Source organism: Peromyscus leucopus, chromosome 4 (genome assembly GCF_004664715.2).
Source record: "Peromyscus leucopus breed LL Stock chromosome 4, UCI_PerLeu_2.1, whole genome shotgun sequence".
In the NCBI taxonomy this organism is placed as follows: Eukaryota; Metazoa; Chordata; class Mammalia; order Rodentia; family Cricetidae; genus Peromyscus; species Peromyscus leucopus.
In genome coordinates, this window is record NC_051066.1 from 16988238 (window position 1) to 17132416 (window position 144179).

The 144179-nt window shown below is 37.9% G+C and overlaps 1 protein-coding gene across 1 annotated transcript; it reads right to left on the minus strand.

Annotated features, from left to right (window-relative positions):
* Positions 1-4606: 4606 nt before the first annotated feature.
* On the minus strand, positions 4607-114764 carry Nxph2 (neurexophilin 2). The gene is made up of 2 exons (XM_028868662.2): positions 114391-114764; positions 4607-7181 (listed from the first exon to the last, which is right to left on the minus strand). Exons 1-2 carry the CDS (start codon positions 114439-114441, stop codon positions 6447-6449), a joined length of 786 nt encoding a protein of 261 aa, XP_028724495.1. The 5' UTR covers positions 114442-114764; the 3' UTR covers positions 4607-6446.
* Between the last annotated feature and the right edge of the window lie 29415 nt (positions 114765-144179).

The following is a 144179-nucleotide window of genomic DNA, read 5'->3' on the forward strand; positions in this document are numbered from 1 at the left end:
TCTTATGGATTGTGATACCACAAGATAAAGTAGGAAGAATAAATGGGATTTGACTTCATTGGTTTAACCTCTAGAAGAATCATGAGGCTAAGAAGAGAGGCTGTGGGAGGGGATCAATAGCTGACAAATGAGCAGAGTCTCAGTCAGTTGGAAGGTGCATTTATTTCCACATGACGTAGGAGAATAAATCACCTGCTGAATTCAACAGTCAGGACTGTCCTTGGCAAAACAACACTCCACCTTTCTCTACTTAAAATCTCTGGGAACTATAGTAAAAAGGGTACTCTAAAAATAATATAATTTGGGAAACTGGAGGTGCATCTATCCAAACTGATGCTTGCCTCAATTAATTATTAAATATAGCATCAAATTATTTGAGAGAATGTGAGTTATCACCTCACCCACAGTCTGTTTACAAACATGTGATCCTTGTTGCCATCAAAACAGTAAAAAAGCTTATTTACAGTCTGCTAATGAGGCATGATCTCTACGTTATTGCTTATTGAGATATTTTTCCCTCCCAGATTGCATTTCTCTTACCATTTTCTTTTTGTAACTTAAAGTTATCCTTTAGTATAGGCATTTTCTTCCTTCTCTACATATACTATAAACCTGTTTGATCCATTTTGGGGCTTCACATTTGCCCTTATCCTACTTTCCATCTGTTCTCTATCATTTTTGTTTTAGTGACAAGTAGCTTAAGGTAACAGACACTGTGTTTTACTCCTAAAATAAGAAGGCTTTATGGATTTGTTATGGCCCAGATCCCAACTGCCTTGGCATATTGGATCCCAGGATATCCTTACAAGAAGGGCAGAAATACAGGACAGAGCCAAACTCAAATTCCATAATTACATATTGTTGTATGACATTTTTCTATAAATTGCAACATTCTACACAAATTGAAACCCCTGCTCCAAGGAGGAAGGAGACTATAGTGAGTTGCAGGAGATTAAAAAAAAGGTCACATATCCAGGAGATCAGAAAATTGGAAGATTCTTGGGGGACTCTATCAAGCAGTGTAGAAAGTTGCTAGGAGTGGGAACTCTGAACAGTCAGTCTTCAGAGAGAGATATTCAGAGTGTGAAGCTGCCTGCAAGGTGCAAAGAGAGATGCAGGGGTGCAGCTGTCAGGAGTCTTCACCCATGTTGGGTGAGCTTTCTGGCAATGCAGCTGCATTTGAGTTATCCCTGTAGCTGATAAGTAACCCCACACCCATACTCCTGTTAGTAACCCCAATAAAAACTCATGGATTCACCAAATTGAACATGGGTGCAAATTATTACTTTGGTCTATTTTGGGGTCCTTTTCTGTGGTGAATAGATGTGTGTGTCATGTCTCCCCAGAAATGGTCTGTCACACTAAACACTGAAAGCTTAATTTTTAATAAAAGATTTTGTCAAAGTTGCTCAGATCCGAGTGACCAAAGCATATAACACGATCAGACCTAAAGTAAAAGAAGTGAGGGATGTCTTCTTAGCACAAGAAAAAAGAGTCTTTTGCTAGGATTCAACTAACACATAATTTACAGAAAAAAAATTAAAGTAAACCGTTTGTTCCAATGACACAAGGAGTTGCCTGGACAGATACAAAGGCAAGGACTACAGCTGGCCTTCGAGACTCATAATGAGAGGCCCTTGTACTTTAAGACTTACCTTTCCCATGCACGCTCCCGTTAGATGTTTGATTCCCTTTGTTTCCCCTTTATCAGGAAAACTTCATTTCCCCCCTTACCTTCATGAGAGAAAGCAACAAGGGTGACATATGCCAAGTATCAGGATCCAAGAAGAACTGTCTGTCAATCTTAATTCAATGCTATCAGATAAGACTGAGACTGCTTGAGTATGGATGAGGTTTTCCTTTGCAGAGCTGTAGACAGAACCCAACAGGGTTGGGTGCACTGAGCAAGGTAACTCCTATGATTCAGCAATGTGGTACGGTGATTATGTTGAAGTAAACTAAACAAGAAAAGGTAAGATCATCACTCTACCTAGATTTCATTTAGCCATAGACTGTCATTTAGTGATCACTCTTTTATTAAACATCTAAGTAAAATTATTACTACAATAATAATCTTCATTTCCTACAAAAAGAAAACTGGGCTTTATACTACAAAGTCTTCTAGCTCCTCCTTTGAAAACATGACTTTCTTCTTGCAAAATGCTGTACCCAAGTTTTCAATTTCTCTCTAACATAAAAAGAAAGAAAATATCATAAGTAGATATTATTCCAACGACAGCCAAGATATCAACACAGCTGTCTCCTTACATACACGGTTTCAAATGTAGCCATAAAGATATTTTCACTATTGATGTTTAAGTAATTTTGAAGCAAGAGACAGAATAAAAACAATAAAGTTTATTTATACTAGCCTTTATATATCTAAATTTTCTATAAGTAATGACAGCAAGTAAATGAAGTATTATATTTTAAAATTATTGTTATCTATTATTGTTCACAATCTATGTTATTTGCTTATTTGTTAATGTTATGAAGCAGAAATTATAACTCTGTGTTGAAGATGAGACAAGTTGAATAGTTGGCTAAAGTTCCCATTGTTATTAAGTGGCAGTTTCAAGGCATAAATCCAGGATGGATTAATTCCAAAATCTGCACTTGTTTGTTAAGTATCTAGCTTTTTCATTTCAGTGTTTTCCCATGCTAATATTCACTGAGCATTGGGCTCAGCTCGAGCAATGAGTGCACATAGGAAATGGTATAGGGTAGCCTTATTTGGGAAGAGTGGGCCCCGAACAATCACTACTCTGCACTGGAAATTGAAGAAAATTAAAGCAGCAAATGCTGATCAAGTATCTATTTGTGATATTTAATTTTATCTTCATCTTGACAGAGTGTTAGAATAGCTGGTAAAACTTTTATGGATACTTCTGCAAGGTTCTTTCAGGAAGAGATTAATGTGAAAGTGAGTAGACTAAAGATACATACACTCCGGCCACTATCCAATCCATTTGTTTCTGGACAGAGCATGAGATTCTACCCACAGAGGAAGGGAACTTGCTTTCTGGTTCTCCTTTTAGCTGGGACATTCATCTTCTTATGTCTTTGGCCATTAAAATATCTAGTTCCTTTGTCTGTAGGCTGTGGCTGTGGGCTGAATTATACCACCTGCTCTTCTAATTCTCCAGCTTTTTGGACTTCCTCGCTTCCACAATAGTGTGAGCCAATTCCTATAATAAATCTCATATACTATACATATCTTATTGGCTTTGTTTCTCTGGAGAAACCTGACTGCTACAGTACTACAGATCAGATAGTCAGCCAGGTGTTGTAGAAGACACTCAGACTTAGCTCATTCTTTCAAATGGCAGATTACATATGCTTTAAAGGGAAGCTGAACTAAATGAAGGCAAGGAAAGATTGAAATGAAGCAGGATGGGATGTGTTCCCAGAGCTCCAGACCTCAACACAGAGGAGAAGATGAGGAGGGATATGAAACGATTTATGAATACCTCCTCGAAATTTTGAAGAAAAAATCTATAGTAAGAGACAATTTTCCTGTGATTTATATTTTCTAATTGGTCATTTTACTCATTGATGGTTTGATTAACCAATTTTGGGTTAATTATCATTTTACTGCCAATAAATGCATGATATTATCCTCTACTTTAGAGGTTAGACGATCAATTTGTTTTTTAAATGAGGTAAAACCAGAGTTTTAGGCAACGAAGTTATTCCACATAATTTAACAATTCCTGCAAAGTACAGTTTCAGATATTGTAAGCATCTAAAATGTTTTTTTTTTTTAATGAAATGTTCTACTGATACTACTGATACTAATTCTTAGCCAGGCATATCATTGGATAAAATAGCTCCATTTTGACTTTTTTATATTTTCAGTTTTTAAAAGTGTTAAATTTGTAAGGAAATGATAATTCTAAAGATTTTAGAGAAAGTATTTTGCATGCCATCTTATGCTTATTTTAGTGTTTGGGGCTACGGCTTCAATAAATTTGTTGTAATTATTAGTTATCTGTCTAATTAGGAATCCGGAATGAAGCATTTTCACAAGCTGTCCACTTCATTTGCTCTCCTGGAGATGTGATATAACTGTCTTTCAACAGACAGATGACAGCAAACAGTGCCCTCTTTGAAGTATTCATCTTAGGCTAATATTGAGCTAGGCACTTCATATTTGATGATTAGCTTGGCCTCTAGTTTAATACTACATTTTAAATGGATTCATTTCTTAATTTGTGAATTTTATTATTGCATGTGAAATTTGCCTATATTAATGTTCTTTTCCTTAACTCAGGACTAAAAAGCAACAATGGTTTTTATAGGAATGTGTGCATGTGCATGTTTAAATAGGGTCTGACTTATAATATGCCAAGTGCTATCAGTGATGATTATGTAGTTTGAAGGGAAGTTATGACTTAGAAATAGATGTGGCATATGTTCTACACTACTTTAAAAATATGCCTGTGGGAAACTTGAAAAAAAAATCACAAATCCTGCTTGAATCAAAGACTTGCATAAATTGACTTTCAATTTATTTCTTTGCATGGAAATGTTTATACCTCTCAGCATTTGGACATTAGGCAGCTTAAAATCTAACTTTTTAATAACACAATGAGAAGAGCAGCTGCACCTACAGCATTTTTTGATGTCAGACTATGTTCTATCTGCTTTATATGAGTTACTATTTATTCTATAATCTTCATAGCCAGCCTATCATATTTAAAACGTATACAAGAAAAATCTTAATATTTAATTGGCATTACATACACACTGGAAAAATAAAACATTTAGAGAAAAAAACAAGTAAAAACCTCTTTAAAAAACAAACACCTAGAGTCATGTGCAGAACTAGCAAATTATTTTATTTACATAAAAGTGCACACATACTTCATTTGTACACAGAAAATCCTAAGTATATATGTACCCACATATTTTACAATAAATAGTATTTTACTTATGTTTCTAGATGAACATAAAAAGATGCCTCAAAATATTATTCACCAACCACAATATTACAAAAGCACCCAATGAACTCAAAGGAGGAACTTCAAGCATGGACTACCACATACTAAGCCTAGCACAACTTGTACAAAAGACGAAATAAGACACTGCAGATATCACCAGGAAAAGAACAGAATAGAGATGTGAAATGGAGAACAGAGCTGTTGGCTTTCTGAACAGTGTCATAAGAGCATATTTGTTGATTAGGACTTACCTTCCATGAGTCCTCTTTGAGTATTTTACTTGATTGATATTGTACAAATGAGAAGTGAGAAAGAAGTTAACATCTACTGAAGGGAGAGTAACCACACATCTCAAGCCCCAGAAGCCTTCTTCCTTTTGCCTACTCTCATACAATGTCATGTTACATCATAAAGATGGCTACTCAACTCTTCTAGAAGGTGAGGATACTGAGAGTAAGGTAATTTCCAAAGAAAGCTCGGTGACATGGGCATTGTAGGCATCAGCTTTTAACATTTAGAAATACTCAAATGTAACTCATTGTTTCCACACAGAATTCTTATTCTCATTCTGATTACCTAAACGCACGCACACACACACACACACACACACACACACACACACACACACACACACACACAACTCTAATTTGAGGGGCTACAAATAATGAGCCCATGACTGGAATTTTCTGCCCAGAAATACTTTCTTTTTAATTTTGGAAATGTTCCATAAATGTATATAAAATTGGACTGTCAAATGAAGGGAATGAAGTCCTAAACCTTAATGTGAATAAAATTTTAAAAAATAATCTTCCAGCACGGAAGTGTTTGAAAACATCTTCATCTTCATTATTGTTGAGCTGATTTAGACCCACATTTGCTTATCTAGTACCCGAATGGTTTGTTACAATGCCACTCAAATGAAAATCATGAAGATAAAGTGCTTCAACTACATTCTACTCAGAACTGCTCAGATGGTAACCTGTTTGGTTCTCCCGTGATGCTGTAGCCATAAAAACTGGCACCAATATGAAGAGACAGTAGTTTTAAAAAGGGTTCAACACTAGAAACACAGTCCATCTCTCAAATAGCACCTTTTCAGTTACTTTACTGAACGTACTCTTTTTAAGGAAACCATCGGAAACATTTTAATGGCAGACTCATTTGAAGAGCAATGCTTATCACATGCATAATTTGGTTCCTTCCTTCACACATAGCTACTACTGATGCTTCTTACAGAGAAGCAACATTTCCATAATGTTACCAACTCCCATGAAAATGATGGTATCATGATCAGCTTGACTTTTTAGATAAAGGTACTTATCACCAAAACAAATGCACTCCACATTTGAGTGTATATATTTATATTTAATTTGGAAACTGGACAAGGAATTGTAGTCCACTGCCTGAAATAAAAGAGATCTTTTGCCGTGGTGAGCTGGGCCTGTTTCTTGGGCATTTTAAGTAAATTGATATGAGTATTTCATTTCTATTACTGAGAAAGATTCATCCAGAAGATAAGTATGGCGTCTCACTATGGTAATTGTAGTCAGGACAAACCTTTTGCACAAGTTTATAATCAACACTGTAAAAGGCAATGTAAATGCAGATGACCTTAAACGGTTTAGAACATAACCAAGACACATGGCTCTGAGTCTGCTCCTGGTAGCAGATCTTGGATGGGTCGAAATTGCACAGAGCGGTCTTCTTTGCCCGATCTGTTTTTTCATACTCAATACGGCAGTTGAAAGATTTGGATTCCTTGGTCTCCAAGGTAGACTGAGGGGATACTTCAAATTCCACTATTTTAGAGGGCGGTACCAAGCTCACGGAAACATTGCCCAGGCCTGTTGAATTGTGTCGGAAATAAACACTGAACGTTCCATTTCCATGGTCAACAATTTTTCCTGTGATGAGCAGGTTAAGTTTGACAGTTTTAATGTTAGAATGGAAGTCACCCCACCCAAACATTTTCTTAAATTTTCCTGTTTTCACTATTGGCCGTCTTTTAGTTCTTGCTAGTGGCTCCTGAATCTCCGTGATGTTAGCCAGCCAATCCCAAAAATTTTCCATGCTGTCTGAATATGCAGGCTTTGGACCTGGAGGCTGTTTAACAAATAGACGCAGAGGACTGGTAATCCGTGAGTGTACCACATTTCCAACCAATGCTCCTGGAACATCTCTGTCTTCCCAGTCTACACCCTCTGTGGTGTGTATCACTTCTTCACTGTCACAAAAGAGCTGTGAGAAAAAAAGAAAGAAAAATATACTTTGGGACAGGTTTTGAAAATAAGCATAGGTTGATAAGGCAAAGAGAAATGAGATAATTTAGATTCCAATGATCCATTTACACACAGATATGTTCAACAGAATAATGACAAGAGCATTTAATTCAAGCAGTGTAAAATGGTGAGAACAAATGCTGAAATGGTGAGGTTAAAACGAAATATTACAGCTTTGTTGTTGCTGTGGTTCTCTACATCCTCAGCATTTAATTTGCAGATTGGCTCAAGTAGTATTTTTGGCCCTCATGTGATAAACCATTAAATTTGTGAATATTTGTTCTTTTAGATAGATGAATATATAAATACCAAAAAATTCTACCAAGGAGTTACAAAGCCAATTAAGTATAAAATATTAATAAATCTTTTAAATATATTTGGAAAGGTTATGGCATTACTTTATTCAAAGACTTAATACATATAATTTCATAGGTTTCATTAAAATTCCATCTAAAAATCTGTAACAAAAATAATGATTGATATTTCATTTTCTGAGGCAATTTTAGATGGAAAACATAATTATATATTTAGTTGCCTTACATTAAGAGAAAATAATGTGAAAAGGTATACATTGATTAAGATTCTCTATAGCTTGATATATTTATTATAATAAAACCACACTCCAATGACAGAATTACTAAGGAAGACCTATATATCTGTTTTGAAAGTTCCAAAGTATTTTAGTTCAAACCATAGCCACTGAGACAGCAACTTTATCTATATTTTATTGTTCTTTTTATTGTTTTAGGAGTAGAAGTCCTCATGACTTTCCCAATTCCTTTAGTTATCAATGTGGGTTATGAAGGGCAAGATTACGACATATATGAAACTATTACTTGGAATGAATATTTATGACTGAGTTACAGAGTATGAGAAACAGAGTTCCTGGTGGAAATATAGATAGCCTCTTATCTTCATGGTACAAAACCACTATTGTAATGATTCCAGAGAAAACTGTCAGCATGATGAAGAGGAGGAGCAAAGTGAGGCTGGAATCATGCACTGCTTCTCCAACCCATTCAAACTTCCAAAGCACTTGGCAAAATTCATTTCAGATTATTTTCAATAAAATTTCAGAAGATAATAGATACAGCACAGACTAAAAATATCACACAACCCAGTCTGAGAATGTGATGTTTCTCATTGGTCACAAAACTTTGGAAGTTTAAGTTCTATCAGAACCTAGTTAGACATGTCTACCTACATAGTCCCAGAATCACTGTGAGGTATGGATCCAAAGACTCAAAAACAGTGGAGTTTCATCCTTTTTTTTTTTTCTTCAAAATTTTTACTTGTCACTAAAACTACTATGGTTATATTAAAGATGATTTGATATAACACACATTCTTGCTTTTGTGAGAACTCATCCATTCCACATTTTAGGTGTTTACACATACATACACTGAGTTGTTCACTTCTAGACCCAACATGGCAGGGGTGAAATTATTCCAAAGGAAGATACTTGTGCCACTCCATTTGACTAAGAAACTGTTTTTTTAAAAAATCCCAGATGAATTGGAATTTCCCTAGGAATCTCATGTAAGGAAGAGAAAAGACATTTTATTTATCAACCAATCAGAGCAACACATATTCACAGCATACAGAAAGACATCCACAGCACTTCCCCTTTTCTTTTTTCAAAATGAAGCTTTTAACTTTAACATAGTAAAATTATATATAATAGAGCAGTTATCAAGAAAGAATCACAATTACAATATCCAATTCACTTATATTTGACAAATTCAAAGAAAATATTTTATTTATTTTTTATTTGTGAGTCCAAGGTTTCATATCTAACTTATCTCTTATCATAACCAGGGAAAATCATAACTATCTAATCTTCAGTTATATCAGTGACCTCAGAAGGATACAATATTACCTAAGTAAACAGGAAGAGCATTGTAAGCAACTTCCAAAATCTAGACTGACAGAGACAGCTGTCTGCCTGAACAGTCATCCAAAGTTTGGTGTACCAATGTGAGGCTCTCAAATTTCCATGAGACCTAAAAGGTTTTAAAAAGGGCTTCTAAAACACATAATAACAGAGCCAAAAACAGCTTTCTACTTCATCTCTCATGCAGGTCAAGATATAGAGATGCCATGGCATGCGGACTTGAGCTACAGTATGGCAGATTCACAGCATATGGGCTTGAGTGCAGCATGGCAGATTCTTGCCACTGTACACTGCTGTGGATATCACTCTATGTAAATAAAACACTGATGGCCAATGACCAGGCAGGAGGTAGGTGGGACAAGGAGAGAGGAGAATTCTGGGAAGCGGAAGGCTGGGAGAGAGACTGCAGCCACCGCCAGGACAAGCAGCATGTAGAGACTCTGGTAAGCCACCAGCCACGTGGCAAGGTATAGATTTATAGAAATGGGTTAATTTAAGATAAAAGAGCAGTTAGCAAGAAGCCTGCCACGGCCATACAGTTTATAAGTGATATAAGCGTCTGAGTGATTATTTTATAAGTGGATTGTGGGACTGCGGGGCTTGGGGAACCTGGAGAGAAGCCCTCCAGCAACAGTACACAGTGGCATCTGCAAGCCACTCAGCGTGGTGTGTGGTGGATATAGCTTTTGCTAGTACATACAACAAATAAAATAAAGGAAAGAAAGAAAAGATTTTTGGGCCACATGCTGCTGGATGGAAGCATAGACCCACTGCTTCACAGAGTCAGCAATAAGCATGGTTCCCCCAGAGCTGGCGGTAAATGTAGTTCTTCCATGTTGGAAAGCTGAGGTGGGTGGAGCCAGCAGCCAAAGCTGCCACTCCAGTACTTGCCACTGCAGTTTAAAGCAATAGATTCACAATAAAACAGATTCAGATGGAATACATCTCTAACTGGTTTACAATGTATATAAAAATATACATAGGCTTGGAAGATAGAAGAAAAGGAATATAGACAGTTATATAAAAAAATAGAGAGTTTTAAAAAATAAAGTCTTTAAAGAGAAAGTAAAAGTAATATAAAAAATAAGCCACGGTAAAGATGAAAATCACACACAGAGTCTGGATTATATTGTCTTTGGGATTTTTAACTCCAGAGAGACATTTGATTGTAAAAACTGTTGAGTTAAATCAATATATATTTTAAAGGTATCTCAATTTCAAAATTTATGTCTAAGGATATGTTGCTTTGGAAGAGAGACTGCTTTTGTTTCCATAGGAAGCAATAGGCTATGGATTTGTTCCAGATTAAGATGGATCAGATTTGATCCTGAACTTTAACAGATGGTACCTATCAATAAAGATTATAGCCGGTTTTCCCAGGACTTGAACATTATTTCAAACTTTCTCAGGATCTCCTTAAAACTACCATCACCCCTATCAGCAGGAAGTAGCCTAGAGAATTTCACCCACATTCCCCCCCAAAAAAATGGATTATGGATGTTTGTCTTTATTTAGGTTGTTGGTTACAAATTGCTATTGGTCATAGTCAATCTCTTTCTAAAAGAAAAGGGGGGATATGATATAGATATACAGGATATAGATATGATAGGGTAAAGAGTAAAAACTTGTTTAAAATGTTTACATTGCTATGATTTTACTTTATTGATACAAATTTAAAGTTAATTTTATTATATTTTATGTACATTTCTCTTGTTTAAGGTATTATGTTTGTTCAACTCACTTAAAATTATAATATATGATTAAAAATACAGATTAATAATTAGTCATCCATGTTAATCAAACTTATAGTCATGTTAAGTTTTTTAGGTATACATAGATATATTTCAATTCGGTAGGTAATCTTCAAACACTTCAAAGACCTATAGAATATGGCATTTAAAATGTTTTAAAAACTTGGACAATGAGACATGTCTGCTCCTGGCAGCAGCGATTTACTTCAAAGAGGAAGATGGATGTTGAAGATACTCCCTACGGAGTTTAAGTTCTACTTGGCTAGACAGCCATTTGGGCAAGAAACTGTTCTTGCCTGGACTTCTGATAAAATGTTATATAAACTGGACATGCAGGACTCATAAGAAGGTGACCACTAAATTTGCCAAAACAAGGCAAAATGGTTCTTCAGTTTCCTGCTTCACAGAGGAGACTGACAGACATTTTACAGGACACAGAGAAAAGTGACTGAGAGACTAGTCCTATGGGCTGAAGATGGATTCCCCAACGTTACAGAGGAACTTTGGATGACTTTCCAGGCAGACAATTCTCTCTGTTGTTTCCAGAATTTTGGAAGTTGCTTACAATATATTTCCTGTTTACTTACATATTATTATATCCTTCTGGGGTCTTTGATGTAGTTGAAGACTAGATAGTTATAATTTCTCTTGGTTATGAGAAAAGATAAGTTAGATATGAAACCTTAGACTCATAAATATAGGATAAATAGAATATTTTCTTTGAATTTGCCAAATACAAATAGACTAGCTATTGTAACTATAATATGTTAAAGTTGAAATCTTCCTGTTTTATTAGACAGAAAAGGGGAGGTGCTATGGAATATCATTCTATATGCTGTGAATGTGTGTTGCTCTGATTGGCCAGTAGCCAGGCAGGAAGTATAGGCAGGATAAGCAGACAAGGAGAATTCTGGGAAGAGGAAGGCTGAGTCAGGGGTCACTGGCTAGACACAGAGGAAGCAAGATGACAAGGCAGAACTGAGAAAGGGTACCAAGCTACATGGCTAAACATAGATAAGAATCATGGGTTAATTTAAGTGTAAGAACTAGTCAGTAATAAGCCTGATGCAATGGCCCTACAGTTTGTAATTAATATAAGCCTCTGTGTGTTTATTTGGGTCTGAGTGGCTGCTGACCTGGCAGCACACAGGAAAACTTCAAGCTACAGTGTATACCTTTCTTGCTTTTTATTTAAACTTAAACTGTACTGTCACGGTATCCCAAAGAGACTTGGAAGGAGCTGTAGATTTGTTGATTTTTTTTCTTCTTACCAGTGTGACCACATTGAATATATGTTGTTTTTTCTGTTTTGTTTTTTTCCCACTAATATTTGTCTCTTTAGTTGGTGTGTTCAGGATAGGTGGCTTAGCATGCCTTGTTAGGACTGCCAGGACTACATTTTTGCACATGGTGAGCAAGTGCTTTAGCACTGAACTACTGAACTATTTCTTTAGGTCTTGGTTCTGATTTATTTTGCTATAGGATTTTTTACAGCTTTATCCAAGTTGGCCTCAGATTCATGAGGCTCCTGCCTCTCTCTGTCCTTTCAAGTGTTATAACTACAGGCATATGCCACCCTATCTGGTTTCACTACTTCTATCCCTGAGGTATTACAGATGACATATTCCCAAGGGAAAGATTTAGGATTTGGGGATCAAACTATATCTGATACTGTAACTATAGCTTTCTAATTTTGAACTCTTGGCTATATTGTACACAAATCAATGGTAATAGCCATGGAGTTTAGTTTTCCAGCTCCAGTGCTGGAGAACTGAAAAATCTGTGTCAAATGACACATCTTGACCCCCAGTGAGACCAAGATCACACAAGTAGATTAAAGACACCCACTTTCTCTCCTGAATAATTGGGAATGTTGTTGTCTGTTTTTACCTGTGTATTTACTTTGTGAGATTTGCCTTGTTAAGGAAATAAGTCAGAAACACCTGCTGTTTGCTGAAAATCTCCTGTACATGAACTGCTCCTTTGCTTACTGAATAGACTTGACTTGGTACAACTTCAAAACTTCTTTTCTCACACCTGTTTGCCTTCCTCTCTTCCAGAGGACATATTCCTTCAGATTCCTCTTTTAAGACGCCTTTGGTATTTATGTTCTTATTTTTTAAAATAATAGGGATAAAGAGATAGCCCAGTGGTTAAAAGCACTTGCTGCTATTGCAGAGGACCTAAACTCAGCTGCCAGAACCTATGTAATGTGTCTCATAGATGTCATGAACTGCAGCTCCAGGGACTCTAATGCCCTCTTCTGTCCACCTGCACACACATGCATATTCACACACATATACATGAATATAAATAAAATAAAATTTTAAAAGGTTTTATTATTTCATTTTTTCTTTTACTTTTGAGATTGTAATATAATTGTAACATTTCTCCCTCCCCTTTCTTACCTCCAAACCATCGCATATACCCCTCCTTGCTCTCAAGTTCATGACCCATTTTTTTCATTAATTGTTGTTACATGTATACACACAAACACATGAGTACACACAGATACACAACCATAAATCCATAAATTGAACCTTCTCAGTATGTATAGTGTTACTCACTTGTATGTTTTCTGGGCTGACCATATGGTATGGGTCTGGATAACTAATACCAACTGGGGAGGACTATTTCTTTCACTTCCATCATTTCTTACTTTCTCGTAGTTCCTTGAGTGGGAATGAGGCCTTCTGGGCTTTTCTCCACCCACTTTACTATGTCTACTATTGTTGTCCTTGTTCAGGTCATGTCCAACTCAGTTTAGGCAGTCATGTTGATGAGATTTTATGGGTATCAACTCTGACATTACTAGGATACACAATATCATAGCAAACTTGCTGATCCACTGGCTTTTCCATTATTTCTACCCCACAGCTATTACTGAGCCTTTGATGTAGGAGTTGTTTTTCAGAGGTATCCATTGGGCCTGGACTCCACACTTCTGTACTTTGATTGGTCATGGTTTTCTGTAGTGGTCTCCTTCTTTTGCAAAAAGATAAGGGGCGAGGACTACACTTATTTGTGGGTGTAAGAACACATATTTAGAATACAGGTAGGGATTATGCTGTTTTGCTAATGTGGTGGTTATACATTATCCTTCAAGATTCATGACTTCACTAGCCCTGAGTAGTTGGTACATTTCCAGACCAGGCATGATTTTGTCTTGTTGAGTGGGTCTTGTGGCCAATTAGAAAGCTGTTGGTTACTGCCAAGATCTGTGTGTCACTACTGCAGCCTGAGGGTTATCGTGCTATGCTGGTTTTTGTTATATTCCATGGGCATCAAAGCTGGGTAAGATTGTTGGTTGCCTCTTTCTTTTGGAAGTTTGCATGGCACCTTCTGGTACCAAAAGAGCTAGAGGGAGGAGGCATTTGCGTTAGTTCCAGCTCAGGGACATTTGGGACCTCCTCTGTCTGAAGTGCACTGTGTTTTCAGCCTAGGGGCTTACCTTCTATCTTTGGAGGAGCAGCCAAGGGCTCTAGCAATAGCCTGTAATATTTTGGAAAATTTTTCAACAATCTTGACTAATACTTCAGAAGAGGGTTTCTCATTTCTGATGTAGAGGTTTTTGTTAGATGGCTTCACCTCTTGGGGGGATAGCTGTCAGTCCAATTGGAAAATTTCATTTAAACTATATTAAATATCCACCATATTAAACTATTTCATTTCATTTATTTATTTATTCATTTAGTGTGTGTGTGTGTGTGTGCGTGCGTGTGTGCGTGCGTGTGTGTGTGTGTGTGTGTGTGTGTGTGTGTGTGTATTTGGAGGTCAGCAGGCAACTTGCAGGAGTTGGTTCTTTCTTTCTACCATGTAGTTATTAGGGGACTGAATTCAAGGATTAAATCAGGTTTTGTGGCAAGCATCTTTACCCACTGACCAATCTCACCAGACCCTAAATTTTTATAACCTTCTGCCAACTTATACTTTATTAACAGAACTAAGATACATTTTATTCAAAAGTACTATCGGCCACAAGTATGGGAACAACAGTCTCTGCTACCAGAAGTTGTTTGTCTTTTTTCCCCTTAAGTGTTTATTGCATGTTGCAGGTTCTCCTGAACTTTTCCTGTTTAGAATGTGTCTGTTGAATCGGTGCATTGTTCAACCTCCCTGTCAGTTCTGGTTTTGCTTTTTGAAAACCTATAAATATTGACCCCAATTCAGTGGAAAGTGTTTTCCAATCTTATCTAATTGTAATGAATTTTAGAACATGTCATAGACCCTAGCACCTTATGAGACTATTCCTTACTGCTGGGACTGCTGATGTGATGGTTCTGAGGTTACTCACTGTCTTAACGTTCAGTTGCTGTGAAGAGACACCATGACCATGACAACTCTTATAAAGGAAAATGTTTAATTGCAACTGGTTTACAATTCAGAAGTTAGTCCATTATTGTTGTGACAAGAAGCATGACAGCGTACAGGCAGAAATGGTACTGGAGAAGGAGCCTAGAATTCCACATCTGGATTGACAGGAAGTAGGGAGAGAAAGAAAGAGAGAGGGGCACTGGGCTTGGCTTGGAATTCTGAAACCCCTGGTCACACACTTCCTCCAACAAGGCAACACCAATGCCAACAAAGAAACACCTCCTAGTGGTGGCACTCCCTAGTGACCAAGTATTGAAATATATGGGGGCCATTCCTATTCAAACCATCATACTCACTAATAAAAGCAAATGGCCATTCACTGATTTTTGGTAAGATATATTTTCCAAAAGAAATTTATAAAGATGTAACAGAAATTCATCCAAACATATATGACTCCCTTAAGAAATACAACTTAGGGAACAAAAACAAATTTAAGTCTATCAAAGAAATAAATTAGATGAGATTTTATATAAAGGTTCTTTAACTCTTCAGAAAAGATTTTCCATATGAGATTAAAACACAATTCTATTCCTAAAATAATCATTCTAACAAAGTCTTCTTACAAAACATACTAAAAGGGCCCTTGATTTTATGGTTGATTTACATAAAATAATATTTAGCCTATAGTACAAACTATAACATTCCCTCCCCGTATTGAAAATCCTGACTAGACATTTCTTATATAGGAAGTATTTATTTTATATATACCTGTACCATTTGTGTATAAAATATCTACTTGTCTATCAACTGTTTATCTATTTCCACAGATGACCATCTCTAATTTGCTCTGGCAATATCATTAGCCAAGTTGACAAAAACTGTGCAATTCAGTTGAGCAGTCTGCACCATGCTGATTTCTGGAGCTAAGTACAAATCTCAATAAGGAGTTCAGTAATGATTTTCTAGTGTAATTAAAAATAGAAATACATTTCTCATCATCTTAAATGCTGATGAAACTGCATTCCATTCCAGACTTCCTCCTCCTCTGGTATAACTTGTGCATCTTCCTTTTATTCTAAGTCATCACTATGTGGTGGTGTCATCACTGAGAAAGAACATTTTTATAGGGGATTATAGCAGATCTGTTAGATGGTTGCATGATCTAAGCCTCTAAAGTTCATGCTTACTCTCAGAAGACCTTACGAGTGGAGACAGACTAGATAAACAAGCTACAACTCTGCCCTTGTTGTACACACATAGCCTTGTCCATAGAGAAGCAACATGATATGGTAGGAAAAGAAACCATTTAGTGATTATGGATATTATTTCTCCTTCCATAAGTCTATGACCTGAACCCCAAATTTTCTCATTTATATCTAAAGTGTTTTTTAGGACAAAGAAAAGAATGATTAGAGACTAATTCATAGCACAAGGCCCTTCAATAACCAATGTTTCTTCCACATCCAAATGCAGAACCTCATGACTCCTTCTGAACACTGTTTCTAAAGAATTATACAAATTCATAAGCCTCCAAAGAACTGACTAATGAGTAATTGAAGACTGTGTTCTGTGCCATATGATAAATTAACAACTCAGTAGAAATCTGCCTTCTCAACCAAAGAGATCAATCATTTCCTCATACATAGTCTCACTAGCAGTGAATTCACACCTAGATCAGAAATGCTGATAAACTCTCTTCACTGACAAAATGTGTTTATGGATTTTAAAAATCGTTTTTATAAAATTCAGTATGAAAATGTTCATATAAACTAAAACATCACACACCAAAATTAACTGCCCTTACGGTCTATACAGCTCAATGAACTTCTGTACAATTAAAATAGCTGTCTTGAATTGAAGCTGTGGAGCTTCATATTAAATTTTACACTGTCAGTATTATAAGCATTCATCCACCATCAAATGAAAAAAAAATCATGACACAATTAGAACTTGAAGAACAATTGGCTTCATAGCTTCTCCTCTTTGATTCTAGTCCAATGAGTTCTGCAAGAAGACTTGCATCAGAGTAGGAACCTTCAGTACTGAACAGTATCTGTGATAAAATATTCTAGAAGAAGACAGTAGGTTTTTCTTAACTTGGCAAAATTTCCTATCAAAGTAAAGTTGTTATTTGCTAGCTGCAACATGTGGCTGTGTCCCTTTACTTACTTCTGTACTTCCTGGGGCTCTCATGCCAGTATCAGTATCATCCCTGGTTTTTGTTCTATCATCTTAGGACAATAATGCAAAAACACTTCCCTGTAAGCACCAAGTGGAGTTTTATAAAGGGGAAGAAAGAACAAGTGTTGATCTTTATCTGTTTTAAAAGTCTGTGTTTTCAACACATTCACCAAAGCTTAAATAATTTATGTTTTGTTGGATGAATCAATTTCAGTAATCACACACATTAGTTAGATACAATGATATCATATTATCCTTCTCTGCTTCTTACAGAGGAATCCAAAGAAGATTAATAAGAGCTCAAACTGTCATCAATTAATTGAAGCAGTTGGAGAGAAGCAGGTAGAGTAATAAGACCATTTCATTTCAGTTCCTTTTGTCATGGTGTTGGAAAGGGTAGCTGACAGGCTCAAGTCATTCATCTTAACAAGCTGAAGTTGAATTTCACTGATAATTAAATGCATTTTTCTTATGGGCAGGAAAACTGCAATGAATTTTATAGCAGCAGATGTGAGAACTGTCACAAATTATAGAAATCATTTATTAACCAAAAGGCATATTTCTCTGAAACATTCTTTAAAAAATTTCAACTCTATCTGCTATATAATTTAATAAGCATTTTATTTTCAAATAATTTTAGTTAACTCAAAAATTGAACAATATGATGCGTTTCAATGTGCTCTGCTCAATGCCCTCCATTGTTAACTTCTAACAATAAAATGCACTTTTCCTAAGCAGTGATACACTTCATTTTCAGGCCTAGATTTTCCTTATATTTCTTTTACCATTCACTGTGTATTCCAGGATCTCACTCTGTCATTGTGAATTTCTATCCATGTTGTCTCACATAGGACAGTTGCTCAGATTTTTGTGGCTTGCCATTGTTGATTATTTTTAGGAATATTGGAGAGATAATTTTTAGAATTCTCCCCAACTTGGTGCGTCTGCTTTTTTTTATGGTTAGGCTGAACTGATGAGCTTGCAGGAAGAACTTGAACATTAGTACTACTTTCATTTGTTTAATTAAAGAGTCTGTGCTAACAAAATTACTTAACTGCTGTTAATGTTGATATCCTGTTTAAGTAGAGAAAATCCTTAAGAAAAATGTTTTCATTTAGAATTATCATAAAGCTTGGATCTCTAAAACAAACCATTAGAGCCTTTAAACCCAATGATTCAAACATGCATTTTCTGACTTAACAGGAAAACATTAGCTGTTAACATGTTCTGTTTAATAAAATAAGAAGTCTAGAAAAATTTACAAATAACCCCAAACATATTGTTTTGACAGAATTAAGTTCATTGCTTCATTTACTTTTGTTCATCCCTGAGATCACCAAGAATGCTTACAGCACTCCCATGCTAGCTTTTAAGTCACTGGATGATAGAGCCTGTATATTGTAAGAAGGAATATGTTGACATAAACATTTGTAGCTGAATATACACATCAAGATAATTATGCTGAGTCAAGAATGAATAGAGGAGCCTGACAGAAATGAGCTCGGTCAGATGATAAGATCAAAGCACAGAAGAACAGGACAGAAACAGGAAATCATGTCACTGTTCTAACACCTTCTACAAAACTTGTTCTCCCTTTGTGCCTTTTGCTTAGCAGAAAAAAAGGTAACAACTCAAAAAATCATAGCTCTTTAAAGAAATGAAGGGGCTTATGCAATGGACAGTGAATTCTGATGAGACAAATCTATCTGTAGGTACTCTGGCTAAGTAGGTGGAGGGTGCAGTTCAGAGGCATGAGGAAAACTCAAATCCCCTTCATATAAGTTTCATATAAGCACCTGTTACTTTGTAACCATATTCAACATACTTTCCATATATATTATTCCAGGTACCTGTAATTGTACTCTTGGCCCTGGAAGTTTAACACTGAAAAGGACCAACAGTACTTGGGTTCTAGGAAAAGCTACATTGATTTTCTGACCTTTCACAAGCATGAAAGGGTGCTATGCTGAACTCCTCAGTTGCAATTCAGTGCTGAGGAGATGACCACTGTAGGCCTTACAAGTGTAGCTTTTACAAGACTGGGGACAGAACATTGAAAGAAACAGCCATCCCAACCAAAGGAACAGGGGCAGTAAGGTAGAAAGGACTGAGCAGAGATGTACAATTAATATCAATTTTTATTCAGATAAAGAAAGTCAAGATGTTCCAGTTGATAGCTGAAAGTGAATGAAGTAGTGACTAGACAAACAAATCTGTTTGTGTATTTTATATTCCTCTGCCACTAAATAGAAATTCTGTCTTGATTGGCTTCTAGTTACTAATGAGAATATGATAACATTATAGATAGTTAAATTTTCTTGTGAGAAGCTAATATTGTGACGTTTCACACTACCATATACATGGCCTGAAGCTCAGTGTGTCTTTCCACTGCAGTTCTAGAAGAAATGACCTTATCAGGGTTCGTCTTTCCCCTTCACACAGCCAAAGAGCTAGGAAGAGTTTGTAATATATTTTCCCAGGTTCAGAAACAGACAGACTTTGGCCACAATTAGCATAATCATCTTTCAAAGTTCCATATAGGTTTGATAGTTTAGAGTTACTTGCTAATGTAACTTGTTCCAGATAAATAATAATATTCCAAGTTTACCATTGTGTTTATAAGAGTCTTAGAAGTCTGCTAATAGTTAACAAAACTTAGTAATATCCTTGATTGTCATTGGACAAACTAGTGTCCATATCTAAGAAGAAACAGAATAATCTAACTGTCCCTACAGTTAGACTATTAAAGAGGCAATTATACTACAAGTTTCTCTTTTAAAATTTTTATTTAATTTGCCATTATTGGGAGGAAGAGAATGCCACGATGCTCATGGTGAGGTCTGGGCAATTTTGTGGGGTTGGTTCTCTTCTTCCACCTTCATATGATACCAGGAATCAAACTCAAGTTGACAGGCTCATGAAGTATGTTCCCTAACCCACCAACCATTGTGCTTGCCCCAAGGTTTCGGGTTTCTGTATTTGCATTGAACAATTATATTTACAGTTTATACTAGCTTACTTGAAAATACGTGCAGCAACACACACAGCACACAATACATTGCATAGATTATCTGCCATTAAAAGGGAAGTCTTATGGCTTATAATTATATACAGCACACCAATAATTTGTATTCCTTATCCATAAAAGAAGAAAATCTTGACTCTCAAGAAAAAACAGTAATGAACTATATGTTTCCATGTATGTAACAAACTAGGTATGCTGACTTTTTTTTTAAAGAAGAGCTCTAGCATATGCTACAACAGATAAATTAACAAGATCTGAACAAATGATTTTTAGAGGACACTCCAGAAGCACTTATTCATTTTCTTTCAATGTGACAACCACTGCTAAGTACAAGGTGGGGAGGATAGCTGGTTTGCTTGATGGATTTGTTTACTTTTATAAAACTATAATGATTGAATCTATATAGCTGGCAACTAATTATTTCATTTGGGTGTGCTTGTTTAAGCCAAGAACTGTAAACTGGCCACTGTTATGTAACGTGAAGGTAGCTCACAGATCATTTTAAAGCTGAAAAATAGAACCAATAATGAAATGGGTTCTGCAGCCTTGTTTGTGTTGTTTGTATATAGCTGATAATTGGATTGCTTTAATAATCCTGTTCCATTCCCTGCAGTTAAAACAAAATGACAACAACTTGCTTAGCAGAAACACACACACATACACATACACACACACACACACACACAGAGAGAGAGAGAGAGAGAGAGAGAGAGAGAGAGAGAGAGAGAGAGCTGATCAGCTTTTAAAATACATCTTGAAAAGCACTTTCTCTGAGGAGAGAATTTTCCTGAATATTGTCCATACAGTTATGTGCCTATTGGATACATGTAGTGTTTTATTGATGACAAGCACTACAGCTTGCTTGAGAGCCATAATTCTGGTGCTCCATTACAAAGCAATCACAGCAGATTAAGGAAGAAAAAGTGAAATGAAGAATAACACAATCAAACACCTGTCAATATGTTAATTGCATATATTAATATTTCATGGCATTGTTTCAAAATTCATTTTGCATTTGAAAACAAATGGTTGCTTGGGAAAAGAGCTAAAAGTAGCCATCTTTTCTGCTGAGAGTCACAAGTTTGTTTTATCTTTAGAAAACTTTTAATATTCTTCACAATTTTCTAAATTGATGCAGGAACTAACAGGAAATACAGATATGAAGACAGAAATCTCATCAGTAAGAGCCAAAAAGTTCAATTGCAATGTCTGGCAGTAGTTTTATTGCTAAGGTTAAATATGGCAACTCTTATTTTATCTATATGACAGTATTCACTGGCAGAAATATCACCCTCATAAAAAATCTATACAAATAACTGTGTACACAGTGGGTCACTTTGGATTGGGTGTCCACCAGAGACTGTCACAACTGTGGAGATGACATTTAAGCTCACATGTGGAAGACTATGTGAGTCTCATTGGTGTGGCAGGAGTATTATAAGCAGAGGGAAAATGTGTGGGAAGGAGGACTGATGGCCAGACGAAGCTCAGTGAATTCTAATGGCTGGATAAGAACAGTGCAAGGGCAGAGGCAATATAGAAACGGCATCCAGGGATGGAGCCAAGTGGACATTAGGCTGAGTGTGTTACTTGTTGGCTGTATTTAATAAATGTGTGTTGAGTTTTTATGAGACAAAACTTTATCATGGTCTCACCAGCTAACACGCAAGACACCCTTTTCCTGGAAATGCATTGGCCACAGTAGCCAGATTATTAGGTAGGTGATTTTTACTCTCCTTCCTTTTCTTCAATTCCAATCCCCGAGTCTTATCCCCAGTATGGTACAGACTGCCTACCGCATCCTCTCCTTCCCTTCTGTACCCACTCTGAGGAAACTATGCATATCTTCTCCTATAGCCTTCCTTCCTTGCACCGTCCTTCAGTTTCAGCCTCCAATACCCTAAGCACTCTTTGTTTGGAAACCTGCTGTCAGGTAGGTGATCTTTCTCTCTCTTTCCAGTCCTCCAATTCCAATTTTCCAGTCTCATCCCCATCTTTGTAGCAGACCACTTGAAGCAGCCTGTTTCCCTCTCTTCCTCCATTCCTTACGGACTACACAGATCATCATGGTATGGTGGTATTTTATTTGTACTGAAATGTGATTTTCATTGTATGTTAATAAATAAGGTTGCCTGGGGGTCAGAGCTGTTAGAGCCATAGCAAGAGCATGGTGGTGGTGGCACACGCCTTTAATCCCAGCACTTGGTAGAAGAGCTAGGCAGATCTCTGTGTGTTCAGGGATACAGCCAGCATTGGAGACATATGCCTTTAAGACCTGGAGGGTGGTACTTACAGGCAGTGATGAGGCAGTCACGTGTTTGGGTTTCCAACCAATGAGAAGGCAGAACAGAAAGACTATTTAAAGACAGACACACAGGAAGTAGCTCTCTTTTGGGGAGGTAGGAGCACCGCAAGAGGTAAGATTTTAGCTCTGAGCTCTGACCTCTCGGCTTTCTCTTTTACATTGGTTCTGTGTTTCTTTTTTTAATAAGACGGTTGGTTAAATCTACATCATGGCAGACCCAGATTTCTTTCCTCCAGTGGACCCTCTCAGCATCTCCCTGTCTTCTAGCCCATCCTCATTCCTGCATGTCAGCTCCAATACCTTGAAACAAGTTCTTCCCTGAAACCTAGTGGCCACAACTGATAGAGACTGACAGTTCCCAACCAGGCAACCCACAGCCACAACCAAAGATACAGAGAGAGCAACAGAAACAAAGTAAACCAGAAACCCACTCAACAAAGACAAGACCATATTTCAATACCTAAAATTACAATCATCTCAAACCCAGATGCCTAGACATCAGGCACAATCAATTACAGCCAGGACAATATGTCTCTACTAGAGCCCAGTAACTCTACTACAGTAGACCCCGACAAGACAATATAGATGAAACACAAGATAAGGACTTCAAAATAGCTATTGTGAATGTGCTCATGAACCCTAAAGAAGATACGAATAAATCCATTAATGCAATCTATGAAATAACAAGTAAACAGTGCAATGAAATGAAGAAAACTATTCAAGACATAGAAATAGAAATGGAATCACTCAAAAATAATAACACTAACTGAGATAGAACTGGAAATGAAAAAATCAGGAACTAGCAGAGTACAAGAGATAGAAGACTCTCAGGCATTGAAGACAAGATAGAAAAAATGGACACCCTGGTCAAAGAAAATGCTAAATCTAAAAACATCAAGGCACAAAACATGCAGGAAATCTGGGATACTATGAAAAAAAAAAAACAAATCTAAGAATAATAGAAATAGAGGAAGGAGAAGAAACCCAGGTCAAAGGCACAGAAAATATGTTTACCAAAGGCACAGATCTATGAGTACAGCAGAATGTTGTTAGGATTCATTTTATTGCTATATCCCTTTTGCAGAACAGTAGGGTTTGGTTTTCTCCTAGATCCTTGATCTGTGTCTTGCTCAGCAATCATCTCAGAAGCTTCCTCCAGCAGTAGAAGGGAATAAATACAGAGACCTACAGCTGAACAATGTGCAGAGTTCAGAGATCTTGGAACACTAGTCATAAATTGGGTATCTCCATTGATTCCCTGATTCTATCAGGGAACCGTGCAGAAGAGAAGATGGAAAGAGTATGAGGTAACTAGAGGGGATGGAGGACGCCAAGGAAACAAGGCCTTCTCAACACAGCAGGATGGATGCACAGATGAATTCATAGAAACTGTGGCAACATGAACAGGGCTTGCATAGGTTTGGGCCTGATTGGGGAGGAAATCTCAGTGCTGAGAGTGGAAATGGACACAAGCTGCCATCCCTAACCCCGAAGCTATCTCCAACTGATAACTGTCTGCAAAGGAAAAAATTAGTTTTCTCTGACAGAGTCTCACTGGGTATATAAACGACTCTTAAAAAGGCAGGACCCATGCACAGCACTAGATGCTTAACACAAAATGAACTCAACGGCATTTTTTGATGTTTTTTGACCCTTAATGCTTTATTGGAGATATTTTTTTCTTTCTTTAACCTTATAGGTTTTATGCACGCACATGTGTGCCCCCTGCCACATACATTAGTTTCTGGTTTTCTGTGTGCGTCAATACATTACAAGTTCTAAAAGACCAGGATAGTCAACCTAGACTAGTATATCCAGAAAAACTTCAATTACAGTTGAAAGAGAAAGAAAAACTTTCCAAGATATAAAAAAAAGCGAAAAAAAAAGTATATACAAACTAAACTTTAGAAAAGACAAAATATAATATTTTAGACTGGAGAGAGAAATATGCACAGCAAAGAGGTCCTAAATAGAAATGCAAGGCCATAATAACTACACACAAAATACCATTAAGAACACAAGATAGTGAGTGCAACCAACACACACCCTTCAATAGTAACTTTAAATATCAATAGTCTCAATTTTTCTAAGCAAAAGCCACAAGCTAGCTGAACCAATCACAAAACAAAGTCTGTGTATCTGTTATCTATATGAAATACAGATTTAAACCGAGCTTAGGGGTGCACGCCTTTAATCACAGCAGTCAGGAGGCAGAGGCTGAGGATAGCCTCGTCTACCTAGTGAGTTCCAGGAGAGCCAGAGCTACATAGTGAGACTCTGTCTGGATAAAAACCAATGAATAAATAAGTAAGTAATAAAGTAAATAAATAAATAAATAAATAAATGGAAAGATGTCACTACCTTAGAATAAAAGGACTGACAACAGTCCTCAAACCTAATGGGACTGCGAAGCAAACAGTCATTGCTATCATAATACTTGACAAAATAGACTTCAAACTAAAACTAAACAGAATAGATAAAGGATACTTCATTCTAATCAAGGGAACAACTAATCAAGAACACATTACTATTCTAATTAAATCTGCAGCAAACTCTGACACACCCAATTTTATAATACATGTATTACTGGACTTAAATACATAGATTAACATCCAGCCATTAATGTTAGGTTATTTCAATACTCCACTTTTTCGAGTAAACAGGTGATCTGTACAAAAATAGATAAATGTCAGAATTAAGTGGTATCATACATCAAAAGGACCTAACTGGTATCTACAGAATATTCTACACAAACACCAAAGAATATATATTCTGCTCAGCAGCACATGGCAGATTCTCTACAATAGACCACATCATGGGACACAAGACACATATTTAAAAGTTCAGAAAGTCTAAAACAACTCTCTGTAAATAAAACTTAAAATTGACAATAAATGCATCTCTATCCTACACATAAACAGATTAAACACCTCATTACTAAATGACGAATGGGTCAAAGAAGAAAAAAAAAGAATTCCAAAATCTCCTGCAACTAAATGGAAAAGTAAACAAGCCAATTAATAATTTAGCAGGTATAAATAGTTTTCTACTTTGCTGGCAATGTATGTTTTTTTTTTTTTTTTTTTTTTTTTTACATTTCTGAAAAAAAAAACACCTCTTTTTGCAGAAGTTTTCTGGAAGGTAGTTTACATTATGTCTTTAAAAATCTTCATTCTAGGTCATGAAATAATTAATTGCACTTCTAAAGTGTTATTTTTAGAAAAATTTCTACCCCACCACCTGTAACTGATACATGCATAGTGTGATTCACACTATGTTAACAGACTCTAAAACTGCTGTCTATCAGAGACTCTTCTAGAATCTGGTGAAATTGAAAGATTAACTTTACGGCTAGAGTGTAAACAATTATGCATTTTACAAACTTAGATATATGCTGCTTAGCACAATACCAGACTATGACTCTTAACCAATGTTTCTTATAATGAAGTGGAAATGAAAAAGTATTGAAAATACATATAAGAATACTTGCATGTGAATAAACACACAGTATAAAAATAAAAGAAAACACAAGGTACTCTAAGTTAATCAAGGAATATATATAAATTTCAACCACTTAAATACAAAGGACTGCAACACATGCAGACTCTTTTTGCAGTTGTCAAAGACAGTATAGGTCCATGGACTGCTGAGAAATCTCTTTTCTTTTTTGTTTTGGTTTTTGGGGACAGGGTTTCTCTGTGTAGCCTTGGCTGACCTTGAACTTGATCTGTAGACCAAGCTGGCCTTGAACTCAGAGAGATCTGCCTGCATCTGCTGCCCGAGTCCTGGGATTAAATTAATGCACCACATCTCACAGTTCTGCTGAGAAGTCTCAATGAGCAATGGTGCTTACCTCTAAGCCTGATAACCCAAGTTCTATCCCAGGTACCCGTATGGTGAAAGGACAGAACTTAATGTCCCGACTTGACCACTTGCAAGCTGTTCTTGAACCTTCAGACAGCAATGTGATACCTGAGTATACATGTGTGCACATTCACACACACACACACACACACAGCCTTACAAATAGAATGGATCAGGGAGAAGCTAGAATACTAGGACTTGAAGACAAAGTAGAGGAATTGGGCTAGTTAAGCAAAGGATGTAAAAAAAATATTTTATTTTATGTGTGTGAATGTTTTGTGTGAATATATGTAAATGCACCACATGCATGCCTGGTGCCTTTAAAAAACATTTAAACTTGGTTCATACTTTCATAATCAAGCATGCCTGTGCTATCTCCACAATCTAAACCCCTGGTCCATTCACATAAGCTCCTGCACTGGCCTTTCCTGGTTAGCATTGCAGATCTAAGCCTGACTGCACCATTTCCATTCTTCCAGACTTTAAACTTACACAGTAGCCTTGCCTGGTAAATTCATTCAGAGCCTAGCCCACCTCTGCTATGCCCACACTTACAGACTCAGCTCATCTTCACACTTCTAGATGCAGCCCCTGCATCAGCTCAGACCAGGTCATAGCATAAAAACACAACAATATGAAAGGCCAAGAAAGTGGGTCCCCCTTCAAACCCACTAGTCCTATAAAAAGGCTCTCCAATAAGAATTACCTATATGAACCTCAGGACACAGGATTTTAATAATTTTCAATAATTGGATCAAATAATGCATTGAGTTTACAAATACAGTTTGATTCATTTGAAGATGATAACAATAAACACTGTCGGATGGATGGCCCAGAAAACACAAACATGTGACTAAATGAAATGACAGAGACAATATGGGATGTGAAGTCTGGTTTCAGTAAGGAGATCGAAATAGTGAGGACTTAAGCAGAAATGAAGAGGAAATAAACTCAACTCAATGGGAAAACTCAGGGCTTTAAAAATGGAATGGAGAAGCTAGAATGCTAGGATTTGAAGATAAAACAGAGGAATTGGGCTGGTTAGCAAAGAATATAAAAAATAGGTTTTTTTATTTTATTTTATGTTATGAATGTTTGGCTTGCATGCATGTAAATACCTGGTGCTTCTGGAGGTCAGAATAAAGAATCAGATCCCCTGGTCCTAGACATAGGGATTGTTGAGAGCCATCATGTAAATGTTGAAAACCAAACCCTTGTCCTCTGAAAGAACAACAAATGCTCTTAGCCACTGAACCACACACACACACACACACACACACACACACACACACACACACACACACACTAAAGGAACATGAAGAAATGATGGGACATCATGAAAAACAAGAATTTTAAATTATAGGCATAGTATGAACCATAACAATGACCAGTATAGCATAATAACCCTAACGGCATAGCAGTGGCACACATACCTTGGCAGTAACCAATAGTTCTCTGATTGGACTTAAGACCAGCTCAACAAGAATAAAATCATGCCTGGTACTATAAACCTAGCCAACTTCTAATAAAGTCATGTGTTGATGACTGGGCTGATCCAGGGCTTTCCTTGAGGCCTGGCTGCTGTGGGATGGTCTGTATGTCAAATTGCTCTGATTGGTCAATAAATAAAACACTGATTGGCCAGTGGCTAGGCAGGAAGTAGGTGGGACAAGGAGAGAGGAGAATTCTGGGAAGTGGAAGGCTGAAGCAGAGACACTGCCAGCTGCCGCCATGACCAGCAGCATGTGAAGACGCCGGTAAGCCACCAGCCACGTGGCAAGGTATAGATTTATGGAAATGGATTAATTTAAGCTACAAAAACAGTTAACAAAAAGCCTGCCACAGCCATACAGTTTGTATGCAATATAAGTCTCTGTGTTTACTTGGTTGGGTCTGAGCGGCTGTGGGCCTGGAGGGTGACAAAGATTTGTCATGACTGTGGGCAAGGCAGGAAAACTCTAGCTACACCTGGCGTATGGAAAAGGAACATAGTTCCTTCTCAAAATCAGAAATATGCTTGGCAGAAACAATAATAGCCTGGTGCTAGGGCCTTGGGAACTTTTTCCTGAGATTCAGATGTAGGGAGAATTAACACATCTCTTTCTCTAAAAACAGGAATATGCTTGACAGAGTTGGTAATGGCCTCAGACCAGGGCCTTGAGGGAGCTGTGGCTTAGATCCTGAGACTCCAACATTTCCCACTGTACAGGCTATGATTATCCCAAGGCTGCAGTGTAATTGGTTTGTAATGTTCTTGAGCTATCCTGTGTCCCCTCATGCAATATTGTTGGATTAGTGTTCTGCTAAATTCATCCTATAGTATGATATTTTCTGTTTACTTTGTAGACGTCTCCCATTTTGTTCTATTTCCTCTTTGGAAATAGTATATAAAATTCTGTACTTCTTAATAAGCTTGCCTGGCATAAGACATGGCTTATGCACAACCTCCTGATCCCAGATTTTATCTTCTCTATCTTCTATCTTCTTTTTCTCATTCCATGGCACCCCCAACTCAGGACTCTATCACTGAAGAACAACCTGTTGGTCCAGGTCAGTCATGGAGACACACATACAAGTAACATTATATAGACTGAACAGATTACATTTAGAATGTATATATTATACTTTGTCAGTATATATATGCATATATATATACTGTATATATATGCATGTATATGTATATGCATGTAATAACCAGTAGTGAAAAAAGTGGCCACTGATTTGAAAAAGAGCAAGGAGATATACATGGGGGCAATTTGCAGGGAGGAAAGAAAAGGGCAAAATGATGCAATTATAATCTCAAAAACTAAAGAAAACAGTGTCAAAAATAAAAATAAATAAATGAAAGACATAGGAGAAGGAAGGACTCCCAGGTCAATGACATAAACAAGAATAGAAGAGGATCATAGAAAACTTCCATGAATTAAGGAAAGACACACCAAACAGACACAAGAACACAGAGTATGAAATAGGTGGTACCAGAACAGAAAGTCCCCACAGCGTATTATAGATAAAATTAAATATACAGAAAGAAGTGATGGTACTGAAAACTGCAAGAGAAAAATATACACGTCACAAGAGGAGTCCATCAGACTAACAGAAGATTTCTCAATGGAAACTAAACACCAGGAGAGCCCAAAGCAATGCATTTCAAAACCAAAAAGATCACAGATGCCTACCTAGACTACTGTACCTAGCACAATTACATGTTATAGTTGAAGGCAAAATAGAAACTTTCCATGATACAAACACACTAGGAGAATTCAAATCTATGAAACCAGCCCCACTTAGAATACCACAAACAAAAGCTTGGATTGAAGAAAGGATTAGAAATAGGAAAGCGAGTATATAAAGAAAACAAATGAACTTGTAATTACTGAAACACAAAACAGGGCTAAGAACACAGCAAAATAATGAGCAAAACGAGATGAATCAACACATCTTTCAATAACAATGTGAAATATCAATGGCCTTAATTCACCAATCAAAAGGGACAAGTTAGTTGAATGGATTAAGGAACAGAAACCATCTGTCTCCTGCTACAAGAAACTCATTTTACCTTCCAGGATAGATACCACTTTTAAGTGAAAGGATGATAAAAGGTAATCGAAGAAATAGGACCAGGAGGCAAACAGGTATCACTATCTGAAAAAAATAGACTTTAAACTAAAACAAATAAGAGATAAAGAAAGACAATGTATTCTAATCAAGGGAACAATTAACCAAGGAAACATCACAATACTGAACATACAGAGCACCCAATTTCATAAAATGTACACTATAGCAATTACGGACATGGAGTAATAGCAACACAATCATAGTAGATGACTTCGACAGCCGACTTCTTTGTAAACTGATAATCTGCACAAAACAAACAAATAAAAGATCAGAACAAAATGACAACAAATATCAAATATACATAACATTTATCTACAAGTATTTCATACAAATGAATATATATTTTACTTGGCAATACATGAAAGCATCTTTTTAAAAAAAAAAAAGATTTATTATTTATTATGTATACAATGTTCTGCCTGTATGTGCGTCTGCACGCCAGTAGAGGGCACCAGATCTCATTCTAGATGGTTGTGAGCCACCATGTGGTTGCTGAGAATTGAACTTAGGACCTCTGGAAGAGCAGCTAGTGCTCTTAACCTCTGAGCCATCTCTCCAGCCTGAAAGCATCTTTAAAACAGACCACATTATCAAATAAAACAAATCTTAAGCCATTCTGAAAAACTGAAATAACAAGCTTAAATCCAACAGCAAACAAATCTCTAATAATCACACAAATTTTTAGAGACAAAACAACATATCACTAAATAATTAATAGATCAAAGAAGAAATCAAGGAATAAATTTAAAAATTATTTCCATTAAATGAAAATGAAAACACACTCACAGAAAAAATAAAACTTCAGGGACACATTAAAAGCAGTACTATGAGGTGAAAATACTATGCACATTAAAATATCAGAAAGAGAAAATATTAAAAAGAAAATTATACGGCCGGGTGGTGGTGGCACACGCCCTTAGTCCCAGCACTCGGGAGGCAGAGCCAGGTGGATCTCTGTGAGTTCAAGGCCAGCCTGGGCTACAAAGCGAGTCCCAGGAAAGGCGCAAAGCTACACAGAAAAACCCTGTCTCGAAAAACCAAAATAAATAAATAAATAAATAAATAAAATTATACTCTACAACTTGGAAAACTTCACAGAAATTGATAAATGTCTAGATTCATGCAAACCCTGAGGCTAATCTAAAAAGATATAAACAATTAAACAGGCCAAAAAAAACAAGAGGACTGAAACAGGAATAAAAAGCATTTGAACTAAAGCAAGCCTAGCTCAAGGTGGATTCACAGCAGAAGTTTATCAGGTTTCCAACAAAATTTATACAAAATAGTCTAATTTTTTAAGACAAAATAAAAAGAAGCACAGAAGTAACCCTTTCAAGTCACAATCAAGTTGGTTTTATTCTGAAGATACACATATAGTTCAACATATATAAGTCAATAGTTGTAAATGAATCATATAAGTTAGCTTAAAGACAAAAGGCATATGATAATCTATAGATGCAGAAAAAATTCTGACAAAATCTAACATGTGTTCACTATAAAAGTATGAGAAAGTGCAGGGCTGGAGAGAATATATCTCAACATAAGACTATTAGGCCAAACCCTCAGCTACATAATCCTAAATGGAGAAAAACTCAAAGTATCACATTAAAATCATGATTGAGATAAAGATTCTCACTACCCCTATTCTTCTTCAATACAGTGCTCGAAGCACTAACTATAGCAAAAAAACAAAAACAAAAAAAAAAAAACCAGAAAATTAAAGGAATAATAAGAGAAAACAAAGAAGTCTTATCTATATTTGCAGATGACATATTACACATAAGATATTGCCAAAATTCCAAAATTCCACCAGAAATCTCCTAGAAATCAACACTGTGAACACTATTTCCAGCAAAGAGGCAGTTTACAAAATCAACAGCCTTTCTATACACCAACAATAAACATGCTGACAAAGATGTCATATAATGGCCCCCATAGGCTCAAGTATTTCGAATGCCTAGAGAGTGGCATAAGAAGGTGTGATCTTGTAGGAGTAGGTGTGGCCTTTTGGGGGTAGGTATGGCCTTGGTGGAATGAACTGCACCACTGGGGATGGGCTTTGAGGATTTGAAAGCTCAAACCAGGCCCAGAAGTTTTCTCTCTTTCAGATCATGCAGATCTGGAAGTAGAACTCCCAGCTACCTCTCCAGCACCATGTCTGCCTGTGTGCCACCATACTTCTTGCCCTGACAGTGATGAAGTAAACCTCTGAAATTGTAAACAAGCCCAAATTAAATGTTTTCCTTTATAAAAGTTGCCATGGTCATGGTGTCTCTTCACAGCAATAGAACACTGACTAAGACACCCATATTCACCATAGCTTATAAAATAACCTAGAGAGATTGGGGAGAACACTAGAAGGTGGAAAGACCTTCCATGTCCATGGATTGGTAGAATTAACATTGGGAAAATGATAATTTTATCAAAAGCCATTTATGGATTTAATGCAATCCCAATAAAAATTTCCATGACACTTCACAGAAATGAAAATCCTAAAATTCATATGGAACCACAAAGGTCTAGGATAGTCAATGCCACCCTGAACGAAAGTACAATGTTGGAAAGATTACCATTCCATATTTCAATCTGTGTTACAGAGCTATAGTACTTAAAACAGCATGGCGTTGACAAAAAAGCAGATGCATAGACCTAATAGTACAAAATAGAAGACTCAAACATGAGTGCATATAACCACAGCCATCCGATATGTAACAAAGATGCTAAAAACATACACTGGAAGAAAAGCAGCATCTTTAAGAAATTGGATGGGAAAACTGGATGCCATGAAGAAGAATGAAATTAGATTTATAAACAAGTACAAAACTAAATTCCACAAGTATCAAATACCATAATGTAGAACCTGAAACTGCTAGACAAAAGCAAAGGCAGAAGTATAGATACAGGAAAAGATTTTCTGAACAGGACCTCATTTTTCAAGAATTACGGACAGCAATTGACAACAGGAACTTCATAAAACTAAAGTGCTTTCACACAGCTAAGAAAACAATTAATCAAGTGAAAAGGAAGAGAGAGAGAGTCAGAGTTAAAGCAAATCTCTTTCAGCTATGCATCTGCTAAGAATATTAATATCCAGAATATACAAAGAATCAAGAAAACTAATGACCCTGTTAAAAAATGAGCTATAAATCTGAACAGGGAGTTCTCAAAAGACAAAGAAAAATGGGCAAGAAATAACTTTAAAAATATTCAACAACCTAAATGTCCTTCAACTGAAGAATGGATAATGAAATGTGGTACATATACACAGTGGAATAGTACCTTAACTGCATTCTAAATATTTGTCCTTTCACTCAAAAACAAGTGTAGCTCTTACCCTGAACATATATGCTTCTCCTTTTGTGGCAGAGACAACCACAGAAAAAGGAAATCATTAATTATGTAGGTAAATGGATGAAACTAGAAATATTATACTGAATAAGGTATCCAAAATTCAGAAAGACAAACACCGTAAGTTTGCACTTACTTGTAGATCTTGGCTTCAAATCTTTAGATGTGAGCACATAACTTGTAGTAACTGCAGCAAACAGGACAGTAAAATAGACCATGGGAAAGGGGTAGAGGTATAAAATAGAACAGAGGAACTATAAAGGAAGACATAGTAGTAATGGGGGTAATTTAACTAGGAAAAGAGGAAGGAGAAAATTACAGATGGAGAGGGAAAGTAAAGGTGTAAGCATCACTAAGAAATTTTGAAAAAGTTGTGAGGAAATATTAGTTTATATTTACTTAAAAACACATACATATATGTATACATACATATATAATACATAAATGTGTGCGTGTGTGCATGTGTGTGTGTGTGTGTGTGTGTGTGTGTGTGTGTGTGTGTGTGTGTATGTGTGTGTAGTTATCTCACTTGGGGTGATAACCCTCCAAGAGTCATAGACTCTCTAACAAAAAACATAGTACCTGACATGAGAAATCCCTTTCTAGGTGTTGATCTTGGAAATCCAAGCAACTCCCCCAAACAATATAAGCAATCACTGCTGCCCTTGGTTGCCCTCTAGAACCTGAAGGTAAGACTCAATTACTGAAGACATTGCATGCTTCAGTAACAGGATATGGAGGAATCAATGTGGAATTGACCTGGAGGCATCCTCCTTGAGGACCAGCTCTCATACTATCTGAAAATGCTATATAAGCTGCGAAAGAAGAAAAGCAATCAATTGTCCTACACAGATAAAAAGCCTATAAACCACAGCAATGATCAGCATGGCAAGACATCCTCAAACATGCAATAGTGGCAATTCTATCCCAGAGGTGATCAAATTCTGTCTACTTGGACTTAAGGATGACCCAGCAGGAGGGAATTCCTACCTGGTTCTGTAAACCTAGCCAATTACTCATGAATGGCAAGGGAATGGACATTATGAGAACCTACTACTCTCATTTTCTGAGCCAGTATAAATTATAACTCTATTCTAAATACTTATCCTCATACTCACAAATTAGTGTAGCTCTTATTCCTTATCAAAGAAGATTTTTTGCAGCATACAGAGATCATCACTGAACTCCATAACCAGCTAAAATGAAGTGAAAAACTGACTATGGGGTGCCCAACCCCAACTGATACATCTACAACACAATCCCTGCACCTAAGGCTTAGGGAATGTCATGGAAGAGAGGGTGGACAAATCGTAAGAACCAGAGGAGCAGGATGTCTGCTAGATGATAGCATCTTTTATATATGACAAGGAAGCTGCACCCTAGACATCTCAACAACACTGTTTCCTGAACAAGATCTGCATAATGAGAACATCAGCTGACATGCTACTGAGGATGGGCGAACCTTACAATGCCTTGTACCCCGATGCAGAGCTACAGACAGCTAATGGTTATGAGAGATGGAGAATTGGTTTTCTCCAAGGACAAGCCTCCTGATAGGTTATCCAGTCTTGGGTGTCAGTTCTAAACACATCCATATGAGCAACATGAATTGGATTCAATAGGCTGTGGTGATATTGTGTTTTCCAATATATTGTACACCCTAATAAACTTGTCTGGGGTCATAGAAGAGAACAACCACTAGATATGGAGGCCAGAAAATGGTGGCACACACACCTTTAATCTTAGCATTTCAAAGGCAGAGATCCATGCGGATCTCTGTGAGTTAAAAGTCACACTGGAAATTGCCAGGAGTGGTGACACACACCTTTAATCTTAGGAAGTAATGGCAGGAAGCAGAAAGGTATATAAGGCGTGAGGACCAGGAACTAGGGCCTCTTTAAGCTTTTAGGCTTTTGAGCAGCAGTACAGCTGAGATCCATTTGGATGAGGACTGTCAGAGGCTTTCAGTCCAAGGATTTGTGGAAACAGGATCGGCTGAGAAGTTGGCAAGGTGAGGCTGGATGTGGCCTGTTCTGTCTCTCTGATCATTCGACATTCACCCCAATACCTGGATCTGGGTTTTTTTTTTTTTTTTGGTTTTTTGAGACAGGGTTTCTCTGTGTAGCTTTGCGTCTTTCCTGGAACTCACTTGGTAGCCCAGGCTGGCCTCGAACTCACAAAGATCTGCCTGCCTCTGCCTCCCGAGTGCTGGGATTAAAGGCGTGCGCCACCACCGCCCGGCCCGGGTTTGTTTTATTAATAAGACCCTCTAACAATTCATACTACAATAGGCTGTATTTATATATGCATACATGTATGTGTGACTGTGTATGTGTGTGCTTGCAACAAAAATGACAATGGACTTGAGAGTGAGTAAGGGGGATATTGGGGGAGCTGGAAGTGGGGGAGGAAGGAGAGGAAATGATGTAGAGTCAGCACTCACATATGAAATTCTCTAAAAAGTAAAAGAGTCTCAAGACACGGGTCTTATTCTTTTGTGGACAAATATAATAAAAGTTATGTGCTGACATAAAATTGAGGTCTTTAGGACCCCAGGAGAAAAAGAATAAAGAAACCTCACCCCTTCATCATCTGGTCACCTAGGATACCAGATGGATCTGTGAAAGTAATGAACCAGTACTACCTGGGTTGCCAGTTGGTATCTTGTGAATAATTAATTCATTAAGAAAAGCCTTCCTTAATAGCACAGAGAAGGATAGGGCTTTAGTTTTCTTCATTACCTAGCAGCTCATCTGAATCATCCTAACACCTGGGACCTGGGGGGCTGAGTTAGCCTAGGAGCAGCAGCAAGAGCCAGGAGGATCACAGAAGCTAACCTGTAGCAGGTGAGAGTGAGGATAGTACTTACTGAGCAAGCCTCTAAGACAGCGAGACAAAGGGTCATTTTCTTCAAGGATTAGACTAAGTGAACAACTTTCCTACTTGGTGCTGTGGAAACATGTTCATGACCATTTTCCTGTAACTCCAAACACTCATTTTTTTTTTTTAAATTGGAGGTCCACATATTCTACGTAGAAATTGAAGCTTTCTGCTAATCTTCCCCACTGCATACTCTATATATTTCTTCAATTGCACATTCAGGATGCCCTTCTTCTGTGCTAGTCTCTATGAACCCTTCATCATCTGGTCACCTAGGATACCAGATGGATCCTAGGATACCACTGAATTCCTCGTCTCTCTCCCAATCAGACTTGTAAAAGTAGATGATAATGACTTCATTTTGCATATAGAAAACTTCACAGAGAATTTTAGCAGCTAATCAGTTTTTCATGCAAGTGATCTTGGTAAGTAAGGAGATCTAAGTTCCCTTTATTAAATCTTGCAGACATATATGTGTATAAATTGGTGACATGACCACTCAATGGTATGGTTGGGGCAAAGTTTTTATTGTAGATATGAGGGAGGAAACAGCCAGATGCATCTGGGAAAGTCCAGAGCAGAGAGAAAAAAGGAGTAGATTGAACACAGCCAGCAGACTGGATCTGGCCAGAAGAGAAGCAGGAGCAAGTAGAGAGAGGAGACAGAGAAAGAGGAGAAGAAAGAGAGATGAAGAAAAGAGAGAGGATGGGCAAAAGACCAGTAGAAAACATAGCGTTGTGAGGAGGATGAGAAGCTGGGAATGGGGAGGGAAACTCCAGAGCTGGGGGAAGTTTCAGGTGTGTGTTGTGTGGGGAGTTTAGAAAATCTGAGAAGAGATAAGATGCCATCGGGGACTCTGAAATGTGTAACAGTGATATTGAGGAAGCCTAGAGACCCATATATGTTTTGGTATGCTAATAGGCACCACAGACAGCCCTTTGTCCCTTCTGTCAGTGATAGGTTCCCCTTTGGTAGAGGAGAAGAGAATGAGCTTCACAAGTTCCTGAGCAATTGTGGCTTTTGTCTAACTGTCAGAATTTGGGGAAATAATTTCTGTTGAACCTGACAATATATACTAGTCCATTTTAATGCTTCATTCAAATCATTTTTTAACATTATCTATGCCTCTTCCTTTAATGAATGGTACAGGTTGCACCACAACACAGCCCTAAGTGAAATACATATTTAGTTCTATAAACATTTCAGAAGTGAGCCTTAATCAATAACAATCTTCTCACTAATACCCAGTTTCTGAAATTTCTATTTTGCTATAACAGTTTATGATACTGTTAGTAAATACTTCTGGGTACCAGTCTGTATAAATATAATACCACACTACTAATTTCTAAATGAGAAAAATAGTGAACTTATTAGGCTTAAACATTTTGTACTGATATTAATTTTAGGTTCTTGCACTGAGTGTTTACAACTATTTGTGATTAAAACTATTTAGGCATTTCTGTTCACACTTAAATATGGGTTTCTCACCCATTTGTGAAGCTTATACAAATTGGAATATTCAACTATCATACCAACACCTGCTGGCCATCCATCTGTTGGACTTCTTACTTAATGTCCTCCCTCCTGTTTGTTTCAGGAATGCCTGGGAGATTTCACTTTACATTTGCTAAGGCTGGCTCATTAAAATACTAATTTGAAACAGTAATTATCTGTTGGTTCATTTCAGTGGTCGAAACACAGTGGTGCTGATATCTTCTAGCTGCAGGAGAAATTCACATCTGTTCTTATCCCCTGGAGTCTCAAGTAAGAATTACTGTAGTGAGGACTGAAAGAGAGGTACAGAGCTGTAAACAAACAAAGAAACAAAACAAAAAACAAAGGCAGGAAAGATTTGTAAATACATGAAATAGACTCAATTGCAAACCTATTCATAATAATACCTTTGGGGATGGGAGAGCAAAAGCAGTTAAATAGAGAGAATAAATACCAAGTGATGTAATGTCAAGCAGGGAAGCTTTGCACCATGATGAATCTAATTCTAATTTACTAATCATTGTGGGTAGAAAGTGACATGTGGGCTGGAGAGATGGCTCAGTGGTTAAAAGCGCTGACTCTTCTTCCGGAGGACCTGGGTTCAATTCCAAGTTCCCACATGGCAACTCACAACTCTCTGTAACTCCAGTTGCAGGGGATCTGACACCCTCACACAGACATACATGCAGGCAAAACATCAATGCCCATAAAATAAAAAAATAAATAATTTAAGAAAAAGAAAAAAGAAAGTGGCCTGGGTGTGTGATTCCTTGTTTTATAGTCAAGATCAATAATTAGTCTGGAGTGCCATTAACCAGCTGAGGGAATGCCTGTTGGTAGTGAAAATTCAGGATATTCCCAAAGCTCAAATATAGATATATGAAAAGGAAAAAAAAAAAATGGGCAAATAAGAAAAACAGAAAAGACATTTGAATGGTAAAATGAATGAAAAAGAGGGTTAGGAAAGAAGATAGCAGGGGAAAGGAAATGCAGCCCTGGGGCAGTAACTACAGGTGTGGGCACTTCCCACGTACAAAGCACTGTAGAAGGGGATGCTCCAAAGGACATTTGGTGAACGATTACTGTGTGCTCTGTTGTCATGAGTCTTGGATCTGGAGAGTACCATTTGTACGCATAGGTAAGGAAGCAGGTTTGTAGTGGTCACTCTCTGGATTGGGGAGTCCATTGTACAGTGTTTAATTTTGTCAGAAGTGGCACACAAAGGCACAGAGCTAGCTTCTGTAGGGGGCAGTCCTGCTAGCCACGCATTCCAGGAAGAGAGGTAAAAGCACATGACTATTACTCTGGTTTAAGGCAAAACATAGAGGAATAATTGGAGAAATCTCTGCAACATGGGCCATTTTACTATTTTCTAGAAACATTTTTCTTACTCTTACATATATTTTATATGTAGGTCTTTGCTTACATAAAATTTCAACACTGGCCCACAGTTTCATGGTTCAAATTCCATCAGGGACAACCACTGAAAATTCAAAATGTTCTAGTTTCTTTGTGTTCTCCATATCCACCCATTCCCACAAACTGACTAAAATTGACATGAAAAAAATAATGCAAGCTATTATCTTTTAGTACCCGTGCAGCAAGAAGGGCAGCTGATTTCCTTGACAGAATATTCATTGCATAAAATAGAATATAAATGCCCTCATCTACATATAAGGAGTAAATTAGCAGATACTGAGAGCAATAACAAAAAGTGAAAGATCTTGAACAATGGCCAAAGCAAAGGAAAAGAATTTAGTTTAGCACAAGAGAAGAGTGAACGGACCCACATCCTCTGTCTGAGCATAGAGACAAAGTAAATGGGTAAAGAATGGAACTGAATGACACCGAAGCAGGGGACTCCTGGTGAAAAATTCATTTGGAAATTTTTTAAGAAAAATAGTGCCTCAGCTCTTGTTTGTATCTTCTGGAGAGATGGGCCTTGTTTTCCGTGTTTTAAATGATTATTTAAACCTGGGAGCTTAAAGCCCATTTTTCTTCTATATCTTCAGGACATTGGGATGGGATTGTTAATAATTTAGCTAATTGAAAAAATCTAATGCTTTGAATCTTGAAGCAAGAAAATAAAAATCCAACATTTCTGTAGACATAATAGATTTAATATTTAATGCTTTAGAGATCATTAGTAAAAGGAAACATTACAGCCATAAACCACCTCTGAGTGCTAAATTAATGAATGTTTCCCAGCTGCAGTTGGAGAATCATAGGCTCAGTATGGATTTCAAGAGAAAGACCAGTGACAGATGACAGACGGGATAAACTGGGTTGTACAAGATTAAAGTAATAAACCTCAGGGACGCTTTAGAGGCAAAGATGCCACCATTAAATATTTCCAGCCATTTGAATGCAACTGAGAGATGGATTCTGGGGGTCATTATCAAGAAATCCAATAGGTATCTGAGTGATGAAATGCTAAAAATCCCAACACAGGTTCTATTCACACCAAGATTTAACTAAAACAGTTTTTATTGATACTTCTGTGTTTAAAGTGGATTCAAGTTTTCTTTTCCAGCTATAATATTTGGGACATGAAGCAAATAAATGTGAGCTGGGCTGGTATAATGAAAAACAGTGACAATGAGCCTTTTCTGTATATTCTAAAGGATGCTCTGTATGATATAGCCATTACTTTTTTTTAAGTATGGCAAACAACCTCTTGAGAAACATTCATTCATTGAGACCATATCATATATATGTACCTCTATTTACTCTCTAGCAAGGTAGACATATATTTAACAACATACAAATGGTTAAGCTTTATCCAAAACTTATACCCATGGGAATCAGAATTTTCCTTTATCATTTCCCTGGATGTGATCATGTTATATCACCTAAGAAATTGCATTGCAGGATTTGGGTCCAAGCTGAATACATTTTTATTGCATGTTGTTTCAAGAGTTAGAGATAATGATGGGAACACAGACTATTTGATTAAGTTCTAGTGTTTTCTCATGTGTTCTTAATACTAGTAATTGGCTCCAACTAAAATATCTCAAGCTATTAATGTATAGAGTACAGGTAAGTATGTAAGAAGCTACAAGGCAAAAAGGCAGTCTAGGCTCTGAAAGTAACGTTGGCTTTGCATCAGAATTAGTGTTCCTTAAATACTGAGTCACAGTCATCAGATAACCTGTCTTTTCTTCCCTAACTGCCACCAAGATAAATAGTTGTGTGTTTAGAAACTTTTGTAGCAATTTGACATTCCTGACATCATCCAATGATGTGGCTTTGAACTTCATAAAAGCACCAGAGTGGAACTTAAAATAACAAAAAAGAGGCCATTTGCACAGATGGTCTAAGAATTAAGTACCACATAAGGAGCCAGAGGGATGGCTCAGCAATTCAAAACATGTGCTGCTCCTCCAGAGGACTCCAGTTTGGCTTTAAGTACCCTTGTTGGTTAATTTTAGCTCCAGGGGATCTGGAACACTTGTCTGGCCTCTGAAGATACACACAGATAAATCTTTGTTACAAAGAAGTAAGATAGCTTGAGACATCTCAGACATTCTACAGAAGGAGGAAGATGCCTGAGCAGGTCCTGGGTGAACTACTCAAGAGAATTCCATGTGACTTCAAATCAATGGAAGGGCAGTTTAGCACACTTGGAACGGAAGCTGGCCAGTACCAACCAAGCACAATGGAGGCAGAATAAACAATCAGGGCTTTAACACCAATACAAGCTCTAGGGGAGCTCCTCATGTCAGTGTCCAAAATGTATCAATTGCTTAATGAAGGCCCAACTAAGTATAATCAATAAAGTATAAGAATACTTTATTCTTTCCAAGCATATGTACTTGAAAGGAATTCTAAATTGGAAATGGGTGCTCAATGGTCACGAGTTAGAGGAAAATTTCATCATGGTATAGATCAAATATATACTGTTTGAGGCTCAAATTTCAAATACAACAATTATCTAGAATTGAACGACAGTAATACAGCTAATACAGCTATTGTACCTTTATTTTCTTAACATGAAATTAAAGGGGTATCAATGTTACTTGATTACTACACTCTGGGGTCTACATCTAAAGCAAGTAAATTTTATTCAATGGTATAGAGCCCCTTGGAGTACTGTTTCTGTTTTTTAAGTTTAAGAACTATCAAATATTGTCAACCTTACATGTTTTCACATTTGTAATTCTCAGAAATTCATGAAACAAACTTCTACAGTAGAGACACCATATTGTATTCCAGAAAATAATTTATAAGTACTTGCTTCATTGAAAGAGAAGAAATTGTAGTTCTTTAACAATAAGACTTATTTAATGGTAAAATCAAATTTCTAGTTAGTGTACCCATAGTTAGGAATACAGCACTCCAAATATTGTTGTGACCAATTAGAATGCATACTAAGCGAATGAAAAGAGAGAGCAATCATAAACCACAGAGTAGACTATTCTAGTGTACACTGACTAGAGATCCATGCCACCCTCCAAGGAAAGGGCTTGTTTCCATATCAAAGTACAATGGGCATTTAAATGAATCACCCATTGCTCTGATCTGGTAGGAGGAACCTTCATACTACAATCCAACTTGAAAATCATTAACCTCAAGAAACATTTGCCTGACATCTGTGTATGGTACTTTATGCTATCACTTTTCTCTTGCTAAATACCACAGTCTATTAATAAAGCCTGAAGTTGCATAAGCATTCTGGAAAGCTTATGCACGTCTTGGAATGCTTTTGCTGTATTGGTGATTCACAATATTATTTTCAACTAAAACTTTTGCATACTTCTAACCACATATCCTTTATTCTTTTGGTGATATTCATTGTGTATTCCAGTGACAGACCTTGAAATGATCTCTTTCAATTTTTTCTTTCCGGGTTGATCCATCATAATAGCCTGCAGAGATCACTTTGAGTCTTGTCAGGTGACACATCCTTTCTCTCACTGAGTCTCATGTCATCAGCTAATTTAATAAGATTGGTCTCTGCCCTTTCAAAAATCTGACCTTGTCAAAAGGCTCTGTAGGTAACCAAGATGATTCTATAGATACTTCCTCCAATTCCTTTTTATCAGGTATAATTTGCAATAGCAGTCACATCTGTCCCCAGATACCAGAGCTGTCCTCTCTGAAGGGCCTCATGAGCCTCTGAAACTGTCTTTTATATGACTTCATTTATCCTGATATGCAGGGTGTATAATGCACACACTTAGATTAAAGAATTTCACTTCTTCCTGGCATAGAACATGAAGCAACGATGACTTAAAAAATAATAATAGCAACAAAACAAAACAACAAGAACTTCCACTGCTACTTTCCCAGTGGTGACACATACTAACCACTGCACAATTTATCACCAGATTGAAGCAGTCAAACCCCACAAAAATATAAGCATGGATGAATTGAGGAGGTTTAAGAAAGTTTCTGAGCACATAATTATGCCAATATTATTTCTTTCACCAATATTTGAATATTTCAAATATCTGGATTCATTAAATCTAAAATAATGTCATTAATTGAAGTGATTTAATAGTACTTTCTATTGCAAATTAGTGTTTCTTTCTGTTCTCAGTAAAAAAATTAACTATGACTAAAAATTTTTAATAAATATTTCAGCAATTTATTTTTCCATGTAAATGTATGCTGAAAAATCTTGAAAAGCAGTAACTGTCCTTTAGTTATGAATACTCTACATAGGAGTCTAGAAATAGGCCCAAATGTCAAGTATAGTGCTTATTATCTTTTGAATGTTGCTCTAAATTAAGGATGCACATTGCCAAAAAGTTAATGACTGTTAACTAGAAAACCTTCAATTAAGTAGTTGGATACCAACTTCTCCTTCGGTTAAAGGCTGGAGGACATTTATCCAAGTGTAAATTAATCAAGAATGAACAGAAGAACTTGGTTGTGCAGTCTACTCTGATTCACTCTCTCCATGTTGTCAAAATACATCACAGGATCACACACTTAAGTTGTGTTCATGCAGACTCAAATTAGTTTGAAACAAAATAAGAGACCATTTAAATTTGGACCAATTTTTGATATAAAAAGCTATGTTGCCTGGAATGCTACCAGCACTTCAAATATTCCCTTGGTTGACATGTGTATTCTTTCAGTGGGGACAGTAATATAGTAATTCCAAGTCATGAAGAAGCTACTTCAGTCCCAGAGTATCCCAGAGAGATGATGGCACAGTCTCAGTTATAGTGGCCCTTCTGTCTTTTCAGGGCAACAAGCAGCTGGCCTGAGGAAGTGAGGGAATTCTCCTCAGTGTTCCCATAGGCTCAGATTATATTTTCCCTACCATCTTTAATTCTACAGAACCCACTGCTGTAGATATTGCTCTGTATGCTGTGAATGTGTTGCTCGGATTGGTTAAGAAATAAAATGCTGATTGACCAGTAACCAGGCAGGAAGTATAAGCAGGACAAGCAGAGAGAATTCTGGGAACAGGAAAGCTGAGTCAGGAGTTGCCAGCCAGACACAGAGGAAGTAAGACGTGAAGGCAGAACTGGGAAAAGGTACCAAGCCACGTGGCTAAACATAAACAAGAATTATGGGTTAATTTAAGTGTAAGATCTAGCTAGCAAGAAGCCTGAGCCATTAGGCCAAACAGTTTTAATTAATATAAGCCTCTGTGTGTTTATTTGGGTCTAAGCGGCTGCGGGCTGGGGCAGGAATGGAGAAAACTCCAGCTACAACCCACTGCACCTTCTTTTTGATTGTTCCCCCTATGATAAAACATTCATGAGAATATTTGTCATTTTAACTATATTTAATGGACTATATTTTGAGCACCTTTAAGTTTGCAGCAAACTCAAGAGGAATCTCAGAGATCTTCTATGTCTCTCCCTCCCATATGCGATCTGCCCCTATAATCAACATCCATCAGGTGTGGTATTTTTTTTCTAAGTGATATCAATTTTTTTTCTAACTGATATCGACACATCATAATACAGAGCCCCTAGTTTACAATAAGATCAGTGGATTTGAACAAATGGATAAGAATATTTATCAACCCTTATAGATTATACTGAGTAGTTTCAATAAAAACATCCTTTATGCTTCACCTGTACATATTTAGCTCTCTTGGCCTCTGGTAACCAGTCTCTCTCTTTTTTTTAACCATTTCCATAGTTTTACCTTTTCCAAAATGTCATATAAGTGGTAAGCAGACTTTCCAGATTGACTTCTTTCCTTTGTACTATGCATTTAAGGTTCCTTCATATCTCCTTTTGATATGATAGGTCATATATTTCCAGCACTAAGTAATATCCGACTTCCTGAAAATATGACAGTTTTTTTTAAACCTAGTTTGCCTATTATAGTTTAGTTCTTAAACATTCTCTGAAGGCCAAGTTTGAAAGTTTGTTTGCCAACTTGTGGTGCTCTTAGAAGGTAATAGGCCTATAGGAGGTGACACCTAGAAAATATGCAAGTGGGAGCATGTCCTAGGAGGGGACACTAGGCCTTTCATCTCTCTCCAATTGCTTCCTGGCCACCATGAGTTAAATAGCTATATCAAGTGTTCCTTATCTTTGTGACCAAATCCTTGGCAGAAAGAAGTTGGGAGAAAAAAAATCTTCATTTGGTTCTCAGAGTATGAGTCCATCAACTGAATAGAGGAAGAGGATAGAACAAGATACAGCCTCCATGGATCTCCTCCTACAGCCTCCTACTTTATACCTTTTCCACCTCTAAACAAAGCACTTTTTCTAGGGGCACCTGAAGAATCAATCCATTGATCAGTTGTGAGCCCTCATGATGTCTCTGGAGAAGCCCTAAAAGACACATTCATAAGCAGAAGTGTGTTCTACCGATTTCCTACAGAGTTAACAAGAATATTTTTTGTTAGTGCATGCAATCGCCTCACCATGATGTTTGCCACCACTACAGTTCCTAAACCCCCAGAGATGGCCAACCGTGACTGAAAGGCTTTTGTCTTTCTTCTGTGTGAGTCCTTTATTTCAGGCATTATGTCACAGCAAAGAGAAGCCAACATCCCCAGAAAAGGACACCTTTACTCTTTCCAAATTGTAACCATGTTATGTGTCAGAATTAAATTACATTCATTTTGTTCACCAAGTTGTACAATAATCACTACTATGGGGTTTTTGAAGCTTTCTATCATTCCAAACTGAAATTCTGTCATTAAGCAACAAATCTCTATTCTTCAAACCCTTTATACTGTACTAATTTGTTTAATATATATATGTTGTATGAGTAGATCACATGATATAGTGGTTTATATGAGAATGTCTCCTATCAGTACATATATTTGAACACTTGGTCCCAAGAAGTTGGCACTGTCTGGTGAGGTTTAGGAGGTATGGCCTTATGAAGAGAGTATGTTACTGAGGATGGGCTTTGAGAAGGAAAGCCTCACACTACTTCCAATTCTCTCTCTCTCTCTCTCTCTCTCTCTCTCTCTCTCTCTCTCTCTCTCTCTCTCTCTCTCTCCCTCTCCCTCTCCCTCTCCCTCTCCCTCTCCCTCTCCCTCTCCCTCTCCCTCTTCCTCTCTGCTTTATGCTTGAAGTTGAAGATGTGAGGTTTTTAGCATGTTCCTCCATCTGCTGTGGCTGCCTCTTGCTGCCATGCCTCCCCACCATGGCAGGCTCTTATCCCTCTGGAAGTACAAGCCCAAATAAACTGTTCCTTCTGTATGTTGCCTTGGTTGTGGTGTTTTATCACAGCAATAGAAAAGCACAGTAGTGCTGGGAGCAATGTGAACTACAGAGGTCTGGCTCAAGAGATTTTAAAAGGAAACTAGACTAGAAGTGTGATATTTTGGCAAATAATGTAGCTGCCTTCCACTGTTGTCCTAAGAACATTCCTAAGGCTGAATAAATGCATTACCTTTAATGCACTTATTTCTTTGGCAGAGGTAATTTTAAGATAGTATAATATTGAATGTATGGAATGGTAATTATTAACGGCTTCTATATAGGTCTACAATTAAAATGTGCAAGTAGAGCAGAAGGAAAACTTAAATGTAGAGTTTGAAGAAGAAAAAGCACATTAGGAAACATAATGTGGCAGTTGTGACTTGTACTGAAAGAAATAAGGATGTTACCCCTACTAAGGAGAAGCCTCTTACTCTGCGCTGGGTCAAAAGCAATGGTGCCAGGATTGACCTAAGCTTCCAACTTGTGAAAGAGCCTAAACTATTTATTTGTTGTTCTTATAAAGCGAGTGAATAAAGATACTGATGCTAAAGTAATTCAGGGGACAAGGTCTATCCCAAACCAGTAGCCAAACAGGACAGTGCCATCTACGTGGTGTCAACTTTAGAGACACTGAAACATGCAAGTATGAAGGGGTTGTTGATTCTTCCTGAGGTTTTAGAGAACCATTGAGGCTAGGCAGTGTGTGCCATGGGAGTCCATGAATGAAGACCTTGAGAAGTCAAAAGGCCATTGCATGAAGATGTGAAAGTGGAGAGTCCAAGGTGCTGGAGATGCCAGAGCTACCAAGGAGTGCTGCATACAGGAAGTGGAACCAACATGAGGGAGATACATGTTACAGGGAACAAAACAGGAGGGATAGAGCCATCTAAGCCCTTTGACAGTCAAAAAGGCCCTATAGGGTTTGGTGTTTGCCCTACTGGATTTTGGCCTTGTTTTGTTATTTCTTTACTATGCTCCCAATCTTTCCCTTTGGAATGGTAATATATAGTCTGTGCTATGGCAATGCAATATTCTGAAAGTATCTTCTACATTCTAAGAGACTGGAATTTTTGCTGGATCTCATGGCCAAAGTTAGCAATACCTCTTGAGATCATTTAAGACAGTTTTTCTGCTGTGTTTGTTTGACCTGCCTTTAAGAGAACAATATAATAACCAAACTTACTTGACTCAAATTCCCCAATGTAATCAATCTTTACCACCTAAGCTAATGCATAGCTATAATCTTAAATTATCGATGACTGAAAGTTCATCATTAATGCATCTAATCCACACATTTATAGATTCATGCAAGTTGTGAGGGTGTTAGTAAATGATCTGCAGTATGCGAAACATAAGAATTATGGATGTTAGTATGATATTAAAATTTTAGGTTCTAAGTTTAACCACACTGTTAAGCCTCTACTTAAATCAATGGGGTTCTCATAAGATATTCATGTATTCTTCGTAGTACTTATATATACTAGATACTAAAGCTTTAGAACAGCAATTAAAATGATAGGCACAAGCTAAAAAATTTAAATTTTCTTTGATCATTTTAAATTGTTTATATTATGCTTCTGCAGATAACTTTGGGCTTTACATTTACTGCAACACATGAGTCTGCATAAGCCTGTTTACAGATATTTATGAACCGCTTTCTCTGTTAGAAGGATCCCAAAACAGGTTAAAAACAAACTGTAGTCTTGATGATGTATCTAAAACACCTCTTTTTATCAAATTAGGAAAATTCATGTCTCTTGTGGCATTCTCCATAACTTCCAAGGACAGGTTATAATTGAATAAGCTTATTTATTACTCCAAAATCATATACATGTACAGTAAGTGACTAACTGCTCAGGAGCAACTTAAACTTTAAATTTTAACTATTTTTGTAAAATTTCAGTAGTCCATACTTAACTGTTACCAAGAGCAGATTAATACTTATGAAAACTATTGATTTAAGTAGAGGTTGAACATTTAATACCAATGTGTTAAGCTTTAAATTTTGCAGTTTTACTATCAACATATTTATCATCACTGATTCTCGTATTTCATACACCTTAAATATCTTGCCAACACCCTTACAACTTGCCTAAACCTGGTATTTTTCTTTTCCATTCTGGAAAAAAAAATCCAGCCATTTCAACCTTTATTAAAACATATAAACTATGGGCTGTGTTGGGAGTATGTTATTATATTTCTTTTCTCTTTTTTTTCTTCCCATGGTTTAAAACTGAGAGATACCTTGGGTCTCAAAAGGGACTTTGGACTTTTAAATAGTGTTGGGACTGTGAATGAGTGTGAGGAACTTTTCAAGTTGAACTAAATGCACTTTGCATTATGATATGATGAATTTGTGGGGGCCAGGGAGTGGAATGCAGTAGTTTGAATGACAGTGGCTGCCATAAGCTCAGATAATTGAACACTTGGTAGGCAGTTAATTGTGCTGACTGGGGAGGTTTAGGAAGTGTGTTCTTTAAGGAGGAAGTATATGACTGGAGGTGTTCTTTTAGATTAAAATCCTGGTGCTAGTGATTGACACGTGAGTTTTGAGCTTCCTGTGCCTGCTGCCATGTCTGACCCTTGCTCCCATCCTTTCCTGACATGATGGACTCGTTTCTTTGGAGCCACAAACTCCAACATAAACTCACAAATAAGTTGCCTTGGTCATAGTGCTTTATCACAACAGCAACGTAACTAATACATATCATACTTGTCCGTTTGGTTGTTATCTGATTTGTTACTGAGCATAGTACTAAGTATGCCATGTTCTAGATGTGTTAGAATTCCGTTCCTTTCAATGGTTAGATACACTTGTTTGTGTGTGCGTGTGTGTGTGCACATGTGTGTGTGTGTGTGTGTGTGTGGATTTGTTTATCCATTAATCCACTGATGGACATTTAGTTGAGCATGCTTTTGGTAATTGTGAATAATGATGCAAACAGTATGGTGTGCAAGTCTCTGTCTGGGACACTGTTTTCAGTTCATATCCAGGAGAGAAATTGTGAGTCATATGGTAATGCTATGTTTAGCTTTGTAAGGGACTGCCAAACTTTTCAACAGCAACTGCACTATTCTATATTCCCATGAGCAACACACAAGGATTCCAGTTTGCAGTTTGCAGTTTTTCTTGGGAACTAGGCAACGTGGTTAGTTCAAATGAGGATTAACTTACAACCATTTGGCCCAAGAATTAATTAGCATCTTTGTTTACCATAAGCGATTATAATTTACTGTTATCAGTTAAACAGTTCTCCACTGAAATTTTTTTCACTTTGGGCTTCACAGTTACACTACTAATAAAAGATCAATTCATGCTTCCTATGGCTTCTAAACTAGAGAAGCAGTCTAAGCCACACTGAAGTTCCTAGTTCAATGAGATCACCAAGGTTCAACCCATGTCCAGGCTCTGTAGCTTACCTGACTGCTGACGGTTTTGCCTGACCTCCCTTGTGCCATTCAGCACCTTTGTTGACGTCTTTCTGGCATTTCTCTTCATTTTGTCTTCCTAAGGCTGTTTCCCCCTTGTCAAAATGTGATAAGATGCTTTATTTTTATCCTGATATTACACTATAAAATCCTATCATTGGCAAAATTATATCTTAAAAAAAAAAAACCTTAGCCAAAGGAAGAAGGCTTATTAACAAATGCACACTTCAACGGAAATGTCCTTATCTTTTTCTTACATCTGCGCCTTCTCTTCATTCATCTGCCTCCTTCCAACTTGAGACCAGAGCTGGATATGACAACAGTTTCCCAACTGGTCTCTGCCTCCTTTTCTTGGCTAATTCCATCTTATAGGCTACATAATGTGTCTTCATTTTAGGATCCTCTACTCAAACTTATTCAACAGTCTGACAATAGCAGTCCTGAACTCGCAAAATGACCCAAATATTTTCTCATGACATTTTAACTGTTCCATAATGGAGTTTTATTGTCCCGATGTTTCATGAATCCTAATTGGTCTTAATAAAAACCTGGAGCCAGATTTGAGGTAAATTCTGAAAGATCAGAGAGACAAAGGAACAAGCCACAGCTACCTCTCACCACACCAATTCCTCAGCCAAAAAGAGGGAAGATCCTGTCTCTATGAATCCTTAGACTGAATGGCCTTGAGATCCTGTCTCCATCTGCTTTATATTCCTGTCTCCACCTCCCTAGAGCTGGGATTAAATGTGTGAGCCACAACCACTGCCTGGCTCTGTTTCTTTTTTAGACAGATTTAATCTCATGAAGCCCAGGGTGGCCTTGAATTCCTGATCTTCCTGCTTCCTCCTCCCAAGTGCTAGTATTAGAGGTTATGTGCCACCACTGCCTGGCCTCTATGGTTAACTAGTGGCTGTCTCTGCCCTCTGATCTTCCGGCAAGTTTTATTCGTTAGAGCACAAACAAAATATCACCACACCCCAGTCTTGTGTGCCTGATGAGCACTTCTGTTATCTGACTCCTGACTTGATCTTTGTGCTTTCCTAACACCATGATGCAATGTCTAAAGAATTTCCAAGTTTTGTTCAATGATAGCTTTCACAGTAAAAATCTAAAAGAGGAATACAAACTCTTTGCCAGCCTGACATAGTTTATAATATCTGTTTTATGTTCAGCTTAATCTGAAAAGCATTCACAAATGTCACAACAACAGGGCAGATGGCTGGCTGTCAGAATCTCTGTATTTGTATTAGTTGATTTTTCTTATTGCAGCAATACATGACCAAAGAAACCTAATGAGGGATTTATTTTGGCTTGCATCTAAGGAGAAGTCCTTTATGGCAGCAAAGTCAGCAGCAGGAGCAGAAGCTTACTGATCACATGGCATCTGTTGCAGAGGGGCAGAGTGATGAATTCTTCTGCTCAGCTAACTTTATCTTTTCTAATGCATTCTGGGATGCCAGACCATGGAATAGCGCCACTCACATTTTGGATGGTTCTGTCTACCTCAATTAACCTAATCTAAATAACCCTCATTGCCACACACACAAGGTTGTTTCTTCTGTGATTAGAAATTCTATCCAGTTGACAATGGATAAAATCAATCCAAAGTCCACTCCTTATTAACTTGACATCCAGACTTATCAGTTCATGGCTTTCCATTCATGCATGGAAAGAAGAGTTGAGCCCAGGTGTGGATAGTGCACTTGAGTTTTCAGTCTGCAGCATGGGGAGTTATATGATGAAGTAATAGAAACAAATTAGTAAGACTCAGAGCTTGGGCATATGTATAGAAACTGAATTGTGTCTGGGGAGAATTTAAAACAGTGTGCTTCTGCAGAATTCAGGAAATGCAAAACTACACAATCATCCTACTGGATCAAGTTGGTGGGTAATGCTGTGGTAAGTTGTGTGGTTAGCTGTTTAAAATAAAACAGCAAAATTTAGCAGAAGGTGGACAAACATGTTAGGACAAGAATTCAAAAATCAGGAAACAAGAAATTCTATCATCAGCCTAAGCCAATGTCAATGCTTATAACATGGGGATCTTCCTTCTTATTCATCTAGTCTCAGACTTCTTTGATTCTAACTAAAGAGTTATTCTAATTTAAAATTGGGTCAGGCATAGTGGTACAGGCAGATCTGTGTGAGACCCAGGTCAGCCAGGGTTACAATAGTGAGACATCATCTAAAAAAATAAATAAAATAAAAAGGCTCTTCATTCATTATAAATTAATCCTGCAACATACAGCTATCATTAATTGTGCAACACACACACACACACACACACACACACACACACACCAGTTCTGTGAGTCTAGACAATGAGTATTGGTTCCATAGAGAAAATTCTGCCCAAAGTATGCTGTTTAGTGTCAACTTCCCCATCCTATGAAGATGAGGGAGACCCTGACTTTAATGAACAGTATTAAGATCAATCCGTGTGAGTCTATTTAATGGGTAATAGGGATTTATTAAGATATAAATTGAGGAAATACACTCATGAATACAGAACAGAGTAGACAGCTGAAGTCGTCCTCTGATCTGACCAGAGCGAATCCACCTCACAGGCAGCAAGGAGAAAGGGCATGTGACCCTTCTCCCTCTCCTTTTAAGAGGCCACATACAATGGCAGGAAGCACTGCCTCCTTCGGGACCTATAGCCCAACATCATGGGCAGAGCAAATACTACTACAGAACAGTTAATACGAGACTGTTGTTTTAAGTGAGAGAGCTGTTTCAATACATAATCCCCAGTAGTGGTGCTCTTTTGGAAAGTTGTGGAACCTTTAGGAGGTGGAGAAAGTGGCCACTGAGAGCAAGCCTTGGAGTCTTTATGGCCCCACCCTACTTTCCTTTCTCTCTCTATGTATACCAACCCACATCTCACTCCTACTGCCATGATTTCCCGTCAATGACTGTAAGCCCCTCAAGGCATATGAGAGTCTGAGACTCCTTTCCTGAGGACCTCCAACTGCCAGGTTTGACCCACAGAACACTAACTGACCTAATGACTGGAACTAGCCCTTGCCCTACAGAGAAAAAGCCCAACCTCTGTACTTGAAATCCCACCAATCCCCATCCTGGAAAGCTTCACCCTGAAAAGTTAAGCACACACACACACACACACACACACACACACACACCTCCCCAAGAAACTCTATATGAGCCCTGCTTTCTGCTCAGTTCTTTGTTGTTTCTCACCCAAACAGAGACAGCCACCCTCTTGTTTTTTTCCCTCCCAATAAATCTCTTGTGGAAGGTTTGTTGTATGGTATGACTTCGTGGTATTCCTTGGCTCCTGACTGTCAGGATAACTTTTCTATCTGAGCTGTGACGCTTACAATAATGAGATGCAACCCATTCACTTGAAGGCGCACTAAACCTTTCCCCCATTAAATTGTTTATTTGAGGTATGCTGTCACAGTAAGAGAAGTAGTTGATACTGTGGCTCCAGAACCACCCTGAAGATACGTTCTTGAAGTGTCTATGAGAGATTTTACAATTCCATTAATGGATAAAGGTAGCACCGCCCTGAATGTTAGTCACACTGTTCCATGATTTGGGCTTCCAGACTGCATAAAAAGGAGAGAACTGAGAAGAAACATTCATTAACCTCTGTTTCCTGACTGGGGATTCAATGTGACCACCAGACTAACATTCCTGCCACCAAGCCTTTGCTGCTATAATGGCTTTTGACTCAAACAAAAATAAAGCCAGAATGGTTTATTTTTCTTATAAAAGTATAGGAATTTAATTTCACAGTCCTACATATTAATTATAAAACAGAAAACTCATTTAGTCTTGTAATTCACATTAAAACACATTAAATTAATTATCTTTCCTTAGCCTTTTCTTGACATGTGATACGGATAGCGCAGAAGGCATGCTAAGCAAAGAGGCAGTAACATCTCAGTGTGAGATCACACAACACAATATTTTTCTGGCTATTTTTAAATGTTATATGATCCACTGATTCTGGATATACTTTCACTCAACAGTCTTTATATCCTGAGGTCTTTGAATTCCTAGAAATGAAGTTTCTAGGAATGAATTTCATGTAAATGTGAAATAATCCCTATTTCTGGTAGGGATCGAAGATTATTTATAAAGGATTGAAGATTATTTATAATATTTATTATTTATCTCTTCAATAAGGGATTATTGAAGATAGTATAGGAGAAAACAATGGATTCCTCACTCCAATCAACTGAAAACAACATTTTTTCTGCTCTTGCCTTGATAAAAAACTAAGATACTGGTGAGGCACTGAAGGGTTGTTTCCTTCATGAATGTAGTATTGATTCAAATGAATTGTTTCTTTTCTGCTATGACTTCAACTGATATGTTTTCTAATTATGTCAACAAATTTGTGGGGCAAGAGTACAGGAAATAAAGTCCAGCATCTGAAAGCAATTAAACACTATATTAAATGCTCCTTATTAATATATTTAATAACATAATATATTATACATCTATTAGTAAATATGTAATAATCACATATATGATATATTATATATATATATGTTGTTGGCAGTCATTAGCATCATTTCTGTGGTTTCTTTATGTAGAAAAAAATGAACATTGGAGAAAACATATTATGTGTGCAATAGAACTGGTAAGCTTACTTGTAAAGTTAGTTAAAAAGGCATATTAACACATTTGCTCACACCTTTTAATGAACATCTGTAGAACACTGCAGACAACTTAATTAATTTAGGAATTAATTTGACAGGTCAGAAGAAGATGCTGGACTAGTGCAAAATTTTGAGACAAGAGTTATTTTCACTTTATTAAGTTTGTAGCCAGCAAATTCTAGTTTTTCCTAATTTATCATACAAATAAATTCATTCTTTGCTCATTTACTTTTGATATAATCATGCACTGTTTCCTAGTACATTGGTAAAATAATTCATAAAGACAACTGCTTCCAACCATATGCTACACCATGTGTTATTCTGTAGGACTTGTCTGCTATGGAAAAGATCAGTTAGAACATGATTTCTTTCTTTTTTTTTTTTTTAAGATAAAAATCCAAATCATAAGCTATCCAGAATTGAAACTAGATAGCCAATGGCCAAAGGAGGGCCAAAGTGGTCCTGAGGTCTGTGCCCACATTGCTACAATAAATTAGATATTGAGTCCTGGGCCAGCAACACTTAGTGTGCCGGATTATGGTTTTCAAGGGGGCCAATTGATCATCGGCTTCTGGAGACACAGATGCTCAGGGGAAACAGGTTTAAATCTTCTCTTGAGAAAAACATAGCCTCGAGATCACCATAAAAAGATAAAAAAAACTACAATCAAATCAGTAAAGATGGGGGAAGGTAAGAAGTCAGAAGAAATGACACTTGATAGATTTGGACTTTAAGGTCTATAGAAGCTAGAACTACCAGTTAATGAATGTGTACTACTCATATGGAACAGAAGAAATGAAGGAGAAAACTCAAAGACAAACAGGTGAACAAGAAATTCTTACTAGCAAGCATGCAGCCTTCTAAAAGAATAAAACAGAAATCCATAAAAATGAAAAATACTCTTGCAACATAAAAAGGTGTAGATATCAGTTGGATACAGACAGAAGTGACAAAAAGAAAAAAGAAAAAAACAAGAAATAAACACAATGCCAGCAGCATGGAGAGACATAGGATGGGAGACAAGAAAGAAATGCTGTAAACTACAAAGTGAATGGAGAATGAAAAGTTGTCATTTCTATCAGAGAAACTCACAAAAGGCAGAGAATGCAAGAGAAGAAAACTTTTTAGAGAGTAAATACATGAGAATGTTCCAGCACTAATAAAAATGAAAAAAAAAAACAATAATTGCCCATCAAAAATGAATAAGAGAAACCCACATGTCATCACATCAAAATGAAATTCCTGAGCCAATAAAAATCCTGGAAGTGAATTTGAAGTGTGAATATGTGTAGGAGTCACTTTCATCAGTGATGGCTATACCGATGTGTTCCCGTGTCATCCTGACACAGGAAGAGAAAACCTCAATGACAGAATTGCCTTCATTAGACTGCTATGGGCATTGTTTCATTGCTGATTGATGTAGGACAGCCCCATTCACTGTGGGCATCCTGGGCAGGTTGTTGTAGGTCATATAAGAAGACAAGCTGAGGCCAGATGTGGTGAAACACACGTGCCTTTAATCTCAGCACTGGGGAGACAGGGGAAGGTGAATCTCTGTGAGTTTAAGATTAGACTGAGACTGGTCTACATAACAAGTTCCAGGCCAGTTTGGGACAGTGATATCATATCTCAAAAATTGTAATAAGAAAAGGCAAAAGGAAGTGGAAAGAGAAGAAAGCAGGCTGACCAAGCCGTGAAGAGCAAGCCAGTAAGCAGTATTACACCGTGGTTTCCTCTTTAGTTCCCGCCTTCACGTTCCTGCTGAAGCTCCTGCCTATGCTTCCCTACTCGGGGATTTTCACCCATAGGCCAAGTAAACCCTTTCTTCCACAACCTTCTATTTGGTCAATGTTCAACCACAGAGAAGCAAACTACAATAGAAATTGGCACCTGAGCATGATTTGGAGGAAGGTTGTGGAATGATTTGAGAGCTACGTGCTGGAAAACTGAGAGTATTTAGAGCTGCACGAGCTGTTCTGTGAGAGTTAGGGAATGCTGGGAGAAATGCAGATGCTGGAGACTGGCTTGTCAAGTTTCAAAGAGAAAACCAAACTCTCTGGAAACATTTGTATGATGTTTTAGGTTAAGACTCTGTGGAAGTGAAACCTTGCTTTGCTGGGGTAATGGACAATGGTTAGGTGGGTCTAAAGAAAAAAAAAATCAGCTGAGATTACAAAGTGACCAGTACCTCTGAGGTGAAATCTTCTGAGAATTGTTACCTCAGAGTTCAGCACACAGAGCTATGGTCCAGAGGGCAGGCCACAGCTTCATCTTAACTGTCTTGTAAACTTGGAAATTTTATAAATCTTAGATATTATAAGGGATTTGAAGGCATAAGAAAATTCTAAAGGGTATTTGAGGCTTAAATAACTCTGTCAAAAAGTGGATTAGATGTAACAAGTAGATATGAAATTGTGTTGTACTTCTAGTATTCTGTCTTTATTAAATTTGCATATCTACAATAGCAATGGGTAGAGCATAGATTTTGTTTTCTTCAAAGTCAGGTGTTAGGGTTAACAAAAAAAGTACAGGCTGTAGAGACAGCCAGGCTGGGCATGAATTCTAACTGTTCTATTTATGCTATCGGTATATAAGTTAATTTACCTTGTGACTCAATATTGATAATCTTTTTAATTAGTGCTCCTCTCATGAAATTCTCATGCTAGTGGATATAGATGAAGCAAGCATACTTGTAAGGATGAAGCATGCAGTGAGCAAGACAGTGAGCTGAGGAAAGGGGAGTGGCACTGAAAATATCTTGTAACAGAAGCTTGGCAAAAAGAAGCCATTCTCAATAAGGTCATATTTGAAGAGAGCCTTGCAAAAAAAAAAATAACAGATGTTAAAGGTATTTGGGAAAATTCTATTGGGAATTCTAGACCTAGAAAAGAGAAAGTGCAAAGGCCTTGAGGCATAAGAAAATCTAACATCAGGAAATGTATGTAGTGGAAATGACTCTAGAAAGGGGAAAGTGGAAGGAAGCAGTCCAATAAGGAGCTGTGCATCAGACTCTAGAATGTAGAGGCAGCAAAGAGTCTCAACCAGTAAGCTAATGGGCAGGTACCTATGCCAGCATCTCATCAGACTGATTTCTGTGCACAACAGCAGTACCGCATGACCTGCTTTCGAATCCCTGGATGAGACATGAGTGTAGGGTGAAGACTGCAGGGGCATCAGCAAGTCATGCTATAGTGATGGAACAGTGCAACAAACAAGGTCAAGAGCAGCTAATGTGGAAGTGGTATGGTGTGATTACATTCTGCATCACAGGATGATGCCAATAGGATTTAATTAAGGATGCTAAAGATGCAATCTTTGTATTAAGGGACTTTGGCTATGTGCGAACAAGACAAAGTAAACAAAGCAACTATCATTCTTCAAAAATAGGAGTTTCATCAGGCATGCTGGTGCACGCCATTAATCCCAGCACTCAGGAGGCAAAGGGAGGTGCATCTCAGTGAGTTCCAGGACAGGCAGGACCACACACCCTGTCTCAGAAAACAACAACAACAACAATAATAATAGGAGTTTCTTTCTGTCTTCCCTTGACATTCTTTCTTGAGCAGCTCCAGGATTCTTCAGTTCGACCTATACAGAAATGTCAAGAGTGGTATCAGATACCAAGAGTGTGGTTTTGTTTGCTTCCTGTCCACCCATCTTTGTTTCTAGGTGAATGAAAAGGGCATGTACCCTTTCATCCCATATTGTTCTCTAAGGTAAACACAGGCAAGACATACAACACACTGTCCTCTCCAAACAAGGATAGGGAGAGGGACTGGCAGTTTCATTTGAAGGCGGAACTGAGCAACACTGACAAGCAAGCCACAGACTGCTTCTCTAGTTGCAAGCTTCAATCCACGCAGCTTCAGTGAAGCTAAAGAGCAGAAGTACAGGATGAAGTTCCAGAATGCATCAATAAAATCAAGAAATCATTTGACAATTATAACATTGACAAATGAGTTGGAAGACTACATAGCAGGCTATGTAGTTAAGTCTACATAGCAGGCTATTTGGCATCTGAGAAAAAAAAAGCTAACTTATTTGGCTCAAACTTGTCCCTGAAATCTAATTTTCAGAGCTGAGGTTTTCACATTAAGCCAACTGTTAGGGTTTTGCTAATATCCTGTATTTTAAAGCTAGGCTGGATCTTGTACTTACTAAGCTTGGACATCTAACATCTGCTTTTACATAATATGCAGAACTTGACACCTACTGGACAGGTCCTTGGTCCTCAGATTAGTGTTCACAGTAGCACACTAGGTTGAGTAACATTTTTTTTCTCTTTATAGATAAAGGAAAATAACTGACTTAGTCACTGTTCTATTACTATGAAGAGACACCATGACCAAAGCAACTCTTACTAAAAAAGGAAGCATTTGAAGTGTATGTTTGCTTACAGTTTTAGAGGGTGAGTCTATGGTCATCATGGCAGGAAGTAGAGAGTCATGGCACTGAAGCAGTAGTTTAGAGCTTTATATCATTATCTGCAGGCAGCAGGCAAAGAAGGAGAGAGACTGGGCTTGGCATTGGCTTTGGAAACCTCAAAACCCCCACACTGGTTTCTACTGGCGTTTATCTTGCATTTGACCATCCATATATGTATACAGTTGATTCATTATGCTTCAAAATCTGACAATGAATTGTATCTTACAGCTTTAGTGATTAGTAGCTTTCTTTGGCAGCCTGTTTGTGCTTTGATACATTCCTGCATAAAAACACACTGGAGTTCTCAAATGTCCAGGTAGAAGAATTATCACTATTCTGGTGTGCTTGCCCCTAAAGAGCCAAAGCACCCCCATTTCAAGCAAGCCCTTCACCCCAACTTGAAACTGGCCTGAGTTTCAAAGTTCTCAGAGCTGCTGACATAGGTCAACGTACAAAGTCAGGATGTTTGAAAAGCTATCTGGTAGCAATTGATTAACCACAGAATGCCCCAATGCTGGAGGTGGTCTATAAAGTTTGACAAACAACCGGTTAAAACTACAAAGTAAGATAACACAGAAATCCATCCTGAAAAGCCCCTAAACTTGAGCCAATCAGAATTGTACCCATACTAGCACACCTAAATGATGTAACCTTGTGGGTTTTGCCTTTAAAAACTGAGCTTGCAGAGGGGCGGGTACCTCCACCAGCCTCTACTGTGTTGGATGGCTTGATGAGGGCCCTGCCACGGCTTGAACTGCTTCAATAAACCTTGCTTTTTTGGTGAGTTTGTGTCTCTGGTGGTCTCTTTGGGGGTCTTGTACCAGGGCACAACAGCCCCTGGTACTGATTGTCATTCACCCTGTCCCCATTTATATTCTTGTTTCAGGATATATGACAACACTCACATGTTGCAATCTGATAAAAATTTTGATACTCTAGATGTTTGTATATTGACCTTATCCCTTCATGAACATTCATGATACATACCAAACATAGCAAACAGAAGTGTTTAGTTAAGATAATGATAATTCTCCTGAGATTACTAGTCAAAAATACAGAAACTGTGTTGATAAATTGGACATTATTATACTGTTTTTAGGATTTCTTGAAATTAAAAATATTGAGTCTATGGTGAATTACATTGTTTAGCAAGCTTCCAAAGGAGGGAAGCAACCAACAGTCTCGCCTATGACACACAGTGACTAGCGTGTATGATAACCTCAAGGGTGCAGTACTGGCATGCATACTGTGTGGGTAGCCAACTTCAGACCCACCCAACAAGACAGAAATCACACCTGGTATTGGAAACCTAGCCAACTCTTCTGGGCTAGAGAAGTCATGGATCTTGGAGGAAAACCTACCACTACCATTTTACTAAGCCAGCATAATCCCTAACTACATTCTAAATATTTGTCCTTATAGCCACATATACGTGTGGTCCTCATTCCTCATCAAGGAAACTTCTCTTTGCAACTGATAGAGACCATGACAGAAAGCCACAAACATTCAAAATGCAGTGTTGTGGGTCCCAGTGATAATAGATGTATTTGTCAAACAACCCCTGTAGCAGGCCACAAGAATATATTGTAGCTATTCAGCTGTGTATTAAAGCTATACTTTGACAGGCCAAGGGTCTGTCAAAAGGCAAGCCATTTATTATGAATATTTGGTGTTATCCAGCTTTTAATATTTCAGCTGTCTTCTGTTATGAAATTCTTGCATGCCCAAACATTCCCAGACCAATTGGCTAACAGTTCAGCTCCTCAGACCTGCTGAACTTCTAGGTAACTAACTTCCCTGCTGGAGCCAGAACTTGGATAAAGTTATGTAGGCAAAGACAAGCTGGAGGGAAATGCATAGCTTTGTTTCTTGTGCTAATGAAGCTCAGACCATCCTCTTGCTTAGAGGCCTAGTAGCTCTCCAGAGCAATTGACTGAGAAGAAAAGAGGTTTTTACACATCAAGGTGGAAGGCAGAGCAACATTCCTGAGGAGACAGAGAACCTCCTGGCCAGGGAGAGGAGGCACAGGCATCTTCTGTATAGCAGAGAGAATGGCAAGACCAGGGAGAAGAGAAGAACACAGAGGTAATATAGATGGTAAGGCAGAACTCTTGAGCTGGGAGTATAGAGCAGGTAGAGATGGAGGGAGACGAATCAGAGAACAAAGATGAGACTGGGAGCCTAAGAGTTTAGTTGTTAGCAGGAATTTGAGGGAACAGTAAATGAGGGGACAAAGAGGAACTGAGTGTCAGGATGGAACTGAAGCTATGGAGACAGGATACTATCCCAGAGAAATAAAGTAGACAAAGAGCTTGGTGTATCTAGATTTGTTCCTGCCCTGAATGCCTGACAGAGCTGTAGCTGTATTGATAGAATTTTGTCTTAGAGGAATAAATTTAACAGACATAAGAGCATAGTGTACATGGATTTTTTTTTTTTCCCTCAGATATCCCATGCCAGAGCGGGTAATCCATAAACCTCCATACCTAAGTCTCAGGGAACATTGCAGAAGCGTGGGAAGAAACATGGCAAGGGCCTGAGGAGTAGAGAGTTTGCTGTAAGACTGTACCTTCTCATAAAGTCAGAAACTACACCATGTCTCCCCAACATGTCTGCCCATATATAAACTTCAGTTGTTCACAATGGTGATAACAAGAGTCATTACTAAGTAGACTGAGGAAAGGCCAGGAGACTTTGGCCTACGCAGAGGACACAGGTGACAAAGGAATGCTGAAAGCAGTATAATTAGTCCTCCCTACAGGACAGCATACCAATTGATAATTATCAAGTTGTCACCCCTGAAAACATACATACCGAAAGGGAAAACCAGTAGCCATCTTGAGAGATACTTCCCCCTCCCCTCTTCCAAAGGTATTTGCTGACCAGCAGCTTTAGAAGGAAGTGACCAACAGTTCAACTTATAAGGCTGGGACAATAAATCTATGTATCCTGGACTTGGTAAAACAAGATAAGGGGAGTAATGGATTCAACTGACCAGAAGTTGGCCTTAGAGGAGAGTAGGACTGGAACAATAAATCTGAATGTATCCATCCTGGGTTCAACAAAAGCAGGGCATAGGGAGTAAAAATTCATGTCTCTGTAGATACTCTGAATCCTGTTAGCCATCAGTAACCTCAGGCTTATAGTTCAGCCAGTAACTTCAAAGAACTACCTCACCCATAGCCCCCTCATTCAATCCCAAACTGTATGTAAACTTTTTATAAATCCCTTAAAGTGAATCCTCGGGGGGCCATTCTCCTCCACCCGCCGTGTCGGATGCTTGTTTTGTTAATAAAAACCTCTGTGTGCTTGCATCAGATAATGGCTCTGTGGTGGTCTTGCTTGGGGGTCTTGTGACATGGGCACAACACAATACAAGTAACATACAGACCAAGAAGGTTATTTCAGAATATATATGTATTACACATAGGCATGTAATATCACTTAATGAAAACGATGCCATGAATTTTACAGAGAGAGAAGAGGGGTGGGTACATGAGAATGTTTGAAGGGAGAAAAGAGAAAGGTAAAATAATGTAATTATATAGGCCTCCTCAATCTATCTCCAAGGGTAAAATTTTCTTGGTTGAGTCATTGATGTATTTTTAAAATCAGATTTTATTCGGTAGAGCAGCTGTGCTTATTTGTTTTTTGTTTTCTTTTGTTTTTTGTTTTCAAAGTTGAAGATGTTTTCATATGTATAGCCCCCTACATTATCCTCCACCAGAGTGATATATTTGCTCCAACCAAAATATTTAGATTGTAGGGACAGCTCAGTGGTAGAGTATTTGCCAGATATCTTTTGCAAATATTTTTTTCCATTGACTTGTTCTCTTGCCACTGTCTGTTGAAGCAGATTTTTTAAATTTTAATGAACTCTATGTTAATGAGATATTTTTTCTATACTCAACCTAAGTAAATTTCTAGCCACTTATTTGTTCTTATTATTTTTTCTACCTTTCCAGAGATTCTGGAAAACAGAGGAAAAATAGTAAAAGCACCACAAGTAGAAGCTCAGGTGTCTGACATCAGGCTATCTGGGTTCCAAGCCTGATATCCTTGTTGCACATGCTGATGCCTTGGTCCCTGCCCTAACTGTATCGGTGGACAAGGTCCAAGGAAATAATGGAATGGGGTCCAGGGCATTAGGACTGTGACCTTTTGACAAGATTCTAGAAAGCTTCCACTCTCTTCATAGATACATAGAGAAAAGACTCTGAAGACAAGAATGGAGAAGAGACATTTGCAAGCCAAGGACTTATCCCTGTTTGCATATTGGTTTTGAAATTCTGTAACACAGAACTATAGGAAAACAAACCTCTGTTACATAATCAACATAGTCAGTCGGCGACATTTTCATATGGAAGCCCTAGGAGACTAATACAACTTATAAAGCTTTTTTATCTGCTGAGGATGAAAATAAGTTATGTCATAAAGACTAGTTGATTAAAACATAACATTTAAATGACTTACCTCAGTATTTGACATAGAAACATCAATAAATATTAACCATTTTTAAAAATAAGTAGGTATTTTATCTACAGGCATTCAAGAGAACATTATTTTTTACCTTCCTTTAAGATATAAATGACTCTGAATACCAGGTATAAATAAACAAAACCATACATGAAAATATTCTCATAAAAATAATGCAATAGATTTTTTATGATAAAAGTTTGTCATCATCTAGACAACAAAGTTCATAGAATAAGCAAGGGAAATTATAAATTAAAGTAGAAATAAAATTTTTTAAAAAACCAATATGTGGCTTTATGAGACATTTTAATTGTTTGTTTTTAATTTTTAGTGCTGGGATTGTGTAGACACAGTTTTTCTAAGGGCTTATATTTCTTCCTAATATATTGATTCTTACTTTACTGTTTTATGTTATGACTCTAATTAAATGTTTAAGGATTGAAAAGATCATTCCTTTACTGGCATTTCTCTTTGTATGTACTGGATCAACTATTAGACAAGATTGTTTACTGGAGAAAGCCACAGATTTTTAAATCTTCTCTCAGGGTATCTGGAATTCTCCTTATGTCTGCCCCATTATTTCATTACATAAAAGATTTACCTGTTCTTAGAGGGAAAATATATTCCCTACTTTAAAGATAAAATTAACATTGAATTATGCTTATAATTCTATTTTTGTCAGGTGTATTCAAAGTTCTAAAACTTTCCATTTATTTTCTCACAAAATTGAATTTATTTATTCTTTAACAGAACAGATGTGCATTATTTTACTAAATGGCAATGATAGTTGAACAAAATCATTTTTTTAATTGAAAGTATGGTGAAAACTGAAATGTATATATTGTGTACTAACGTTTCTATATTTAACATTTCTGATGTCTTTGAGAGTTTCAGATAATTTCTTTTGTGTCTCCTTATAGAATGTTACCCCCAGAGCACTATTTAGTAGAGACTTGTATAATTCCATCTGAGAAGAGTTCTAACAATTTCATGAGTATAAATTGCAGCTTAAAGCTGCTCTCCTCTTCCTACAGCAAATGGTTGTTTCTCAAGTTCTCCCCACCTCATAACACACATTTCTCAAGATAAAACTCTTTGGTGATTTTTTCATAGGGCCAGTCCTCTTGGTATTCACATTTCTTCCCTTGTCTAATCTTGTTTTGAGACTGACCTGTGGTTCTCTGTTTTCATCAGCATTACCCTCATCAAATCAACAGGTTTTCCCCAGGACCAGATCACTTTGGCTCATATTCCCCACAGGTTGCTTATCCCCTCTGCTCTTTACTGTCATCTTTAGAAACTCACTCAAATATTTATTATTATTATTACTTTTATTCACCTATTGATTTATGTAGCAATTTGTTTTTATTTAGTTACTTCTTATTTACAACCTCTTCTTGGTACTACTGATTCTTAAGAACATGCACTTAATATGTTCATAGTAAGAGGCCGTGATAATTCATTGAAAAGGAAATAAGAATCAATGACTATGTGTCCAGTAATGTTGTGTTTTTTTTTTTTTTTTTTTTTTTTTTAATTTGGGGAAAAAGACATTTCAAGGGCTATAATTGGATTCAGAGAGATGCTCCTACTGAGGACTTCATGTGTATCTAATACCTACTCTCACCAGGTTTAATCTATGGGCTGATGTGGTGATATTTTTGTTGTACTCTAACAAAATTTGCCTGAAGATCAGAGGACAGAACAAGCCACTAGATTAAACACAGAAGCTAGTAGGCAGACGTGGCACACACCTTTAATCCTAGCACTTGAGAGGCAGAGATCGTCTGGATCTCTGTGAGTTTAAAGCCACACTGTGCTACATGAGATTGATCCAGTCTAGGAGAGAAACAGAGCCAGGCAGTGGTGGCACACACCTTTAATCTCAGCACTTGAGATCTCATGCCTTTGCTACCAGTATTTGGGAAGCACACTCGCTTTTTATCCCAGCACTAGGAAGGTTGAGACAGGAAATGGCATGGCTGGGTGGAGAAAGGTATATAGGGTGTGAGGAGACAGGAACTTCAGAGCCTTTTGGCTGAGGACTCAGGCATTCAGTCTGAGGATTTGTGGAGAGAGGATCAGCAGAGGAGTTGGTGAGGTGAGAAGTGGTTGTCTCCTCTGATCTTTCATCATTTATCTGGCTCCAGGTTTTTATTACAAGACCATTTAGGATTCGTGCCACAGGCTGATGTGTAATGACAGTCAGGGAAACACAAATGCATGGATACAGCTTACTGACAACATCATGGTCACTCACCAATAATCTACTGTTGCATATACTCTCCCCGGTGTTTTGACAGACTAAGGTACAAGTGAATATTAACGAAGCTTCTGGCTAGAGGCATTAATCATCATCTGCACCACACTCCTGGATCTGAGTTTCCACATTCTCCAAACACCAGGCTGAGCTGTAACTTTATGGTCAGTCAGAATTATAAATTTCAGTAAATTTGTAGATAGATCTGATAAAAACTTGTCAGGTCACAAAGAATACAGGCCTGCTCAAGGTTAGGATTGGTGACCCAGAATTCAAAACCAATCCTCTTGGTTTTTTCTAAAAGCTTCTATTTCATGTGCACTGGTGTTTTTGCCTACATGTATGTCTGTATGAGGGTGCCTGATCCCCCAGAAATGGAGTTACAGACAGTTCGGAGCTGCTTTGTGAGTGCTGGGAATTAAACCCAGGTCTTCTGAAAGAGCAGTTGGTGCTCTTAACCACTGAGCCATCTCCCCAGCCCAAAGCCAATGCTCTTCTATGTGACAAAGGAGGCCATCAGGCCCATTGGGAGTTGACAGGAGCCTGACAAGGATCAAGCACAGCTTCAGCCTAAAAGCTGACACGGCACTATGAATTGAAAATATTTCCTTCTCAAGAGTCTGTATTTCTTGTATATAAATCGGTTGTGTTTGTGAAACATTACTTGACAATTAGAAGTGAAACTGTGCATAAATTCTAACCTTGAATTCATCTATACAATTTCTTGCAACAAGAAAAAGAACCCGGTTTATTCCACAAGGACTTTTCCATCTTGTTTGGTATAATGAAAACTCATCTTTAACATCACAATGCACTGTTAATCTGATAATCAGTGTCATAAAACATAATAATAGACACTTCTTAAAAGCCTATTTTGAAATCTTAGCAAATTTAAAATGCTGAATATAATGCATCTAAAATTTTAAAAATGGTCCTGACAGTACCTTCCTTTTAAAACTATACTTTGTTTTGCCAATAATAAACAAACTATACGTTGTTTATTATTGTTTCTGGATAATTTATTTATTTTTTAATTATTTCTTTTATTTTCTGATATTATAATATAATTTCATCATTTTCTCCGCCTCTTTCCTTCCTGAAAACCCTCCCATACACCTCTCCTTGCTCTTTTTCAAATTCATGGCATTGATTTTTCATTAATTGTTGTTATATGTATATATGTATATACATATTTATTTCTAAATACATAAATACAACCTTCTCAGTCTGTATAATGTTACTTACATGTTTTCAGGGCTGACCACTTGGTATTAGATAATCTATTGGTGTCTTCTTCTCTGTGTGGGACTATTTCTCCCCATCTCAGCATTCCTCAGTTGCCTGTAGTCTTTTATGTAGGATTGCGGCATTGCCTTAACGTGTGATTCATAAATGCCTACAACATCTTTGCAAACATCGTTGAACGAAAAGGAATAAATGGACAGAGGGATTGAGAGGAAGCAGAAATAATAAGAGTATTGTGATTAATAAGGCAAGGATCAAAGGTCACAGAACTGCCTGCTTGATCCCACCCAGATCAATTTGCATCTGATTCTGCCTAGTTGAATCAACAACTATGAACCACATGGTTCTGGAAGTTTGCTGGCCAGATACACAATATGTCTGATGGAGATCATGAATTAGGGATGTAATCAGTGTAGGCAATTAAAAGTGTTCTACTATCCTGTATAGAAATTTGGTCCAAAGGACATCACAGCAAAGAGGAAATGTCTGGTGACCTGTTGTTGCACATCTGACACTGAAACTTCTTTCATGTAGGAAAAAGTAGAAACCCCGATATGAATCTATGAAGAGCAGGATTCTTTCAGTAGATTATCTCTGAAATTCTGTCAGTGTCAGATTCAAGGCTATGAGCTTCCTTCTTAAGATGGTGATCTCAGGCTCTTTCAAGTGTGCTGGCTCAGCCTTGTTATTCCCATATTTCACAGCTCTGCTGTTCTTGCTAGTTCTGCTCTTCTGTTGATTTATAAACTTGGCTGTGGAAGCCACACTACATCCGTTTGCTCTCTCTGATTCCAGTTTGTGCTGCTGACTTCATATTCAAATCTAATAGCAGGTTCTTTGTAATAACACGACTCTTTCTACTTTGTTGCTTTTTTCTCTATTTCACTTTCACAGGTTTGCTCACTGTTCTTGATTATGTATGTTATGGTAATTTAACTAAAAGCCAAAACCTCTAGATTAAAAGGATAATATGTAGCATAATATAATATGAGGCAAAGCATAAATATGTAGCATCATATAAAATAAGCTTCAAGGTAATTGAATATTTCCTCTTTGTGTACCTTCCCTGACTATTTGCTTTCAGATCACCATTTATCCTGTAAGACATTCACAGATCTTTCAAATACACTGTGCGTTCCTTCTCTTCTCTTCCTCTGCCTCTTCTCTATTCCCTCTGGTTCTATCCTTCTGCATTATTCTCTTTTCTCGTCTACTCTAATTCCCTCTTCCCCTCCCCTCCCCTTCCTTTATTAGGGAGAAAAGTTGAAAAAAGTAAATATTTTGAAGACAATTATGTTTTACATATTTTCTCATTTTCTTATAATTTAGTTATGATGGGTGTATTTGAAAGATAAATTTGCATAAAGATATTTTACCATTAATTAAAACTTTTCTATAGACTTTTTAGTGCAAGTGGTTCAGTAATTACTGTCTTCAAATAAATAAAGTTAAACATAATTAAGTTCATTTTGTTAACTAGAAATAACTTAAAAAGAAAAGATGGGAAGTTTCAGATACTGAGAGAGAATATCTGACTTATTTTAAAGGAGGACTGAATGAACTTACAGAATCTTTATTCTATATGAACTTAGAAGGAAACAGTCTTCAAGTGACTCAAAATTAGCAGAGCTAGCTCATACTTCATTAGAAACTAATACTCAAAAAGGTCTTGAATGCCAAAAAAGGAAAGTTAAAACTAATAGAGAGGGGGAAAGATGTCTGACAAAGCATTGTGAGATGAAGAAACTACAAAAAACACCATTAAGTTTGTTTTGTGTTACCATCTACTGCTGGAGGTGAGAAGGAGCTGGGAGAAGTCTCAGGAGGATAAACCATAATCCGAATTATGTGAAACAATTTTATTTTCAATGAAAAATATTTTAAAAACTAATAGAAATGTTACCTTGTACTTAATCTTTGAAGAACTTTCCTACAAGAATTGTCATGAATCTGAAAAATATCTGAATGTTTAATTGTCCCCAGTTACATGGGGAAATGATGCCTAAGGATGTTCTCACAAGGTTCAGCCGCATTAAGCATATAGATTGTACAAAGCTGTTAATCTGTTCGTGTAGCCCAGATCATGTTTTGATGTTTATGCTTGATCTGAAAAAGGCATTGACCACCATCTGTAAGTATCCTGAAAACAAAGTCATTTATATCGAAAGAGCAGAGGAGACTTGAGTGAAAATCTGCGCACTATTTTTAAATATGAGAAGAGATGTCAAGTAGAAGAAATATAATCCATTCTGGATATTTGTAAAGAGTAACTGAAGAATGTACAGGAGTTATTTATTGCAGAGGAAAAGTTAGGTTGTTATGCGAGTCAACCAATATTTAATTGCCTACTATGTTCTGAGTTTTGAGAATGCAAAGCTAATAGGAATAGGGATGGGTTTCTGTTGTCCAACAAACAATTCAGGGGGTAGGCAGTGAGATTAAGTTAATTATTCAATACGACAGTAGACCAGAAAAAATAGTCAAGCTAGGTGACCTCTTATAGAGGAAGATTTGTTTAAATAGAATCTTTAACAAATGAATGCCTACTTGTAGAAGGAAGAAATCCAGAGTAGAAAAAGGATCCTGGAGATGAGAATTACACACACACACACACACACACACACACACACACACTGACAACAATTAGCCAGAGAGAGATGACAGTAATGGTTTGACATTTGGAAGACACAGAACCAAAGAGACTGAATTTCTGATGTGATGTGGTAAATGAAATTCAGCGTGATCCCTAGGATCTGTGCTTAGGCACTCCTATGACTGACAGTACTATTAACAAACAGAGGCAGTAAGAAGAACAGATTTATGCTCAGTGGGTGATCTGAAGAGAAATCAGAGAATTCAGTGCTGGGTATACTGATTTTGAAGGTGCTCAGAGAGATCTTGACAATGTTTAAAATGAAGTGATGGAAAAGAAAAACAGTCAAGACTATTGAAACAGATTTAGTACTCATCAATTTACAGGTGGTAATTAGTGTTCTAATTCGGGGTGTGGTAGATAACATACAACCAACTGAGAGGAAGGGCAAGAACAAAACTGTGCTATATAGTTGGCAGATGACACACAGAATTAAGTGTGTTACATAAGTCGTAACCATTGGCCTGGTCTCTTCTGGAAAAAAAAAATCTATGACAAAAGATGTCTAACGTTGGAGAAGTCGCTTTTGCAACGTCATCAGCCTCCTATGACTTTTGTGTCTATGAAAGTTGAGACCAATTCTTGTACAAATTTTTATAGTTGGAGGTCCTTTTACAGTTCCCTTATTTTTCAATTATACAATGTCTACTACCCACATATTTTAGTACTTACTTCAAATTGTCTTTTTCTAGCATGTCTCAGCTTTTCTGGAGTTTTCTCTCTAAGATAAAGAGTAGAGCAGTGTCTTTAGATTGGTCAGAATTAGATGCTCCTACTAGCCCTTTAGTATTTAACTCAAGGCTAACTTACTAGTATTCTCACCAGTAGCACCTTTAAAATATATGATTTCCGGCAGCTAAAAAGCAGAAGGTATCACTGAATCATGATTCAGTGTGGCATCATTGAAAGATGCTGACAAAAGAATTCATCATGCACAAAAGTGCTCTTCTATTACCTTGTTAAACAGAGCACCTTCATTTTTGTATGTAATTATAGTTCAGCATAGTAGAAAGAAAGCAGAATTTAGATCAGGATTTGGTTCAAAATCTGACTATTACATACTGAAATTCCATCTATAAAATGGGAATGATATGTAGCTTACAAGCCTATTCTGATAATTAAACGAAATTATCAAGAAGTAGTACCTGAAATAATGCATGGCACTTATGGACTTCCTCCTAAGAATAATTAATATTTCTACTTTTATTTTGGAAAACATTTTCAAATCCTTTCACCTTGTGCAAAAATCTTTATCTAGCATTTAGAGGTACATGTATTACAGCAGTCCATAAGGATAAAAGACTTCGTGGCAAAAAGAAAACACTGTGGTTATTCAAAGGAATTTCATGACACTGATAAATGGGTATTTTGTCCAATCTATTTTTCCTTGATCACTTCAGTGCTCATTATAGATGTACTTCTGTTCTATTCTCTTTTACAGTTCTGTTCCTATAACAAAGCAAATCAAAGCACCCCAGTTCAATGCACGGCAGCACTCTGCTGAAACAAAGAGTCTGAAGCAGAGGGCTGTCTGCAGTCAGTCACTCCCCTTGCACTGCCCCATTAGTGCTGTGTTATCACTCATGCCATGTGTGCCAGTGTCAAAGGATGCAGAATCCCATGAATTGGAGACTTATCTCCCATCAGCTTCTTTGCAGACAAACCTATAACACCACCCTCAGAGACACTGATGGTGAGACACAGATTCAATAGACAGAGACTTCAGCTAGCCCTGAACGATGTTGGCTTCAAGGACTCACAAATTCCTGGGAAAGTGATTCTAGTATTTTTAAGAAGAATTTTCTTAAAGTAATCACTTAAATTTTTACAAAAGAGATGGGATAGTAAATATTTGCACATTATAATTTCCAAAGGAAATTATTATTGCCTGAAGGGAAGAATTTTTTAAGTCCATGGTAAGTATAATATAGCAACAATAATCTCCAATGATATCACCACCACCACCACCACCACATTTATACTAATAAAAATAGCAATATGCTTTCATTCAACTCAAAGTAATCTCCAGCTTGCACATGAGATGACTATAGGAAGAGCTGGGATGGGGGTGGAGGGGAGAAGGTCAGAGCCCAGTGTAATTGAAACTCTAGGCATCTATAAATAATAACAGTATTTGACACCAAAATTAGATACATATACATGCGCCAAACACAAGAGATCATCACTCACTGGAACAATAATCAAATGATTCATATGGGAAGCAATACTAAAATTCAGGCTCAAACTGTTTTGGAACTAGGGTAGAGTAGGAGCCAAGGCATGGAAGGTACAAAAAAAATGAGAAAGGAGTGGCTGAGGGACAACATGATAAGTTGTTTCATGGTACAATCATGAAGGGTTACTGCAGCACATGAGACCTGCCTAGAGGAATAGAGAATAGAATAGACAGGAACCTGAGGGGACCTTAAAGGCCAGACTAAAGAGGTGTGGCTTTCCTCTACAAGTAGCTTCCTTCGATGGGAAACTTTCTGCTTTACCATGGGGTCAAAGGTGTGAAAAAGGTTAGCACCGAGGAGTGAAGCTGCTTTTGGTCCATTTTTTGGAATGAATCAGGTTGTATGTATGCATTCAGAAACCAAAGCATTTACCAGCAAATAGAAAAATTGTTGTATGGTAAATGAGGAAAGGAAAACAGCAGAGAGAACAAACAGAAAGCAAGAAGGAAAATGTAATTCTTAACCCTGGATAATTTGGATCTACTGACTTTAGAGTTGTTTCCATAATAGCCATGGTCATCTTACCTAATCTGTGCATCTCTGTCCATTTAATCTAGTGGCATACATTTCCACCATGCCATGTATGTCCCCCTAAAATAGCTAGCAGATTTCCCCATCCTAGATTCAGGTTCTTGCTGAGTCTTCACATTAGGAACCCGAGATTTCCAATAGTTGAGAGAAGGACTAAAATAACAAGGCAGGAAAGGGTGAAGAGAGAGATTTTAGGAACTGGTGTTATATAATGTGGGAAGAGAATCCTGGAATACCATAGTCATTTCAAAAAATCTGTTCTTTGAAAATAGCATGAGGTAAAATTACTTTTTAACTTTATGACAGGAAGGGCTCTGGACTGGTACTTTTTTGCTTCGTTTCTTAATTGACATGCCACACAGGTGTCTAACTTGTCTTGAACTCTGCTTGTTTGCCTGACTACCTTTGCAGATCATCAAAATGAGGTGAGGGGCTTCTAGTCGTCTTGAAATGAACTGAGTAATTAAATTATACTTTATCTCAGTGTGCTTTTTAGTATAATTAAGTTACTAAGGCAATCACACCAGAATAAATCAACCATATTTTTACATAATTCTTTTTAATAAATAGAGTTATAATTATATGAAGGCAATTCTGAGGATACCATATGCTACAAAACAGGGAACCTAATTTATTTCATTGATTTGGAGATACAAACTCACTCATGTGTAGTAACTTTTATCATCCAAATTGTAATTTGGATTGCATTATAAAGTTGCCTACTTTATAGATTACAATATGGAATTAGTTTGCAATGGGGCTTGAGGGAGAAAGGTTATGCTTCAGATCTGAGAAGATGTGTATATTGAATTTCTTTGTGTTTTTGAAAAGACAATACAAATAGAGATGTAAATAGAGTCTAGGTGGAGAAATATACCTTGAAGTAAATTCTTAATGGGAGAGCAATGTGGGAACATTGTCTTGCTTTCCACCTCCCCTACACATGTTCCTGATCAAAAAAAAAAAAAAAAAAAAAAAAGATGCTGTCCCCAGGTTTATGGAAAAATGGTTTAGTTTATAGTGGAGAAGATACATTGTTTCATGTATTGGAAAAAGGAAAGAAAAACACTGTTGACTGACAACTTGGCCTGATTCTCCATGAATGATGTTTGGTTTTCAGCTTTGCAGTAATTGTGACAAGTGACATCTGCAGGGGAATTAGTCTATGGTAAAAATTACATCCAGGAGTAGTTATCATTTCTGGCTAAGACTGTGCTGGCAGAGCAAGGACATTACTGGTCCAAATAACAGAGGATCTTTTGAGCCACCCATCAACACAGTCATCCATCCAACCCTAGGTCAGGAAATTAGGACATGGTCCTTAATGCTACCCCAACATCCTGTCTCATTTCAGAGAATGCTAGGAAGCAAGAATTCTAACCTCCACACATTGGCTTTTACTAAAGAAGTCCTGACATTCTTAAATCCAAATTCTCTGTGCAAAAAGAGTAACACAAACTGACTTTTCTACTGGTGATGGCACTTCTATCATTTAACTGATAAACTAAGACCATTAATACAAAACAACATGCATACAAGTGTGCTAATTCACCTAAGGAAAGAAATCTACACCAGAGAAGTAAAAGCAGCAAAAAGTGACATGAGAGCAAGGTATTTAGTAAATTGGGTGCTTCCCAGTTTAGTAGTAGGTCTATGTTACTGTATCCTGAATGGCTAATGAAAATAACTAGATACCATCTATATTTTCTTATCTTTCCTTCTTGTTCTTACATGATAGATTAGGTGCAAAATAGAAATTGAGGATAACCAAAGGAAAGAACTTTATGCATTGTATTTGGATTGAGGAGACTGTTACCATGATAAAATGTCTTTTCATTACTTCTCTGTTAATGTTTTCAGAGGCTGACCACAACATTCACTATGTACTGCGTTTGCAAAGACAATTTCTTCCTATCATTAACCCTGGCTTCTCTACTTGTAGCTTTGGTAGTTTATGGTAGTTTGAAAGAAAATGCACAAATCTCAGAAGAGACTTTGAACTTTAGACTTTTAAATAAGCTTGAAACTTGTAGAATATGGAGGCTTTTAAAGTTGGACTGAATGCATTTTTGCAATATGAAATGGCTATAATCATGTGGGGGTTGGGGAGTGGAATGTGGTAGTTTCAGAGAAAATGGCCCCTTTAGGGAGTGGCACTATTAGGAGATGTGGCCTTATTGGAATTGGTAGGTGTGGCCTTGTTGAAAGAAGTGTATCACTGTGGGGGGCGGGTTTTGAGGTGTCCTATGCTCAAGCTATAAACAATGTGACACACTGTTGCTTCTGCTGCCTACAGATCAAGATGTAGAACTCTTAAGAAACTTCTCCAGCACAATGTCTGCCTATACACCACCATGTCCCTCCATGGTGATAATGGACTAAATTTCTGAAAGTGTAAGCCAGCTCCAATTATATGTTTTCCTTTATAAGAGTTGCTGTGGTCATGGTTTCTCTTTGTAGCAATAAAATCCCCAACTACATTGGCATTCCAAATGAAAGAGATTCCTGTGAAATTTGGATCAAATTAAGTGAATACATTTCTAAAAAAATTAATCTCAGTAACTATTTCTTTTTATTTTATTTATATAACTGACACAATTTTTCTCCCTAACTTTTTTGCCAAATATTCATTTAAAAAATCTCAGCACTACTGTAGGGTCAACTGGATAGTATTAAATATTTGCTCCTAAGGTTTCTACACACCTTTGGTACCCAGGCAGACCACATGCGTATGAATATGAGAGGAATTGAAGGCATCAATAGAGCTGAGAAACAATGCAGTGTATGCCTTCTGTACCCACCCCTGGGAAGCAGATTTTATATCCTTGCTGCACTCAGCACAAGCCAACTTTACTTGCCAAACCCAAATAAAAAGAAAATAGTTTAAATTCCAGATAAAAATTTTCAAGGACAATGAAGTGCTTTTGAAGGTCAGAGGCCAACAGCATCTAGGAGTCCTAGAGACAGACTTTAAAAGCATTAGATAACACTACATCAGAGGTAGGGCACTGATTAAAAATAGAAAATATTTATCAAGAATCTTCATGTCTGTATCCATGCATACTGGATAACTGACTGCAAAGTGCTAGTTCTGAGTACTCTTCCTACACCCAATGCCCCCTGTGCCAGGACAAGAAGTGTCATAGTTCCTGTGAGTCCAGGGCTTGTAGCCATGCAGCTTGGAAGATGCAAGTCCAGAGTCTCCAGTGTCAGCTTTACATGCAGAGTTGACAAATCAGAAGTGGTAAAAACATAGACCTGATCCACACCAATCTCTGCTTCTGCAATCCCAGAGACTAAGAGAATTCCATTTGACTTTCTTGTTTTGGGTGAAACTATAGCTGGGCATGTCCAGTAAACCAGGGGTATTGAAGGAAGAATTATTCTAGTCTTACGCTAGAAAGTAGTTTTTCTGGTGGTCAGTAACAAGCTGCTCTACAAACTGATCATTCCTATTTAAACTTCTACAAGCTAAGCATAATGGTATTCACTTGCTTAACTTCTCCCCCAAACATACATGAAATCAAATGTTTTTGGTTAGTAACTATTCCTGAAGTTAAGCAGGCTGCTTTATTTATTACATTTTATATGGTCCACAGTTATAAGAGGGTTAATGAGTCATAACTCTAATGAATGGCATACAGTGGTCTACTCTCATGTGACCTAGTCCTAGACCACCAAAACCAAGTCAAAATCACTACCCAGATTCCACAGTGCTGATGGTAGTGTTCATGGTCATGATAACGGGAATCAATGATTGTAGTGAAACACATTTGAGTTATTCATTCTTGGATAGTTATATAAAGAGGCTAAACTGGTACATTGGGCCCATTCTGGAAGGGAAAGGAAAATATCTATAAATAGCAAGCTAGGACTGAAGTCTCCATTTTCACTCATTTTGATATATTAATATACATACTCTAAGTTTCTTTAAAAGTTATCTTCATGGGGCTGGAGAGGCGGCTCAGAGGTTAAAAGCACTGACTGTTCTTCCAGGGGTCCTGAGTTCAATTCCCAGCAACCACATGGTGGCTCATAACCATCTGTAATGAGATCTGGTGCCCTCTTCTGGCCTGCAGGCATACATGCAGATAGAACACTGTATACACAATAAATAAATCTTAAAAAAAAAAAAGTTATCTTCATGATTCAATGATCCTTCTGTCTGTGCTTGTCCCTCACTGGGTCATCAAGAAAGGGCAATATGAAAGGTAATTTAAATCTTCATGTTTATATTTTGACATGCAGTCTCCACAAACAAAAAGCTCTACTGGGGATAAATTGGCCAAGTTTTCACATGCCCCCACTTCATATCTGGCTTTGACCTTACAAAGCATTAAAGGCAATTTATATCTAATTTGAAGGTTAGTCAACAACTTTTGTTTGGCAACAGGAAGATGTGGTGGCCACATCTATCTCACATGTCTAGCTATCCACTACAGTACCCATAGATGAAGATATTGCTGTTTCTTAACAAGTTCTCATAAACAAAACTATTGAATAGGATTTATAGGAAAGCAACATGGGGCTACTGCTCTCTGTTGTTATCACTTAGTTACCCTTGACATTTCCTACTTAGTGTCACTCCATTAAGTTCACAGCATGTTCTAGTTTGCTTCCTGTTACTGTGATCAACACTATGACCAAATGCAGTTTGGGCGGGGGTGTTGTTCAGTTTACATTCCAGGTCAGTCACTATTACGATTGGTTTAATGTCAACTTGGCACGAATCAGAATTGCCTTCAGCAGCACCTGAAGAACCTCCCTGATTGCTTGGATTGATGTAAGAAGTCCCAGAGTGGCATCTTCTGGTAGCAATCTAGAATAAATAGGGTATATCAGAAGGAAGATTATATTGCTTCTCCTCCCCTATAGCCTCCTCGCCCCACTGCTTCTGTTGCTGATTTCTTCAATATAAAACCAATGTTTACCATTGTGGCCTAGGCTCTCCGGGAACTTTTAGGGCTTCCAACACCAGACTAAGGCTATTGAGACACTTCACCTTGTGCCCCCAGTGACTGACAGTTATCTTGGGACTTATCTGAATGTTGAGGCATTTAGCCTCAAGAAGAGATAGATAACTTTTGGGTCCTCAGTGTGTCTTGTATGATATAATTGTGGTTAATATTTTAAAACTGACTTCATTAATTCTTAAATGTATAATCATCCCCTTGGTTCTGTACTTGTTGAGAACCCTGACAGATACAGTCCCTCACTGGAGAAAGTCAGGAAGGAACTCAAGACAAGAAACCTGAGAAAGGATGCTTACTGTCTGTCTCACTCTTTTTGGCTCTGGCTCCTGCTTACCCAGCATTCTTATACAATCTAGGAACACTTGCCCATGGGGGTACCATGAACAGTGCCCTGGGCCTTTCTATATTGATTAGGAAATAAGAAAATGATACAGAGCCATAGAAATAGAGAGTTCTCAAAAGATGAAATACAAATGGCTAAGTAACATTTTAAAGAACTTTAACTTTCTAAGCCATCCGGGAAATGCAAATTAAAACTACTTTGAGATTTCATTTTATCACAGTAAAAATGGCCAAGATTAAAAAAAAGAAAAAGGCAGCAGATGCTATCAAGGATGCAAGGAAGGGGAAACATTTATTCACTGCTGGTGAGAGTACAAACTGGTGCTACCATTATGGAAACCAATGTGAAAATTCCTCAAAAAGCTGATATTACATCTAATATAGGATCCAGCTATCCACTAATGGTACCTAGTGGATTCTATATCTTACTGCAGAGGCGTGTTCATCTATGTTCATTACTACTTTACTCATAAAAGCCATGAAATAGAAACAGCCTTCATGTTCATACTGTTAAATAGAAAATAAAAATATAGCTCATTTAAAATAAGGTATGCTGCTTAGCTATTAAGAAAAATAAAATTCACAGGTAAATTGGTGGACCTAGAAGCAGTCATCCTTTGTGAGGTAAACCAAGCCCAGAACAATAAATATAGGGTGTTTTACTTATATGTGAAGTTTTAGATCTATAGATATGTGTGTTCCATTTGGAATACCCATAGAGGCAAGGAAACTAGTAAATGAACATGGAGGAGGAGGGGATCTTTGAGAGAGGGAACACAGAATACAGATATGAAGGGGGTAAAGCAAATAGTGGAACAGGAAAGATTAAATGAGGAGGGTGCGGTAGGCCCGGGTAGAGGAGGGAATAGGAGGGAATATAACACTAAAGACTTTTTGAAAAACCCATATGGAAACCAACTATTATGGAAGCTTCCTAAATTCCAGACATACATATATATAAACAGAGTTTAAATGGAGTTACCCTATAACAAGAGGACAAGTCCATAACTAGACAGCATATTATAGTATATAAAATCCCCAGTACCCAGAATGGGTTACCTCTCTTGGAATTGTCATCCAGTGGTGACCCATACACTTTTAAACATTACAGGCTATTGCCAATGCTCTTGGTTACCCTTCAGAACTTGACATACCCTATTGCTGAAGACACCATATTACTTGAGTCATAAACATGAAGAAATTACATTGGAAACAACCTGGAAACTTCAACCCTGCTGATTAGCATTCACGGTAATGAAAGCATTACTCTTGCTACCACAGGATTACTGTCATCAATCTAACCTTGCTGAGAACCCTGTGAATTATAATAAAAACTGACCTGGCAAGACATGCCTACTGGAGAAACAGTAGCAAGAATATTGTGGGCATAAACAACCACTTTCTTATTGGATTTAAAGTCCCATCCACAAAATGGAACTCATTCTTTGTGCTGTTAATGGAACTCAAAACTTATGGCTGGATAAGTAATTCATAGACCTTAGAGAAAAACCTACTATTATCACTTTATTATATGGACACACTATTAAAATGACTTCTAGTGACATTGTAATATCTATAGAACAGTGCAATTCTCAATCCTCATTAGAGAAGCAGCTTCTTGGAGTAGATGGAAACTAGCATACAGACCCACAGGTGAACAATAAGGGTCTTCAAAATACCGAGGCCTAAAATGGGACATCTATATAACAATCTTCTCTACCAGTCTCAGGGATCTTTCAAGAAGAGGGCACAGAAAGAGTATAAGATCCAGAGGCAGTAGATGACATCTAAGAGACAGTGTTTTCCAGACACAATAGAGTAGCTATACATATGAACTCATGGTTAATGTGATAACATGAACAAGTTCAAGTTAGAGCTTCCCAGCATGAACAGAGGTGGGCACAAACTTCAACCTCTAGCTGGAGCTATTAGTGTTTAGTAGCTCCTGGGAGAGGAAGAGACAATTTTCTTTGATGATGTGACCCTAGGTAAGTCAGTGAAATCTGAAGTCTGAAGTCACACTCCGGTGAAGGCTCCATAGAAAAGATGAATTGGGCAACAAAAATTAGACTGAATGTGCTTAAAAACAGAACAAAACAAAAATGTAATCATCAAGTTGGATGAATGGGGAGCCAGAGATAGGCCCCTACTGACAACCCTATGGGTCATTTTCTTAATTAATGATTGATATGTGAGTGCCCAGCCTATGTGAGTGGTACCACTCAAAGACAGGTGGGGCTAAGGTGTATAAGAAAGCAAACATGCAATTCAGGAGGAACAAGTCAGTGAGCAGTGTTCCTCCACGGTCTTTGCTTTAGCACATGCAAGCAATACTAAATGGATTCAACCAGTTATATCTACATATTTATTAATTTATATAATGTATATAGCAATAATAGTTAAAGAAATGGAGGCCAAAAATCTGACAGGGAGTGGTAAGGCGTAGAAGAAGTTGGAAGGAGGAAAGATGTCAGAAAAATGATGTATAAATACAGTAGTACACATATATGAAGTTAAAAATAAAGTTAGCATGATTTATGTGCACTATAGGTCAGTGGCATATTGAAGCATCTGGTGCGCAACAGGACCACTTTCTGGGCTGAATACTTATGATGGCCCATTCTGTCTTTGAACAAAATGAGAGTACACACAATAAAAAAGGTATGGAAACAATTAGTACTAACAAAATAGGTTTAACACTGTGAAGGATAAAAATGGACTAGAAAAGGAAAATGTACATATGTGTGAGAGGGGGAAATATACCAAGAAAAGTATATTTATTCATTATTATCATCAGAAACTACCATATCTAAACAGGAGGTATAGAAACTTCTAGCTGCTAACCATTGAGTTTAGTTTTAGAAAGCAAAGATAGTATATTATAGCAAAACTGAGAATAAGAGATATAAAGCAAAGGTTGGATTAATAATGGCATTTTTATATAAAGATGATTATGCACTGCAGTCAAGAAACTCAGTAGTTACTCTGTGATTATAAAATAGAATAAACTTTTTTACTTTTTATTTTTTGTTACTCTTCTTATTAAAAGTCTGAAAGTTCTTGTGAATTAACCCACAAGTCCTTAATTGTTAGTAAAGTTACTTATAACAATAATACCTTACATCCTCTTGTATTTTACAAATTATTTGGTGTACATATAAAACCAATATATTTAAAAAATATGAAGGAATCATAAATATTTAGGGAGTAAGTATTCAGAAAATACATTTCTTAGAATGAAAATTTAATGCAGGTTCAAGAATTGGAGATTTTACAATACTTCTTCCTTCCTCTGATAAAAGTAAAAAATAACTGTTAAGGGTATTATTTAAAATGTCAGAGTAAAATAATAAATTATAGTGACATTCTGTTTTGTTCTCGATAATGGATGAATTTAAGTGAGAAAATGTTCCTCTACAAACGAAAGACAAACAGATATTTCTGAGTATATCAATCACACCAATGGTATGAGGGAGGCTGTTGTTTATATGAAGAGCTTGCTCTGTCATTTCACAGACTGGGACATTCTGGTTGGAACTCTCTTTGTATCTGTTCATAAATGCCCATGCAGCATGCCTGCTGTGACTCAGAAGATTGCTTCTCATACAGGATGAGAAGAACTCTACCCTTGTGTAGCTTACAAAACAAAGGTCTTATTCTTTTCCACTGGGGAGATTGTGAAGTCTCATTTTACAGACCACCAGAAGAATCACTTTGTGAATGTGAGGGCTGTCTTTGGCTGTTAGTATCTCTCATGGGGTTCAAAGTAACTTGAAATAAAAATATTTAATCCAAAACAAGATCACAGAGTTCAAATATACCAAGTTGAATAATCAAGTGAATTCAAGCATTCTGGGATATTAAAACTGACCCTAAAATTAATAAAAAGTTTTATCTGGAAATAGTCCAATTACAGTTAGAAATACCATGGATATAGCTCAGAAAGTGAAATTACCAATGTGTCAGCAGAGTGAGGTCTCACTTCTCATATATTCACTCACTTATACATCCATTCCTTTAACTATATCATATACATTTACTGTTTACTGAGAACGAGATCTGTGCTCATATATAAATAAGTTAAAGTTGGATGAGATACAGTCCCTGTCTCCAAAAATTGTAGGGACAAGAAGATTATGCCACATCTGTAGGACAATATGACTTCAAAATTAAATTAGTACTGAAAAGGAAATGTGTGCAGAGTCCAGAGACTTCAAGACAACAGCACATGTAAATGCAGCATTCTATAGTTGATAATATATTCACATTCTCTCAATGAAAATTATAATAGTGGTGAGTTCTGTCACCATAGACTATTTGTGGTTCTCACATAGTGTGGCCTCAGAAGATCTTTTGGGAGAAGGACATAAGAAACTGGATTAAATAAGAATACTTTTAACCAAAAAAGTGTTGGTGCACACTTTTAATCTTAAGGCTCCGGAGGCAGAGGCAGGCTAAGTGTGAATTAGAGGCCAGCCTGCTCTACATAATGCATTCCAGAACAGCCATGTCTAGGTATAGAGACTATGTCTCAAAAAAGAAAAAAAAAGAAAAAAAAGAAAGAAAGAAAGAAAGAAAGAAACAGAAAAAAATAAGAGTCCTTTGTGTCCAAATTATGAATATGGTAAAAATAAAGTAACTATAAAATAAAGCACACTTTCTCACTTAAATTCATCCATTATCAAGAACAAAACAGAATGTCACTATAATTTTATTTTTATATCTAAATGCATATATAGAGGAATCTAATCAAGAGTTAATTATACTTAAACAATTTACTTATTAAATATTTTTTAACAAATGATGTTAATCAAAAACTATAAAATGAGGGTCTGGAAAGATGACAGAGAATTTAAGAGCACTTGTTGCTCTTCCAGGGTACCCCAATTAGGTTCCTGTATCCATATGGTAATTTACAACTATTGGTAAGTCTAGTCCTAAGGATTCTAACACCTTTCCTTGTCTCCACAGGCAACAGGCATGCAAGTGGTATATAGAAAAAACACTCATACTGTGGTGGTTTGAATGAAAGTAGCCTCCATAGACTCACAGATAATAGCACTATTTTAAAGGAGTAAGATGTATGGCCTAGTTAGAGTAGGTGTGGCTTTGCCTCAGTAGGTGTGGCCTTGATGAGTAGGTGTGGCCTTGCTGGGGTAGGTGTGGCCTTGTTGGAGGAAGTGTGTCAGTGGGGTTGGGCTTTGGGGTTTCAGAAAACCAGAGGCTCTCTCTCTCTCCCTTCTGCCTGTCGTTCCAGATGTAGAACTCTTCACTCCTTCTCCAGCATGTCTGCCTGCGTGCCTGATGAAAGTGGACTAAACCTCTAAACCTGTAAACCAGCCCCAATTAAACGTTTTCCTTTATAAGTATTGCCATGGTCATGGTATTTCTTCACAACAATTGAAACCTTGACTAAGATACATATATATTAAATAAATCTAACCACTACACACACACACACACACACACACACACACACACACATGGGACCAGTAGACTTAACTATTAGAACTATGACAAGTTGAGAAAGATATTTCTTGGTAAATGATATATGACACAATCTTAAACTTGTAACTCGAGACTTTTCCAGTTCTGAGAAGTATTATCTACAATTTGTGATCCCAGTTTCTTGCTGAATAAAGCAAGCACTGTCATAAATATGCTTCTTTCTACTACTTCAAGCACTAACCTTGTTCATCACAGATTATCTCACTTATTTCAATGATTTATATTTAAAAGATGGTGAATCACATATGTTACTGAATTTAAAACTAATGGTATTGTGCATTTTCCTGAAATAACCTACTGCTTTACTAGGTTTCTCCAATGTAGTAGTTCATATTGTAATATTGTATAAACTGACAATAAAACTGCTTCATGGTATGGTTAAAGGGAAGATTTTTGATGTAGATATGTGAGAACAGTCAGAAGCATCTGGAAGAGTCCACAGCAGAGAGAGAGAAAATAGCAGACTGAACATGGCCAGCAGACTAGACCCGGCCATGAGAGAAGCAGGAGGAGAGAGAGAGAGAGAGAGAAAGGGGGAAGGGAACAAGGTGAAAGAGGAAGAAGGAGGGAGACTGAAAGATGTCATAGCCAGGAATAGCAGGGTTATAAGGTTATAAGGAGAATGAGTAGCTGGGGGAGGGAAGCCTGTGACCTAGGGGGAGTTTAGGGTAAAGAAGGAGGTGACTTTCTTAAGCGAAAATCCATCCTTTTTTTCCTAATGTTCTCCTCTGACCCAGTCCCCAACTCAGAAACATAATACAATTTTCAACTTAACTCTAGCTCCTCTTGATTATAATTTTCCAAAGACTTTATTTGCTGATATCCATATTATGAGGAGCACAAGTCAACTATATAGTAGAATGCCTTCCAAACAGTTTTAGTATATGGAATTCCCTCACAACTGGACTGGGGTTGTGTGCTTTGAGGGAAAAAGACAACACATATAGTTTTGGAAGGTAATTAAAAATAAAGACAAAGACAATGATTGTATGAACAATCATTCTAAATAAGGCTCCAAACTCAAAACTTAATTCCAAAACAGGTTTTATTTTGTATTAGAGCATTAAAACTATTCAATTTGTTCAGTCTCAGAAGACTTGGAAAGCAGCAACTTTCACTCTTCATTTCAGAAACACTCCTGATACCTGTCTCAGATGAACAGCCCCAAGACAGAAAGGCTACCAACACACACTGAATGACAGTAAATTCATCCATAAATCAATGTCTTTTCTTTCTTGCTCCATAATTCCAGCCTGGCCTGTTCCTATCCTCATAACTGCTCAAGTTTTAGGATTACTCACTCTGATTTTTTAAACAAAAGAACTCCACATGAGAAACAAGTTCATCAATGCTGATATCCTGAAAAGTTACTTCTAGAATTTAGAGAACCACATTTTATCAGTGCATAAAGAAATGTTTTTTTTAGAGAAAGCATCCTTAGGTAATTCTGTTGCATAATTAACTGGCTATTTCCTAAAACAAAATAGGACTAGGGTCCTTTATGATGATTGTTTCTCAAAACATCATCTCTAAAACCTGTATTGAGCTTTCTAGAATGTGCTTAAATTTGAGGTTCTTGGACTCCACTATTTAAGTCCACTGGGATCTGCCTTCCAGGCTCAAACCTACACTGCTACTAATTTTCTGAGGCTACCTCATACTTAAATTTGAGAACAGTTTCCTAGATTCAGATACCACATTTATGGGCCAAGTGACATTCATGACTGAAAAAGTTTTCAGTCAGATTAGGTGTGAACAAATTCTAGGGAAGAACAATCATTTCATTCCTTGGCTCAAGACAAACACCTGAACTCCCTTGGCCAAGCAAATATCCAGACTAAGAGCAGTCATATGCTAAGAACAGATTCTTCACATGTAAGCTTCCTTTTGACTAATATTTCTTTTCAGTATGTGTCAGAGATCCATGAAAGTCCAGAGCTTTTGTTTAAAGTCCTTCCTTCTGCCCCAAGTTTCACCTCCATCTGAGCCTACCCAACCCACTCCAGCCATCCCTACCTATGTTCTGTCCATTTTTAACGAATTCTTTCACTTATAATTTTCTAAAACATCCTCTGAATACCTTGCCAGACATTTTCTCTCATTGTTGCCTTCTCTATCTAAACTCATGAAACTGTCAGCCAGTCTGAGCAATAGGATCTATAGCAATAGGAGGCTATAGCACACTTCAGGCCACATTACTGCATCAAATGTTTTTAATGGAATTTGCCAAATTTCTCTACAGTTTTGAAATTTCTTAGATTTACAAGTACATCAGCTATACCTCCTATTGGCTTCCAGCAAAAAGAAATGCATATTCTTCCACAAAGAAAAAAAGAAATAAAAGAAAACTGAGTGCATTTCTGAGAGAGGATGCTGTGAGTCGGAAGGGGTTTCTTGTGCCATTTGATTCTGACAAAGTAAGCTCCTGTCTTGAGCGTTGGTTGTAAGCTAAATCTTCTTCTACCCTCAAAGTTCACTAAAATAAAGTTTGTTAAAGCTATTTTTCAGGTCTATTGAAGACATAGGATTATTTTTCAAAGTTTCTGATTGAAGTATATATTTAAAGCTATACCTTTTACCATATACATCCAAATGTATGCGCCATCTGAAGATTAAAAAGAAAGTTGACAGATTCAGCTAAAAAGAAGCCTAGAAGTTCTGAGAGTTTTTTTTTTTAAAAAAATGAAAAGATAAGAGTTGAAAGCTAATCATATAAAGTACTGGTAAGTATAGAGAGGATGTCAAAAGATTAATGTAAAACATAAAGTGCCATTGCAGTTCAGAGAATACACAGAAAGACAGAACTGCCTAAAATCCAGGGTATCATAAAAGGTGGACACACTTGGAGACTTTCTTCTCTGGTTAGAAAAATATATATCTGTTAATATTAATAATATTAATGTTGTTTTTTATATATACAATAAATTGAGAAGCATTCAAGAAACATGGGTTCTGAGAGAGTAAGTCCAGGAGGAATTTCTGTTGGAGATAACATTAAACAGGTTGAGAACTGAATGAGAAGGAAGAAAAGGGCAAATGTGACAGAAGCCACAGTTCTCCCCTCTTTCAAGGTACAGCTTCTTGCTTATCCATGGAATACAGGGAAAGTCAACCTGGAGCTCTGCATCAGCAAGGCTCACCTGGAGATCATAAGAAACCAGAATCTGTGATATGCTCCCTAGGTTCAAAGGAACCTGATTTCACACCAGTCCTGGTCCATCACTAATCATGATTATACAAAAAGGCCCAGAGTCACAAAATTGTTACTGAAAAATTTCAAATATATCATTATCAAAAGTCAGGGACCAAAATCATTTGCCCATTTCAGACACCAATACAATATTAGTACTTCATTGAAGACATCTTATTTAATAACTCACTAAGTATTGCTTAGGTTTCACTTCACCTCAATAGAAATGCAAAGAAAAATTCAAAAGGAAGCATCATGGAAGAAATGGTCTGTATGCTTTTTTTCCTGTCAATTCTAGTCCACTGACATAAATTTTACAGTATGAGAATGGCTTATCAAAGCTTAATAAATAGTTGTTTTTTCTACAACCCCGAAGTACAACTGTTGCTGGAAGAAATATCAAGTTTCTTCTCTGACAGACCTTTAAAGTGGGATGCTGTGGATAAACAGAGAATACTTTATCAGATTAAATTGTGAGTCCTGTCTCACTTAAACCACTACAATCTACAAATAGTAGTCTTCATTAAAAATATATCTGTCCTCTTGTCTATTAGACACATGCTCATTTACTACACTCCATCATTACATTATGCTGTCTCTACTTCCGCATACAATGAAGAGTTTGTAAGTGGTCCATTATTATAACAAAGCTGCAGCACTTGTAAATAGGTAACATAATGACTACTAGAAATCACCTAATTTTTGCAAATTTTTAGGGTCATTCATGAAATATCTTGATTAAGCCCAAATAAATGTCTGATACATGATGCCTGGAATTTGAAAAGATGGTAAATTGGGCTACACTAAGAAAAAAGTATCCTTAGCACATAAATACCAGTAAATTTAAAACTATTATGTCTTGAAAAGTATGGAGATAAATAAGAAAATTAATGCAGATTAGCACTAAGGAATCAGAATGACATACTAGACCAGAAGTCTTGATCATGAATTTAAAATGATTCACTGCTTAAGTGAATGCTTATTTTCACATTATTATTTATGGTATTTCTTTCAAACAACTAGATCCAATCTTTAGAAGTATTTATTTACTATATTAACCAATCTATCTAGCCATTTAAACATCAGTAGATACATTGGACAACTGTATGACATATTATACTAGAAACACACAAGTTAAGAAAAAGGACATTATAACACATTATAAACTAGATGCTGGATATTTATATTTTCTTCCAAGAGATTACCAACCCTTTTTCTAGCTTCTGTTTTGGTTTTTAGTAGAAGATGGAAATGGTCTTGAAAGAATTAGGCAGAGCACATAACCTGGGCATAGAAGACTTGTCTTGATCAATTCCAGCACCATATTCTTAAAAACAAGACAGGGTGTTTTCTTATGTAAATTTCAAACACCAAAACAAAGAAGCTCCAGGTACATCTGAAAGGAGATCAGTGACACTAAATCAGCTAACTACTGGGACAGGACTAATAGACCACCCAAATGACTTCTCTATAATCTATCAGAAGGAACTTCTATGCTCTAAACCATTGGCTATCAGGAGAGTTATTGAACAATTAATTTCAGTGTTTCATTACTTAACTCATTCATTCACATATCTATCTGATGGATGGCCTGTACTGTTACAGAGACTGACATCTATATTTTCTGTATTCATATCTTTTGCTTAAGTGGAATAGTCAAAGATGGAAATCTACAATTACAATATTATAAGACAGGTGTAAAGATGAAGGAATGAACAGCATACATAGACCAGAGTGAAGAACTTATGCTGTGCACTTGCTTCTGAATTGTGACATTTCCACTGGCTCATAAGACTCAGAAAGCTAACAAAACGTAAGGGGCCCATGAAGCTTAGGAAGTGTAGAAGGCAGGAAAAGCTTGGGCAGTTAAAAGATTCACAAGGCCTGTGCTCTAAGCTACATAAGAGCAAACACTAATGTACACAGTTATTAAAGGAGCCTTCTGTGGAGCAAGCATGGCAGAGAGCATGATAAATTAAACTACTACATTTGAGTCAACCACATTTCAGTAAGCAGCCCCATAAGCACATTATTTCACCAAGGTAGGAATCGTGTGTTTGTTATCAGTGCCCTATCTGGGGAATAGACATTTATTCATATCTACAAAAAAAGTAGTGATAAATGACTAATTATAGTCTGCTGTACTCATAGATCAGCGCCTTGTTCAGCTATCACCAGAGATGATTCCTCCTTCTGCAGATGGGAACAAATTCAGAGAACCTTAGACAGACATTGCAGAGAGGAGAGAGAGGAAGAAAGAGTGAGCAAGTGGGAGAGTGAGTGTGCAAGAGAGAGAGAGAGCTCTAAATGGGATTTCTCCATCAAATCCCTCCCCTCAGATCTCATAGAATGCAGCAGAAGAGGAGGCAGAAAGAGCAAAACCCAGAGGTGATGGGAGATAGCAGGAGAACAAAGCCTTTTACATCAACTGAGCAAAAGTCATGTGAACTCACAGAGACTGAAGCTGCAAGCACCAGGCTTGCACAGGTCTGCACCAGGTCCTCTGAGTAGATATTACAGCTTTTGGTTTAGTAGTTTTATGGAACTCCTGAGTCAGTGAATGAGTGGGTCTCTGATTCTTGTGCCTTCTACTGGGCTCTCTTCCTTCTCTTGGTTTGCCTTGTCCAACTTCTATTTGATGGTTTTGTTTTATCTTATTATATTTTATTTTGTTATCTCTCAAAAGCCTGTTCATTTCTAACAGGAGACAGAAAGGATGTGGATCCAGATGGGAAGGCCTGGGGATGGGGAGACTGGGGGGAATGGAGGGAGGGAAACTGTAATCAGGATATATTGTATGAGAAAGGAATCTATTTTGAATAAAGGGGCGGGGGGGGGGCAACTGGTACTTTTATTTTCTCTGAAAAAAAAAAAAAAGAGGCCATACAATGGGTTTGCATACCTTTATAGTGGTAGGCTGCAAATAAGGGGAAAGCTTCTCATGAATGGGGGTATTTGCCTTCCTGAATCTGGCACTTCCCCTAAAGATGGCTCACATTTCACACACCAGTATCTGGGGCTCCCAAAGTATCATGACTTCATTACAGACGTCATCGAAAAGACAAGATTTCCCAATAGCTCCCAAAGGTGGTGGCTATTTCCTGGAGCCTTACCATAAGCCCAGACAAGGAAGGAAGATTTGGGGAATAATTCATTCTGCAGTTGTTGCAGCTGTCCCGATGGCCAAAATTTGGGAATTATTGAATCCCAACACCTAAACATTCAGAAGTAAGTGAGAGGAATCCATACACAGGAATAAAAACAAATTCACCAAATTAGAGACTAGATACACTGGGATAACAATAAAGAGAAATCTGGCAAACACAATTTTTGCCCAAGTCCTATAAAAATATTCCCAAGGCAGATGACATAAATCATATATGAATATGCACAGTTCAGAGCTGTAGAGAGGGAACTTCTGTTCTTAGGCAAACATAAAAAGAAACATTTGAAACTTAAGTTTTTATAGATGGGTATGGGATTTATCAAGAAAAAATTCTTCCCTTAGAATATATTATAAGGAAAAGTTTAGTATGTTTTTCTAGAACAAATACTTAGTAGCAAATGAAAACATAAATAATATCTATGAACGTTTTATGGTGGCCATTTTCTAATAATACATTAAATAATGACTTGTTTAAACATTTGTATAGGAAGACTAACGTATTATAGCTGTGTTATATATAGGCACATATGTGTGTTATACCACACATACATACACACATGTACACACACACACACACACACACACATCACTGAGATGAGCTGGACAAAGAGCACCCCCTGACATATTCACTCAGAGGGGCAAACAGCCCACCCTCCATATGAAAGGAGTAAAGTAAACTACTATGGTTCTCACACTTTTTCCTCAACAAAAACATTCTTTAATTTTGCATAAATACAATTTCATGAAAATAAATTTTAAATTTCCATCCCAGTAGAAACTGTTTACTTTTACATTAACATGTTTATCTATAAGAGTTATGATTAAGTACTCACAGAGCACATTCATAGATATATATTCTTTTTAGAAATTATTTTCTTTATACAAAAACATAATTAAAAGTATATTCCAATATAGAAGAAACCAATTTGAATCACTTATTTGCAATTTACTTTTAGGTAAACTATAGAACCTATAACTTTTTTTTTTTTTGGTTTTTCGAGACAGGGTTTCTCTGTGTAGCTTTGCGCCTTTTCCTGGAACTCACTTGGTAGTCCAGGCTGGCCTTGAACTCACAGAGATCCGCCTGGCTCTGCCTCCCAAGTGCTGGGATTAAAGGCGTGTGCCACCACCGCCCGGCTAGAACCTATAACTTTTTTTTTTTTTTTTTTTTTTTTTTTTTTTGGTTTTTCGAGACAGGGTTTCTCTGTGTAGCTTTACGCCTTTCCTGGAACTCACTTGGTAGCCCAGGCTGGCCTCGAACTCACAGAGATCCACCTGCCTCTGCCTCCCAAGTGCTGGGATTAAAGGCGTGCGCCACCACCGCCCGGCGAACCTATAACTTTTAAAGGAAGTACAAATTAGTTTCTTAGAGGAAAACATAGTAATTATAAAGTGACTTTTAAGTCTAAAATACAATGAATGAAAGTTTATGTTGCAAATTACAATTTTCCAGTTTTGATATCTGCAATACAGCCTGGGTTTGTTCTGAATACTTCTGTGCATACTATTCTACTATGTTTTAATTGTAACAAGTGTGCTTGTCAAGTGTTTGATTTAGGTCATATTTTCATGAACCAACCAGCATTTATGATTTCTACTTTTAATTTTATTTGCTGTCTTCAACAAAGTAATTTTTTTCTCACTGCTGTATTTTAATATATGGAAATTGGAAGGCTTTACTAAAAGTTACTGACCAGCCCTAGCAACCGCTAAGGTCATACATAAGGCAAAATGAAATGTGTGACAATTTCAATGGGAGGTGGGGTGGGGGGATAACTTCAATATCTAAGTAGAGACTTTCAGGGGAAATGTTCTTCATTCATTTTTCTTAAGAAGGAAATTGTGTCCAAGATGTGTGTACTGGGCACAGAGCCAGACAGAATTGGCACTCAAAAATACTGGTTGAATTTAACAGAACTAAGGGAAATTCACTGAGTCAGAAGAACAGAAACAAAAATGCTTTTGCAAACAAAAAGCATGTAAAATACTGCCTTTCTTTCCAAAAAGGTCATTTGTTTTAGCTACTTCCATAGGCAAGAGGCACATCCAGAGATTCTCAGGTAGGCCACTTTTACTCTCTTGGGGACACCTGATAATACCTGGAGACATCTGTGGCTGTCTCAATAGAGTGGGGGCTATCGGCCTCTAAGGAGTAGAAGCAAGGGGTCTGCTTAGCATTTATCCTCATTATTTTATGTTGCTGTGACAAAAAAAAAAAAATGACCAAAAGTAACTTGGGGAAGAAGGGTTTGTTTCAGCTTACATTTCCACATCACAGTCCATCACTGAAGGAAGTTGGGGGAAGAAACACAAAACAGGAACTTGGAGGCAGGAACTGAATCAGAGGTCATGGTAGTAAGCTGCCTGCTGGCTTGTTCAGCAAGCGCTGCTCAGTCTGCTTTCTTATAAAATTCTGGAATGGTGTGGAGGGAGTGGGAGAAAGGGAAGGAGGGGGAACTGTGGTTGGTATGTAAAATAAAAAAATTTAAATATAAATAAATAAATAAATAAATAAAACTCAGAATCACCTACCCAGGAGTGTCATAACCCATAGTGGCCTCGGTCCTCTGACATCAATCCTTGATTAAAAAAAAAAAAACCACATAGGCATGCCTACAGTTCAGTATAATGGGGGAAGTTCCTCAACTGTGGTTCTCAGTTCCCAGAAGATGCTAGTTTGTGTCAAATTGGCAATAATTAAGTAGCATGGCAACCTTCAAAGTGCAGAATAACTCAAAATAAGGGATTGTTCCACAGCAAACAACCACAGTGCTGATGGTCTGATGGCCCCACAGCAGACAAACTTAGAATGTAGTTAAGAATTATCTTCTTTTAGTAAAGTGGCTATTGTAGGTTCTGTTCCAAGATCTGTGAGTTCACTATGCCCCAGTAGCTAAGTAGTTAGCTAGTTTTATAGTACTAGCCATGATTTCCCCAGAGCTGATCAGACTTTGAGCCCAAATAGAGAGCTACTGTTTGACCCACTATTGTACCTTAGTGATGCCAATGCCATGATGGTCATTGTCTTAGTTAGGGATTCTATTGCTGTGAAGAAACACCATGACCATGGTGATTCTTATAAAGGAAAACATTTAGTTGAGGTGGTAGCTTACAGTTTCAGAGGTTTGGTCCATTATCATCATGGTGGGGAGCAAGGCTTTGGAGAAGGAGGGGCTACATGTTGATGCACAGGCAACAGGAAGTGGTCCGTCTCACTGGGTGTGGTTTGGCCACATGTGAGAACTCAAAGCCTGCCCCCACAGTGACACACTTCCTCCAATGAGACTACATTTACACTATCAAAGCCACACCTCCCAACAGTGCCACTCCTTTGGGGGATCATGCTGTAGAAATCCTTCTGAGCCCTGTGCGAATATATGTTGCTATGAATGGTTTAATAAACAAGCTTACTGGCCAATAGCTGAACAGGATAACATTAGATGGAAAAGCCAAAGTGAGAATGCTGGGATGAGGAAGGGCAATCTCTGCTCATCATAGATAGTGACCTCTAGTTTCCTTTTTGATGTTGTTGTATCTTTACCTGGTTTGCATATGAATGTAATAGTGGCTTCATAGAAGCAGTTTGAAAGTTTTCCTTCCATATTGTTTCTTTCTTTTCCTTGTTTTTTTAATAGTTTAAAAAGAATTGGCTATAAAACTGCTAAGAAAAGTTTGATAGTATTCTGTGTGACTCAATCTGGTCCTGGAATTATTTTAGTTAGAAGGCTTTTTATTGCAATATCAATATTCCTTGTTTCATAAAGGTCTGGCTAGGTTGTGGATCTTCTTGGGTTAATTTTGTTGGATTGGCTGACTCTAGAAATACATCCATTTCTTTTAGATTTTCCAACTTAATGGAGGGCATATTTTTTAAAGTGTTCCTTTACAATATTCTGAAATTCTTTGGTGTCTATTGTAATGTTTACCTGTTTCTTTTGACTCTGTTAATTTTGGTTCTTTCTTTCTCTTTTGTTAGCTGAGTCAATGGTTTGTTTAATTATTTACATTTCAAAGAACATCTCTTGGATTAGTTGATTCTTTGCATTGTTTTTATATTTCATTGGTCTCCGATTATTTTTGTTGTTATCTACTGAATTTGGGTGCAGTTACTGTCTTTCCAAATTTTTGAGTTACATTATTACATCATTTATGACTTATCTGATTTTCTAATGTGGGTGCTTAGTGCTAAATTTTTTCTCTCATATGACTGTTTTTAATGTGTCTGAGAGGTTTTGCGTGTTATATTTTCAATTTCATTTAATCCAGTAATCTTTTTCTTTCTTTTTTGGTTTCATTTTTGACTCATGTATCATTAAGTAATAAGTTGTTTAATCTCTATGAACCTGTGTACTTACTAGAGATTTGTTTGCTATCAATTTTTGTTTTATTGTAGTATGGTCAGATAACATGTGGAATTATTTCAGTCTTTCTTTATTTGTTTTGTGACCCAGGATGTGATCTACTATAGAAAATATTTTTGTGTGTTGCTGTACACAATATAAATTCTTCAGTGTTTGGGTATAATTTCTGTGAAATCCATTAGATAAATGATATCATTGGTATTTTTTTGTTTCTCTTCCAGTTTTTTTTTTTTTTTTTTGTCAAGATAACCTGTCTGTTGGAGAAAGGTGATACTGAAATTCCCTACTATTATTGGATTGATGTTAATTTGTGTCTTTAAATAAGACAGTTACAAAATGAATGTGAAGAGATTTTATACGTACATACATACATACATATATACATATATATATGATAAAAAACATTACTATGTTTTCTTGGCTAATTATTCCATTGATAAGAATGAAGTATTCCTCTTTATCTCTTCTGATTACCTTTAGTTTCAAGTTTATTTTGTAGGATATTAAAATGGCCATCCATGTCTGCTTACTTCCTGGTCCCATTTTGAATGGGTTAATTTTATCCACTCATTTACTCTAAGGCAGTATCTATCTTTAAAGTTAAGGCCTGTTTCTTGTGGACAACAGTTAGATGTATTTTGATTCATGATCCATTTAGGTAGTTTGTGTCTTTTGATTAAAGAATTGAGGCTGTTGTTATATAATGCTATTATTGAAAGGTGTGTATTAATTGCAAGGATTTGGATGGTGTTTTTAATGAGTTTTATTATTATTATTATTATTATTATTTTACATTTTGACCACAGTTTCCCTTCTCTCCTCCCAGGACCTCCCCTCATCTCACCTCTGTCCCCCTCCCATGCACTTATCCTTTTCTCTTCAGAAAATGGCAGGCCTCCAATGGATATCAATGAAACATCACATATCAGGCTGCAGTAAGACTAATCACTTCTCCTTTTATTAAGGTTGGACCCCAGTATGAGGAATAGGGTCTCAAAAGCCAGCAAAAGAGTCAAAGACAGCCTCTGCTTCCACTCTCAGTAATCCTACAATAAGACCAAGCTATACAACTATAGCATATACACAGAGTGCCTATGTTAGCTCCATACAGGCTCTGTAGTTGTTGGTTCAGTCTCTGTGGGCCCCATGAGCCTAGATTAGTTGATTTTGTGGGTTTTCTTGTGGTGTCTTTGACCCCTTTGACTCTTATAATCCTTCCTCCTGTCTTCTACAGGATTTGCCACACTTTGCCTAATGTTTGGCTGTGGGTCTATGCATTTGTTTCCATCAGTTGCTGGATGAAGCCTCTTTTATGACAGTTGGGCTAGGCACCAATCTATGAGTATAGCAGAATATTATTAGGTATCACAAGATTGACATTTTTTCCAATCATGTTGTTCTAACCTAGGTACCTGAGCTATCAAGCCTCTAGGTTCTGGAGTTCCAGGCAGTGTCAGGGGTGGACTTTCTCTTATGGTGTGACTGTCAAGCTGGAGCAGTTGTTGGTGTCATTGGTTGGGGTCTTAGAGTTTCTATTGCTGTAAAGAGACACCATAACCATGGCAAAACTTATAAAGGAAAACATTTAATTGAGGTGGTGGTTTACAATTTCAGAGGTTCAGTCCATTATCATCATGACAGAGAGCATGGCAGCATACAGGAAGTCATGGTGCTGGTTACATCTTCATGAACAGGCAATGGAAATGGACTTATCAGTGTCACACTAAGGGAAGCTTGAGCAAAAGAAACCCCAAAACCCACCTGCACAGTGACACATTTCCTCTAACAAGGTCACAGCTCCTCATAGTGCCATTCCCTTTGGGGATCATTTACATTCAAACTACCACATTCCACTGCTTGGCCCTCTTAAGTTTATAACAATATCACAATTCAAAATGAGTTAAGTTCAACTTCAAAAGTCCCCATAGTGTATCACAGTCTCAACAACGTTTCCAACATGCAAAGTCCAAAGTCTCTTCTGAGACTCATGGCAATCTCTTAACTGTAATCCCTAGCAAAATTAAAATAAAAAAGCAGATCACATACTTCTAACAGCTAATGGCACAGGCTATGCATTACCATTCCAAAACACGGGGAAGGGAGCATTAGGAGGAAATATTGCAACAAATCAAGACCAAAAACCATCTGAGCAAACTCCACAATCTTTATCTTCATGTCTGATATTAAAACAATCTTCAGATCTCCAACTCCTTTCAGCTTTGTTGACTGCAACACACTTCTTTCTCTTGAGCTGGTTCCACTCTCTGTTAGCAGCTTTCGGCAGGTATCCCATGATTCTGGTATCTCCAACCTCTTGGGGTTTTCAAGGCAACCCGAGTTTCTTCTTCACAGCTTCAGGCAATGGCCTTTCTAGGCCTCCATTCTAGGACATTTCTGACACATGGCTTGCCTCAGCACCTTTCCTTAGACATGGAGGCATATTTCATAATCTGTTTCTTCTATCCTTAACTCTAAAGTCAGGACCATGTGGCTGGAGTTGGCATGTTCTGCTGCTTGCTAGGGCTGGAATGTGCCCCACTCATTCAATGACATCTTCACTAGCAAAATTTCTGTTCTTAACTGTTCTGGAACTTGCTCTGTAGACCAGGCTGGCCTCAAACTCAAAGATCTGACAGCCTCTGCCTTCTTAGTACTGGGATTAAAGGTGTGCACTTCAATACCCAGCTCTAAGCTTTTCTTTAATTCCCTTTCACAAGTTGGAAAATTACCTGGGTGGGATCTCTCTCTGAAGTCACCACTCCCTTTGTTCCATTTCTTAATCTGTTTATCTCCTTGAACATGTTCCATTCAACTTTTTGGTATCCCTTTTCTCCTTAAATTTTACATTTTGTAGCTTACCCTGCTCAGCTTGCCCCTTTTCAACATAAATATTCACCAGAGTTACCACTAATAACCACATGACAGAGGCTATAGTAGGCTGTTTTGAGATTTCTTCTGCCAACAGAATTAATCTAAATTCTTCACTTTAGCCTCAGGTAGACTGTTAGGACAAGGGCAAAAAGCAGCCACATTCTTCACCAAAATATCATGAGAATGATTTCTAAGCAACATACTGAAATTCTTCTTCTCTGAAACCTGTTGCCCCAGCCCTGGACAGTTCAAATCATTATCAACACCATTGTCTTCCATTCTCCTACCAGTATGGCTCATTAAACAGTGCTTAAAGCATTCCACTGCTTTCCTAACCCAAAGTGCCAAAATCCAAATTCCTCCAAACAAACACATGGTCTGGCCTATCAGAGCAATACTCCAGTCCCTGGTACCAACTTCTGTCTTAGTTAGGGTTTTTATTGCTGTAAAGAGACACCATGGCCATGGCAACTCTTATAAAGGAAAATATTTACTTGAAGTGGTGGCTTACAATTTCAGAGGTTCAGTCCGTTATCATCATGGCAGGGATCACGGCAGCATGTAGGCAGACATGGTGCTGGCTACACCTTGATCACAATGCAACAGGCAGTGGAGTGGACTGTCTTAGTGTCACACTGAGGGAAGCTTGAGCAAAAGAGACCTCAAAGCCCACCCCCACAGTGACACACTTTCTCCAACAAGGCTTCACCTCCTAACAGTGTCATTCCCTTTGGGTATCATTTACATTCAAACTTTCGTGGTTGGCCATGCCTACCATTTCTGTGCACATTTACCCAGCACATCTTTTGGGAAGAGCCAATTGTAGGTCAAAGGTTATGTGGCTGGATTGGTGTCCCAATGCTTCCACTGGAAGTCTTGCCTCCTTACAGGAGATGGGTCACTTTGTAGATTCCTGGGAGTTTCCATTGTACTAAGTTTCTACCTTACTCTGAAATGCCCCTTTTTCTAATTATCTCTTCCAGTACTTTTCTTCCTCACCCCCATCTGATCTTATATTCCCCCATCCCCATACACCACCAGTCCACCAGCAAATCTCTTTCCCTTTCACAGGGAGATCCAAGTATCCCCCCTTGAGTCCTCCTTGTTATGTAGCTCTCTGGGTCTGTGGATTGTTGCATGGTCATCCTTTACTTTACAGCTAATATCCACTTATAAGTGAGTATAGACCATTTTTGTCTTTCTAGGTCTGGATTACCTCACTAAGGATGACTTTTTTTTAAATTTGCCTGCATATTTCATGATTGAGTCATAGTTTTTCACATCTGAGTAATACTCCATTGTGTAATGTACCACATTTTCTTTATCCATTCTTTGATTGAGGGATATCTAAGTTGTTCCAGTTCCCGGCTATCATGAATAAAGGTGCTATGAACATAACTGAGCAAATGTCCTTGTAGTATGATTGAGCATTCTTTGGGTATATGCCCAAGAGTGCTATAGCTGGGTCTTGAGGTAGACTGACTCTCAATTTTATAAAAAAAAAAAAACCACCATATTGATTTCCAAAGTGACTGTACAAGTGCACTCCCACCGGCAATGGGAGTGTTCCCCCCACTCCACATCCTCTCCAGCATGAGCTGTTGCTAGTGCTTTTGATCTTAGCCATTCTGGCAGGTGCAAGGTGGAATCTCAGAGTCATTTTGATTTGCATTTCCTTGATGGCTAAAGATGGACAGGTCTTCAAGTGCTTCTTGGTCATTTGAGACTCCTCTGTTGAGAAATCTCTGTTTAGGTCTGTACCCCATTTTTAATTGGATTATTTGGTTTTCTGATGTCTAATTTCTTGAGTTCTTTATATATTTTGGAAAGTAGCCCTCTGTCAGATGTGGGGTTTGTGAAGATCTTTTCCCATTCTGTAGGATGCCATTTGTCTTCGACAGTGTTCTTTACATTACAGAAGCTTCACAGTTTCATGAGGTCTTATTTATTAATTTTCCGTCTCAGTGCCTGCACTACTGGTGTTCTGCTCACGAAGTTGTCTCCTGTACCAACGTGTTCAAGTCTATTTCCCACTTTCTCTTGTGTCAGGTTCAGTGTTATCAGTGTTACTTTTATTTTCAGTAATTACAACTTCTATTTTTTCTTTCTACAGTTTCTTGCCTATGCTCCTTCCTCTTTTCAACCTGAAATACTGCTTCCTGTATTTTCCTTGGGTTTGGACTGTTGAATGTAAATTCTAAATTTGGTTAGGTTATTCATATGATGGTAAATGTTATCATTGATAGTTTTTCTGGGTATATTATTCTATGCTGGCCATCATGGTCTTTTAAGGCATGAAATGCATTCTTCCAGGCTCTTTTGGATTTTAAGTTTCCACTGAAAAATCAGCTGTTATTCTTATGGGTTTTCCTTTATAGATGACATGTGTTTTTTTTCAATACTTTTTCTTTATTCTGCGTACTTAATACTTGGATCATGACATGCTTTAGGGGGGTTCTTTTCTGGTCTTGTTGGTTTGCAGTTTTTATGTGCTTCTTGCTCCTATACAAGTGTGTCTTCAGTTTTGGGAACTTTTCTTCTATGATCTTGCTGATGATCTGGACTTCTTCTTCCTCATCTATTTTTTTATAATTCAATGGTTTATCTTTCTCTTTCTTTCAATTCTTGATTTTTTCATTATTTCTATTGGCTTATATATGTTTCCCTGGCCATTAATCAAGTGTTTATTCATTGAGCTGAATCTTTATGTGGTTTTCAAATTTTCTAAAGTCTTTGATGAAGTTTATGATTGTTATTCTAAATTCTGTGTTATTCTAAATTCTATGTCACCTGCATAATTTTTATTAGCAATTATTTTTACAGGCCAAGCAGGTTTGGGGGTGTTGATCTCTCATATTATTTGTACTTTTGTATTATTTTGTACATACATATATATATATATATACATACACACACACACACACACACACATATATATATATATATATATATATATATATATATATATATGGGTTCTTTTGTCAGTTCTGTGTCTGATATGGACAGATCATGTTAGGTCAGAATGCAAGATGTGCAGGCCAGATTGGGCCTAAAGGTTGTCTTAGGTGTAATGAAGTCAGGAAAACACATGGGGCTTGGTTGTTGGGAAGAATGTGCACTGTGGTCCAAGCCTGAAGTTTGGGGGTAGATCTTGGAGTTGGGGAGGTTGCATGGAAGGGAAGACCAGGGGGACTTATATGGTTTAGACCCTAGCAGAACATGTGTAGATTCAAGTTGCGCAGAGAGATTAGAACATGGTACATAAGGAGCCTGTTTATTGAAAAAAAAAAATGGGGCATGCATGTCCTGGATGAAGCATGGAGTTTGGGAGCCATTTTGGGGGCATGGGCTAGATCTAGGGGATTGAAGAGGGTGCACAGAAAGGAGAGCCAAGACTCACTTGGCTAGACTCTAGCATGGTATGCGCAGGACATGGCTGGATGGAGAGGTTGGAATCTTTCGAGTTTTTTTTTTTTTTTTTCTTAAGGCAGCTTATTCAGTGATTTTGCTGGGATCATTTCTTTCCCTCATCACCACTGTCACCTTGTGGAAGATCTTCATTGGGTTTTCTAGCTTTAGCCTCAGTGTCAAGTAACTCTTCTACTTTTTTTTTTTTAATATTTTACTCCAGGTCATAAGAATTTTCTACCACTTCAGCTGGCATACTCTGTATTCCTATTCTTGTTAGTATTCTCTGTGGATTTTTATGTAGTAGTTATATATTTCTAAAAATTATTTCTTGCTCTCCATCTAATATTTCCTCATAGCCACACATTGTGTTCACGATATGGATATCTTGTGACTCTCTGAGGACAATAAGATTTTATAGAGTGTAGTTAGTTCCTTGAATTATTGGTTTCCTCTAGGGTGAGTTCTTCTGCCTTCTTCTCCTTGCTCCCTTCCTTTCTATTTATTTGGAGGTTAGTGTTTCTTTTTCCCTGAAATCCTATTGAAGTTTCTGGTGATTGATCCCTGTTGTACATGCCCACTTCTGAGCAGAAGGCCATTCTGCCTTGTGTGGAAGGCTGGAATATGTCTCCTCCGAAATTATTTGTAACAGTTCTTTTCAGTTGGAGTGAAAATTACAAATTCTCTAATAGGACTACACAGTACTGACTATCTTGGATTTATAGAACTGTTCTTCAGAGACTCCTGTAACTCTCAGACAAAAGAGAACTCAACCTCAAAATGTACTCCCAATCTATATGTGAATCTTTAGTGAAAGGATATGTTGACTGTCCTTTATCATCATTTAGTTAATTTCTAACTGTTATATCTGGACCTTGCATTCTGTTCTCAATATGCCTCATTCCCATTTATTTCCTATGAGCCATCCCTTCTGAATGAATTTCTTCTTTGTATGCACTAGTCAGGATCATTTTTTTTTTATTACTTTAATAAAAAGAATTTAGAGAATATAGGTGGAAAGGAAAACTTGCAGTTGTTAAACTAATGCTGTGTCAGGCATGTTATAATTTCATATATAATTATTATAACCCTTTGAAATAGCTGCATATTAATTTTTATGAGGAGAAAGAATGAGTTCATTAGCTTGGCCAATGTGCTAAATAAATTCAGCCAGTCTGAAACCAAAATATGTCTTTTCCTCTACACTGAAGTATTCATAGAGCCCTAAGTATGCAGGCCTACCTAAAGTTACCTATAAAGTGAGTCTTAGGGAAAACATTTAGATCTAAAAAATCCAGGGAGAAGAACTTAGACTGACTGTACTAAATAAATAAATAAATCACAATCTCATTCTTAATTGGTAGGATGCCATAGTAAATTAAAGGAAAATTTAACAAAGAAGATTCTGTGAATGTGGACTATTCATGTTGGGATAAGATACACTTAAGATATGGCAGCAGTGATAAAATATCATAGGGTGGAGAAGAACAGAGTTTGCAAGGGAATTTGAAAAGAAATTTCAGAAGCATCTGTGTCTAAATAGATATTACAGGGGATAAGGAGAAATGAGTCAAAATTGACTACCAAGTTCAAAATCACCTGAGGGATGGGCCAGGGCTGTGGCATTATTACACTAATCAAAGAGAGAAGACCCACTCACAGTGAATGGCACCATTCCCTGGCTAGGATCATAGACTACATAAATGAAGAATGGGATCTGAGAGATACCAAACATTCATCACTCCAAGCAGCCTCAATCCTGCTCCTGCTACCATGCCTTCCCTACCTGGTGCTACATTTTCCACACCACAGTGCACTGTATCCTTCAGGAACTGAGAGCCAAAATATATCCATTATTCTTTATGTTGTCTCTGACAACTGATTTTTTTTTAACCATAGAAAACGGAAAAAAACAAAAATTGGTACTGAGAAGTGGGGAGACTGCTCTAATAGACTTGACCATGTGGCGCTTAGGCCTTGAAGAAGATGGAAGAGTTTAATGTGTTGGGTAAGAAAAGCCACTTAAGTGCTGTAAGAATTTAAGAGGCCATTCTGGTGTGAGACTAAAAGACAAGAACCCTAAGAGAACCTGGACTGTGGAGTCCTGGATCCTGAAGTTTCAGATGTTGCTCTATTTGCAACTGAAATGAGATCTTTTGTGTGATATTTCAAGCAAGAAGCTGAATTTGTTGTGCCCACATCCTGAGAACAATTTCCTGAGAGAAGTTGAACTTAAAAGAATAGATTAATTTCCTCGGGGAAGATATGAGTGAGCAAGATTAAAGTTTAGGACAAGGTGAGTGCAGACAATTAAACAATTGTCACTGTTAAAGATTGGTGGCATTAAAGAACAAGCTGATGCCTTGAGTGCAAAACCCTACTCACTTAAGGCTTATAAAGACAGGGATTTATAAAAGAGTATAAAGACTGAACAGAGAATGTGTCTGGGGGTTGTTTACTGATCTTCTAAATCAACTACCTAGAAAACTATTCTCTCAGGGTCAGAACCTATGGTATAAAAGGCCCAGGTTACACACTGAGCTGGCAACAGAGCTTGCTAGCATTCTCTACATAGTACTAGTTTTGAAGGCATGAAAGCTTGAGCAGGATGGTCACAGATGCGGCTGACACCAGAAAACTTGTGGAATGGTCAGAGTTTCTGCAAGGAGGTCCTTGGGGGCCATTGTGTGTGATGGTTTGAATAAAAATACCCCCCATAGGCTCATATATTTGAATATTTTGTTATCAAGGAGTGGAACTTTTTGACAGGATTATAAGTATTAGAAGTGGCCTTGTAGTAGGTGTGGCCTTGTTAGAGAAAGTGTGTCACTAGGGTTGGGCTTTGAGGTATCAAAAGCCCACACCAAGCCCAGAATCTCTCAGACTACTGATCAGGTTGTAGCTCTCAAGCTACTACTCCAATGTCATGCTTCCAGCCATCATAATGGATCAAGACCCTGAAATAGTAAGCCAACCCTCAATTAAATACTTTCTTTTATAAGAGTTGCCATGGTCATCGTATCTCTTCACAGCAATAGAAGAGTAACTAATACACTGTGTATGTAAAGCTAAAGTCTTAATGGAAACTCTGGGATATTGAGGATGCAAGAAGAGTAGTAAATATTGAGTGTAGCTAACCCAAGAGAGACTATATGTGCTGTGGGTGGCAAAGCGAGGGGAGTGTGGCTGTCCAAGCCCTTTGGGTTTCATCATAAACCCTGTATTTGTTTGTCTTTCTATTTACCTGTTTGTTTTATTAAGAGAGAGATAAAGAAGGTGTGGAGTTGGAAGAGTCAGTAGATAGAAAGGATCTGGGAAGAAATGGAAAGGGAGAGGAAAAATCATGATCAGAATATATCGTATTAAAATACATTTATTATCAATAGAAAATTATTTAAAAAGTAATATGTGTCAGGGTCAAGTTGACAAAGGTATAGTTGTGATGATTAATGTTAGTTGTCAACTTGGTATAATCTAGAATTATCTGGGTGATAATACTTTGGGCATGTCTGTGGGGAATCAGCTTCCCTATACTAATTAAGATGAGATGATCCAACCATGACACCATTCCCCAGCTAGAAACACAGACTGTGTAAATGGAGAAAGAGGACTGAATAGTACTGTGTATTTGTGACCCTCTCCTTCCTGAGTATGGATGTGATGTAACTAGAAAGCCTTCTTCTCATGCCATCATGCCATCCCTGCCTGCTGCCATGTCTTCCCCATCAGGATGGACTATTTATCTCTGAAACCACACACCAAAATAAACTTTATTTTCCCATAAGTTGCTTTTGTCAGGGTACTGTATCATAACAGAAAAGGTACACTTTCTTGAAAACACTCTCCAAATGCTAAAGAAATGATCTAGGACTGCAAACTGAAGGGTGTTGAAAGGAGGGTAGGATGCCAAACAATCTGAAAATTTGAGAGGATCTGGAAGACATAGAGAATGAGACAAGACAGATATGATGATGCTTGCCTATTCCAGCATTCTGTAGGGGAGTCCCAAGACAAAGCCAGGTTGGGCTGCACAGTAAGATATTACCTCAAAAGAAAGAGAAAAAAAATCAAACAAATAAAAAAGAGTAAATCAGAATAACAGGAAAGCCAGTTGAGCAGAACAACCTAAAAGCAAACAATTGTGAAAGAGAGAACCTGGCAGAAAACTGGTGACCTCCCCATAGCACAATCCTGGGTGAAACTGGACCAGAGCATCTGCCAGCCACTACAAGGCCACCGTGAACAGAAAGTGGTTCTGAATACTCAACCCTTGCCCAGGACTTCAGTCACCCCAGGCCACTTAGAAAGTTTTACAGAATTTGCTATAAAACCTCCTATTTAGAATGTAGTGCTGGGGGTGGGGAGGAATAAAGGTAATCCCTTGATCACCATCGTTTCAAAACATGTAAACTAAATGAGAAAATGTGGTGTACAAATTCAAAATTATAGGATATAACTTTGAAAGTCAAAATAACAGTAAATTTAGTATTTATTATACTAAATAAACCCCAAGAATAATAAAATACACAATATTCCTTGAAAATCAATAGAAAGGCTTCAATCACAGTTGAAAATAAACCTGAATAAGTAGCCATAGAAGAAATATGGAGCTTATGAAAGGTCTCCTCTCTCCAAACAAAGGGCCCAGGTGAGCTAAAGTGACAAATTTCTAAGGGGAAAAGAATCACTATTTTAACTTCTCCCTAGGTAATGGGTGGGTGGAGTGGTAGACAGACACTGTCTCTTTAACTATAGCCCTAGAACATCCCTGGAACAGATTCTACTGTGCTCTACTCTCCTACACTTTACATACAAATATAGAGTCCTAAATCTTAAGAAAATACTAATTCCCTAATACACAGATATCAGCTTATGAAATTATAGGCAATTCCAGCTTTCTCAAAAAGGAGTAATGTTAGGAAGCCTATCATGATTTTTTCAAAATGCATAATTTATATTCAAAAACTATGTGATCATATAAAATGTTCAACAAGTACCTAAAATTAATCTCTATTCTTGACATAAATTCATTTTAATGTGGATTATAAAAATATATGCTTAACTTGATAGATTTCTCAGAAATGAAAAAATAAATTTTGCATTTACTAAAATAGTCATTGAATTTGGAAACCTGGAAACAATGCCTACTTTCACTTTCATTCAACAATATTTTAAAAGGCTTAGCTATTGTAGCAAGCAAATTAATTTTAATAAGACATAATGTTCAATAGAAAGAATCAAATAAAAGATTATTTGCAAATTATATGATCTGTTAAAAAAGAAAATGCAGCAAAAATATAAATTATTAGAAACAGCAATTAGGTTCATAAATGCAGCATATATAAACTTAAGCATACAAAAATTAATAATATTCTTTAAATTTCAGTGAAGATAATTTTAAAATATCATGTCCCACAATATTATTCATAATGCTCTAAATGTGTAAAATATCCAAGAATAATAAAGCAAAATTATGCTACTGCAATATTAAAAAGAAATGGTAAAGTTTAAAGACTGTAAAATGTCAACTGAAAATAGAGTATTTAAAAAGACTATGCACAGTGCAAGAAAAAGAAATGGCTTTTATTTTCCTTCTCATCCCTAATTCATAGTGCTCAACACATTTCAGGGCTGGCAAAATGCTCAGAAAATAAAGGGACTTGCTGCTAAGCTTGACAAGCTCAGTTTGATTACCAAGGAAGACACATTAGAAGTACTGCCCTATGCAAAGTGTACTCTGATCATATGTGCATGTGGCATGCATACAGCCCAACACACAAATAAATGTAATAAGGATTTTAAAAACATTGATTTAAAGTTTAATAGGACATTTTAAAACAATGAATTCTCATAGACTGGTATATTTACAAAAAATCAATATAGACATATTGTGAGTAGTATTTCATACTGTTAAAATCGTTTAGGAGGAAAAATGTATTTAAGCAAATTTAAGCTACCAATTCTCAGTGTTAAGGCAGCACCTTAACTTTTAGGAATTTTTTTTATAGGTGTAGTTACAAATGTTTTCTAGACTTAAAAATTCTAAGTATTAACAAAGGGCTGCTTAAATATATTTTGGTACATCGATACTGTGAATATTATGATGCTCAAAATTCTCAAAACAGAAATAGCTCTTTACAATAAGGAAGACATCCACATTTATCACTGCATTATAATGGCATGTTATAAAACATGATGTTATATGACATATCATGATAAAAACTTGCATATGCATAATAATATCTGGAAAATATCATTGCAATACTAATGATTATTCAAAGCAAGGGCAAGATTATCAGCTATTTTAAGTTTTCTGAATATTGAAGAAAAACTGAAACAAAAACATTAGGTTGGAGTCCCCAGAGACAGGTGCTGCTGGGTCAGGCACTTGAGTAAAAGGGATTTTTCCAGGAGTCACTTCCCTGGGAGTCTGTGAGAATGGGAGAAAGCCACTGAGGTGTCCTCCTAGACAAAGCCCCACAGAACACAGCTTTAGCCTGCCACTGCAAAGACACTGAGTGTCCTTTACACCTCAAAGCTTTACAAAGGAGTTGGGCTCTCCATACTGCTATCTGCCAGTCCCTGGTCCATAGAGTACCAAAGGAAGGAAATGGCACTTGGGATTCAAACTGCAGTTTTGCAAAGTGCATCCCCAAAGCACCAACAATATCTGCTACAGTGTGTTACTTTTATAATAAAATGTTATCTCATATACAGTAAGAAAGGGAAAGAGCAGTAGCAGTGTGCTATAAGCAAAACAAAATTTAACATTCTGCACAAGCATGGATATTTACTTGACAGCGCCCATGTCCATCAGCTTCTTCTCATATCCTCCTTGTTCATTAGAAAATCAGACTTAAGTGGCCTTTGAACCTATCCTTCTCCTTTCTGCTATCTATCTGTCCCTAGGTGAAGTAGCACAGAAGAGATCTTAAAGATTAGGACTCTGAAATCCTCTGATAATCTTACCTAGAAATGCATCACTCAGCTATAAACTAAACATGAAAGCTGTATGTAAGCTAGAAACCATTAGAAAGAAAATGGGTTTGGTAAAGTTAAGCTCAAAATAGAACTCTAGATTCAGGAACATGCTCTAAGAGTCTGTTTATGTTAAGATTATGACGGCAAGACTCACTTAATCTATGTCCAGACCAAAGAATCAGGGTCACTTTAGTGTAGTTTCTGTGCAGAACAGTCTTTCAGGGAAATGTCCCTCAATTTCATTTTCCCGAGTTTCAGTTATGAATGTTTTATAAAGATGGCACTCTTGGGGTTGGGGATTTAGCTCAGTGGTAGAGTACTTGCTTAGCAAGCGCAAGGCCCTGGGTTCGATCCTCAGCTCCCAATTAAAAAAAAAAAGATGGCACTCCTCAGGAACCCCACAGTTGGTTACAAATGGATCCTGCCATGAACCAAGAGTTGAATGAAGTTGGTTGGTAAGTCCATCATGGCAATTTCTGTCTGTGGCACATTGGGTGCATTTGTTTCTTCACCCACAAAGTGAATGTGGCATCCACCACTCTGTATTTTTCATGATCACTGTGAAGATGGCCATGAAGTCAAACACATGAAAGAGTTTTTTAAACTGTATAGTCCATTGTACCGTGACACATTAGTTACATGTACCAAAGTTGTACTTTAAAAGAATCTAAATTCAAATGAATAGCAAATGGGCTTGGATGCTGACCAATGGGGACAAAATTGGGGCTAAAACTGCTGAGTCATCACCTCAAGAGCACCATGCCTTTGAATTCTGCCTCCCATTCTATTTCAATAGCCAATCTCCTCAAATTGCTCCAAATCAGCTCCTGGTTTGGATTGCCAAATTGCAAAGACTTATTGATATGTGTTACTGCTACAACAAAATATTAAGTGGTTCTTTTTACTCCCCATTTACTTATTGAACAAGTTCACTATGCAAAAATATGCAGGTTCATGCTCATCAGTTAATTTCACCATGAAACCTGAAAGAAAATGAGGAGGAGAATCCTGGAACAGACAGCACACACACTATGAAAAGCTGCAGAAATTACACATGAGGTTTTTCTGCATTAATCTACATTATTTCTTATGTTATTGTTTAGAGAGAATAACTATACATGCTACAATGCCTAATATAAACTGGTGAATTTTAAAATTGCCCATTATGTATTATAATTTAAAAAATCATAGTCTTGACTATTTTATAAAATGATGTACATGATGTTTTTATGCCCTTTAACTCAGTGTATTTGTCCAAACCTGGCAGTATCAGAAAGTCAAATTTTGCTGTTGAAGATGTTTAAGATGCTCACTAAAGGCACAAACTCCAAGACTAGGTTTTCTATTTCCTTCTATCATCTCCTACAGTTTCACTGGTTGGTGGTTTTCTCCACATTTGACAGATACCATGTCAGACGTGTCGCTGGCCTTACCCTTTTAATTTTGTGACGTTTGCATTAGAACTTCTGAAGTCTTTTAAAGTTAAGGGTATCTTCAATTTAAATAGGCTGTACTTTGCCGAGGCATGAAGAAGCCACAGGCTAGTTTTATGGTTGTAAAGCTCTAATAAGCTGTAAATTATTTAATTTAATAATCAGTATTTAACTGAGTGTCAGTTCACTTTTTATTTAAATGAAAGAAATGAGTACACGCTAATAGTTTATAATTTTAAGATGGCATAACACCTGAAAGTATTGTTCGAATTTAAATTCTTTTGATTTTGCTAATTACATGCTTAATAAGTGCTAATTTCATTTTCCTAGACTAATTTTTTTTCCATAAGAAGAGATAGCAGTCATCAGCCCCTAACTGTTCTTACGTACACTTCTAAGTATGCCTCATTTGTGATATGGGGAAACCCCATGTAGAGCTTTTGTTTAAATCAATGTTTGTATCTAAGAAGTGGTGTAAATTGTATAAAAACTAAAAATGTAATTCATAAAAAAGAAAAATGTCAATCACTGTCAGAACGTGTTCTTAGATGTAAATGTTAGAAATAACTTTTTATTTCCTTTATCATGGTAATTTCATTTTTACAGATAGATGTCCAAGACTGTACAGTGAGCTGCCCAAGCCATATACACACACTGACACTGCAACCATTCTGTTTTGTTTAATGCTATTCTATTTCCACAATGCGTGTGATAGTCTTGGCACAAAATCTGGGTCAAATAGATAGCAATATTTGCTGAAAGTCCAATTGATTTGGGAGGAGAATTCAAGTCTTTTGACCCCATTCATTGTTCTTCGCAGAACACAAATAGAAACATTTGAAGTATCTTATGTTTCTAAGCCTTAACTGGCAGAGTAGAACATGATGAATTATTGGGAGATCCAAATGTGGAAAAACATGTGCAAATCTGATGCCTGGTCATCATTTTGGTCTGACTTTATAAAACGCCCCATTCCCTTACCACTGGTCTCTATGTCTAAAAGAGGAAAAGTGACCAGAATGGTCAGGTTAAAAACTGACTGCAACTTCTTGAAGTAACTGATTAGGAAAAAGTATTTTTCCCCATAGCATTTAGGGTAAAATAAGAAAACATTAATTTTGGATTTTATGTTTACAAAGAAACAGAATTTCATATTGATGTTTATCATGGAGTTTAATGTTCACAAATTAAAATAACATAAAATGGGAGTTCTCTGTCAGTAATATGTTATATTTCTTCTATAATATGAAAATCTACCCTGCAAGTTATTATAGATCACGTTATTCTTTGTAAAGATTTTAGGATGAAAAACAGAGTTGCCATCTGCATCATTGGTCAAGTCATCAGTAATAAAATATTTAAAGAGAATGTTAGTAAATGTCATAAAAACCACTGACTAGAATACCTGCTTTGACAGAATTGAAAATATTTATTCAATAATTTTGTTATAAAACCATGCACCTGTTATAACAAATATGCTACTTGTACACAAGGTAATGATTAAATAATTTTTAAATACCACATCTTAAATTATAATCATGTACAAAGCAAAACTATAAGATTTGCTTGCTAATTTAGTCACCAGATCAATATAGAAATTAGTTTGTTGAATAATATATCATAACAATACCTAGAAGGTAACTTCTCATGGATGAGTGCTCAGAATCATTCAGAACGATTTTTAAAGCAGCTTTAAAACAACCTACTTCAAAATCAAGATATTAAATGCCAGCTTCTAACTAGCAAGAATGCTTATGGCTAAGATAGAAATGAGATTCTCTATAGAAATGCTGACACAGCCCTGGCTGTCAGCTCCAGGGTGTACAGCTATAATTCTTTTTTCAAATCTTACCCAGCAATGGCTCAGGTACAGGAGTTTACAGAATACATAAACAGTTAGGGGCAATTCTGTAGCTTTCATAAAATCACAGACCTATGACATGTTTATATTCATCTTTGATTGCTACCATTAAATAACTAGATCATTCATGGTGTATTAATTAGCTACTTAACATACAAAAGACAGTACATTATAAAATGCACGATGACACATGATATTGTTCATGACAAAAATCAGGGTTTCTTAATTAATGGGATTTGAGGAGTTACACATTTTAAGCTACAATGTAACCTGGCCACTTATCAGGAAAAAAAAAAGTAGAAAATTGAGGGAACACAGAAAACAAAAATTAAGAAAGACCTTCTTTTCTGTTTGAAGATCTGTTTGGCAACATACTAAATTCCCAAGAGGAGTCAGTTTTGTATGTGAAAAGTATTTAGACTTAGATCAGTAGCACAATCTCAGAACAGGCCATAGGGTACTGGGGTACAAGGGCCCATTATTAAAGACCCCAAACAAATGATGTTCATAGGCGAGTTTGTCTGAAAGCCCAGGTCACTCTACATCTCAGGCCTGATACGATTCTTTTCTTCTGCACTGTCATCTGGACAACAGATGACTATTGATCCCACACTGGGAAATGCTGTTTTGATGTTTATTGATCAAGACTGTATGAGAGAAATTGTGATTGATAAATGGAAGACAGTGATGAGTTATCACTTCTGGATCATACAAAAGAGAGGGTAAGTAAGAAAACCACTCTAATAACTGTTAAAGTTATAAATTTATCAAGGTAAGCAAAAATACACTTAATAAATGGGAGTGAGGTGATATTACATAGTGGGGGTGAACGCACCATTACCCATCTTATCTTTTAAGTATTTCAATGTTATACAACTCTGACTTGCTTAGTTAACATAATTAACACAAAACAATTTGAATTAACACATATTTTTTAAATCATTGGTAGATTTTACTTTAAATTAGATTTAATTATTTATTTAAATTCAAATGCAACTTTTTTACCAGCCTATATTTTACTGAAAAATTAAAATCAGCCATATTATGAGTCACAAGTTATCTAGCAAATCTGTAAGAATTTGACATCTGGTGAACTTATGGCATGAAACAACACCTGTTTGGTTATACTACTAATTCCATGTGCTAATTGTCTTCATGGAGAGGCAGAAAAGAAACAGTGTACTAAATAAGAATATTAAGAAAAGAATACCTATAAAACGAGTATTCAAATTGTGCACATGCCTAGTAATCCCATTAATTAGGTTAATAACATGTTTAAAAGGCCGAGTGTAGGCCATGGAAACTGTGCAAAGGTGTAGATAGCATGCACATCCTTTTCATAGGCTGCTTGTATGTAACATTTATCAGCCCAGCTTATTTTCTCCTTAAAAAATCCTCATAAGTGAAAATAAATTCTAGATATTCGAGAAATATTGTCTTTGAATACTTATTGAAACCTGCCTTCCTATAACTGTTTTCAGATTAGGCAGAAAATTTTTAATTAATTAATTGTCAATATGCCCAAGTAAATTCAATATGCACTTAAATATTTTTTAACAAATACTCTTTAGGCTGCCAGTGCAGATGAAAAACTAAATTCTAATTCTAATTACCCCTCCCTGCAACAAATTTTACATATCTTTTTATAAAATTTTATATTATTTGTCTCTATAAAACTGTGTGTCTGATAGACATGTGCACATGCCTTTTATCCTACTCAGGGCACGGCTTTTGAATACACATGGTTCCTACAAAATAAAAACTACTTTTCTCATCGACTTACCTTTTTTAATTTATTTCCTCGTAGGATTTAATAAAGAAGTTCAACATCAGCTGAAAATAATACAATTATGACCATCCAAGCAGCAGATTATTAAATGTTTTGTGAAATCTTCCGGGTGGGGTGCACAGTGGGGTATGGAGTGTTTTTATTTAGATCTACCCTGCTCAAGTGCTCTGCTTTCCTTTCACATCATCCCTGGCTTGTAGAAGGCTGGGGACAGCTTTAAGAATGTGTAGAATGTAAACAGCCTTTTATTGTCCAGGAGGATGGCAGCTAAGGCCTGTGTGCTTATCACAGGGCTGCAGCTCCCCAACTCCCTTTCCATGATAAAGTGCTTCAGAAAAAAAAAAAAAAAATGCAATCCCAGTACAATCCCCAAACCGATTAGAATTTGGCATACCCTTCCTTAAAAAGTAATCAATCAACCCATGCTGTATTATTAGAATCTGGCTCTTAAGGAGTATATTAATTCCTTCCATATTTATTTCCTATTTCCTGGTGGGGGAAGGGGATATCTAACATTTCCAGTATTGGGGCTAATAGAACTTTCCTCCACAGCAACCCTAAATACATTTTCTCACCTTTGAGGACTAATGTGGTGCTTATGGAGCACATACACAGTCCTTGGTCACTCCACGTAAAATCAGCTAGCTAGATTCATGAGTCTGTGCTGAAGACTCCACTTCAGAGCAGATTTCCTCAGGCGTTTTCTTCTGCACATGGTACAAGTGCTGTTTTGTTGGATCACTCTTATAGGAATTCAGATTAAAATTTTTTTTAAAGCAAGTGATACTAAAGATTATACGCATGCATCTTGGATGCCTAAAAACTTAGTTGTAGTTCATTTTATGATACTCTATTGAATGTGACTAGCAAGTACCGGCTCATTCAAAGACAGTCAGCCATGCCACATTTCTTCATGAGGGCATGGACAATTTTCTTATTAAATGCTGTGCAGGTGAATTAAGTCTCTGCTTAAACCTCTTCACCTTTTGGAGTCCATTCCACCCTCAACACTTGCAAAGTGCCTACCTCTACATTTTGCCTTTTATAATTTTTTTTCATAAGTTACTTAGTCTTTCCTCTAAAAGGACAAGGGAAGAGGAGTGGTTTTTATTCTGCAAGCGCTTGGAAGCGTTGCCCTTGTTTTTAACAACCTAAGGTGCATACATGTTAAATTTAAAAGTGTCAGCCCCAAAGACGCGCCCTGGAATCAATGAAAGGCCAGTTATGGCTCTGTTGTGCAGGTACCAAGCGGCCAGGAGAAATCTGGCAGAGGCAGAACAAGCCAGAAACCCATTTCTACAATCGTGGTCAAGTTATTTTTTAAACGTTTTACTTTGGGTCTACTGTAAATACAAATTAACTAAGAAAACATAATGTGAAGGAGAGTAAGCTATTCTTTAGGAAACCTAGAGAGTCACAGCCGAAATGGCAGCCCAACTGTCCCTAGTACATCCTGAACTATCTTTTAACATCCTACATCTTGCTCTGCAGCCGCAGTGGTTCACACTGAGATCTGGGGTCGCGGATCCAGCTACTAACTGCACGGAGTTGGGCATCAAAGTTATGTTTTACATCTCTAGCTGGTAGAAACCCCATTTCAGTCCCGAGGGCCAGAAGGAACAGAGTGAAATCCAAGCCGCCCCCAAAATCAGTGTTTATCTCTAAATTACCCCCGCTTTGCAAGAAATGTTCGCCGGCACCTGTGATAAACCGGCCGAGCCGCCAAGACTGTCCCTGGGCTGCAGGAAGGTCTTTCAACCTCTCGGGTCGTGTCCATCAGCCCGGGTCCACACCGAGTGTCTAGCAGAACGCCTCTTTCTTCCCAGCACTTCTTTTCTAGATACTTCCTTCCTACTTTACCGAAACAGTACATCGCAACCCTCACTAATCCCTTCAACTCGCCTCCAGGTGCCTCTCTCTAAGTGCGGTTCTTCCCCATCAACAGAAAGTCAATCTAAACTCCCGTCACGGCCTGAGCTTCTAGCCGAGTTCTGGAGGAGCTCGGCTCCCAGATCCCTTACAGAAGAGGATTTCCCGCCGAAACGCATCCCGGCACATGGATAGCACCGCAGGCCGGGCACTCACCAGCTGCAGCAAGCCGGGGACTACGACGAGGGGCAGCGGCCGCAGGCGCATGGTGCCAGCTGGCGCGATCTCAGGAGCTGCACGCCCTCGCCAGCCTCTCGCGCATCTCCACTTCGGATTGAGAGCCAAAGACGCCGGGGACCTAGTGGTCGGTGGGCGGAGAGGCCAGCTGGAGCGGCGCGGGCGGGAGGTGGGGTAGGCGCGCCTGGTGCCTCTTTCGAGTGACAAGAGAGCGCGCCGAGCTGCAAGGTTCCAGTACGCTCTCTCAGGGTGCGCTGTGTCTCTGGGTTGAGAGGCTAGGGGGCTGAGTGTTTGGGGGCCAGCGGGACTATGATCGCGACTGTACTGGACGCGGGACAGCAAGAGGCTGTCGCTCTAGAGCTGGGCGCAGAGTTCTGCACAGACAGGAGCGTGCCCCGCCCAGTGACCAGCTGTTAGCAGTACCCAGTGCTGGGCGCACTGAGTAGCTCTGGCTCTGGGCTAGTGAGGCAGATGGGTTCTCCCTGGATTGATGCAAGAAGGATGCTCAATGACAGCCCTCAGGAAATTTGTGGGGAAGGTTACTCAGGGTCCCTGAAAGGCTCAAGGGCAGTAGGATGGGGTTGGGGTGGGGTCTTATGAAAGGGAAGCCACGTTCTCAGAAGAACACCTACCAATCTTGCCTGGAGTTTGGCAAGAAACAACAGAGCTGCTGGGAGGGATGGAAGGATTTCTGGAGTTGGGTACTTACGGTACCCTCGGGGAGCCTCCAGTTGTGCTGGTGGCAGGATGGTGAGTAAAGGATCTAAGGGTGCTTCGGAATGATGTGGACACCAGGTGTCTAGGAGACTCACAGAACTGTGAGCTGCCACACTGTAACATCCGTCCTGGGCTTAGGGAGAGGAGGAAGAGAGGAAAGCCGGCCACTCGGAGAACCTTATGGAGGGCAATCTTGGAGGCCAGGCAAGGTTGCAAACCTCAACTCAGCCTCAACCTCTGCGTTCACAGGTCTCCTTTGAGGGCTCCTTCGCCTTTCTGACTGAGTGGAAAAGTTAAAGGCAATGGGTCTCGAGAACAGCCACAATGGCCAATTGGTGGAAATCTAAGCACAATCCATGATGATCCCGTTACTGAACATACCGAAAATCCTAAGATCTAGAGAGGTTATATATCCAAAACAATTGGGGACTTGACATCTGGAGACAAATAGCTCTTACAAAAGGAAATCGTGGAGGGAAGGAAACAGAGTTGCAACCACAGCCAAGCCTTTAAAAAAAACAAAACACAGCAAAAAGAGCCGTTCGTGTTACACTTTGAGACGGGAGGAAAAACAAAAGCAATTAAGTTGTAGTTCCTTCTCCTAGCATCTCGGATTCCAAAACAAAGGAAGGTGGTTTGTGGATTCCTAGCGGTCTGGGGTCAGGCCTTAAGGAAAAGATGCCCTGGTTCCAGGTCTGTAAAGCAGGAGAATTGATAAGAAGAGGGCAAAGTCCTGCCCATCCTCTGGGTGGGTGTGCTAAGACTGTGAATGAGAGAAAGGATATTATTCCAGAGTGTTGTACAATTCCACTGTGATTTTGAAGCCTATTCTTCCTGAAGCTATGGAGGAAGTATCTCTCCATACAATTTCATTCCTATGTGGAGGGAGACATAAGCAAGTATAAGCTATGTATCCTTTCTACACATTTGCATTTTCCAAGCATGATTTTGGTGTTCTATGGACCTTGTGGGAAAGGATACACCTCTGCCTTGCTTCAGATTTTCTTTAAAAGACAAAAATATCACTATTTGCTGCTACCCACACCAAAATTCTCCTTATCAATGGTTTTAGAGCTTAATTCCATCTCTCTCTCTCTCTCTCTCTCTCTCTCTTTGTGTGTGTGTGTGTGTGTGTGTGTGTGTGTGTGTGTGTGTGTGTGTGTTGCTGAGGATTGGACTGGAGGCCTCACACATGCTGGACAAGCTCTCTACCACTAAGCCACATTGCTGGCCCTAGAAAATTATTCTAACCTAGAAAGATAAATACGATCATTTTAAAAATTGAAAGAGATTTCTCATGGTTAATTTTCTGGCTCTGCATTTGGGGATAAATTTTTATTTTATTTACAGACAACGCTATAAAAGATATAAACTCCTCTTTGAAGAAATGAAGCTATGAGGATAGGAGGACAAAACATTAACCAGATGCAGCCACTCATCTGGAGTCACTCATTTCTGCCTAAGCCTGACTGATTCACTTGCAAAGCAAAAGCGAGGTGTCTTCTTAACTCACCTTGTAACCCTATACCAAAAATGGTTTGTAAAAGGAACATATAAGATATAAACACATCAAAATAAGCCATAGTCCACTCTCTTAATTTATTCATATTTCTTAGAACGTTTCTGTTCCTGTAGGAAAACTTCTAAATCAAATTTAAAGTGGAACCTAGAGTTAGATTGTGTTTTCAAACTATGTATTCTCACAAAGGATGTGTGTTGGGGTGGGAGATGAATTCCAAACTAGCATGTATAGGACATAAGAGAACTGTGTGGAAGAGAAGCCCCAAGGTTTATACTATTGATTTTTATATCCCCTTTATAAAAGTGACTGTTGATTGTTTTCTAGATTTTCCAAATTTACTTTATAAATTATGAGAAAATGAAAAACAGGAGAAAGGAATAAGGTGGGGATGAGAATGGAAAGAAAGGAGAGAGGGAAAACAAAAAGGAGAGAGGTAGAGAGCTAGAATCATTTTTCACATTGCATTTGTTCCTCACAAGCGAGAGGTTGTTATCAGGAAATATACAGTAAGCAAAGCATAGTAGTCAATACAGGAAGGAAGAAGTGCTGTTTAGCAGAGTCGGTGGAAATAAAGACCACGTAACACCAGTGCTTCAGGAAAGAAGTAAAATGTTAGCTCCCTTAGCTTCCGACAATGGCCAAGTTTAGTCTGTGTTCAGAAAAATGAAGAAGGCAACTCCATATTGAGACAGGGGAGGGAAGTGTGAGCAAAAGCAAAGTGAAGTGACTTCGGATTGCTCAGTGAGGAGTAAACAACAGTGCAGAGTGGGTGGGAGAAACGTGTCTGTCGGGAAAAGGCAAGAAGAAAAGTGGGCTGCAGGCTAGATGGTAGAGCTACACGGTTTAGATATAGTCTGCAGGGAGCCTCAAAACAACATCAAGGGGCATAAAAATTTGTGCAGTGGCAACATACAGGATGCCTTGAGGAGGAGGTGGCTCAGGGTCATGGTAAGGGAAGCAAGGACCAGAGAAATGTGGATGCAAGACCAGTGCTTCAGAATGATACATTGAGCTTGATGTTTGGATATTTAAATGTTTTCTGACAAACTAGAAGACTTTTTATCACCATTTTCTTTGTCTTAGAATTAACATAACAATGTGAGTATCATATCATTGAATTGTCGTTTTAAGAATTCTTGTTGCAGTTAAGGGAGAGTAAGAACAGTATTTTTCATGTCAACTAGTAGCAGAAAGCTGAGCCAACCAATTTTTGCCACCATGTGATTCCATTTTGGTCTCTTGAAAAGTAGAATGTGCATGGATAAGCTCAAGGCTTTGAGATCAGATTTGTCCACATGTGGCTTTTCTGGATGGTTAGGGTTTTTCTATTTTTCCTCTGTACTTACTTTCTCATCATTTACTCTTCATTAGTGTCAATACCAAAAAGTGACAGAAAAATAATATGCAGGCTGGCATTTCAGAGTTGGAATGGACATTAGATATTATGCAACTTTCTCATTTTACATTTACGGAAACTGACTGTAAAGGTTATATGACTTGCTTCAGGTCATCTTATGAGACATGAGCAAGTCTGCAATTTGATTGAAGTCACTGAGACCCACAACGGCTCTTTCCTATCTATCATACCACCTCAGGTATTATTCAACTCTCTGGCAGTTATAAATGTAGTGAACAATTGTGCCTCTAGCTAATAAAAAATGTGGGGATGATCTATAGATGCTAAAAGCTACAGAATCTATATCATTATCAGGAAAAGAGATTCCACTGTACCAAGCCTGAAGCATTGATCTTGCAATAATTTCAGAGTTGAGAGGTCAGGCGAATGGCATGACTTAGTGCTAATGTGCAGTCTCAGAGAAGTGAAGCCTGGGATTTAAGAAGAGGGTGCTACGTACCTCAAGGACTAAGAGATTTTCAAGGAGCCTCTGGTTTCTATTGTCTGGCATTTAGAAGCTGGTGGGCTCTTTGGTACCATTCTTAACTAAAATCCTTTGAGTCCCATTATTTTTGAGGAATCCAACACTCCTAAGTCATCACAATTTACTAGAGTATAATGCTGTGTTGTATTAAATATTAACCCTGGTTGCACAATAGAGTCACTGGGCCCTTTAAATATCTCTGAGGGTAAGATTAAGAAATGATGGTTTTAATATTCCATCAGAAACTTGGTTTTTACTTGCTTCCCCTGCCTTCTTCCCTCTTTTCCTTCTTCTTCTCTTCTTCTTCACATCAACTTGTGGGAGAACACTACACTGAGGCTTCAACAGAATGTCTTTATCCTTTCTTCTAGAGATCTTATTAAGGAGAAAACTAGGCAACTCATTGAATATATTGAGGCATCGGTGAAGGGGTTAGCAAGTTTCATGGCACATCTGTGTCCCAACGCAAACTGAAATATTCACCAGAGTGAGGCTTCACGTGCCCTCTCTCTGGTAGCAACTCTCTCTTCGTTATCTTTTCTCCTAGATGTTCGAGGGCAGTCGTATGACGACTTCAACTGTAGACTTCAGCGTTAGCTATATAGAGAAGCTAGTGGTGAAGGAAGTGAGGTGCAGGCAGGCTGTGATGGGCTGGCACTGACTGAGACTGGCCAGGCAGTGCAGAAGCTTCGTGATTGTGCTAACTAATGTGCATCTTCACCAAACCAGGCAGATTTTGGTACATTTGGCATCATCTTTCCATGTATGATCCTATGCACTATCCATGTACAAATACAGACGATTACTTAAGGGAGTGATAGCCTTTTTTTTTGTACATCAAATACAGTATATATTATTCCTGGAGTGATGTCTCAGCATACTTCAGATATTGTTTCCTACATGCAGAAAAAACAGGGAAGAAATGCCCACAGATGCCCATGCTTCCTGAAACCTGCACCTGATTGCCTGTGTCATATTGACAAGGCACATTGTTGCAAATGGCCAAACATAACTCAACCCCAAGATAAAGGATGCCATAGCTAACAAGATTAAGAACTTCAAAGGGTGAAGGTAGTCTTAGGCCTTCCCATGTGTGCATGAGTGTAAGTCTGTTAACCTAGAAAAGCCATGAAGTTGGGCCTGAAAATTCGGGGAGAAAATCTAATTCCTAATCTTTGTAAGAGTCTGTTTCTCTATCCTACCATCACCAACTAAATTGCAGAAGGAATTTGAAGTTATCTCTTTAGTTTTATTATTTTCTAGATGTCTTTTTTTTTCCATTGACAGGTACTTCATTGCCTATGTGTCCCCAATTTTGGTTTTTCTTTGACAGATCCTTGAAGACTCACCCCTTGAATTCTCACATTAAGCTTTATAATATACTTTGATAAACTGAAGTTGTATCTCATAGAAGAATGGTTCAGCATCACATGAGATTTCTTCACTGTGTTTTACCTAGAAAGGCACATGACTTTACTCCTTATATATCAAAACATAGCAACAGATACACACAGTAGTATGCTTAACTATAGCAAAGTGCTGTCTATCATCTTTGCATAACTATGATGCAGCTTTGTTTACAATTAGGCTTTTATTTATTAACACAGTGCATTCTCAAACATGTGTGATTTTTTTTTACCTAGGCCCTAAATGGTATTAATGAGGATAGTAAGTTGATTTGTTTGTATATGTATTTATTCATTATTCAAATGCTGCTGCCATGCTCACCCACTCACCGCTCTACTTTGGGGTCTTTTGGGGTCTTGGCATTATGAAAGTGCTATTTCATGTTTTATTTCAGTCAGTGCCAAACTCATACCTTCCTACCTCCTCACAGAAATTGTGTTAAGGAAACAGTGGGTTGGATGTGCAGGCTTACTTTAAGAGGCAACTGGGATTTGATATTTTAAAATTCCACTTTCTAAAACTCTAGGGGCTTCTATTTTCCTCATGTGCTGATCTAAAATGAGCCTGTCTAATGTTTCTTGGCAGTAATCACACCAAGGCCTTTCTCCACTTATTAGAATATCTATACTGCTATCTACTGGCCAAATATGGCATTGCTTTAAAAAGGATGGGGGTTTTGTTGACTTTTTTTTGTTGTTGTTGTTTTTTTCTAAGGTAAATTATAATTACACTTCTCCCCTTCCCTTTTGCTGTATGACACTATTTCCTGAGGAAATATGAACAAATGTCTCCTCACTTCAGATAGGGAAATGATGACGGAGAAAGTGCAGACACCATCAGAGTCCAACTTAGTGAACCGATGTGTTTTTGTGGGCTTAGTTATAGGAGTATGAGTGAGGGGTTACTTATAAGAGTATGGGTGAGAGGTTTCTTTCAGGAATATGGGTGAAGGGTTACTTACAGGAGCAGAAATTACTCAAAGACAGCTGCATCACCAGATACCACTCCAGCGTGGCTGACAGCCCACCAAGTTGGGAAACCTGTAGTACACTGTGCGACTCGAAGGCTGCTCAATAGGTTGGAGAGTAACGATCCTTTAGTTCAGTTAGTATTATTCTCTTCTGTGCAGCTAAGCTCAGTTTCTGTTCCTTCCAGTCTTCTCAGGTGGTCTCTGCTTCTTCCAAACAGCTGGGCTTTTCTGGGAGTCTTCAAGGTAGTTTGGCTTGCCTCTCAGCAGGCCTTACTGTTTCTATACATACATGAGGAGGGAAGGACCTGGTGAATCTGGTCAGTTTCATGGATTTCCTGAAGCTATTTTGAGTTGTTTGTCTTGAGCTTAATGAGCTTCCCTGTAGGATGCAATGTTTCAACTCTCCTTAGAAGCTTCCCTGGTCTCACCTCCCTTTGACCACCCTATCTTTAAATACCCTGTTGTTTCTCCTGCTTTCACATCCTGAATATTAAGGAGTTTACCTCCAAGACAGAAGGTTTCAATCTCAGAAGAAATTGCTACACCGCACCTTTCCTACTCCTAACCCTTTCCTACTCCTAACCCTTCTCACATCCCTCCCATTCATCCTCCATATGTGTGTGTGTGTGTGTGCGCACACACACGCAATATTAATGTATTATGTGTGTATATGTAACATGTAAACACAACTGCTGAATCCATTTAGTGTTATTTGTATGTGTATGACCACATGACATTGGATAACCAATTAAGGAGCTCGTCCCTGAGGAAGAGTAATTCTCCCTCTCTCAGTAGTCATTAGTTACCTGTACTTCTTTGTCCATAGGTGGGGAGGTTTTCCCCTTCCACATTATCATGTTCGTTTACTGACCATGTTTGGGTCTTGTTTGGGCAGCTATATTGTTATGATATCATAGGGGATGCTTTCCCATCATTTCTAGGAGACCAATCACATAGCAGATTTCCTGGCTCTCTGGCTTTTAGAATCTTTCTATCCCCTCTTCTGTCATGCATCCTGAGGCTTAGATGTAGGAACTATGTTGTGGATTTATCAATTGGAACTATACAGCCAACTATGAGTTGTTCTCTGCATTTTCACGACTTGCATTTTTCCATAATTGTCTTACCCAGTTGCAAAGAGAAGATTCTTTGTTGAGGGATGAGGGTTACATTTAGCTGTGAATGAAAAGGATAATTATTTATAATATAATTTAGAATTGTGTAGGTCTACTAATGTGGGGTAGTAATTTCTTTGCTATGATCCATGAGCTTATTAGTCTCAGGTAAGATTTCCCTAATGTGATCAGGCACACAACTAGACAGATATTGGTTACTATCAAGGTATGAGGGCCATTTTTCACCCTTAGGACTGTTTTGCTGTGCTGATGATTGCTATACTTCATTGGCGTCATAGTTGGGTAGGACTGTTGGTTGCTTCCATCACTTGGCAGCTTGCACAGCACCTTTTGGTACTGTTAAAGCTGGGCTCATGGAGGAAGCTTTCATGTCAGATCAAGTTCAGATTCTGACTCCTGTGTCTGAAGTGGATGGTTTCTTCAATAAGAGGTATTTACCCTCCATCCCGGGGAAACAAACAAGGGCAAAATAAATAGACTATATTATTTGGAGAGTCTTTCATACCCCCCTGACTGATCATTCCAAAGGGGATTTCTTATACCCAGCACTGGGGTTTTTATTAGATACTCTATGGCTCTGGGGTGGAGCACTGTCTGCTTGACTCCTTTAGCTTCACTTAGACTACACATGTATATGTGCACACATATATCATTTTAGTGAAACAGAAATGTTTCTTTATGGCTTTTTCAAAGTCCTTACTGTCATTTTCCCTCCTCTCTCTCTCTTTCCTTCTGTATTGACCTCTACCCACACTCTTCAATAAAAGCCTCCATTTACCCCTTTATATCACTTTATCCTATATTCCCCTCTCTCGTGCCACCTCTACCACCCCTCATGGTACAGTTTTACTTCCCTGGTTTCTATGGTTAATTCTGGTTATATAGTCTCTATTTTCATTGACCTAGGCTGATCTGTGTCTGTGGGACCTGGGATCTGAGGACCTGAAAGAATGGGGCGGACGACAATGTAATGTTGTAGACTATTTCACTTCACTTTCAGTGTACTTTTCTATATGAGTGAAACAAAGAAAACAGAGATCTAAGGAAGATTATTTGAATTCAGAAAATATGATCAGAAAAACATGTAAATAAACATCAGTAAGTACCTACTAATTATTAATGGAGCAGCCCATTCCCTGAACTTCCTGAGGGCAGACCAATTCAAACACAATTGCCTGCCTCATACGACAGATTCTATCTGGGAAACCATGAAAGCCAGGCAGAAGGCTGTATCCAGATTCTGCATACACTGAAGACAGCACTCAGCATGTTTTTCACCATATTGGGTTCTATAGCTATGTTCTGACACCCAACAAGAATAAACATGGCTTATAAGTTGAATGTAAATGTTTGTTGCAGGAGGCACAAAATCACACCCAAGAAAATCCAGGAAACAAAATGCCCTTGAGGTAAAAGGCCCTGTGCCTTATTTCCTGGAGCCTTTTTCACAGGTCCCCAAGGCATTGTTCACCATGTGCTATCCCTTTTACTGTGTTCTGACAGCATACTCACTCATGTCTGAAGATTTGGAGCTAGGAACCACAGGTAAGAAGGAACATGTGGCATTTGTCTTTCTGGGTCTGGCATGTATCAGACCTACAAATTGCATGGTTTAATTTTTTTCTTTATAGCTAAATAGTATTCTATAGTGTATATGTAGCATATTTTCATCATCTATTACTCAGTTTGGGAGCAATTAGGTTGTTTCCATTTCCAGCTGTTCTAGAAATCAGTGTGGAACATGCTCAAAAAGCTAAAAATAAACAAATACCACTCTTTGGCATATGTACAAAGGACTTTACATCTTACTCCACAGATACTTGCTCAGCCATGTTCACTGCCGTACTTTTCATAAAGATGGATTTTTTTTTCAGGCAAATTGCTATGGCTCTTTCTAGAATAACTGTGGTGTAACTGAATATGTGCTATATATTTTACCATATTAAAGACATGCTTTTGTGGAGATCATTTCTAGAGATCATTCATTACCTTTTGATGGATTCCCTGATCCAGGGTCATACAAGTTGTAAATGAAATGTGATGGGCAGGCAGAGTCCATTTGTCCTTCCTTGAAATGTTCACCATGATAGCTTATATCTGATTTGTACTTTGCTGAGTAACATAAACATATAAAAAAACAACAACAAGCCAAAATGAGCTTAGGTATATTGAACCAATCAATACTTCTCTGAGTGATGCGAAAATGAAATTTCAATCATCATTCTTTCATTGGAAGAGAATAAAAGCAAACAAAACCCAAACCTTTATGGTTCCTTCTGTCTAGAAGGTTCAGTTCAAAGTCACATCTTGACATTCTAAGTTTTCAATTACTCTGCAGCAACTTATTTTCCCAACGTTAGTTCTGTAACAGCTCATTGTGGACTTCCATGCCTAATTAAAGCTGTCACTGACCTCCCAAAGCACTTTGGCATTCTCATTACAAAGATTTCACTCTTGCTTTGCTCCTGCAATATCCTACTTCCTTCTCCATTTCTATTTAACTGTATTTTCATCCTTTTATTTTAAATATTTATTTGATGAATAACAAGTGCATATCTTCAAAGGGCCCAATATGATCATGTGATATGTTTTATGTAATGATGACCACCAATCATTATCCCCAGAAGCTTTTTCATACATGAATCTCCCCTCTCTACTTCCACTGTTGGCCTTAAAAAAATATTATTCTACTCTTAATTTAAAATTCCAATAAAATTAACCCTCAAACTTTAATCCAAGTGAAAGTTTTCCTGGTTTATCCAAGTGATCATCATGAGCTTTTAAGCTCCTTCCACATGAATACCACTTATAGACAGGTTAGACATCTTCTTAATCCATGATCAATCAGTCACACTACTACAATCTTGTTAGTGTGTTCTTTATCTGAGAATGCCATATCAATACAAAGAAAATCAGGGTCCTTTTATGGGCTTCTCCATCTTATTAATTAAAGAAGCTAAGAATAGATTCCAATAGAAGCACTATGTGTTCAAAAGATAAGCCACATGATAGGCAAGCATTAAAACCTCAGCTGCTGCCCACAGGAGAATGGAGAAGAGAAACAGCTATGCCGTATGAGTTAGCATGGAGGTCAGACACATGGTGGATAAGGAGTCACATGGGAGGGAGGGGAGCATTAGAGAAAGAACAGGGGAGCCTAAAATGCTGTGAGAAAACCAAAAATGCTAAGAAGGCTTGGTTAGAAGAGATGAAGAAAGATGAAAGGTGATGTTACCTTCCTCTGGATACTTCTGGACAGACTTATAATTCTACATAGCTGCAGCTTACAAGTTTCCAAACTAGGGGTGGGAATTCTGGGAAGGAAAAGTACCCTGTCTCATTAACGAACTAACTATTTTGCCTATCTCTGTAGCACGGCTTAAGGTGAACCCACCTTTGTAGAGGTGGGTCTTTGGGCAAAGTGATTGGAACCAGGCCAGCTAGAGTGTTAGGCTCCACCCAGGCCAGAGTCTATTCTCTTGACCAGCAGCTTTTCTCCTCCGTTGTGATTATAAGCAAGTCCTTGTAGAGTCCATGGAGGTAGACAGAAGATTTGTGCTATAGAATATGAGGATGTGCACTGCAAATAGTTCCTCTTCTTTTATATGAATTAGAGTAAATTAATTTCTAATATGGGAAATAGTAATAGTAAAACACTAAGATCTATAGGGACATGAGAGATGCCTCAGCAGTTACAGATATTACCACACAAGGATGAAGACTGGAGCTCAGACCCCCAGAAACACCAGGTGGGGTATGTCAGCCTGCCTTTAATTTTAGCCTCTGAAGGGGGACACTGAAGCAAAATGGCTAGGAAGACTAGCCTATCAGGAAGCTCTGAGTTTAGGATACACCGCCTCAGGCAGGCTTTCACTTGCACAAACATACATGCATATGTACACCCTCATTTGTAAAAACATGCATATACACACGTGACACCATAGCCACATGAAAATGGTATAAAAGAAAAAGGGGAAGGCTTTTAATATAACTAAAAATCTGAAGATTTGGCATGAGGAGCACTTATATTTGGATAGAGCCGTTTAGGTATTTCGTTCCCAGGTTTCCACCTTTGCTTTCATTTTCTGCTCATTTTATAACCCTCACTGCCTTGACCCCTTGTCTGTGACGATGCGATTGCTCCTTAGATCCTCAGGTAGAGTCCCCACACACACACACTGAGGTTTTTCTTATTTCATTCTTCTGATGAAAGATATTTTTCTCACAACTTACCATTTCCTCTAGGGATTCTGCTAAGAGATGTGCTACTACCAGAAAAAGGAGGGTTTTCCTCTGATGGCTTAATTTTTAATAATATACTAACAAATTCCGTGTAGAAGTTCTTTTTAGTGAAAAGCATGCCGTCTTTGAAGTCAGATAGTCCTGCCTTCAAATCTGAGATCTGCTATTTACCATTTTCGTATTCTTGGGTAAACTGTTCAGTTTAGATAAGGACACTTACAGATTTCACAGCACACAGAGTGTGCAGTGGTAACAAATAGAATAATATACTTCAGTTCCTTTGCCCTGGATTTTCTGTCATCTTTTCCTGAGATGACAGTAACAACTATTATTTCTTTGATGTGCTCTGTGTGCCACTTATAGTGCCAAGTTCCTTACATACACTCATCATCCTGGAACTGATAAATGTTTTTATATTATTCTATCACTTCTGATAAGTACAAGCAAATATTTAATTTAAAGGACAATGTGTAAAGTCACAAAACCTAAAAACATGATACTGGTATTTGAGCTTCAGTCTGTTAACTGTAACAAACTAGCTAGTACTCACTATTTATATATGATGTGTTGCCTTAGAAATTGTGTAGTGGGACCTCACAAGCTGGGGATATTCCACATCTAGAAATATGTGGCCAAGGATGTCTTGTATCTTCCTTCACATCTTTCTTGGTTTACTTCCTCTGATTCCTGACTGTCATGGCTTTTTCTTTCTTGGATTCTTAAACATTTGTTATTGGAAAATTTTCTCCTCCGTAGTTTTGAGAGAAAATGTATTTGGGAGGTAAAAACACTGGTGACAATTGAATATATGAAAGTTGCAAAACATGTTTGCAGTACATTGATGGTTTGAGTCCTGACATTAAAATGTACATGATTTCCCCCTCAGATTTTCAAGAAATATTTTATCGTTTTCTATTACTTGATTAGATCCATGTTAAAGGCACTGTCTGCTCTTCCAGTCTTGAGTTCAATTCCCAGTACCCACATGGAAGCTCACAACCATCTATAATGGGATCTGATGCCCTCTTCTGGCATGCACTCATACATAAAATACATAAATAAATAAAATTTAAAAACACACAGACAACGAATTCTCAAGTTACCCTGAGTGAAATCTTTTTTCTTTCTTATTTTGGTTTGCATTCCATGGCTCCCTACATGTTTCTCTTTGTCTTAAATTTGCATGTGTGCTACTGTTTACCCACACTGACCCTTCAATAGATTCTTTCAATCTAGAAACACACCATTAAATGTTGGGTTCTCCCTCCTTCCCTTTCTCCATACTTCTTTCCTTCCTTCTTTCCAAACAGGTAATTATTAGATACTGATCTTCCTGAAATTATCTATTTTTCAGTTCTCCGTTCTACCTCCTTATAATTTTATTTTACTTTTGGAGAAATTTTCTTAATTTTATCTTTCAAACCTTCTACTGAGTTACAATTTATGTTATACTACTCTGTAACATGAGCTATATTCCTGCCTTTGTTTTTGAGCTGATCATCTCTTACCTTTCTGAGAATACGGCTTTATTTTTTAATTTTTCTCCTACTGGCCACTACTGCCTTTGCTGATGGTTTTCTGCCTCCAGGACTTCCTCCTTCTGTGCTTTTCCTGCAAGTTTGCATGTCCTCGATGATTTAATGAATGTTGATTTGCAAAATAATTTCCTTAGAGAACACAAATGGCAATGCCTGTGGAGTTTTGTGATTAAAATGCTCACCGGATTTTCACAGGGTCTGTCGTATAGAGTCATGCTTTCATACTTAATGGTGAAGTTACTAGTGATATGACCTTGGACCTTGGACCCTGACAGGAACGATGTGAGCATTCAGTATGTGAGCTTTCCTAAAATCTCATTGATTACGCATTCCCAGTTCAATTAGTTGCCTGTATTTTTTGCTGTGACAAAATACTCAACAATAAGCAGTTTAGGACAAGGGATGTATTCTGCCTTTTAGTTTAAGAGGAGATATTCCATGAAGGCAGGCAGTGTATTGAAGCAGCCCTGGGAAGACAGTTGGTTACATTGCATCCACAGTCAGGAAGCAGAGTGAAGAGGACATGCAGCTGGGCTATGAAACCTGAAAGCCCATCCCTGTGAACCACTTCTCCAGCAAAACTCTGCCCCCTGTAGGTTCCAGAACCTACTCAAATAATGCCCCTAGCTGGGGACCATGTGTGCAAATACATGAGGCCCTGAGAGACATTTTACACCAAACCACAATTCCAACCTTTTGAGATATCTGATATTTTTCAATCTAGAAAGATTCTGGTTGGTTCTCAGCTTCTGAGAGGTTGGAGGGTAACATGTTCACCTACATGGAAATGGGGAGAAGGTTTGGGGACTATCCATTTCTTAAACAGACTTGTAAACAGTATCCTGGTTCCTTTAAATGTGTGTGTGTGTGTGTGTGTGTGTGTGTGTGTGTGTGTGTGTGTGTGTGTGTGTTTATGGGCCTGAGCCTTTTGGGGGCCTGTAAATCTTTTTTTCTTCTCAGCTTCTACATGAGCAGCTTAGGATTCAAATGTCTTAGAAATTCTGAGGCAGTTACTACGCCTTGATTTTTCTTCATTGTCTTTTTGATGCTTTTCTTCCTCATTGTTATGGCTTTAGTCTTTAAAACTAAGGAAATCATTGTTTAAAAACTCATAACGGCTCTCATAAAGGGATTCTGGGAGGAGCAAAACTAAATGTAATGTGTATGCTCTGCCCCACCTCTTCTTAACTGCCCCTAGGCATCTTGTGCCTCCTTGCTTGTTTTACTGGGAGTGGGGAGCTCACAAGGAGGTGGTAAAAGTATTTACCAGACCAGGATTGATGTAAAAGATTTAATAAAATATAGATACTGGAAAGAAACATACTGGGCATATTCTGTAGGTAAGAACGAGATACAGAGAGAGCAATCACCCCCTCCAGGGGAAGGAAGAAGGCCTTCTGTAGTAGTTATCCTGCTTTGTCTGTGTGCCTCTTCTATGTGTTCTATAGTTCACTTTGTTGAAGTGGTGGAGTTTATGACATGACTTGTCTTCTCTGAGACTGTTGATCTGAAGTGAAGGAAGTGCAGGAGCCAATAGAAGGTAGGCTGTGAGATGGTTAGCTGTAATTGTCAGCTTGCCGTAATCTGGAATCGTTTGGAACTAGACTCTGAGGTATTGTCAATATTAGGTTGGCCTATGGGGATCGTCTTAATTTAATTGCTGTAGAGTGATCCTGCCCACTGTGGATGACACCAGTCCCTAAGCAGGAGCTCCTGAATTGTACAGGAGTAGGGAAATTCAACAGAACACAAGCAAGCAAGCCGTATATGTGCACTTAGCTCTCTCGGTTCTTGACTGAGTATCACGGGACTAGCCTCTTTAAGCTCCTGTCACTGCGTTTCCCTATCCACCCACATTGCTTTTTGCCAGGATAATTTATCACAGCCACAGAAATGAAACAATAACAGGCTCCACTTGTCTGTATAAGCAACATAAGTAAGCCGGTCCCTGCTCCAAGTAGCTATGTTGAAGAATTTTGCTGTTTACTTTTGGATTTTTTTTTTATTTTTATTTTTTTTTTGTCTCAACATTGCCCATTCTGCCAGACTACCTCACTTGTTTCAGGGAATCCATTGTTTCTGTGAAGTTGGTTCAGAATTGAACCATAAATAACCACTGGTCTCTTCCCCCCTCCTTAGGAGTTTCTGGGCCAGTGTGGATACAGGTATGTGGTGTTCTCTTTCCAGATCTCTGAGCACTCCTGGATTTATAAAGTTTCCCACAATTCCATGTCCACATATTACCAAGGCAGTGAATTAGACTGCCGTGGGCACTGAGAATATAAAGTAGACCCAAAGAATTTCTTTTTCTTTTCTACATAACCAAATATTATTTGTTTGGAAATTATCTTAGCTAATGTTTTTGTAACTACTAATGCGACTGTTGCAATTCTAGAAATGCATTTTTCATTAGTTATTTTCACCTTCTTTCTTTCATTTGGAGTCAGTAACTTGCTTTCAAGTGTTTACATGATTTATAATTGTAGCACTTTTCATGCTTATGAACTTTTTCAGGTATGTATGTCGATCCCATTAACTTTGAAAATACTTAATTACTGTGGTGGGTAATGTAAATTTCATCTTGACAGAGTATTGACTCTCTAGGAAAAGGATACTCAATGAGGGGTTATCTATATTAAGTTGGCCTGTGGCATGTCTGTGGGTTATTATAGTGATTAAAGTAAGGTGGAAATGAAGTGGGAAGACCTCCCAAATGTGCATGACACCATTCCTTAGCCAGGGGGTCACAGACTGTGTAGCAGTGGAGAAAAGGAGCTGAGCATTAGCATGCAAGTTTCCATTGTCCTCTTCTCTTCTCGCTTGCTTTCTCAGCTCCTGATGGCTTGACTACCCAACCACGATGGACTAGAAACAGAAACTGGGGGTAAAAGTAAGCCCTCAATCCCTTAGTTCACTTCTGTTAGAGTTTGTTATCACAGCAATGGGAGAAAATCTAAGACCATTATCTCAGGTAGTTAGTACTTTAGAGTTTATTGATATTTTTTACAATGATGAAACTGAAATATATTCATTATGAAACCTGAATTTTAGTGAGGTTAAGTAATTTATTCATAGTAATCCACATGGTAAACACCAAAATCAGTATTTTCAATCACATGGATATTTTTAACTATGATGCTGTACTACATTTTATTAAGCTAAACAGATTTCTGCAACAAGAGCCATGTAAATGATAATTATAGATAAATATGAATAATTATTAAAAAATTCCATCTAAATTATTTTTCATCTTACTGATATTCAAATTCCAAGTTTATTTTAGCATTAACTCGTATTTTCTTTGAAATAGTTAACTTAAGGCACTTCTATATTCAACTTATATTCTTCAAGCATCTATCATTTGGCAGACTCTTAAGTATAGGCCAATAGGAATGAAAATCAGGACCAGGAATTCTTGATGTTATTTTCAGTTTGTTTTGGAGTTCATTTTTAATAATTTTTCTCCAGAGGAGAATTATTCTTAAATGATTAGAATGCAATGTATTTCTTACTCTTCTACATTTTTTAGCTGTGACAATGGGAGACAATTTGTTTTCAGACACCTCAGTCTTGCAAACTCATGATAGGCATTCTGCCAGCAGTCATTGACAGTAGAATTTATCAACTTTGACTTAAAAATAAAACAAATACCTTACATCAATAGTTTTTGGCTAATTCCCATCTGTAAGAGATGTTGTTTCAAACCATCCTCTGTAGATATCAGTAAAAATCAATGAGCCCCTGGTGTGTAATGAGGAAGAGAGAAGTTAAAAGGTGAAGGAAAATAAGCAAAAGAAAAGAGTCACCAATATTCAGCATGAGAAAGCCCAACACTTATTTTATTATTGTGTTGCTAAATATATTCACCATCTTACGGTAACTTCCGTAGGGTGATATGAACAAATGCCTGTTTGTTTCCAACTAGGACACCAACAAGAGACCAAACAAAAATAGACCAAACTAGCGACCCCATCAAAGGCCCATGTGGTAAACCAGTGAGTTACTTGAGCTTACTTAATAGGTTCATAGGTGATAGGTTATGTCTAGGAATGTGAGTGGCACCCCCAAACAACTGTGTTGCTGCGAAGTTTTAACCTCTCATACGTGATGACCTCACAGAAGCTGCACATACAATTTCATTCTCGGTTAGCTTTCTACTTTGTATGTACTCTGAAATTTCCCAAGACCACCTGCAGCTGTTGAGGCAGGAGATATTAAAAGCTAGAATCCTAGGAGATGGTCCAGTGTATGTTCCCTTCTTCTGCTATAGAGTATTAACAGCTCCATCACCATCAACATAGATGGGGCTGTCACTGTAATGCTTGGGTTGCTTCGCTGCTTAGGACTACTGAGCCAAGGACTCTGGCTTTCAAAATGGCAATGGTATGATTATGCTATGCCTGGAGGAAAAGTCGTACAGCAACCATCTTTGTAATTCATATATTATATTTCCCCAATTAATGCAAAAACACAACTCTTATTTTAGAGTCAAATATGAATTGCCATGCTGGGGAACACATTTGTTTTACCCCAAATTCTGTGTTTCAACATAGAAGTGGTTTCATGAAGTTTTTATAGTAACAGAACAAATAAAGTCATAAACAAAGGACTTTTAATATATTACTGGAAACATTAGGTAGGTTGATTAAAGCAAAGCAGGAAAACCTGTTATTGGCCTTAGATGCTTTCTGATGGTATTCTTAGCCTTTTGGTTGGTGAGAGCTAGGTGTTTGTCATTCAAAATCATTTACCTAATGGTCACAAAGACATTAATTAGCTCATATACAAAAGAGGGTAATAAATGGCTATTAAGAGACCTAAAAATGGCCCAAGGTAACTTGATTCTGGAACTGCAACATTTCAAATTCTCCAGTCATTGAAGTTCTTCTAGTTGGCTCATCAGCCTTGCAGGAGGCTCGGTGGGTGGGGGTGAGGGGGTGGAAGGGTGGGGACTGGGGGTGTGGGGGGGTGAAGCTTCTTCCTAAGAACTTTCATCCACACCAAATAAACTAAAATAATAATGTGCTGTGGGATGTTCTGTATGTACTGTGGGAGCCCTTCTTGGGTTCTTTGTGGCGTTACCCAGCAGGTCCGCATAGAGGATGATTAGGACCATGGGCCTGAGTGCAGGTGTTTGAGATGGTCTGCACTTGGCTGTGCTGGGGGATGGTCTGTATGTCAAGTTGTTCTGATTGATCAATAAATAAAACCTGATCTGATCGGCTGTGGCTAGGCAGGAAGGATAGGCGGGACTAACAGAGAGGAGATATAAAAGGACAGGAAGGCAGAAGGACTGCCAGATGCCGCCAGCACAAGAAGCATGTGAAGATGCTGGTAAGCCACGAGCCACGTGGCAAGGTATAGATTTCTAGAAATGGGTTACTTTAAGATATAAGAAAAGTTAGCAAGAAGCCTGCCACGGCCATACAGTTTGTATGCAATATAAGTCTCTGTGTTTACTTGGTTGGGTCTGAGCGGCTGTGGGACTGGCGGGTGACAAAGATTTGTCCTGACTGTGGGCAAGGCAGGAAAACTCTAGCAACAATAATGTACTTCTGAATTCAGTGAATTATTTCCTAAGGACCTGAAGAAGCAGGCTTTGTGTGGCTATCTTCATTATTTCCCCACCACAGACATTAGTTCTTCTGGTGGTATGCATGTTTTCTTCCTTTCCTGGTGATGGAGTAATGAAATGGAGGAAATGCTTATCTTCATAGCTGTTTTAAAGAGGCTTTCTGTATATATTTTAATTCTCACAGTAATATTGTCACATAGTGAAAGACATGAACACAGTCACCCCTTTTTGATAAAATTCACCTAAATTCAGTTAGCACAGATATGGCAAAAGAATGAAGTGCACATGGATCTTGGAAACGGGAGAGACCTACAGCCACGCACAGAAGCACAAGCACAGAGGGGAGTGGGAGGCATAAAGAGGAAAAGGATTGTCATCTTTTCTTCCCAAGGAAGGGGAGTGCATACCTAGCCATAAAAGGAAAAAGCCATTTATAGCTAAGATCATCAAATTATGTCACCTGGAACTTGTAAATTTTTTCTCAGCTCCTCAGTGCTTGAGTTTACTATTGGAACAAGAGCCTATATGAAAGAAGCCTGAGAATGGGGAAATGTGCCCAAAACTTCATAGCTGTTGCTTTCAAAGCATCGGGAAAATGGGAAAGAGAAAACATTCTATAGTGTGACCTAGTTCCCTGAGGATAGCATGAGCTCAAACCATGTTATACACTTAGAAACCAAGTTTCTAGGAATAGTTAACCCTGATTAGAAACCTTAGCATACTAGTGAGACACTTCGACCCAGTAAAAAAGCAACTGCTTAAAGAATTGTATAAACTGATGACATTACTACTCTGTGGTATGATTAAGAAGAGGTTTTTAATTTGTAGGTATGAGGGAGAGAACATTGAGAAGCATCTGGAAGAGTAGGGATCAGAGCAGAGAGCAGACTGAGTAGACTGAGCATAGCCAGCAGACTGGAACTGGCCAGAAAAGAAGCAATAGGAGAGAGAGAGAGAGAGCGCACAAGAGTAAGGAGAATGAGAAGTTAGGGGAGGAAAGCCCTGTAAGCTGGTGAACTTCAGGGTAGAGGAGGAGGTGAGAAGAACTAGGATGCTAGCATGGACTCTGAAATGTGTAACAGTATTGTGATAGATACTAAAGAAGCCTGGAGGCCAGCATGTTACTTGACATGCTAATAGGCGCCACAGATAGGCAATTGTCCCTTATGCCTTTTGGAATTTAGGGGCGTGGAGTTTTCTCAGTGGCCTGACGATGGGAACCTTGTGCAAGGCCAAGTTAGCTAAGAATAGCAAGCAGGCATTGGAGTAAAGAGGTTAACAATCTGCACTTGGAGTGGGAGCCACAGTGTGGGAGCTGTGTCTGACTCTGTGGTTTCCATCTAAAAAGAAATGAGATGAATATGGTTTACCCTGGAAAGTCTGTGGTTGTCTTAGTTAGCTTTCTATTGCTGGGATAAAACACCATGACGAAAAGCAACTTAGAGAGGAAAGAGTTCATTTTGTTTACACTTCTATATCATGATCTATAATCAAAGGAAGTCAGGATAGGAACTCAAGGAAGAAATCTGGAGTCAGGAACTGAAGCAGAAGCCAGGAAAAAGTGCTGCTTGGTCCTAATGGCTTACTAAGTCTGCTTTCTTATATGTCTCAGGACAGGCTGCCAAGGGGTGGCATTACCTACAAAGTTATGAGTTCTTAAGCATCAATCACCAATTAAGCCACACCAGTTTGCTTACAAACAAATCTAATGAAGGCATTTTCTTAATTGTGATTCAGTATTTTTACTTATCTCTAGCTTGTGTGAAGTTGACAAAAAAAAAGAGAGAGAGAGCATAACTGACTCCTTGTACATTTGATACACAAATGAATCACTATTTAACAACAACCTTTCCTTTCTCATTTGTCTTCAACATGGCATGCTCATATTAATATCACAATTAAATATCACAAAATTGTAACTTTTACTAATCCTGTAGTCTTTCCATTTTCAAACACTAAATACTGAATCTATTTAAAAATTCAAAGCTTGGATAAAATATCCAAAGTTGCTCAACTGTTCTATCAAGCAAGCTGTTTCAGGGTGGTGGAGAACATCATAAGACCAGTGGACTCCCTGAGGTTGGACCCATTGTTATACTTCTCTATGAAGTGAATTCCTTGTCAGAAGCAATACTGTGTGGAAAACCATGATAGTAGATAAGGCATTCAGTAAGTCCAAAGATGGTAGTTTTGACAGATGCATTATGTGTAGAAAAGATGAATCCAAAATTAAAATAAGGACAGAGTGTTATCTTTTCCATGAAGAAAGTGGCCCAATATAGTCAACTGAGAATCAGTGTTAACTCAGAACCAATATCTAATAGGCCTTGTAATGTCTGATCGTTTTATTTACCCTCATGTACAATTACCTCAATAAAAAGCAATAGCTTCCTCAGAGAAAGGATGACAGTAAAACTCTTCAGTATATTAGCAAGATCCTTCTGGAAAGAGGCCTAACTTTTCCTTCATTTCAGGGGTTTGGAGTCTACAAGCTGACTCAAGTCTGGGAATTGGTTGATGGCTGAAATTCTCTGTTATAAGCTATCACAAGGGACGTGATACTCAGTGAGAATTTATATCAACTATGTGAGCTCTCAATCCTAACTCATCTCTGACTTTGTCTGCTCACGCCTATGTCCCAGATGCAGCATTTGCACTCTTGCTGGTAGAGACCTATAAGGTTTAGTGCAAGTACAAGCCAATTTGGATTGCTAGCATAATCTGTGAATTTCCTTGATGCAGGTCACTGTGAATCTGCATCGTCTCCCAGGACTAGTTACTTTAAAACACTAGTTCTACCACATACCACTGGGGTGTGCTTTCCCATCCAGACCTAAATTTAGAAAGGGGCCAGGCACACCATAATGCTCTCTGCTTCTAGCCACACAAGTTACAGAAAGAAAAGATGGGAGGAAGGGGTTTAATTAGACCTCCCACAGAAATCCTTTCACTTTCCAAGTGCTCAAGGAAGTAAAACTGAGTGAATTCTGGCTAAATACAGCATAGTCTAAGGTTATGGTCCTCAGTCCACCCTTATCCTCTTATAAAACTCCACTAACTTCTCTTGTGATCCCAGTCTGGGATGTCATAAGCCATGGTTGCAAGGATGAAAAGGAGACAGAGGGAGAAGTGCCTCTCATCGTAACACAAGACCTAGAAGAAAGTGGAAGAAGAAAGGGAGAGACAGAGAAGGTTACGTTAAAGCAGGAAAGAAATAGAACATTGGTTTGTATAATCATATTTGATTTCCTGTCAAGGTATCACTATAAGACAGGAAAAGTGAGGGTCCTTCAGAGTAGCCAGAAACTTCATCACCTCATATGTGCAAAGGTCTGGGAGATGAATCTGGGACCACCCCAAGCAGGGGCTTCTAGGGCCCTTGTCATAGTGTCTTAGTTAAGATTTCAATTTCTGTGACAAAAATGTCATGGCCATGAACAATGTGAGGAGGATAGGGTTTATTTTGGCTTATAACTTTTAGGTAACACTTCATTGCTGAAGTAATTTAGGGCAGGAATTCAAACAAAGCAGGCATCTGGAGGCAGGAGCTGATGCATAGACCAAGGAGGGGTGCTACTTACTGGCTTGCTACTTTTGGCTTGCTCAACCTGCTTTCCTATAGCATCCAGGACCACCAGGCTAGGGTGACACCACCCATGTCAATCATCAGTCAAGCAAATGCACCATAGATTGCTGTAGTGGGTAGCCATTCCAGGTTTGATCTGAAAGTTCCAACCCCCATTGAGGCTTCAGTAACTGTCACACCTACAAGGCAGGGTTGAGGGAGGACCCTGAAGACCCAAGATCCAGATGCGCCAACCCTCTTGGTTCCTGGACCCTGGATGCTGGAGGTAGACTGAGCAGAGTTCTCCAGAGAACACCACCAGACTGTGCTACACCTTTCCCAGACTCTGTAAACTATCCCTTCACTTGTAAGTTACCCCACAAAATAAAGCTCTCTTTTAACTATGTGGAGTGGCCTTAATAATTTCATCAATAGATTGCTGTGGGATGTTCTGTGTGCTGTGAATGTGTTGCTCTGATTGATTGATAAATAAAACACTGATTGGCCAGTAGTCAGGCAGAAAGTATAGTATAAGCGGGATAAGAAGAGAGGAGAATTCTGGGAGGTGGAAGGCTGAGTCAGGAGATGCTGCCAGCCATCGCTGTCATGAGAGGTAAGATGTACAGATACCGGTAAGCCACAAGCCACGTGGCAACTTATAGATTAATAGAAATGGGTTAATTTAAGATATAAGAACTAGATAGCAAGAATCTTGCCACGGCCATACAGTTTATAAGTAATATAAGTCTCTGTGTGTTTACTTGGGTCCAAGCGACTGCAGGACTGGCGGGTGAGAGAGATTTGTCCTGACCATGGGCCAGGTAGGACACAGGAAAACTCCAGCTACAATAGATTGCACACAGGCCAGCATAGTGGGGTCCTTTTCTCAATTCAAGTTCCCTCTTCCCAAAACTCTAGCTGGTGTCATACTGACATAAATCTAGTCAGCAGATAGAAAAATTCAAATAACAAATTTCACAGACAACAAGAGGGTGAGTTTATAAAGACATTTTATTATAGGCTTATAAATGGAAATTTAGGAGAAAGAAAGAAGGCAGGAACACTGTGCTGCAGGAACACATCCCAAAGGTGAGGTATCACCACCAACAAAGGTTCACATCTATGGATTAGGCATGGGAGGTTGATCAGGCTGTGGATAATCAGTATATTTTTTTCAACTATGAGATATCCATGTGACTCCCAGTTTTGTTCTTATCTGCATGTATAGCCTCTAGGCAGGGAGACTAATATTTTACATAAAGGAAGAAAGATAAGAAACCAGACCAGGAGCCAGAATCCCTTTGGCATTTCTCTCTCCTACCAGGACAAGCTATGGATATTTCTGGTCTTAGATTCTGACAAGAATCAAGGTCCCAGTCCCTAAACTAGGGACTGTTTCTATCTCCTGTTCTCACCATTAACATAAGAATGCCTGACTATAATACACCCAATTTCTAACAAGTATTTTACTCACATATCAATGTTTAGGGAAGTTCACCTTAGGGCTGTGTTTGTCACTTTAGAATTATCTATGAAGGCTTTATAAACATCAGGAACCTGGGCTGCTGATCTGAATATTCTGAAAAGCTCCATGCATGATTGGTTATTCTTCATGGTCAGGACTGAGGAGCTCTAAGCGGCATCACAAACCTGATTACAGAGAAGGATATCAAGGTTAGTTTTTAGGAAGTACTGAGCATTAGGTGGAGGTGCAAATAGGCATAGTGTCCAAGTTGGACAACAAAATTTGGGGTTGGGATTGAAGTTTGTTGTCTAAACTGGGTGAAAAACAAGGATTGTAATGAATGGTAAAAAGTGAGATTAAAAGCTTAGTTAATTTTCTATTGCTGTTACAAAACACCATGAGCAAGGCAACATATTAAAGAAAGTATTTAATTAGGCTTATGGTTTCAGAAGGCTAGTTACCATGATGGTGGAACAAAGACATAGTGATAGAAACAGCTAAGAGCTAACATCTTGATCCTTAAGGGAGAAGCAGAAAGAGGTCCATTGAGGTATTTTGAAACCTCAAAGCCTGATCCCAGTGACATACCTCCTCCAACAAGGCCACACTTCCTAATTCTCCAAACAGTCCCAACAACTTGGGTCAAGTATTCAAGCATATGAGCCTAAGGGGGCATTCTCATTCAAATCAATACCAAATCCATGGTGAAAATGTTACTGGAGTTGTTAGGGCAGAGCCTGGATCCTGAAAAGCCTGATAACCCATGCTGTCTACTCACATCTAAGAAGCCAACTAAATAAGTGGTAGTGAAAAGTAGAAAAAGTAGGTTTATTCAATACGGTCACATTGAGAAGATTAACAACATAGGCCAGTGACCCTTCACTTCCACCCCCAGTTCATCTTAGAGGTCCTGGTGTAAGGTTTAGGTTTAAATAGGAAAAAAGAAGTATGTATAATTAATCAGTTCATGTCAAGATGAGGTCTCATCCATCATCATTTTGTCCCAAATCTCTCCTATAAAGTCCTCTAAAATGTTGTCAAAACTGTGTGAAATATCTTTCCAGGAGACAAGCTCCCCATCTAACTTGTACCAAGCTCATATCTTTTCTTTTCTCTATCATGAGGTTCTTGGGGGACATTCCAGCTAATGTGTCTACGGTTTGAATAGTCTGATGGTCAGAAAGAAGGGTGCAAGTATTTTGTTAGAATATCTTCATTCCTAACAGGATACCTACAAGAATGCAAGGAAGAATACAAATATTTTTGGCAAATGACTGGAAGAGATAATTTTATATGTCTATTTTTTAAAGTTTGATGCCAATTTTGTTCAATAAATTAAATGATGCACATAAGCAGTTCAAATTTTTTCTAATAGGTACCTTAAAAACCCAAAAAGATAGCAGCATGCTTTATTTTAATTTATTATTATTATTATTATTATTATTATTAGTAGTAGTAGTAGTAGTAGTAGTAGTAGTAGTATTTTGAGACAAGATATTCTATAGCAGTTTCTTCAATATTCAAACATTCTATTTCATCAGGAAGCCCCTTAAGCCAGAGGCAAACAACTCAAAAAGCAGCATCAGGAAGTTCCTGAAACTGACCAGATTCACTTGACCCTTCCCTCCTAAGAGGAGACAATAAGACTGTTGAGAGCCACTCTTAGACAAGACAAACTGCAAAGAAAATTGTGAGACTACACCAGTTGCCTGAAAAAGAACAGAGACCAGCTTATTCCTGTAAGTAAGCTCAATAAAATTTATATTTCACTGTATCTGTGTTTTATTCTGTCCTGGGTTTTCCTATCTTGGATGAGTAGATGTATGTTGTGTTTCCCCAGGAAAAGTCTTGTCATACAACACAAGGTATCATACTGTATTCCAGTCTGGGCTGGAACTCACAAGCTTCTTGCTTTATTCAGTCACCCAAATTCTGAAATTTTAGGTCAGAGACACCATACATAGCTAAGAATCAGTGTTAATCCCACAGAGGTAAGGAGAAAGACCATTGAACCAAATCATCATGACCAAATTAATCAAAGCAAGCTTATTTAATTCATGTTCATGGTCTGCCTCTCACTAAAAGAGGGGTTCAAGAGATCAAATTTTGACGTGGGGATAAGGGTTTTATAGTTTAGGAGTAGGGGTTTCCCAAATGGAGGATTTGGCAGGCAAATAGGTAGGGTTTTAGAAGCAGAACAGAAGGATAACAACTTGGTCATAACAAACCCCTGAAACAAAGATATGGTTGCAAGGGGGTTATAACAAGGTGGTCATAACAACATGGTCGTAACCAGGTAGTCATAACAACATAGTTATAATAACCTTTCAAAACAAAGGCATGGTTTCTGTTTCCTCAAGCAGGCAGTACAGAACTATTTGTAATTAAGGTTACAGGAGTGGTGGTACAGCCCAATCCTTAAGAAACATATTTAATAGTAGGAATGAATCCAGTTTGTTTTCACTATGAGATGTCTTTCAAGTCTAAGATGGAGGCAGACTAGTTTATCATTGGTTTTAAAAAAAAAATGTTATTTATTTATTTTTAAAATTTAATTTCTTTATTGACTTCTTTGAGAGTTTCACATTGTGCCCTAAGTTCTGCTCCCCTCATATCCTCCCTTGTCTATATCCTTGATCCTATAGCAGCCAGGGTCTGGAGTAACCTATGTGGCTCGTGTTGACACAGGGTCAGCTCAGCTACCTGAGTCCAGGTTGGTGTCCGAGGGCCAAGATGCATGCAGATTTAAGTGGCCTGTGCCGCTACTCAATGCCATGGTGACATCTGGGCCAGAGCTACAGCTGAGGGCCATGTTTTCATCCATGGCCCTACTGCAACACAATGTTTCATTAAAATATTATCACTTTAGAACTTAATAAATATAAAAAAAATACATAATACAATATTGTTCTAAATCCATTGGTAAGTGATTAGCAGAGCACCAGAAGTAAAGAGTCAGAGCTAGGAATTCAAGTTTTTATGGAGAAATTGCAGGAAACTGAATCTTTAGGAGATGTTTTTGAATCGGAATTTATGATTGAAGAAAACAGTATAGAACAATTAGAGAAGACAGTTTAGATGATCAGAAAATCAAATTAAAAACACTAATGTTTCTTTATTATTTACAATTATACAGCTAACAAATTTCCTTGTTTAGTGTTTAGAGGATTCCTGTGAGGATGTCGATTCCACGATGTATAGGATATCTGTGGAACATTCACAGTGTGGTGTTCTTGAGATTGATGGTCTTATCACCTCCACTTTACAGATGAGGGCATGAGGCTGCTTCCTGTCTGTTACACAACGCTTGCTCTGCTCCATTTAACAACTCTTTCCGATTTAAATTGCTGTTTTGTCAATTCACAGGGTAAAGGGAAAAGCAGAAATCCACCTTAAAGTAAGACTGACAATGTTTAGTCTTGCTACATTGCTGCATAGTGTGAATAACTGCTAAACCTAACTAGTTATTGATAACTTATCAGAGTCACTGTTCCCAGACTTCAAACAAGCAAGAAACAATATGGAAAACTTAAAGGAAGTAAAGCAAATGTTTCTATTTTGTAATGACAGAAGCTTTTTTTGTTGTTCTTAATTTAAACCTGGGGTAAGTAGGTGGCTAATACCAGATAAACTACAGTACAATTAGAAAGAGTAATGCGAAGTTTTAAGCTAGATTTGGGGAATGTGGAAAAGTTGAAAGTTAACTTGATATCAGTACTCTGTGCTTTTCTTATTCCTGAGGAGTTCTTCAACTCTAGAGACAAAAAAAAAAATGAGACCCCTTGTCACTATTTTTTCTATCAGAAGACATGCTCTGTAGGTGACTAACTGAACAGGTCCTAGTGGACCAAAGTGTTTTCCCATAATACAGTTTGTTTTCCTGAGTTATAGTGTGCAATCACTGGACTTTCTCAAGTCATCCTGGAAAACAACGTTGAGAACAAGTAAGTATGTGTGGTGGTTTGAATGAAAATGGCACCCATAGGTGTTTGAATGCTTAGTCCCCAGCTGCTGTAACTGTTTGGGAAGGATTAGGAGATGTGGCCTTGTTGGAGTATGCATGGCTTTGTTTGAGGAATTGTGTTACTGGGAGTGGGCTTTGAGGTTTCAAAAGCCCATGCCAGGCACAGATTCTCATTCTCATTCTCTCTCTCTCTCTCTCTCTCTCTCTCTCTCTCTCTCTCTCTCTCTCTCTCTCTCTCTGTCTCTGCCTGCACTGCAACTTTTGGATCTTGTGAGCTCTCAGCTACTTCTTCAGAGCCATACTTGCCTCCACAACAATAGTCATCCAGAAACATACCTCCCTGCTCTCCAACACAAAAATCACAGCAAGCCCCAATTTAATGCTCCCTTTTATAAATTCCCTTGGCCATGTTGTATTCACACAGCAATAGAATAGTAACTTAGACAGTGAGTATTTCCATGTTAAGGACTGTGGAACTTAGAGAAATTCAGAAAAACATAAACTTCTAAAAAAAATCCTTGGGGAGATAAAGAATGATGGTTCCCCCTAATTCTGTCATCTATAGTAATTGTTAATGGTTTCAAACTAATGTGTGTTCTTTATTTACATTGATATGATGGTATACTTATGACTATATGATGTCAGTAAATAATTCACTGGTTCAAACACTAGTTAGGGGCTGCTTGTTTCTGGGATAGCACATACCAATAACAATACCAGTCACTAACTGGTCTCTTGGGATACAGAATCCAAATGTGTGAATGATGCCAATGATGGCAAAATTGTAGCATGTTGTGCAAATAGAAATAACATGTTGATAACATGTGCTATGTCACATGTGCTAAGTGACAAATCACAGTACCTGGAATGCCACAATGGTCAATTGTTCAATGAGAGATTCTTCTTTTTTTACTTACAAATTTTCAATATAGTTAAAGTGTATAGAGAAATGTACAAGAAATAAACACATAATCTATACTAATATAAGGAGGCATAGCTAGGGCTGTATAGAAAACTACCAATTGATTTAATTATTGTTATTACCCATGTTAGTCTACAAGCTCCACCATGAGGGTGGAATCCTGTTCTGACTTCGCCTAGTTCCTTCCCTAGCACGCAGCACAGGTCTAAACCATGATTAGATGATCGGGAATATATTTTTACACTGACAGAGTCTTCCTTCATAGTATACCAGTTATGTGTTGTTCTGTCTCTGCGTTGGAAATACAAGCAGGGTAGAGAGGCTACAAAAACTTGGAGAGTATTCGTAAAGAAGACCACCCTTAAGAATGGTAGAAATTTAGAGCTAGAGAAATCCCTGTGTCAGAAATGCTTTTCACACATGAAACGTAGTGTAGAATTTAGAATATTATCCTGTATGAAATGACATTGAATAAACCAGTTCAATCAAAAGAGATTTATGTAAATATTCAAGAAGAGATAAGACTGATGAGTATTTGGGGTATAGTTCAGTTAGACTGAAGTGCCTGGCTTAATTTTTTTAACAGCTAAATTTGGTGGGTAATAGAAATTCCTTCTTAACACTGCTCTAATCCACAGGCAGCTAAATCTAGAGGCTCAGAGGAGAAATCTCCCCAAGAAAGATTGCCCTGCTCTCATTTACATTGTGAAACAATTGCTGAGGTCTGTAGCAGAGATCCACAGTAGCAGCCTGTTTTGCATGGCAAAAGGCCAGGAAATCTCTGCCCAGCTGGAGAGCTCTAGTCAGAACAGATCTTTAAATGTGCAATCAAAGCCAGGTCAAATGTGTTCCAGAACAGACTGAG

Bases quoted from the DNA above. Each gene is read 5' to 3' on its own strand.
- Nxph2 (XM_028868662.2), bottom strand. From the start codon at position 114,441: ATGCGCCTGCGGCCGCTGCCCCTCGTCGTAGTCCCCGGCTTGCTGCAG. The intron at 7,182-114,390 runs GTGAGTGCCCGG...TTTTTCTCACAG, and splicing joins TCCCCGGCTTGCTGCAGCTG to CTCTTTTGTGACAGTGAAGA.